Source organism: Harmonia axyridis, chromosome 4, assembly GCF_914767665.1.
Source record: "Harmonia axyridis chromosome 4, icHarAxyr1.1, whole genome shotgun sequence".
NCBI lineage: Eukaryota > Metazoa > Arthropoda > Insecta > Coleoptera > Coccinellidae > Harmonia > Harmonia axyridis.
Genome location: NC_059504.1, coordinates 21,197,029 through 21,303,624, shown reverse-complemented (window position 1 = coordinate 21,303,624; position 106,596 = coordinate 21,197,029). Strand labels below are relative to the sequence as shown.

At 33.8% G+C, this 106,596-nt stretch overlaps 1 protein-coding gene across 4 annotated transcripts; it reads right to left on the bottom strand.

Annotated features, from left to right (window-relative positions):
* Positions 1 to 4,597: 4,597 nt before the first annotated feature.
* On the bottom strand, positions 4,598 to 106,009 carry LOC123678421 (transcription factor fil1-like). Of its 4 annotated transcripts, none has more exons than XM_045615443.1 (11): positions 105,202 to 106,009; positions 72,862 to 73,253; positions 72,311 to 72,555; positions 46,208 to 46,311; positions 34,766 to 35,416; positions 32,938 to 33,441; positions 31,598 to 31,855; positions 13,667 to 13,842; positions 8,353 to 8,517; positions 7,869 to 8,034; positions 4,598 to 6,172 (listed from the first exon to the last, which is right to left on the bottom strand). In XM_045615443.1, the coding sequence occupies exons 1-11, from the start codon at positions 105,239 to 105,241 to the stop codon at positions 5,862 to 5,864; spliced, it is 3,012 nt and encodes a 1,003-aa protein (XP_045471399.1). In that variant the 5' UTR covers positions 105,242 to 106,009; the 3' UTR covers positions 4,598 to 5,861. The 4 variants fall into 4 exon arrangements, with proteins under 4 accessions (XP_045471399.1, XP_045471401.1, XP_045471400.1 ...); XM_045615445.1 differs by having other exon boundaries at positions 72,988 to 73,253; positions 105,202 to 105,951; XM_045615444.1 differs by lacking the exon at positions 13,667 to 13,842 and adding an exon at positions 9,976 to 10,094 and having other exon boundaries at positions 105,202 to 105,945.
* Between the last annotated feature and the right edge of the window lie 587 nt (positions 106,010 to 106,596).

Genomic DNA, 106,596 nt, shown 5'->3' with positions numbered 1-106,596 from the left:
TTCATCAATGTTTTTATTGAAATGACACTACACAATAAAACTTCTTAAAATCGAGTATCCAAAGTACTTGATAATGAATACTTGAATCGACTTAAGATTGAAAAATTGACTTGAGCTTGACTTGAAATAAAGTCAAGCTCAAGCAGTGTAGCTTGAAAATCAAGCCAAGCCGTGAATCCCTAATCGGGTATTCCAAATTCGTTGTCTAGTGAGGGGATCTCAGAATCCATTTGAGCTAGAAAAAAATGAATGCCATATTTGCGGGGTCATGCATTTTTTATTTTCTATTTTTCAATATTGGAACTTTTTCTTCCTCACCTCTAATAACTCAAAAACGTTATAAGATAGGGGTAACATATGGTATTTTTTATTTCTCCTCTTCGTTAAGATGTCTAATGAACATGCGCAGAACCTGATTTGCACTAAGAATTGAAAGTTGGCCAACTTATGACTTTCTTAAATCATTCCTTGAGTCCATAGCCTGAGTCGCGTGCATTAACATTACCATGAAAATTATAGTTTCATCTTAAGTTTATGATTAAGTTATGTTAAGACTAAGTGAATTCGCCATTAATCGACGTCTAATATCTCTAAAACGATATAAGATATACAAGAACCAGGAAAAAAGTCAATTCCAAAAATTCAATAATATACAGGGTGTTCCATTCGAAAAGAGTATAAAAAAATTTGTAACCCCTGAAATCTGCACGCCACTTGGTATTTGAAAGCATTTCATCAAAATTTAATCAAAAGCACACAACTTTCACGTTCAACATTTTTTTCTATAGGCAATGATAACGATGATAAGGGGTGGGTAATTCATAGCGAATAACCCTGTACCTTTCACAAGTAAAGTTCTTTAAAAATACCTTTTACTTCTTTTCATTAATATGATTTATTGGAACGAACTCGATAATCTGACATTATGGTTACGAGATCAAAGTTTTAAAACAACAGGAATAAATTTAAAGATTCGGGAATTCGTTCTGGCATAGTATAGGCACCTATTGGAAAAAAAACAATTTATAAAAAGTTTTATTGAATTATTATGAAAAGTTATTCAGTATTGACACTAGTTGAAAAGCTACATATGTGTACAACTTTGCCTACGTTGTTTTTCCGAGATTCGAGGCTTTACTGTAGAAAACTGGTTACCCATTTTTGATCCAAAGTATAGTTGGCCACTATACTTTCTCCAATATTTCGGGCAGCGTACGAATCCCGCATTGAAAAAACTGATCATCTTTTGAAGCGATCCACGAATCGATCCACTTTTTTACTTCATCATAATACCGGAAGTGATGGTCAGCCAGGCCGTGTGTCATTGATCGAAACAAGTGATAGTCCGTAGGAGCAACGTCCGGAGAATACGGCGGTTGGGGTAAGACTTCCTTTCAACGTTTTCAAGTATGTCTTGATCACTTTCGCAACATGGGGTCGAGCATTGTCATGCTGTAAAATCACTTCATGTCTCTCGTTATATTGCAGCCGTTTGTCTTTCAATGTTCGGCCCAAACGTATTATTTGCGTTCGATAACAATCGCCTGTGATTGTTTCAGTCGGTTTTAACAACTCATAATATACTACGCCGAGTTAGTCCCACCAAATACTGAGCATGACCTTGGAACCGTGAATATTCGGTTTGGCCGTGAACGTGAAAGCATGGCCAGGATATCCACACGATTTACTACGCTTTGAATTATCGTAATGAACTCATCCAGCCAAAATGCGAAGCAGAAATCTCTTCCGTGTTTGCCTTGCAAGCAGATGATCACAAGCAAACAAACGTCGTTCAACATCTCTCAACTTCAACTCGTACGTAACCCAATTTCCTTGTTTCTGAATCATTCATTTCATTGAATAGTTTCAATCTTATTTTTTCTAACGTGATCATTCACAAAAACGTGAAATTTTGCCTGATTGCAATTGTCTCAGTTCCCCAATTGACTTGCTAATTTATTAATTGATTTATTTACTATCATTTTATTAAATATTTTTTAACGCAAAATACAGGATGTTCCTAAATTGGAGGTTCAAACGGAAATGACAGATTCCTCTGATTTTTTTTGGTGGACCTCTGTGAGTTCAGAAAAATGTAAGAAAAAACTTTGGTCCAGTACTATACTTTTTTTACTATACTACTATACTTTTTGGTTTCTTGCTGTTTTGATGTCGTATCTGCTATCAATTTCGAGAAAAAATTTCAAATCGATCTTTAGTATGTCTATGAAAAATCCGAATTATTATGAAGATCCAGTTAGTAAACTTTGATGAATGAATCAGTTATGAGTTTTGGTACTTATTTACCCAATTTGGAGCGAAGATTAATAAATATTGGATAAACTGCTATACCTATATAATCATCACAAAAAATAAGACAACAAGAAACAATCAGTATCTCGAAAACAAAGTGTTTACGAGCCCATGTTTAGGGGGCTTCTTCTCTTAAAATTATCTAAAAAATCTTCCATTTTCGTTTGTACCCTAATTTAGAAACATATGGATAGTTACGTTCGGCGCATTCGCCATTTTGATGTAGGTTGATGGGTAATTATTCTGTTTATTTCCCACCTTCAATTTTCTCAGTTAACGTTTTGAATTGTTTAGAACCCTAAAATCGATTAAAAAAATATTTCCCTACGCCGTTTACAATGAAACTTTATACAAAAATTGTTTTTCATAACGCATTGACCTTTTTAGCCCGAAAGATGATCCATGAGGTTTTGTAGAACCAAAAAAAAAAAAAAGGAATCAAATGAAGGAAAAATTATTTAAAAAGCACTGACTTGAAATCAGGAAATGTGAGCACTCGTCATTAATGCGCCAATTTCCCACTTGGAGGGCAGGTACCTATATTGATTATTGGTATGTATGTGGTCTCTAAGTGTGCACAATTCGCCTATGAATAAATAAGGCTTTTGCCATTCACATGGTTTTCTCATTTTTTCCTGATTTTTTTTATGATTCTGATGACGCTATCAGTATGAAATTTTGCAAGAAGCTTCAAATTGTTATTTTTCATACATATAGATACACGCAAAATTCAATCTGCTATCACTGGTAATTCGGGACTTTTTTTGTGGTTCCGTTGACGCTGCTCACACGAAATTTTGCAAGAAGCTTGACATGATTATTGATTATTATACAGGGAGTTCTGAAATCAGAGGTACAAACAAAAATGATAGATTCCCCGGCTAATTTTAAGAAGAAAAACTCCTATAAACATTGGCCCGCAAATAGGGTGATATATTTTTTTGGAACAGTTCTTCTTTTTTTCTCCAGAAGCAGTTTAAAGCAGTGTAAAAAGAAACTTCAATCTGATTCTAAACTGTTTGGGTTATTGTAGGTAAAGATGTAATTAATAAGATGTGATGAATTAATTAATTATTAGTTTTGGTGCTTATTTTCCCAAAACAAAGCAATTATTAATAAAGATTCGATAAACTAGTATAATCATCACAAAAAAGAAGGACTACAATTAGAAATATTCTGACTTTTTGTTCTTGAAAGTAACCAATGAATCATTGTCATTTGAACCTCCAATTCAGGAACACACTGTATATACGGTATATTGTTTTTTCCACATTTATCTTGAAATTTCTCGGTTACGCGATCAACGTGAAATTTCGCATGAGGCATGAAATTTTGATTATACATCCAAATAATTTTTCATCTTGATCGAACCTGCAGTTTCAAAATCGAGAGGAACACAAAACTTCGAACGGCCTTATTTACGGAACTCCTAGATGGATTTGCCCATTATCAATCGTGAACCGTAGTATTCAAAACCTAGTAAATTTAGAAGTTTCTAGGTCCGTTATAAAATTATCGTGTATAAGGACGAACTGAATCGAATTTAAAATCGGATTCCTCATCCTTGAGCCGCTCCTTATCGTTTGAGACCATTCCGGGCTCAAAATTCGGAAATTATGAGGATTACGATGATCGATTCGAAGAACGAGCGCTCAAAAAATTTGTCAGAAATTTGGGCATATGCTTTAATGAAACTAATTTATCCCCAGGATGATACTGATGCAATGTAAGGAACATTGCATCAGTCCTGCAGGAAGATCTAACTCGTACATTCCAAGTTCTTTGCAACCTGAAGATTTTATTCAAAATTTAGAAAAAAATATTCCAGATTCGAATTCCATTACTACATTTTCCTCATAATAAAAAAAAAACTGATTTTTCCATATATTTTGAGAATTTCACACATTTCTTCATCTGAGTCTTAGCGAAGAATGGTTTGTCAGAACTACCCATTAATTTAAGAAGTAAAAATCCCAGATTTAATTTATCGAAATTGATATTTCCTGAAATTCATTTGATTCGATAAGTCCAATCTATCCGAATTAGGATTTGGTTCGTGATTTGAATTCTTCTTTTTGTATTCAAACTGACAGTTTCAGTGTTCATGTCATTTTGCAAGGTCACGGGATCAAATACTTAGGGAACAGTTGAAATTTTTTGACTCTGAGGTACTATTCCATAATTTTCATGTTGATGAAATAATTGTGTCAATAATTGTGTAAGGACACAGCAAGTCAAAAAAGATAGTCTTCTACTAACAACTTCTCCAAAAAAAAAACAAGAATATAATTTCATAATTTTATTGTGAAATACAACTAAGAGTAAATAAAGATACAAATTTCAACAAACATGATTCTTCAATAATATTTAAATAGTATATACAATAAGATATCATTGAAAATAGGTATCAATTATCAATTTCCAAGTTGAACAATTTCAAGACTTGAACTTTTTAAGAAGAAATATTCGATTTGATTAGATTTTACACTCTTTCAAGACCCACAGAATGAACTGTTGCGTCTCCCCTAACCTAAAAGTGGGAGTAGGTAGTAAATCAGTCGAAAAAACGTGTTTCGTCTAATAAAGTGATATTTACAAATTAACAAAATACGTTTTTTTAAAGAGATAACACAACTCACGTCTTTGGTTGATGAAAAATGTCATGAGTAAAGAATTTATGTCATTTATCAATACACAGGAAATTAAGTGATTTGAGTTATTCGAACATATATGTACAATAATAAAAATAAAAATATACTTTCATAATTATATACAAAAGAGATAAAAATTATAAACCTATTAAATTACAATACAACAAACAAAATGAGATTTATGCAGAGATTCCAGTTGAAGACAAAAATTTCCGGAGACATAAAAATATATATCACAAAATCATTTCAAAACGTTTCGAGACCAATTTTACCTTTGGTAAGGTAGAAAAACGTGTGAAGTTAAAAGTGATGTAAGAATCCAAATAATCATCGTGAAACAGCAAGTTAACGGAAACTTTTCAAAGTAGAAACATCGCCCAACTACTACTAAACGTACACATCATAATCTCATTAAATAGATTCCCTCTGAGTCAATATAATTAAATGAACTGAAAATTACTGTAAAATAATTGGATACTCTCTTAGAAATATAAATTGTTCATCATTAGAAGAATATCGGAGAATAATTTAAGTCATGGATATTCACACCTACTAATTACAATTTCAACGTCAAATTCGAATAAGTATATATAAACTTCCCGCGACCATCAGAAGCATTCAAACCAAAAAAATTCGATTTTCTTCACAACGGTTGAGATAAAGGTCTGGCCTTGAACGGAGTTCGAAGCTCCGAAAACGAAACGCTCCTGTAAGATCGCATAAGCGAGATTCCAGGGGGGTTCCGCAGGGTTCTGTTAGGGGTAACGTTGCTTCTTCAAGGTAAGTAGCTCCTTCGGTAATGACTAGCGAAAACGTAGGTTGTGGGTTCGTTTTCCGATCTTTCCGTTGGTAATACGTACAAATACGTCTGCGAAATATACCGGGTTGTGTAAAGGGTTACACATCAGGCGGCGACATGGAGACGACTGTGGGCCTTTCCGGATCAGATTCCACGATGATTTTCCTGTTGTTATTGTTATTATTGTTATTGTTCATTACTATGTGCTGCGAGTTGGGACTTGGAGAGTGGTTCTCTGATTGTGGACTTGGAGTCGATTGGTGCAGCAAACCGCTGTAGTAGTCGTTGTTATTGAGCTGTGGTGAGTTCTGGGTAGTGTAAGGGGAGTGAGGTGGTGGATACACGTACGAAGAGCCCTGTACGTGTGGAAGATGGCTTAGGCCGGACACTGTCCTGATATCGGAGTAATCTGAAAGATAAACAGTTTTTTGGTTAAAATTGAATACACCATAGGGGGTAGAAGTTTAATCGGCAAAGTTATACTAGACAAAAGTGATAACATAGGTTGACAGAAACATTATAACTTGATTTACTTATGCACATCCAGATTTGGGCAATTCTCAATAGTGATTGCATATTTTACAAAAAGTCTAGGGATGCTGCTTATTTTGCTATATCTACAATATTTTTCTGATTAATTAAATGAAATCTTCAAAAGTAACTGACAAAAACTATTATACTGATAACATATTAAGTAAAACATTAAACTTCTCTAGTTATGCGATATGTCGAGTTGAAAATGTTTTTGTCCCGAATGAGTCTGCACTGTTGTGTAGTTCATACTCATATATCTTACAACATTTCACTTTAGGGTAATGATGTAAATAGAAGTTCGGTTGCTCAGAACACGGTTTTGCGCTCAATCTCAGGTATTGACTCGATATTCTCTTGCAGGTCTTTTTTATTGCTATAAAATCCTAAATGTATTGTGTATTGACATGTTTAAGTCACTCCTTTTGATCAGACAAAATGTAGAGACATCCAACATATATTTCATTTCATAATATAGTTTCGTTATTTTTCTGAAGTGAATTAATACTTTGTATAGTATATTTAAAGTCACTTGGAGAAAGCTGAATATTTCGATTATACAAGGGTTGTCCAAGTTTCCAGAAATTTCTTTGGGGCCAGTGAATTTATTGCCTAACAATACTTTCAAATAATCTACGGTATTCAGCGGATCGCGGTATCCACTTCAAAGGAACAATTGTGGCCAAGCGTTTTTATGGTCTAGTTCAAGTGACTTTAGATATACTATAATTATTTGGATGCGTCTTATTCCTGAATTGGAGGCACGAAGAAAAATGAGAGATTTTTTGGAAAATTTTGAAAAAAAAGAGTCTTATCAACATGGACCTACAAACGCTTCATTTTCGAGATAGAGGGCGTTTCTTGTAGTCCTATTTTTTTTGTGATAATTATACTAGTTTATCGAATTTTTATTAATATCGCTACAGATTGGGAAAATAAATAGCAAAACTTATAATCAATTTATTCATTACAGCTGACTAATCTTTATGGATTTTCCTGAGGATTACGAGAGAATTGATGAAATTTTTTTTTCAATATCGGTGGCAGATAGAGCAAGACTACAAGAAACAAAAAAGTGAAGTACTCGACCAAAGTTACTTTTTACATTTTTTTCACAAAATTCTGGAGAAAAGCAAAAAAAATCAATCTTTAATACCTTATTTCGCAGCATTCCCTCAACTGAGAAATAAATTACATATGTTGTTTTGATAATCATCACAAAGGATGTTTCGATTTTCATAAGAGTAACGCAAATGTTTCAATGGAATTTTCAATCGAAATTATACATTTTGCAATGGTTATAATGGCACCACGATGTATTTTTTATTGACATTTCTTATATCGTTTGTATTCAGTAGGTTATGCCATTTAATCATGGGAAGATACACGCTTCATAAGGAAATTATTATAATAAATTGTTTCATCGAAAGCAGTGCCCAATTATCAATACTGAGAAAAATTTAAGAAGAATTACTATTCTCACTCACTATTGGTGGTATTGTAGACTAATTTGATATTCGTGACGTCTCACCAGCTTCAAATACTTATTTACTATAATTATTAGAAAAACTCACCTAAACCATGCTCCAATTTGATGGAGGTCATATTTTGTTCCAATTTAATCTGAGGCACAGAAGGCATTTTCACAGATGTCAGCTGAGAAGTTATAGCACCCGTTAGTCCAGATCTGGTAGAAGTAGAAGATTGTCCTTTACTTCCCTTAGGTTTTCTTTTTCTGGTCTGAAAAGTTTCGTACAAAAAAATTAGTTTTTGATAAACGGTGCAAAATGGCGAATGAGCTTTCACAAATTTCACAATTCTCTAGGTTAAATGCAAAATCAAGAGAAATTATTCCTTCGAATTCAATGTGAAGAACTTTGACAATTTTTCAAGTTGAAATTACACTGACTGACTGAATTTTTTTATTGATGATTTCAGATTTTCCAATTCTTATACTTCATTTCAACTCATCTGAAACACATTCCCTAAAAGCTCTTGGAATATATGTAAGACGTGAGTAAAAATTGAAAAAAAAATATTTGAAGGTTATCAACTTACTTGAATGCTATCCTTTTTCATCGCTAAAGGCCTATCAATACCGTGCAATTTGAAATATAATCCACAAGCATTGCAGACGGGTTCACCGCATGTATTTCTTCTCCACAAGGAGGTGGTGCTTGTTCTGCAGTTCGTACATGTTAGTCCAACTCTTCTAGAGGCCGACTGTAGGAAAAAAAATATTATACTTCAAATATTAAGTACTGATATAGGAATTTGAGATACCCAGCTGAAAACTTGTATTTTGACATCAGGGGCTTAAAATACAAGTTTAAAGGCCACAAAAATAAAATTTTTCGCAAATAACTCGTTTTCTATGGGTTTTCGCTATTTGTTATCATTATCATTGTAGAGTATTGAATTATCTATAACTTTTGTTTCGGAAGTTTTTCTATTCGTTGAATCATTTCTGGGATTGAGTGCAGAGGGCGCACGGTTAAAGCATAACTTAAGATCAACTGGTAGTCCCTGTCGAAAACATATCATATGAAGTTCATTAATCAATAAGAAATACATGATTATTGATAATTTTCATTTCTTATTAACTATTCTCCCATATTTAATATTTTTTATCATTAATATAACCAGTAGGGACATATTTTGTTCAAATGTCTTGTTTTTTCAAGAAAGCTTTTTTACTAACATCGAATACTCGTTAGTTTTGAATAGTAATCCTTATTAACTATGGACTTACAATTTCAAGAGTTATGACTGTGTTTTTTAAACGGGACTACCGGTTGATCTTAACCGCGTACTCTCCGCCCTCTATCTCGAAAACGATTCAACTTATAAAAAAAATTCTCAACAAAAGTTGTAGAGAATTTGATCCTCTATAATATTGGTAATGATAACAAATAGCGAAAAACCCATTGCTAAAGAGATATTCGCAAGAATGTGCAAAAAATCAATTTTTGTCCTTGGATTTCATTAGGACACCCTACCATATGTTATGGAAGCTTTGAGACAACTGTCAAAATACAAGTTTATAGCTGGTTATCTCAAATTTCGGAGTGAACTACTTAGATGAATGTACTATAAACTACTACTAAACTAAAGGCTAAGAAGCGATCATAAGAATCATGCATCGAATGATCTGCAGCTACACCAATTCCATAAGAATGAAAGGATCAAGATTTTCAGTTGAATTAAAGGTAGATGGGTGTAGATGCAGATCAGAAAATGAACCAGATGTGCTTTGAACAATCTCGATGACTACTAGAAGCTTCAGTGCAGTCCATAAGAACTAAATTCTAAAGTATATAGGGCCCCATTTGTGGTTAGTGAAAATCTGTTAATGAGATGATCGTGTTAGTAAACATGCAAAAAGCGTGGCGGGAGCAAATCAGGACTGTAATTCATAAAAAAATCATTATATTTTTTCACAATGACCACAAACCTGTTGTGCTCCCTACCAGGGTATATTGGGGCCTCCGCACACTACAGAACTATGTTCAATGCATCTTTTCAAAGCTAACAAAATGTTCGGATTCAAACAAGCTAAAAGTGTTAAAGAAACACTGAACTTTTGGAAAAAAAAATTCGAAAAATTGAACTACACTAAAGCTAAGGCTACAACTTGGGTACTTGAAGGGGTTAATCAAAAAGGGAACTTCTGTGACCTACCAAACGGCGAGTGGAAGATTTTTCTTCGGTTGTGTGCATAGGGGCGCGCATGGCCCCATTATACCCATAGTAGTTCTTGTATGGATCAGGAACACCCCCGTGCCCCGGCTCCGCCGCCACTGCAACAACGCAAAAAAGACATTTGTAACTAAGGTGTGTGCATAAACGTTTTCCTGTTTGAACCGGCTTTACTTTCAGCAGCTTTGCCTCGCACAGTGGGGGTGTTGTTGCTTAGCAATCACATAATTACCCATATGGTCGACTGGACGGCATTCTAAGTCAGCAAATTACTGATATCTTTCTTACGCGCGCTCTTTCTTGTTCTCATTAAGACGGCTTTGATTTGATATCGCAGCGCCTTAGCGGATTCGTATGAAAGTACATTGGTGGGTATTTTATCAATCTGAATGTATTACATATTTTGAATTCTATGTTCGGATCTACTAGTAGGAGTATTTATTTTTGACTCACTTCCAATTTTCACCATTATTAATATTAAGTTACTATTAATACATACAAGGTGTTCTGATTTGTTTCCGACAAACTGAAATGGGTGATAGATTACATCATTTTAAGCAAAAAAGTTCCTATGAACATGGGTCCGGAAATGCTTCGTTTCCGAGATACAGGGTGTTAAAGTTGAAAAAATAATTCGCGTTTTCTTTGAAATATTTTGACCGCTTCGAAATCCTTTCATGAAATTATTCCTATTCAAATATTTAATTTAAATTCATTTTGAAAATTTCTAAGACGAAATGCATGCGGATTTTCTATTGCCCACTAATAAGTAGAAGTGGTATGCTGTGATATGTAATTGTTGTTTTTATGTGTTCTGAATATTCTGTTTTCTGAAATATTGAGTTGTTGGGATGCTTCACGAATACTGAGTTTTTTATTTTCTTCTATAATTATAATTAATGACATCTAAATCTGACATGATTATTCTGGTTTTCCATGGCAACCACAATAGATTTAAAATGGCTATACACAATGACAGATTTAAAGTGTGTTAGGTTTAGATGTCATCAATTATAATTATAGTTAACTAAGTTAATAGCTTATCAACAAATACAGAAAAATGGTATTGGTTACCAAAGGCTTGAACGAAGCATACAAATAAGAAATCATCTAAAGAGAAATAGGATTTTACAGACCTTCGAAGAAAATAAAAAACTCAGTATTCGTAAAGCATCCCAACAACTCAATATTTCAGGAAACAGAATATTCAAAACACTTAAAAACAACAATTACATAGCATACCACTTTTACTTATTAGTGGGCAATAGAAAATCCGCATGCATTTCGTCTTAGAAACTGTCAAAATGAATTCAAATTAAATATTTGAATAGGAATAATTTCATGAAAAGATTTCGAAGCAATCAAAACATATAAAAGAAAACGCGAATTAGTTTTTCAACTTCAACACCCTGTATCTCGGAAACGAAGCATTTCCAGACCCATGTTCATAGGAACTTTTTTGCTTAAAATGATGTGATCTTTCACCCATTTCAGTTTGTCGGAAACAAATCAGAACACCCTGTATAAACAATTTTATTAACTTCGTCAAATGGTGAAATAATTATTTTCAGTAAGAATCAATATTGAGTTTGGTAACACAAAATTATGACCAACCTCGATTAACTGAATGAGTTTACTAGTTAGAGATTCACGACTTCGCTTGATATTCAAGCTCAAGCTCAAGTAACTTAGCTTGACTTGAAATCAACTCAATCTAAAGTCAAGTAGTAGTTTTTCAATTTCAAGTCAAGTATTTATATATTGAGTACTTGACGTAACATTGAAAAACAACTACTTGATTTGAAATTGAGTTGATTTCAAATCAAGCTACTTGTATTACTAGTACAGATGGTCCCGAATTCGATGATTACCGAGAGCATCTCAAGAACTATAAGAATTAGAAAAAAAATCTTCAAATAATAAGATATTATCAGAAAGCAGATCATAGATATCTTGGATCATTCTCGAGTTACAGGACGTTTCAGAAGAATTGATGTTTAGAATATTTCGCTATATTTTGGTTTCTATTCGAGATGTCCCAAAATTTTCAAAACTTTTTTCAGTAATTCTTATGTTTATATTATACTCATAACAGATCATAGAAATTAATTACCGTTTTAGAGATATAGAGGAGAGTTGGTATTTCTCAAACGGGACACCCTATATATAACTTGATTACAATTATGAAATAGACACAAAATGAATCAGAATCCGAAACGAATTTTATTTCAAGAATGAAGTCAGAACCCTCAATATCTTTGAAGCGGATGACAAAGAGCTGCAATGGAAAATGTACGGTGTCCTATTAAAAAAAAAAACAACTTTCCTTCGAACGGTAATTTATTTCTATGATATGGTATGAGAATTATATAAACCATAAAAATTTCCGGAAAAAAACGTTTTAGTATTTTTCGAAAATCTCGATTAGAAACTAAGATAGGTATAGCTAAATATGTAAAACGGTCATTTTTCAGAAATGTAATTCGAAAACAGAGCAAGATATTTATTTCTGATATCTTATTATTTCAGAAAGCGAGATCATGGTCTTCGAGGGAAGTCTTATAGTTCTCGAGACGCTTAGAGTGAGCATCGATTTTTGGACAGCCTGTACTACGACTACTGTTTTTTTTATTATCGTGAATGAAGAATGCAAATGTTTTGATCTGAATTATTAGTTTCCCAAATTCATGAAATAAACCAAAAGTTGTCACACCAAAAAGATAAATAATTCATGATACTAATGAATATTCAAACGTGGATAAAATGTAAACGACTTTCAAATAAACATGTAAAATCCTAATAGCCAATGTACTTTAAAAAAATTATATCCGCTAGAGGGAGCCAGGTTTATGTCGAATTTGACATTACAATGGATTTTCGAAGCGAATGTTTACAATGCGGCAGAAAAACATCGGTATTTGCTGCGTTTTAGATCGAAATGTAGTGAAATATTATAAACGAAAGAAGTAATTTGGGTCAAATCTCAATGAAAGAAACATTATTTGAAATTTATTCTATCACGTAGTAGCCACAGACAATTCTGTTAAGTTTATAAACCTTCTTAATTGCTCCAACTAGACCGTATCATATCAAATTTTTTATTTATTTTGATACAAGTTGTCATTTAGAAGTAATCAGCTATCTAAAAAATAGCTGTTTTCACTTTCAACTGATTTCAAAGAAATGAGGCTTAAATGTTGTCCCAAGCTCACAAAATTAAATCAAAACAGTAGTTTCGGAAATTAGAATGTACAAATAGACGGAAAATTTTCTTTTCTTGCAAAAATTGGTAATTTTATCATAACATTTATAGAATTAACGGACATTTCGATTTCTACTAATGGATTCTAATGGATAAATTGGTTCATTTGTTCATTTCCGTGATCCTACATTTTTTTTGCAATTGAAGTCTGTAATTATTTAAGCCGAATTTGAATTTTTTGGGTCATTTAATTAAAAACCTATGGTTTCGAACAATTGAAAGTGTAAAACCTCAACAGAATTGTACCGTAGATAATGTTACAAGAGTTGTACTTCTAACTTATGATTTTTTTCGATAGAATGCCGTGTAGTCGATCCATAACCTTGATGGCAAAATGGTTATTAGACTGAAATGCATCGATACAATCAAATCAAATCAAATTAAAAAAAAAGTAAAACAGTCAATCTGTACCAGTCTGCGAGGCTGCTTGACGAGAGGCCGGTTCATCCCATTCATCTTGTGGTACAAACCACAAGCATTGCACAAGTAATGCCCTGTACCATCTCTTCTCCAGAGGGGTGTGTCAATTGCACCGCAATTCACGCATTCCCTGCCCTCGGTGAAATACTCGGCTGTACGGGCGTCGACTGAACGTGGAAATACAAAAAAATTGCTACAAATACTACTGACGTTGCGCAGTTGGAATGAAAATTTACAGAAAATTTATGGTCATGGCAACGTCGCATTACCTCAATAGTAACGTATGAGGATCGTCTTTTAGACTCATTGCTTTCAACATAGGTTGAATATTTTTAACTGACACCGTGAATATAGCTGCCAGTTCATTGTCAGAATTACCGTAGATGCGGAATAGCTATGCAACTTTTGGATATCTTATTGTATCAATTATGCACATGAACACAACATCTAATGAAATTTGGGCAATAGTTTCTGAGACGAGGAACTTTTTCAAGAAATATGTTTGTAATCAATTGATATTCGTCAAATTTTGCATTTTGTAGTATATACAGTCACTGTAGAAATCTCATCTTGCTAACGCCATCTATTGGAATCCGATTCGACTTATACAACGTGAGAGTAAGATAACTGAAGCCATCTATTGGAAATATAATGGATTTCTTTTTACATCATTAATAAGATCCCAAAAAGAAAAATTGTACGAAATTTTGTATGGGTTATTGATATCAGATTGCGCGTTTGAAATTCATTCGTAATAATAATCTTCCATTTTCTGAATTTTGGCAATTTTGAACAGTCCTTTCGTTAAGATTTCTAAATTCTCATGATAAATTGGGGTTTTCGACTGAAGTAAAATTAACTCGAGTGAAGATTGATAGATTATCCGAGAGATGTCCAATAATACCCAAATAGTAAAATGAACATGTCATAATGGTTAATTATTAATGAAACTATTCATTCTTCCGCTGTGTCAGGCAAACCGGATGTTCCCACTGCATTGTTCTTCCAATCAATCGACGATACAGTATGGCGAATGTAAATCATACCAATCATTATTAATGAAAACTCCAAGTACGAAAAATCATCAACCGGAAGACGATAACGGGTCTTACAGATTACCGATTCCTTCCACCGTTTATTGATAAGGACTATTTTAGGTCTTTTTACTATTCATGAGGAAAAACATGAAGCAGTAGGATGTGGAAAATGAAAAGATAACGATTTTCGACCCATCGTGGTATAACAGCTGTCCGTGATGAAACCAAGACTCGAGACTTTGCGGGATTCCTCAGGGGACTGTTCTAAACTCTCCTTTTTTCGCCGAGAGATCAAATCTGTCAATTTATCATTCGAAACGTATTTTCGAACGTGTTGAAGTGAAGGCGTTAACATTCATTGTATTTTTTTTGTCCACTTCGTACCTTTTTACTTAGTCGACTAGCGGATATATTTTGAGAAGTGTGAATGGATATGCTTCGATTATAATGTTATTGATAGATGCGTTTTTATAGATTCCAGGAAAAGCAGGCTGTTATCGTTGGCGGTTATGAAAGGAGGAAAATGGGGGCTCAAACCGCAATATCGATTGAATTGAATCGATTAGCTTGGCATAGAAATTCCTCTAACGGAGAGAGAAGTTGTCTCATTGGGTAATATTTCATTTTACTTCTGTTTAATGGTATATTGTCATGGATATTACACACTTTTTGCTGTACTCCTGTTAATTTGTTGAGGTTTGTAAACCTGGGATTTATACATACAATGTGTTCTATTGAAAGGTATCCCGTGGTTTTTTCGAGTACCTACTGAAAGAAAGTACTTTGTTCTCAATGAATGAATCTCCGAACCTCGAAATTTGAATAGGAAAGAGAAGTTATGATTCATAGCCAATACAATTTTGGGAATCTCTTTCTGGTTTTTGTGAATATTTCACATATCTGAATGACTTGAAATCAGATGTTTCTCACCTTCTAACTGTTTTGGGGGGTTTGAGTGAGAGAAAATAGTCAAGATAATAAGTGAATTAGAAGTGATATGGTAAGAACAAGACATAGAAAAAAGTATTGGATTAAAATTCATCAAATTGAATTAATCTAATTACAAATTACCAAAAGAACGCCATCAAAGTTTTGTTGATGTGTGGGTGTAAAATGCATCAGCTTCCTTATAAAATCAAGTTTGACAATAAAATAATCTGGTTAAAAATAACCAGAAGAACATCATCTTTAAGGTTCATCTTCTTGTGGAAATTGTGGTGTGACAGTTTTTATCGCTGACGAGGAATATAACGTGGTTTCGACCAAGATTAGATAGAGGGCTATCGATATAGGTCTATCTGATTACATAAAAAACAAAATGAGTAAAGGTAGATATCGGATATTTTTCAACAATACTTTGCCTCAACAATGATTGTATATTTCATTGATGTTTCAATGTAGGTTCTTTTTTATTTTTCACTTCATTCCCATTCTTAATATAATTATAAAAAGTTCATTTTCAGAAGATCTTTCTAGTAGTATAGTATATCCAAAGTCACTTGAATTAGTCCATAAAAACGCTTGGCCATAGATGTCCCTTTGAAGTGAATACCGCGATCCGCTAAAGACCAAGGTTTATTTGAAAATATTTTTCAGCAATAAATTCACTTGCCCCAAAGGAATTACTTTAAACTTGGACAACCATTCACTAATCGAAGTATTCTGGCTTCCTCCAAGTGACTTTGGATAGACTACCTATATGACGAACTTATATTTTGACATGAAAGACAATTTTAAATTTAAATTCCGGAAAAAGTCCTTCTCGAGCGGGAATCGAACCCGCAACCTCGGAAGCACTAGTCCAGTTCAATTTCCGCTCGAGGAAGTACTTTTTCCAGAATTAAAAATTGTCTGTCATGCCAACATATACAGGGCGTTTCCAAATTAGACGTGAACCTTGGAGGACGTATCAGAATGGCTCATTCGATGTCGTCTGAGCCATATTTGGTGATAACCAAAAATCAACAGTTTACGAGATATTTGAGTTCTTGTGATTTTTGAGAAGTTTCTCACCTTACTTCGTTTTTCGTCAATTTTTTTTACGTCGGCCAAATTTGATTATAGTTTTGGATTATAGAAGATTGAAAGTAAATTTCAGGCAGAAAAGTAACTGAAGAAACAAGTAAGAAGACAGGAATGGTGGAGGTCATTTTAAACATAATTTATAAATATATTTCCTACTGAAATTTTGAGTTAAGTTGCAATTTTGTCTGCATTCTAACGAAAACTTTTTTAGGAAAAGAAGGAATTTTTCAAGTTTTGAAATAATTTTGTCATACATAAATTGTGGAATTCGAAAGTTGCACGCAAATTCAAATCAGAAATAAACTATTCTTTTTCTCATATACAAACTTTCAAATCATACTAATTCTTATTCAACATTTAATACAGCATATAGTTCTGTTTCTTTCAGTCATATCATATCCTTCTCAAATGAAAATAATACAAAAATCAAATCAAACTTGGTCAACGTATTATATACTGTTGTTTTACTTCGAAACTATTATTGTTGGAGATTTGACTGAAACTTCTCAATTATAGTATTTTTTTCATAAACCAACAGTCAGCATCAGTGGCGTACCCAGACATAAGTCTTGGGGGGGATAAAGAAAACAAATTTTCAAATTTTCCTTCTTTTGAAGATGTTTTCCAAAGAATTTTGCTTACTCATAATAAGATTGTGATATATAAGGTTGTTACATATAATGGATATTCCTTCTGGGGGGGGATATATACCCCTTATTCCCCCCCCTTTTGGGTACGCCACTGGTCAGCATCCACAACAAGGTTCATTAGCCCCATGTTGTTACTGCAAATTTATTTATAGTGTGCTATTATTTAATTTCTTCAAATTTTAATGAGACTCGATGACAGGTGTAGGTAATTCACTGAGCTCCTCTTAATTATTGTTTATTACAAGTTTCACGGGTAATTGAATTCTTTCTCACCTCTACTTAGTGATCTATTACTGAATAATCGAACAGATATTAACTAAAATTGGATGATTACTCAATTTTTGTGGGCTTGTTCTAAAATTTTTCGTTATCGGCTTCTCAGATTCTGGGGACTGAAATTCTTTTCTCTAATGTTTATTTTCGTATGGGTATATTTTCAATAAAAAATTTATTTATTTATTGTTCAGTTTCAGATAGAACGGAATTTGAAAACTTTTGAGCCTAAGAGTTAAACAAAATTTTGTGTGTGTGGATGTATAATAGCAATTTCAAGCTTGATGAAAAGTTTCATGTTGATTAAGTTACTAGAAAATTGCGTATACTTCCCCTATCTATGTTTATTACTCTAGCTTCTTGCGAAATTTCATGATAACAGCGTTGTCAGAACCATAAAAAATTCAAGTATAATTTCGAAAATATCGTTGTCATGGTAGCTTACACCAGTCATCATCAAGTCCCTTGTAAAAGAGTAACCAGATTGAAGTTAAACTACCCGACATCGATTGTCTCGGTTAGAGTATAGCATCAATTATTTTTGAAGGCTAAAACAGAAAGACCAATTGACGAACCCAGTCTTGAATCACGTAGGTACGTTCCTCATCATGCGACCATGTTTTGGCAAGATAAGTGACTCGCAGCGCTGTTGTAAATGACGAACCAGATCCCGTATCGCCTTCCAGTGTCCCCGATAAGACGTCGATTGTTTGAAAACAAACCGATCCCGTCGATGATAAAACAGCCCTCGGCCGATCGATGTACGCGACCGTTTGTTTTCGTCTTGACGAAGAGGCAACCAACAACGGAGACAATGGCTCTATTGACAGCCGAGACTTGCTGAGTCGTCATCGCGATTTCTGAGAAACGACGTTGGGCGTCCCAAGCCGCTCTCTCCGTGTGCGAAAGGCATCCATTGCAGCGGACATTCAATATCTCTAGAGGAAAGGAATACCATTGGGATCGTAGACGTTGGAATCCTTGAAAGTGAGAAATTGAAGTCGTGGCAAAGTCTTGAAGAACCTGAGATCACCGAGGAATGTGTTGTTCTGTCAAAACTACGCAAAAAAGTCGAGAAAAGCACTGATTTGGCGTCAGAAGCTTTTGAGTGCTTGATTTTTAAGCGCCTATTTCGGACTTGGAGAAGATCTTGCTGAAATTCGTCATGAACGATTTAGTCTGTTCATACGGAAATATTATGGTTTTAGCATAGAGTAATAAACATAGAAAAAGGAAGTAGACGCAATTTTTTGCGTCGTTATCGGATTGTGATTTATTTTTTCAAATCCACAATTTTACTATATCATTATGAATGTATATTATATTGAATGAAATATATTTATTTGAGTGATTCCCGATTAAATATGCAAATTTGAATATTTGGAATCTGATATTTTTCCTAATTGTCGAATTTATATTAAGCAGAATATTTATTATTTTCTGTATCTACCTGCTGAAATCCAAGGTTTGGCAACTTTTGCTCTACTAGTGTCATCAATTCCTTCACGTCGTTTGGCGTGCTTGAAGTTTGTTTTCTGAATTTCTGATATATTTAGGTATTTACTTAAATATATTTCGAGTAAATATGAAACTTTAATTCATTATGGGTCATAAGAAGTGCGTTCTTTGTGGAGAAACTCGAGAATTGAGTGAAATATCGTATCACTAATATGTTTTCATTTCCGCGCGCTCCATGTCAAATTTGATAGATCATGTTGGGGACAAAATTGGCTCACTAAAAATGACATATGCTCCCTCTATCTGAGATCATTACTCTGGCCTTGAAACTGTTACTGTTTATATATATATATACGCGAAATCTCAACCATATTTGATTTTTCGTAAAGGAAATATTGGATCATTTCTTTTCGATATTCTTCTTGATTTTTTCTAGTTCTGGTGATGTGATCAACAATAACCTTGGTATTGGAGCTTGAAATCTAATCACATCCAAGAGCAATATTTCATTACCATCGAATATGTAGTTTTTGAATTATTGAATAAAGAAAATTTCGAACGGTCATTCGAGATCCGAACCTAACCTGAAAATTTCAAGTTGCTAGGTCTTTTCGGTCGAGAGTTATCGTGTTTACGGGCGGAGATAATCGAATTTGAGGACGGATTCTTCAGCAGCAAGTGAAAAATAACTGAATTTTTCACAATATTTACATTCATGAAATTTCAACAAACTGTAACTCAGAAATTCCAACACTAAGTTGTACTTCAAGGACTATCCAATAACGATTCCTCATAAATTCGAATTCTATTGGTCTAAAGAGGAAACAACACGTCACGAAGTGTTTCCTGCATCCTTCTCCCTGTAATTACCAGTGTTACCAACGAAACATTTTAGGTTATCGAGAAGTTACCAGATAATCTATAGAAACATTAGAAGGAACTCTCTAAAACACGAATCGACTCTCTTCCAGGTAGTGCTCTAGGTTGTCGCTGCGATTATCATCGATTTTTCTTATTTCTCGACTGTTTGGTCTTGAGTGAGAGCGCTATTTAACCAGCTCGTTTAGAAAACTGTTAATGACCGGTACGTTTTGATGAACTAGGGAAGAAGCTTTTATGAGAAGAAAATTGAGCGGAATACTAAACAAGTCGAAGCTTTTGTCCGCACATTTTGATTCATTAAACTCAATTGAGAAATTAACAATTTGTCAAGGAAGTACTCGAAAAAAGAACTCTAGGAATAATTTTCTTCACTAAGTTGGTACACTTTGCAGTATTCAATGTCATCTCAAATTCATTTGGGAATTTCACAGTGGCTGAAAATATCGAAAAAAACTTGTCTTCCATTTCGTCTTCTGAATTGAATATTAATAAAGATCAGCAGATTTTTGGAATAAAATTCATTTGGTTCTGAACCATGATAACGAACCATCTTATTTGGTATTATGAACGAATTTCGGGCAAAAACTGAACAAATGTTATCAACCACCGTGTTGTATTGATTTTGATGCTCTGACTGATTTTTTTTTCATCCTGAACTTTGAGACAACCGTTTCCAGTCGAGGAAAGAATAGTGTAGCAATTGAAGAATGTTTTGAGTTTTAGAGTATTCATTGGCATAAATAATTTATTTCTGATGGTCGTTCGACAAAGTAGTATGTATATTGTTTGTCAACACTGTTAAATTGTTCATAGTCTTAACTAATGAATGTTTCATTTGAAGTGTTGATATTTATCAGTTACTATTTATAACGTATAATGGTATATTTATTTCAGCAATGGCGTGACGTCACTGATGGCGAATCCGAGATACCAACTCTAAGTATTTGCCTTGAAATCATACACAAAACAGGGACAATTTTTGAAGTTTGTGTTGTCAACCCTTTGCTATTTTAACGATAAACTTATTCGTATTGTACGTATTATTTTCATTCGTGATAGAAATTGATTTTGGTTGGTTAATTTTCATCTGTTATACTCATGTTTATCAGCATTTGTATGAAATATTGATTTCATAAGAATTTTAATGAATCATAATGAATATTTCAGCATACAATCATTCGTCCGGAATAAAACCTCAAAATTTGTTTTGTAAGCAGTTAATGGGATGTTTTGACAGTCTGGCAATGACATTTCTCGATCACCGACGTCATGAGTGACGTTGCTGAAATAAAAGATCTATAGTTTGCTCAAATGGTCATTTTGTTGATATGCAATGTGGTAAAGAGTAAATAAATTATTTATAAGAACATACCATAAACAATTCGTATTCACAGCCGAACGTAAAGATTTGAACTGAATCAATGACAATGGCAAATAATAGTTTTCTGCAAAATTTCAGATGAAAGTTATCAATCTCGATAGAAGCATCAAATAAACAAATAATTTCGATAACTTGCAATTAAAAAATAGTAATGGGATAGAAAAGAAAACAAATCTTCGAAACAAACAACAGTTTTTAAAATCCTCACAATAACAATTTTCTCCGGAATTCAATATCTAGTGGTCACATTGAAAAAAAAATTAGGTGACGCATCCTCGGTATTTTTTCAACGTTCCTAAAATGCTTTCTGGGCGAGCTCAATAAATTCGAACCACTCGGATCTACAGACACGCTTTCAAGGCAAATTAAGATTTTTTCGAGATTTACGGTAGTCCGAGGGCCATTTACAGGTATGGACGGGCCCTGAGGCCCCCGAGGGGGACACGCGTTGTAGTTCACTCGCCGATAAGGCATACGAACATTACCAACTTAAAGTGGTAGTCTCACTTCCGGTATTCCGGTCCTTACCCCCCTAGATCCGCTTCCGCTCGACACGTCTAACTTTCTATCTCGTTCTCTTCCTTTTTTTTTCCACGTGACGGACAAACAGGACGATCGATGTTTGCCTTTGAAAAATCAACAGACGATTTCCAATACGTAAGTCGATTGTTTACCCTGTCAATAACAGCGTTTTGGCGGTTTCGTGGAATTTGGAGATGATTTTTTTTGCTCTTGCGTCTAGTCGTAGAGGATGTTAACCCATCGAGTCTTGGGGTTTGTACGCAAGGTTGAAGACGAGACAGAATTCCGAAAAAATGTACAGCAATGTTTGATTTCTTTTTTTCTTTTTGGTTTCTTCGAAGTACGACTTGACTCTGGTACAATCATTAGGTGAAGATGCCCATAGACTGTTAATAGTTATTTATAATACAAGTGCAGAAGGCATTGATATTCTTCCACGAGTTCAAAATTCAAAAACGAGCCACGAAGTGGCGAGTTTTGGAATGAACGAGTGGTAGAATGAGCCTTCTGTACGAGTATTATACAATATTTTCTCTAATTCATTGCATTTTCATTGAAATTAATGAAATATTCCCATAAATATATTTTAGTGATTTTTGCATTGAAAAATGTTGCTTGGCAGAACTGATTTCTTTAAGGCAAATTGATGAATTGACAGATAAAGCCGTGGCGGAAAGTTCGGAGTACCAACATAGAATAATAAAATATAACCATGAAAACTGTGCGTTTCTGATATATTCTCGCACGATTTTGTTCTACAAGATGTGGAAGAATGAACGGAATAACCACAGAATTAGAGAAAAGAATTTAGGCGTTAAAAAATTCGCTTACAGACGCATATGATAGCCTAGCAACTAGAAAACAATAAGCGCGCAGAAATGAAAACATATCAGTGATACGATATTTCACTGAATTCGCGAGTTTCTCCACAAAAAAACGCACTTCTTATGTCCCATAGTGAAACAACGTTTCATATTATCTCAAAATATATTGAAATAAATACCTAAATATATCAGAAATTCAGAAAACAAACTTCAAGAGCGCCAAACGACATGAAACAGCCGTTGACACTAGGAGAGCAAAAGTTGCCAAACCTTGGATTTCAGAAGGTAGATACAGAAAATAATAAATTTTCTGCTTATTATAAATTCGACAATTAGAAAAAATATCAGATTCCAAATATTCGATTTTGCTTATTTAATCGAGAATCACTTAAATAAATATGTTTCATTCAATATAATATACATTCATAATGATATAGTAAAATTGTGGATTTGAAAATGAATCACAATCCGACATACGTTATCTAACCATGTTGGGGACATGTAAAAATTGCGTATACTCCCTCTTTCTATGTTTATTCAGTCTACTCAATTATTTCTACCGCTATCGTGGATTTTCATTTCATCTCTTTATTCTCCAATCGATATTCTCATTTTCTATGTACTGTCTATCTATGCCACTGTCTATGATACTGTCATTCAACTACCCTCTCTTTTTCTTACTTAACTTTAATAAAAAATATAAAAAAAAACTATATTTTAATCTGAATATTATGTATTAAAATAAAGGATATCTTTAAAACCAACTGAGATTTCGAATTATATCCAATTTTACTATAAATTTTTTATTGATAAAACCATATCCAATCCCCCAAAATTTGTTGATATTTGAATAAAATTTATAATTTTCTGCAAATAGAAACTAATTTTACTTTCCTTTCATTCATTCGGAAACTTTTTTGTCTTTGATTTTGTTCTTCCCCCTTCCTTTCCTCTTGCTACCATGCTAGCTAACTCTTTCATATTGATGAATTTTCGAATACATTATCTTGCTTTCCATTCTCAAATTTATATCTTGGTTTTCTTTATCATATTTTCGTTCTTCTCCCTCCCTTTCTTCTTGCTACCATATGTTTCATTCTATAACACATATTTCACTTATTTTTGTTTTTCCGTAATATTTGCTCATAAATAGATCATTTCTTCTTCCTTCATCTCTAGTTCCAAACATTTTCAATAATAAACAATCTCTTTGTATAATCACTTATGAATCTTTTCAAAATCATCAAACTGCCGCAAAAATAATTCTTATCCAATGTTCGTCAGATTTATATTCCCCCAAAAATAATTTAAGAACTTCAATTTAAATTCTTCAATGTTACTCATTTGTTATAAAACCTTGGATTAGTACTGGATATTAAATAATATTTTATTACTTCTTTTTTATCTGGCCGATTCTTGATATCTCTAATTTTGTCTACTTGCCATAGAAAACCACTGGCATTAATCATTTAAATTAATATAGTCACCAAGGCAATTAGTCTCTTGACAAAACGTCCCAGAAATAAGTCTTCCGTGTCATCGATTTGGACGATCTAGTCGCCTCCTCGAACATCTAATGCCATCTCTCTGATTTATGCTGACATACGATACACCGGGATCGCTGTGGCGCCAATTTTTTAGGACGACAGTGACAACTTACAACGTAAGGGCCGGTCCACCGGTTCAAGCCTGGGATCACCCCCATAAATTCGACGTTTCACGACTTGCAGGTCGTGTCGTCGAATCCGACGTTTCGGGATTATACGTCTTCATCAGATTGATGGATTAGCTTTGACAGTCCGAAATACTGGGTGCTACCTGATACGAGTGGGGATTTTGCGGGGTTGTCGAAGCAGGGTGGGCTGGATGTTTTGATTGAATTATTGGGGTGATTTCGCGGTTCTGACAGTGGATTTGATTGGTCTCAAGCTCAGAGGAAAGAAAAGATAGAGGTGCCCTTAGAAGTAAATAGCGTTGTATTGTAATCAATTGCAACAGTATGATGATAAAGTGAGATAGGACAACAACAAACCTGCAAAATTGACAACTAGAGGGGCGGTAAACATTTCAGTGGCGTAGTCAATGGTTCTCTTACTGCCTCTTATTAAGTTTTCGGTGCTGAAATGTTTGGAACAAACATATGCATATTTCGGTAAATTGTTCATTTGCAATCTTAACGCGTGGCACCATATTTTGCTAAATTCTCTATTTGAAGGAAACCTACAAATGTTAGTATTGAATTAAGTTTTCGATATCTCACAAATACTACGCCATAGACGAGATATATTCTACGCCTATGGACTCAAAACGTGAACTTACCTATGATAGGTTAGGTTTTCATTTCCGAAGTTTTACACACTATACATGTTTTTCGAGTATTTACCATGATTAAAATTAACAATATGTAACTTAAAATTCACAAACTTGTATGAAATAACGCCGATTACAAACGTGAAATTAAAATGAACAGTTAACCCTTAACGCACCTCTAGTTGACACGTGCAATAACAACAACAGAACCGTGTTGCCAAATCCTCAGAATATTCGCAAAACATCTATGCCACAGAACGGAGAAAAGATTACTTCTTCCTCAGAATGGCAACGCAGTACATTATAAGTGTTTGTAAACAAAAATGTTATAGCGATGTCAACAAATGCTATAAGGCACCTCTATCTTTTCTTTCCTCTGAGGTCTCAAGCAACGTGTGATTTCTGTGAAGAAAATAATCACCGGGAATTGACTACCTGAAAAAGGGATTTTAGAAATTATTTTGGCTGCCAAGTTGATACAACTTTCTTTATATTAGGCCAATTGAAAAGACCCCGGTCTGATGCACAGATGGCGGTGCTAGTATTAAATCCATATAGTTTTTAGTTAGTACCAACCTTCAAATGATACATGTGAAAATTAGACAGCAGTCCGACAATTAGTTTGTGAGATATTGCGTTGTGAGTGTAGCTACTTTTATTATTTGAAAAAAGATGAAAGAAAAAAGAATTTCGTGTGCTGATAAAATATTGCTTTCTGAAAAAAAAAATTACAGATGTAGCAAAATCTTAGCTTGATGAAAAGTTTCCGGTGTCTGCGCCAGGAAAATCAACCATCATCGATTGGTATGCTGCGTTTAAACGTGGTGAAATGAGTACCGAAGACGGCGAACGCAGTGGACGCCCAAAAGAGGCTGTTACCGACGAAAAAACCAAAAAAGTTCACAAAATAATTTGTAATGACCGTTAAGTGAAGTTGATCGAGATAGCAGACATTGTGAAGATATTATCTGAACGTGTACATAGTATCGTTCACGAAGTACATGAGAAAGCTGTGTGCGAAAGCAAAAACGTGTTAATAGTTCTGAGCAGTGTTTGAAGCTGTTTAAGTGCAATAAACCTGAATTTTTGCGTCGATAGGTGACAACGAATGATTCATGGATCCATAATTTCACTCCGGAGTCCAATCGACAGTCAGCTGAGTGGACTGCACACGATAAACCGAATCCGAAGCGAGGAAAAACACAACAGTCAGCTGGCAAGGTTATGGCATTAGTATTCTGGGATGCGCAACGTATAATATTTATTGATTTCCTCCAAAAGGGCCAGACCATCAACAGCGATTATTATTTAGCGTTATTGGACCGTTTGAAGGATGAAATCGTTAAAAACCTGTCCCATTTGAAGAAAAAAAGGTTCTGTTTCATCAAGACAATGCGCCGTGTCACAAATCAATAAAAACAATGACAAAATTGAATGAATTGGGCCAATTCCTTCTGCATCCACCGTATTCGCCAAATCTGGCCCCCAGCGACTTTTTCCTATTTCAGACACAAAAAAATGCTCGCTGGAAAGAAAATTTAGCGCCAATGAAGAAGTAATCGCCGAAACTGATGCCTATTTTGAAGCGAAAGATGAATCGTACTACAAAAATGTTATCGAAAAGTTGGAAGATCGCTATGGTCGCTGGATGGCCCTCGAAGGCAACTATGTTGAATAATAAAATCGTATTTTGCCATAAAATTGTGTTTTCCTGATAGATTAGGGAATTTATTTTGCACATAATCGTATTCAATCCGATTCACCCTATCAATAATAACATACGAAAAGGCCATCCTGTATCGTATTAATCCAATTCGCATGTGAACCTGTCCAGACTGACTGATGTTATGAATTCAAGACAGTGGGTAATACATACATCCTTATCATATCGCCTGGTATATATCTGATTTGGGGACACTCAAAACCATCATAAACAATTATTTTTATCGCCATTCACCGGAAGTGGAAAACATGTAAACTACATTCGATCGAATATATATTTTGAAACAAACCCCTCTCTCGCTCAACTGTTTTCTGTTGAGGAAATTGTACTGATAAGGATTGAGACCGGCAAAAATCGAGCTTGTGAGACCTGAAAACAATTCCATTTTCGAGGTCATTTTCAGAAGCTCCTCCGAGCGATAAAGAATGTAAAATCAGAAGTCTAAGTTACCTCAGATAAGTCTGGAATTACAACCTACCCGAAAAGATTTTTCTCTGTTTTATTATCGTAATGAGTTTATTACAGTACTCAAAACAGAGCTGTAATGAACTCATTTCAGCATTGTTTTCAGTTTTATTTTTCATTTTGTGATTGTCTACACTGACTTCAATCCTATCAAATTTCAACACACGTCAATTGTCAATAAAATATAATTTGGATACATTGAAATGATTTGCAACATTATTCGCAATTTCTCTTAATTTTGGTGGTGTTAAATCGATTTCGTCAGACATAATTCACGAATTTGATGCTTAATTATAAATTAGTTCAAAATTCGAAACGTACGATTCACATTCAAATTCCGTAATCTGTCAATTTTTGTAACAGTCACACCAACTGCCAAGATACAATACAGAAGTCACTAAGATGTATAATATGAATTTCGACAATATTTAACAAAACTTGACTGAAATAGAGAAAATATCGTCTAATACTCGTTGCAGAAGGCAATTCCAACACTCATGCGTTCGAAAACTCGCTCCTTTGTTACTCGTTTTCGAATCTCGCATTCGTATTGGAATAGAAGTCCATTCTGCAAGTGATTTTAGAATGTATTATTGAAATTGCTAAAAAAATCTGATGCAGAATTTAAAAAATAATGTGCCAATTAATAAAAATTAATTATTTCAGTTTAAGCATTCGTATTAACGGAATTTTTGAGAAGACATTTGACAGGTAATTATCGAAGAATTTCAATATTGCTTTGAGTTGGACCAAATATAATGGAAGTTGATGATCACTGATGTAAAACATGTTTTAATCAGGAATTTTCCTGGCAGGTTCCAAAAAAATGCAGAGAGATAAAAAAAATTGGATTTTAACAACTTGAGTGAGATAATGGTCGTTTCAAGGAGCATAATCTTTTGTTCGTGAATGAACTGATAAGAACAGGTTTAATTTTCGTTACCTAAAACAGAACAGGAAAATGAAAAAGCTCATATCGAATAATATGACACAACGACCAGAAAGTATCTTAATTGTAATTGGGTGAAAGATTACAGGAGAATACGTGAATATTCCGCATAACATTCATGAAACACAAAATGTGAAATGTGTAGACTAGGGGTTCCGTAAAAATAGTCTATGCAAAATATCAAGCTGATTGTATCATCAGAATCAAAGAAAATGGACCATTGAAATTCAAGAGAAATATTTGCGAAATTTTGCGTTGATAAGTCGTAGAAACGAAAATAATAAATCAAAATACGAAAACGAGCGACGAAGGAGCGATTTTTCGAACGCACGAGTGTTGGAATTGCCTTCTGCAACGAGTATTAGACGATATTTTCTCTAGTTCAGTCAAGTTTTGTGACATATTGTCGAAATTCAATGAAAAATTCAGGTTATATATCCTAGTGACTTTTGTATTGTATCTTGGAAGTTGGTGTGACTGTTACGAAAATTGACAGATTACGGAATTTGAATATGAATCGTACGTTTCGAATTTTGAAATAATTCATAATTACGCATTAAATTCGTGAATTATATCTGATGAAATCGATTTAATACCACCAGAATTAAGAGAAATTGCGAATAATGACACAAATCATTTCACTAAAACCAAATTAAATTACATTGAAAATTGGCGTGTGTTGAATTTTGATATGATTGGAAGTCTGGGTAGACAACCACAAAACGAGAAATATAACTGAAAACAATGCTGTAATGAGTTCATTACAGCACTGTTTTCAAAACTGTAATGAATTCATAACGATACTGAAATAGAGAAAGATACTTATTACTTATTCAATGAGCTTTTGATAATCTACATTTCTTGAGTTCCAGTTTAAATAAATCATAGTGTAAAATTAAAATATAAACGACTGCTGCTGGACGGCTGAAAGCGTAAAATCAACGTCAGTGTGGTTTTCACCAAAACATTACCACACACGTGCTGGTCGGGATTAGGATCTCCAATAAATCCCTAGGGCTTACGCCCACTTATCTGTTTTCTCTCACTCGAACACCCACACACACACTTCGATCCTATACATCATGTTTTTTCCCTTTCTAGGGTACCTGTTACTTCTTCGCCGTTTTTTTCCATTCCTCCCTTCTCGGTTATAGCGAGATTAGTTTGTTTTTAGCGTGTCGTCGCGTAAATCATGCATGCGATGTCCCCTTTACATTCTTTCGCCATTATCTGGTAATTCGATACCGAAGAAATTTGTAGGCAGATATCGAGGACCGAGTTTTGGGGAATAGATAAGTTGTTGTACACTGTTGGATTCGTGTAGCAAGCTACCTTATTATGTTCAGAATCACTATCTGCCTGTTTGAATGGTTCTAATCTGGCTTAACCCAACCAAACTTGACTTAATATAACTTAACGTACGCTATATTTAACCCATTTTATTTCTAACATACTGCATACCTTTCGATTCCGTTGTTTTCTAAGGCCCAGTCTTTCCATCTACGGTTTCGATTTACCAGAATTAACTGACAGTGTGAAATTAGCTGCTAATAGGCCGCATCCCGAATTAGCATAGCGTTAGCGCACAGCTGAGTTCATGTGACTATGTCATTGATATCAATCAATTGATTTTACCCTTTAGCGAACTTTCATGTTTCTTAATCTTTTTTTTGGAGAGTTTTCAGCATATTCCTATTTTATTACTGATTACGTTAGAGTCTGTAAATCGAACATTCGTGTGATGAACGGCTTAATAAATGTTTCGGGAATTAATTCAAAAATTGATTTCAAAAATTACTATATATATATCACTTCAATAAACAATGGTTTAAGGGGTGTTGGAAAAGCGTTTTATATCACTTCAATATACATCATTAACACTATAGAAAAATTTCTTGCTCATATGGGTGAATCAATCTTGCAAGATGGAACATAATTTCATTGGATAGACTTTAAAGAACATCATTTTACTAGTGACCATCTGCTTATCCGTATTGTGTTAAAGTCATTTTAAATTATATACAGGGTATGTTTTCGAAAATTTGACATTGGTATATTTCCGTTGATATTTTTCTCTTTTCATTTTTGATAATGTAGTTGATTATTATATATTAATATGTAGAATGGCTTGTCCGTGAATAACTGAATAAATAAAAGATCAAAAACATATTTTTCTAAGATTAATGTACTTCGATATAACCTCAGAGTAATAAAAATAGATAGAGGGAGCATATGTCATTTTCAGTAGGTAAATTTTGTTCCCAACATGAACTATCAAACTTCACATGAAGCGCGCGGAAATGAAAACATATCAGTGATACGATATTTCACTCGATTCGCGAGTTTCTCGACAAAGAACGAACTTCTTATGTACCATATTGAATCAACGTTTTATATTAACTGAAACCATATTGAAATAAATACCTAAATAAAAAATAAATCAGGCATTCAGAAAACAAACTTCAAGCGCGCCAAACGACGTGAAACAACCGATGACACTTGGAGGGCAAAAGTTGCCAAACTTTGAATTTCAGCAGGTAGATACAGAAAATGATAAATATTCTGCATACTATAAATTCAATAATTAGGAAGAATATCGGATTCCAAATATTCAAATTTGCATATTTAATCGGGAATAACTCAAATACATAAATATAATTCATTCAATATAATATTCATAATGATAGTAAAATGTAGATTTGAAAATATATCACAATCCGACAACGTAATCCAACCATGTTGGGTACATGTAAAAATTGCGTATATTCCCTCTATCTATGTTTATTACTCTATGGATATAACATATCTCAAAAAATATCGTTCCTCCTAGATTTATTTTCAGATGAATGCTTGAAATCCGATGGAATTTCTTGTTTTGAGATGGTTAGAGCACTGAAGGTTGGTCGGTATGAGTGCCATATCTATATACTGTTGAAACATTTTCAACTGTTTTTTTATATCTCTTATAACTTCGGAGATATGCCAATAGCAATTCAAAAGCCTACCTGTATATTGAATGAGAATAAGTGAAGTTTTTTTGTCGGGATTGTTAAAGTTAGATTGTTTATTGTGTTTTTATCCTTATATCCTTCAGAAAAATTCACAATTGCCAAATAGTATGTAGAATTTTTAATCAATTACATCACGAAACGAGATTTGACTACATGGTAAAAGTAGAATAATATTTTGCGTTTGTCTCACTTATTGTTACGATGAGATCTCTGATTTGCGTTAAATGTCACATGATTAATGGACATAATATCACGTTCTTATTTCCCGAAAATCGAAATTTCTGATTATTTTAATTGATACAATAGATGATCCAAATTTTTAGGCGTTCAACCAGCAGAAATAATAAATTCTCCGAAAAAAATTTTTTTCTGAAAATATTTTTTAAAGTTCAATTATTGCATTAGTACTTACTTGCTGACAAAGATGCTGATGCAGAAGTGAGTCTACCTCTTCCAGTATTCGCGGGATTCATCAGATAGGAAGGAATACCAGTGTTGGGTTCCGAATACTGCTCGTAATAACTTGTAGATGTGGGTAACGAATACGAATTCCTATGGCTGTGATTGGGAGTGTGATACGAATTGGAAAACTTGTTGAAACCAGGTAAAGTGCTACCGCCAGCTGATTGGCCAGAATCATTCAATGACAGAGTTGTAGCTGTACTTATTCCTGCAAAAAATCGAGAGAAAATTCAATAATAGTGGCAACTGGGACATTTTTCAAGATGCAACTATCAACTATGGGTTCCACATAAACAACAAAACAGTATTAGAGATAATATGCTAACTACATCTCCCAAGTTATTCATAGTAATAACTAAGTATTAACATAGAAGTTTCGAAGAGTTTAGGTTCGAATTTTCATTAATACAGATCATTTACCTAACTCATTGCAAGCACTAAATTGAACTATATGGTTTCTGCCGTATCGTGTAGTAAAGTCAGTCAAAAATATGTTAAAGTTATCGTAAAAGTCTACGTCTATCATACGTCTTACTCTCACGAATACACAACAATCTAATTCACAAACTACAGTATTAGTAAAGGCCTATTTTCTTCACCTTCAGTTTCTAGGTCTCACCGACAGAATGAATCTACCTGCTAGTTGCGCAAAACTGTGGAATTCAGGCACCGAGCAGCTATCGCCAAATTCACTCTGTCAGTGATATTTAGTGAACCAGAGATGAAAATAATGAGCCTGTTTATGAAACAAATGACAGCTGGAAGAACGGTTACTGTCATACCACGTGGCTATTGATCAATATTTTTTAATATGGTGTCATCAAAATCTAAATTTATAGCTAATTTACTGTGGATTTCACCCAGCTATGTCTGTGTTATAGATCTAGACTAGAATTCCTCGTATCTACTTCTTTTTAGAGTACACTATGAAGAGTAATATAAAATCTGATTCAATTCAATGCTATTTAGTTACCACATCTTTAGAAGTTTGATGGGTTTTCAATTTCCTGATACATATATAATATTTATTTATATCTTCTTAGATATATTCATGTTGAGGAGAGCATTTCACAATTTCAGTCAATTCATGGCTAAAACTCCCTACAGCAAAATTACTGTATTTACTCAGCTTCTTCATTAAGATTCGTTCAAAGTGGTCACCTTGAAATATTATTGATTTACAACAGATTTTGCTAAAAAACGATTGGACCGTTCTTCCAGTGATTCCTTCACAGTAACTACACATGTTATAAAAATATAAGCTAGAACGAGTCTACGTTTGATGATCACCTCCACTTCCACCACATGTTGTATCTTCTTGCTTCACATTCTCCAGTTTCACTTCTTGCTTCACGTTCTTCAGTTTTCCTTCTTCTTCCATGTCATACAATAATTTCATTAATAAGTCTTCATCGCAAGGCACATTTTGCTCTGTGGTATCTGAAGGTGGCGTATACGTATAGGGATAATTTGAAGAGTCTAAGTTCATATTCTGTTCCCTTGTTCTAGACGGTGGCGTGTACGTATAAGTACTTGAACTCGAGTTCATACTTTGTTCACTAATTCTTGACGTTGGCGTGTACGTCTGAGCATAACTTGAAGAATTTAAAGTCGACAGTTCATTGCTTTCTAAAGGTGGCGTGTACATGTTTTGATCACTAGTATGCGACGGTGGCGTATAGGGAGAATCTGAAAACCCTAAGTTCGTATATCTCTCGCTGGATTCTGAGGGTGGTGTGTAGGGATATCCTGGAGGTCCTAAGTTTATATTTTGCCCGCTGGAACCTGGTGGCACTGAGAGAACGGTAACATTAGATCTGTTTATACGTGTGAAGTAATAAAGTCTGGTTGGTTGATAGGGTAAGGAATATATGCTAGGTAGTTGTGAGTCTCTTATCTAATTATTAAGTAGAATAAATCAGGTCTATTTTTGTCAAAGTCTAAAGAAACAAGATTCTACCTCGAGTTGAAAATTCAATCGATGTTATGTCAAAAAAACTAATTTTATAGGGAAAACCATCCTATTGGTTTCACCTCTACGGAACTACTATCAGTAGAATAGACACGTTAATGGAACAAGGTGTCGAAATTGATATTAAGATAAATTCATTCGCTAAAGTTATTCTAAATAAAGAGGTCTATATGCTCAGCTACTTATACAGGGTGGCCATTTGAAAACGAAACAGACGAGATTACAGACGAAATAAAGTTTTTCGATAGAAATGCTCGGACAGGTCGATTTCTGTTTCGAGGGGGACAACTTAACATGTAGGTTACGGACGCATAGCGCTTCAACCCTTGCTACTACAACCCTCACCCCCAAATTTTGAATAGGGAAGATGGAGTGAGTGATACCTCATTTGAAAGGTATTTTTATACTGATTTCAGCACAGTAATTGTTTTTTCATTTTATGCATTAGTTCTCGAAATATTCTTAACTAAGTATTTGAAAATGAAGTGGTGTTTTCATGGCACTTGTAGTGTTTTGTGAAAAATCGACATTTTGAGCTTCAAAACAACCATGACTGTGGCTTCCTTCCTAAATAACTAACGCATGAATATTTCGAGAACTAATGCATCAAATGAAAAAACAATTACTGTGCATTTCAGTATAAAAATACCTTTAAATTGAGGTATCACTCACCCCATCTTCCCTATTCAAAAATTGGGGGTGGGGGTTGTAGCAGCAAGGGTTGAAGCGCTATGCGTCCGTAACCTACATCTTAAGTTGTCCCCCTCGAAACAGAAATCGACCTGTCCGAGCATTTCTATCGAAAAACTTTATTTCGTCTGTAATCTCGTCTGTTTCGTTTTCAAATGGCCACCCTGTATAAAGATGGAATTCTAAACTGTCCGATGGAATAATTGTTGTGATCAAGAGACATATTCGTTTTCATTGTCAATCACGAAGACAATTATTGTCTAAATCGCGTTCATTTATTTCTCAAAAATATAGGAATAAAGGTCTAGCAATAGCTTTTGCTATTTGATTTTGCAAGGCGAAGCCGGTAAAACTACTGAAGAAACAGGTTATTTTTCTAGTGATTTTTTTCAAATCAAGACTACACATATTAAGTATAAGGGAATAAGCTACAACGAGTCTACGAATGATGATCACCTCTGTTATATGTTTGTGAATCTTGTTGCTTCAAGCTTTCCGTTTTTTGATCTTGTTCCATGTCATACACTATATTAACAATAGCCGCATCATCTTCTGACGTATCTTGCTTGCTGGTATTAGAAGGCGACGTTTCTGTATAGCTATCACTGGGGGAGTTCACACTTCGTTCGCTGGAACTGGACGGTGGCGTATAGGGAAAACTTGGAATCTCTAAGTTCTTACTTCGTTTTCTTCTACTTGTTGGTGGCGTGTGCATATTAAGATAACTTGAAGATCCTGACTTCTTACTTCTTTTGCCTCTTCTTGTCGGTGGCGAATGCGTATGGAGATTACTCGGATACCCTAAGTTCATACTTCGTTCACCTCTACTTGAGGATGGCGTGTGCGTATGGAGATTACTCGGATACCCTAAGTTCATACTTCGTTCACCTCTACTTGAGGATGAAGTGTGCGTATGGGGATAACTTGGATACCCAAAGTTCACACTTTGTTCACTTCTACTTGACGTGTTTGTACAGGGATAACTTGAGGACTCTGAATTCATACTTCGCTCGCTAGTATCTGACGTACAGGGATAACTTGAAGACAGTAAGTACTGACTTTGCTCGCTCGAATTTAAGATTGGCATGTAGGAATTATCTGGAGGCACTAAGAGAACGGTAATATTAGATTTGTGTATACTTAGTTTGGTCTTGTTAAAAATTAGTCTTGTTGGTTGAGGGGGTAAGGAGTAGATTGTAAGTAGGGTAGTTCCTGTCAAGTCAATAAGTAGAATCAGGTTATTTTTTAACGTCAAGTTAAAGAGAAAATAGAGTCTTCAAGAAAAATAAGGTGCTATCCCGAGAGAAAAGCTCAATAGATGTTAAGTCAAAAAATAAATTTTATACAGAGGTTTGTTAATTATTTTTATAAGTTTATTTTTGGTAGACTTTTCCGAATGAACTCTAGTAATAATACTAGAGTTTATTCAGAAAAAGATGAAGGAATTTTTTGTTGAATATTATTTTCTGCTCCATAAATTCTGTATTTTATGAAATATTAGAATTATTATTATGAACAAATATATCTAATATTCCATAAAATACAAAATTTAGGGATCAGAGATTCATAGTTAACCTAAACTTCATTCATTTTTTATTATTTTCACTCTTAACGTAATACAGCCCGAAACGTGAAAATATGAAAATATGAATAAAAAAAAATTGAGGTATATCAACCTATGATATTCCGCATGAATAGAACTAAGCACATTTTGGAACCGAATAGGTACTAAATTTGAATTCGAATGAATGGACATTTTCAGAATTACTTTGAAAATATTTGAGATTGTGATTTGTCAGCACATTCCGACTCAAATCCACATTGAAAATTTTGGGCCGTCAGGACTTCCTCTTCGAACAGAAATAATTAAATTTGGGAAATAGTTCCCCATATGCGTCAACAGAAAAAATGTTGAAATGACAGTTATTTAGGCGAATGTTACTGAATATTGGTAAATATATGAAAAATAAATCAGAGCGATTAGAATGATCAAAAGCATATCAGTCAAAAAAGTCCTGGTTAGAGAAAATGTTCTGAAATTTATTGATGAGATACCAAATTATACGTTTTAAATGCAGTAAATAGCATCAATATTCGGTATATGTAATGTATCAGAAACAAAAACCGATGAAAAGCGTGTTTTACAATTATTGAAGAAGAAGAAATCAATGCTTTAGTCACTGTCTACATAGGAAGATTACGACTGTTGCTGAAATAAAAAATATATACAGGACAGTATATCTTCAAAAAATGAGGTTTCAAAAATGCTTACAGGCATTACCTTCCGAGTGGTTTTCCTTTACAGAAAGTTGCTAACTAGACAATTTCATATTTATTCGAAAGAAAAATTTTAATAGCTATCATAATTTGTTATAATATTGTGCATGCAACTCATTAATTATTTCCGTTATACCCAAAAACCACAAATGATTTGGTTCATGCCCGAAGGCAAAGAAGTCACTAATGACATTGGTAACTAAAATAAATGGTATGACATAAATAAATTGAAGTACTGAACTACAACCTCATATTCATTGTCTTAATATTACGAAAACAAAGATCGTCAAAATCGTTTTCATTTAATTCTCTACAAATGATGATGACAACACGCCAAAAATGAATCACAGTGTTTATAAACTAGGTACGTCTGAACGTGAAAATAACGCGTTCGATTAGGATGTTGAACTCGTCGTTGTCGAAGTCAAAACTCGACTAGGATCGAAGGTTTTCCTCAAAAGAAACTGTCTATTTCCTTGTTTGGTTCATTTCCGAGAAAAAAACTTCCCGGACTGCTGTTGCGACACGAAGGAATACCGCGGACAACAATATTGCCGGATTTAGGTAGTATCGATATTTGAAAACAATTAATAGCAAAATAATATACATCCTGAGTTTGAGCCTTTTCAGACTCAAGTGAGACTTTTGTTCATTCAAGATCTTCCTATTTATACTCAAATTTGACAGGAACCGAATAACTAAACAAGGTGTTTATAAACATATAGTTCAACTTATTGAAACTGGTATTTCAAAACATAAAAAAAAATCTTATTTTTAATCAAAAACTTCTAAATATACTGCAATTTTTTCGTATCCAACGTTGAAGGAAGTAAATAGGTACTAACCTATTTTTTAGAAAAAATTTTCAATATACAGTGTGGGTCAAAAATGTGTACCTAGCTTTTTGAGGTTGAAAAATAACTATAGTTTGATGAAAAAACTTATGGCCCATAATGCATATTAAAAAAGTTGATAAAATAAAAAATTTCCCTGCATAACTTCTAAACGGTGAATGCCACCAGATTGAAATTTCGTGCATGAATGTATGTTGTCAAAATTAATTTTTTCATTACACTTCTACAGGGCTACTGAGCTCTACAAAAATGTCTATTGGTTACAGAAGAGGAACTTACCCTATTTCTGAGATATTGTGGAATTACACGTTCCTCAAAATTTTGCATACAATGAATTTCAAACCAAATATGAATTCAATAATAGCTATAGGTACCTCCGGAAACATTTGGGTGGGTTTTTCTATTGACGAAATAAATTTTATCAATAGTGAGTAATCGTATTACTTTTCTTAAATTCGAAATTAAAGACATTTGAAAAAAATTACATACAACTTATATTCAGGTAAATCTGAAATGAAATATGTCAGTCTGTCATCCAGAGCTTCAGTCACTAATGGAAATGGTAAAATAATATTCTTTATTTCAGAATCGTAATGAGTTCATTACAGTTCTAAAAACAGTGCTGTAATGAACTCATTACAGCATCGTTTTCAGTTATATTTTTCATTTTGTGGTTGTCTACACTGACTTCCAATCCTATCAAATTTCAACAAACGTCAATAATTGTCAATACAATATAATTTGGATATAGTGAGATGATTTGCAACATTATTCGTTATTTTTTATAAATTCTGGTGGTGATGGATCGATTTCGTCAGACATAACTCACGATATTGAAGCGTAATTGTAAATTAATTCCAAAATTCGGAACGTACGATTCATATTCAAATTCCGTGATCTGTCAATGTTCGTAATAGTGACACCATCTGCCAATATACAATACAAATGTTACTAGGATATATAATCTGAATTTTATATTGAATTTCGACAATATTTCACAAAACTTGACTGAAATAGAGAAAATATCGTCTAATACTCGTTGCAGAAGGCAATTCCAACACTTTCGCTCCTTCGTCGCTCGTTTTCGAATTTCGCATTCGTGTTGAAATAGGAGCCCATTCTGCAACTTGTTTTAGAATATACTATCGTACAATCATAGAAATAGCAAAGGGATGTTCAATTGATGAAGGACTTTTAAACTTTTCAGAAAATTTTGAAAATATTCCTTCAATGATCTTTCTTTATCAGCGTCAATTACTTGAAGATGAATATAATTCTGTTGTGGTGCCAAAATGTCCGGCTTCGGCTCTGAGTCCCCATTATTAATAATAATGAAATAAAACTTTGCTGTCCTCATTATCTAATTTACTGCTATTGAATCGATATTTTGTGTCATTCACCAGCAAAATTGTCTTTGGCAGCTAACGACTTCATTACTAAATATTTCTCGATTAGTTATACAGGGTGTTTCCAAATGAGACGTGAACATTGAAGGAGTTGTTAGTTTCTCTTATTTGCAGTTTCCAAGAAATTCGAGTTCTTGTGTTTCTCAAAAAATTTCTCACCTTACTTTATTTTTCGTGAATTTTTTCTACGTTGACCAAATTTCGATTTGAATTTTGAAATATTTCCAGCAGAAAAGGATATGATATGTATGAAAAAAGCAAAACTATGATGTATTAGATGTTCAATAAGAATTAGTATGATTTGAAAGTTGGTATATGAAGGAAGTAAGAGTAAATTTCTAATATAAATTTGGCTGCAACTTTTGAATTTCACAATTTTTATATTACAAAATCATTTTAAAAACTTGCCAAATTTTTATTTCCTAAAAGAGTTTTCGTAAGAATGCAGGCACTAGTTTTGTTTCAGCAGATTTTCTGATTTGAAAGAGGAAATAAGCAAAGAAAGAAAAGTAATGAATTAAATATTTTTTATAGCAATTAAACTCGAAATTTGAGTAGAAAATGTATTAATAAATTTATTATTTTATTTATTATTATTTCATCAGTTGTTACTTTCTGTCTGAAATTTACTCTCCATTCTCTCACTACTTCGTCTTTTCTAACGGTGTTATATCCGGTCTTCTCGCTGGTCACGAAAATAATCCAAAATTAAAATTAAATTTGATAAACGTAGAAAAAATTCACGAAAAATGAAGAAAGGTCAAAAATCTTTTTAAAATCACTAGAACTCAAATATTTCCTAAACTGTTAATTTTTTGAAAGCAAATGAGTCAGTCTAATACGTCCTCCAAGGTTAACGTCTAATTTGGAAACACCCTGTATTTATTAGAGAGCTATTATTCGGTTTTTTAGAGATGAGGGTTCTTTTATTTTCGACGCAGTTTTTGAAGGTGTATTTTAGTACTTGTTTGTATTTTTATTTTACTAGTTGAGAGCGCTTATTCGTTTTCAATAAAATTGGCTCTTGATTATTTTTCATTTCACTACAAGGAGAGGTATTTTCACTAAGAAAACATTTTTGTCAAAAAGTCGTACAAATGTTTTATTAACTGACTGCGCCCCTCCTCTGCTCGGTCCTGCGCGCAGTGTTAAAATATTAGGTTCCTTGAAGACGAAACTACGCAGAACTCGAATCTTTTCATCCGGAAATAGGAAGTCGATGAATGTGTTTTAAATTGAGAAAGATGCAGATCCAAACGGTTTTACATTTAACTTTTCAAAACACACGTACAGAATTGGAAGAATGACACGATTTAGTACCGCTTAGAAGGCGATTTTTTACTATTGATATCGAACTTTTTAAGTTGTCGGGAAGCTAATAGATCTCACCTAAGAAAAATTCCAAATCTGAACCGATTATTGATCGAATTCTAATAGCTTGCATTAATGACTTCCACATACTACATAATAATGAGTAATATGTTTGCGTTAGAGTTCAATGTTTTCAATTGTTTTGTCAGTTGGGTCGCATCCTAAAAAATATTTCAAACTATACTTCGAGAATAACGGATATATGCTGTTTCAATTGAATCAATTTTCTATATTACATACAATCTTTATAATTCATATTTTAATCTATAATTTTTTTAGTCAAAAATAATAAACCTTATAGATTATTCATACGTTATATCACAAGACGTGTGAATTCAATCGACGCATCTTATTATTTTGACAATGATTTTTCTTAGGAAATAGTTGAATGTAGTACCCGCTAACTGCTGGCTAACTACACAAGTCAATATACAATAGATAGTGGGTTTTCATTTCAAAATTATTGTACAGGGTGGGCAAATAAGCGAGGTAAGCGGCTATATCTCAGGATCCACTCATCGTAGAGAATTGCGGTAAAAAATTTTACCATTAAAGTGATAATGAGAACACACTGGAAATTGTTTTGAAGTGTATACCTCTACCGCTAGGGGGCGTAATAGCTACCGTCGAGTAGAAAAATGAATTTTACTCGAAAATGTTTCATATGAAGTTGAAGAAAAAATATCATTACTGTAATCCTTGGAAAATTCTCTATCTTTTTGAATTGTTACTTTCGATTTTACGACATCAAATAAGGGTAGGTGAAAGGGAGAAATCTGACTGACTGAAATGCCTGTAACTTCAGTTTGGCTCAACACTTTTGAGCAAATTAGATCTCGTCTGAAAGATAATATCTTGTTGATTGAGGACAGAATATAGTCATGATGAATTTGTTTTTGCTGCTTTCGGTAGGGGGCGCTAAGTCAGAAGTTCATTGTTTTGTTCATTTTACTCCGAAATTTCAAATGTAATGATAGGATTTCCTTAACAGAAACCGAAATTCCATCAAATTTGCATGAAAAAACCTGAAGGTCGCAAAACGATAATTTCAGGCGTTCTGAAGTTATGGCCGAAAGAAGATATTCTTCAACTGATGCACTGCGAAAAACCAAATTGTGTCTTTAAGTTCTAAGAGGAACAGAAATCTTATCAAATTTGTATGAAAAAACCAAAAAGTCGCAAAGCGATAGTTTCAGGCGTTCTGGAGTTATGGCCGAAAAAAGACAATTTAGTTTTTCAGTGCATCAGTTGAAGAATATCTTTTTTCGTCCATAACTCCAGAACACCTGAAGCTATCGCTTTGCGACCTTCTGGTTTTTTCATACAAATTTGATAGGATTTCTGTTTCTCTTAGAACTTAAAGACACAATTTGGTTTTTCGCAGTGCATCAGTTGAAGAATATCTTCTTTCGGCCATAACTTCAGAACGCCTGAAACAATCGCATTGCGACCTGTAGGTTTTTTCATGCAAATTTGATGGAATTTCGGTTTCTCTTAAGGAAATCCTATCATTACATCTGAAATTTCGGAGTAAAATGAACAAAACAATGAACTTCTGACTTAGCGCCCCCTACCGAAAGCAGCAAAAACAAATTCATCATGACTATATTCTGTCCTAAATCAACAAGATATTATCTTTCAGACGAGATCCAATTTGCTCAAAAATGTTGAGCCAAACTGAAGTTACAGGCATTTCAGTCAGTCAGATTTCTCCCTTTCACCTACCCTTATTTGATGTCGTAAAATCGAAAGAGACAATTCAAAAAGATAGAGAATTTTCCAAGGATTACAGTGATGATATTTTTTCTTCAACTTGATATAAAACATTTTCGGGTAAAATTCATTTTTCTACTCGACGGCAGCCATTACGCCCCCAAGCGGTAGAGGTATACACTTCAAAACAATTTCCAGTCTGTTCTCATTATAACTTTAATGGTAAAATTTTTTACCGCAATTCTCTACGATGCGTGGATCCTGAGATATAGCCGCTTACCTCGCTTATTTGCCCACCCTGTACATAAAATTATTTTTCAAAGCAATATCATGAGAAAAAATTTGGATAATTCAGTCCAGTGGCGTACCCAAGGGGGGGGATAAGGGGGGATATATCCCCCCCCCCCAGAAGGAATATCCATTATATGTAACAACCTTATATATCACAATTTTATTATGAGTAAGCAAAATTCTTTGGAAAACTTCTTCAAAAAAAGGAAAAATTGAAATTTTTTTTTCTTTATCCCCCCCCCAAAGCTTATGTCTGGGTCCGCCACTGATTCAGTCAAATGATAAAATCCACTGTTTTCAAATTTTCACAATTTGTAGTTAATGTATTGAAGATTAAAAAACTAAATTTCAAAACCTTAGAATAAGACTTAAAATTTCTCGGAAACTGTCAAAGCACAATGCATAAAATTTAGTAAAATAATAATTAGTTACTAGTTACTATACTGTACTGTACCTATTGATTCTCCGAGATTGTGAAACCGATCCCAAACATTCAAAGAAACCAGAACAAAAAGAATACAGTAGTTAGATATATGAGACAGAATGAGATGAATGCTGATACAAACAGGTATCTATGAGATACAGACAAGATACTTGAAAGAAATGTATTGGCTTTATTGGCTTTCGGATGGCCAAATTGTATTGTTTTTCTTCTTGTTTTGTGTCAATTTTGATCAAAAGTTCATTGATGGAAACATTGAGGAATACATTTTCAATCATACAATTTAAAGAATTGAATATACTTGCTCCCTACATATCTTGACAATGGAGAGAAGTAGAAAAATATCATTTTTAAACAGATCACTTGTTGTTTTTGACTTTATAACATAATTGTTTCGAAGCTACCGATCTTGATATGTATTCGATAATTTATATCACATATTTTTATTTTTATAAGTTGAATCTTAAAACATTATTCACAATGTACATTGGTGTAGCATTGGTGAACAAAAGTTATGCATCTTCTAAATGAACTGCTCTTCAAATCTCTTTTGAAATCATTGTTTTAAGTAGTTTATCTACTCCTATTGAATTATATATTCATTATTCAACTGCTTTTGAGCAATTAATAGTATCTATTAACAAACACCGTGAGTTATAATAACTCACTGCTATAACTCACTATGATGAATCGAAAAATATGGATCTGTGCTTCTATACTTCTCAGCTTCTATTCGATTGGCCGAAAGGGAACATTCCATTATTGTTATTGAGGGGAGGAATGTCCGAGGGAATGTCACTCTTGACGTTTTCAAATTAAGTTGATATCTAATTATTGTGAATGTTTTGCAAGAAACGATTAATTCAGATAGTGAAGATGAAATATTATATAGGTATACATTTCCAAAAGACAAACAGCTAATGTTACCATATAGAATTATTTTCCCGAAAAAATATAAAGGAGTTTGAAAAAATTTTCAAGATTGGTGTAGCAGTAAGATCATTGAGTCATCGTTTACAGGGAATATTTTTTGGTATATTTTAATGCATTTTTATAGGCAACTATTGAGGTTTTTCAATAAAGTTCTATGTCTGTACTCAATACTGGATTCGAGCTAGCCGAAGCTAGTTCGATTGTGATTGGTGGCACTAAGTTTCCATCTCTCTTTTACGGGATCGAGCATATATGTTTATTTCTCGTTCCCTCTGTCCATATTCTAAGTCTGTTTTTTTTCTAAGTATTTATTTATATAGTCGTAGATAAAGTATAGTATTCAACTTGCGGTAATGGTCATAACTCACTTGATGAATTACAGCACTCGCCTGCGGCTCGTGCTGCAAACATCATCTGCGTGAGTTATGACCTACATTACCGCTCGTTGAATAATATACTATAAAGTAGTAGTAGTTAAAGTAAGAAAAAACCACAAAAACTGCCCATGTGTTTTTATGTACTTAGTTCCCTAACATTTAAAGAGCAGTTTATCTACGCAACTGACTAAAATTTGATTTGTACGGTGAATTTAATTCAATCTATATGTATATTCGAAAAAGAGGCAATAAGATATACTCAGTAACCAGTTTAAACATTCGGTTAGTTAAATGAAATTCGTTGCGAAAATCTGTTTGTTTTGATTAATTAATTCAAAAAGTTGATAATTGTTACTAAAAAAGATAAATGAAATAAAAACTGCAGCTACATTCAATATCCAATAGGAAAATTCCATAACACTCATCAGTGGCGTACCCAAGGGGGGGGGGATAAGGGAGATATATCCCCCCCAGAAGAAAAATCAATTATATCTAACAACCTTATATATCACAATCTTATTATGAGTAAGCAAAATTCTTTGGAAAACTTGGCCAAAAGAAGGAAAAATTGAAAATTTTTTTCTTTATCCCCCCCAAGGCTTATGTCTGGGTACGCCACTGATACTCTTATTAAAATAGTTTGATATTTTCAATACAGTGTCAAATAGTGCCGATTTTTCATAAAAGAGTAGGAGAGATATTAATTACCAGTGGTCAATTCTTCCAGTCGATCGAAAGTGCCATTAAAACATTCGAATGTGCTTTATAGTTGCCGACATGTAATACGGAGTCAAAATATTTATTTCAACGTTGGTACGATTTTGTAAGGATTGCAAAAGTGGACAAGAGTATTAAATATCGAAAAAGACTGGGCCGAAGTTCGTGCTAGACTGAATGACTCATTTCAATAACTGATGAAAAAGAACACAGCATATTTAACAATATCGTTAATTATTTCCTCTTTCAATGAAAAATATCGCGACACGTCGAGAAAAAAATGAAAATAAAAATTTCAATAATCCATATCTACCAAACTATAAAAACTAGGATTTTTGGATGAAAAATATTGCATATAACCGTAGCAATTCATGTCTGGAACTTGATTATGATATTTTGTTATATTTCTTCTTCCGAAATTGTGTAACTTTGCATTTTTAGTTCCGCATAAAAGCTCTGGATTTCACAGAGACAGATTTTTCGGTTTCAAAATTTCGAGGGTGCTCAAAATGTAAAACCTGTGTAACCAAAATCTAACAAAACTCGAATATAAATAACAAGATCTACTTCCCTTAAAATCAATTGTGCTCTAAAAAACACGAGAAAAACATTATTATTGACCGATAGACCTTGAGAAATATAAAAATCGGTAGCCAGTTGAACTATCGATGAAAATTTGTAAATAAAAATATTTCCCAGCATTAAGCGATTGTGGGCTACGATAAATTAACATGGTTGATCAAACATTACTTATCATAATTAGTCATCAATCGATTGCGCTGATTTTTTACGCGGATCAATTTCCAAATCGTCATGCGCTTGCTACCTGTAAGATTGCAATCAACTCTATGTGACTCATACTTTTATAGATCATTTAAACTCAAAACTCGCAATTTGTTGTTAATAATTTGAAATAACGGCTCTTACACAAAAAAAAAACAGAAGATCATTAAGAAAAGCTATGTTAATTTTAACCCAATATTCGATAATTTGCTGAACCATTACTTTCAAGACTTTTCTGAAAGATATTTTAGATCAAAGTCTGTCAAAAATCAAATTTATCAACTGATTTGCATAATTTTACACCCTAACAGTTTTGATGAGTTATCTCGTGAAATGAAAAACCTAATTTTTCTTCCAAGAAACATTTTGTTTATTTGGAATTCCTTCAATACTCATTTCGTATAAAAAAAAACGACAGCTAATAAAAACATAATTTTCGAAACGAATTTCTTTCAACTAGGTTTAATATTTCGAACAATTGTCTATAGGTACTAGGACGTATTCTGCAATGACCGAAAAATAAATTGCAAAAAAGGTACGTACTTTTGACATCTAACGAATACAAAGGCATTACTAACGGAACAAAAAAATATTTAATTTTAAATACCATAAATTACTAGTGAATTAAAATTTTTTCGCGATATTATTATTTCATTTGAACTCTTTCTGAACATTGGTTAGGTTACATACATTCATCTCGTTAAAAAATTTGATATATAAAAATTAGGACTTACCTGTGTTTGTCCATAGTTGGCTTTGAGAACTGAGATCCGGTGAATTCGTTTGATAATATGACATTGGCGTTGTAGAATAAGAGGAATTCCTCGGGTACATCGAACTGAAAGAAAGAAACAAACATTCGTTAAAATTATCAAAGCGAAAAAGGCGATAAAACGAATTATCTCCGAAAATCCAAAAAAAAAAAATTTAACGGTATTAAATTCGGTAGTTGAAAATAAAAACATGAAACACACTCTTCTTTCCCATTCGATAACAGGTCCTTCAGTATCGAATTCATGTGAGAAAAATTCGGGAAAAGCCCCTTAATCTCAAGATAATCAAACGTTTATCAAATTCCAACACGTTCACCCTTCAAACATCTAACCTGAACAGATATCGAACAGCATTCCAAATGTTTCCGACAGATTAGAAACAGATTTAAAAAATACTAACTTATGTTGCAAAAAGTTCAGATCCATTGCTGACACTGATGTTTACCGCTCTTTTTTTTACACTCACGCACCTTCTCGACCGATTCAGGACGTGACGGAAAAACAACTGACAATCGAATGCTACGCTCACAACCGTAGCGCAAGGCGTTCTGACTTCTACCCGCAGAATCGTAGCCTGCCTTAAGCGTTGTCACGTGATCAGGTGGTAGAGCTGGAGTACGCCAGCTGATTGGTAAGAGCTTTCGGCCCTATTTTGACTGTCAAACGAAAGCACACCCCGAAAAATTCTAACCTTTAATTTTACGTAGGTAACAACGGAAACTTTGAATACTCTGTGCGAAATATTCTACAATTTGTACAATACAATTTGTATCTTATATCTTATTCATAGAGAAAGAAGAAGAAGAAGATCTTATTCTTGTATCTTATATTCCATAAGAAGGTAAAAGTATATTTATTTGGGAAATAGTGAGAAACTTACATCAAAATAAATAATTAGGTATTATAATAATATTTGAATATATAGATTTCTTTTGATTTTTTTAATATTTAATTAACTTCACATGGTAGAATTGATCTAAATTTAATCTTGTACCGAGTGTGTCAACTTGAGTCATCTGCAAAATATTCCATAAGAAGGTTAAATTATATTCATTTGCGAAATACTGAGAAACAATAAAATAAATAATTATCATAATATTTTTGTGGATGTAGGTATAGATTTCTCTATTTTTTTTAATATTTAATCACTCATTACAAGGATGTCATCAGACTAAAATTTCATACAATAAAAATGTAAATTTGCTATGGTTATGGAACATTGAGAGAAAATATTCTATCTATCGTTTTTAACTTTATTAAAACTTAAAACACAACCTCAAGTATTGAACGAATAGCCCTGAGGTTGAACATTAAATAGTTCTAGAGCGCTTGTTCACCGAATGTATTAGATATTATTATCATTTCATATTTGATCACAATGTATGTAATTTTTTTACTCAATATTTCTGTACTAAATGATTATTCAATAAAAGTTTCATTTTGAATATCCCGCTATCTGCACATCTGTCATTTTTGAAGCTGTCATATTTGGGCATCCAACAAGTAAAAACTACGCCATTACTAAAAATGGAACGAAACATGCTTCAATAACGAATTTAAATTGTTGAAATTGACTACAGAAATGGTGACAATTTTGCAGACACATCATTAAAGCAATTCTGGCTCGAAATTTTGAGTTGTTGGGACAGGTTAGTTATGTGAAGAATCGAAACCATATCCGTCTCTCAAGAACAACTGAGAATATTGCTGCTGTACCGTAGTGTTGATCAAACTCAGGTTTATCGATTCCTCGTTGATCTTGGGAATTAATAATTTTTTAATGCCGGAATTAGAATATATTGATGACGCCCATGTCAATGCTCCAAATCGATCCAAAACCTTAAATATGGAATTCGTGAAGTTATCGAGGACATACAGCAAATATGCCAATTCATCATGGCAAATTTCATGAAAAGTACATGGTGCTGCAACCGTAGCCTTTTTATTATTTATTAATATTTTTTATCGTTGATGGCATACTTTCCCCTTTGAAATGAAATAAATATTCAATGATTTCTCACAAAATATACTCGTTCTTTTAATATCAAAATGAAATCACTTATTGGAAAAGCCTAAATAAGCATGAATATAGGTATTTTTTTTACAAAAAAGTGCTTTCCCTCTCTATTCTACAACCACAGCTCAGTAAGAAAAATGAACAAAAAAAAAACTAGAAATTTAAAAAATTGATGGGTTGATGGTAATATGCTGGGAAATTTGATATGCCCTTTCTAGATATCAAAAAAATTCATGAGATGTTTTTTGTGAAACAGAAAAACCAACTGGACACAATGTTTTAACGAGACAGGATATTATTTGATGTGAAATAGACATGTTTTTTTAAATATATTGAATTTTTCTGAGTAATTGCACCTCGAACTGGAAATTACATTTTCTACTCATTTCAAAACTGCATGAACATTTGCATTGGGATATAAAATAATAAATGTGAAATTGGCGCATGCGTAAACGCTCCTGAGTTCACATCGCTGCTTTCCTCATGTTTTCTATATTTTTCTTGAATTTTTTGGATCGGAATTTACACGAAACTATAAATTGAATATTGAATGAAACGCCCATGAAAGCCTTCAGCATTGGACTAACTATATAAAGTTTTAACTCCATCAAATTAGTATGGAAATATAATATGCAATATTGTAAATTTCGAATATTTTCGTTTATACCTAAACTTAAGGTCAAAATATTCGAACATTACACCTGTACCTTCTCATCATTAAATCAACACTAATTGCGTAATTAGGTAAATAGGGAGTAAGAAATAAGGTAAATTTAATTCAACAACCCGAAATAAACGAAAACAACTAAGTTTCAAATACTAAGTGAATAACAATTGACGTCAAATCTCATTAAATTATGAATACATAAATTAAATAATTGCATATTACAAGAGTATTTGTAACAACATGTTAAAAATAGGGAGAATAGTAAACATCTCTACCTAGTATGGAATTACTAAATGGGGTGTTTATAAAATATATTCCTCGGGCCCCAAAAACCTTGCAGTGCCGGATCTAGGGGGCAAGCCCAGGTGGGATATTCAGGGGGGACATTTAGGGATCGACTAAGTAGCTTTGACAACCGATAATGGAAATATTGTTAATAGTTCTGAAATCAAACAATATCGCGGATAATCTTATAATAATGTTTCCAATATGAATAAAGCTGTCTATTTTAGAACGTGTTTGGATAACTTCTTAAATCTTGTGCTTGGATATAATAAACCTTTGGAGTAATTCAAAAAGTATACTGCTTTTTTGTCGGCTCCACAACTCGATGGGGTATCAATTTGAAAGGAAGTAGTCAGACAAGATGGTCAACGAAATATGTCACTGCGAAAGTTCTTTCAAATAATTTGCCGGAAGTGGTAGTAACATTTGAAGGTCATTCGTTTGAAGAACAAAAAGCTTGAAGAACTTTAAATTTCGTGTTATTTCAAATTCTCTCCTATCTTTATTGAAATAAATGTGCAATAAATTCTTATATTCTGGGGAAAAATATCGGCTTCACAGAGTATGACTAGCTCTAGCGTTTTATGATATTGATGATCATTTGTTGCGACAGGACAGCATTTCTCTGGTTCTACTTCCCCCTTTCTGAACAAATCCATGATCCGTTACTGGTGCCTTGATCTATGAATGAAAGAGATGTTCAACATCCGACAAGTGACGCATTCTTTTTGAAATATTCTACCTATGCTACTTTTGTTTTTTTTATGCAATCAGATAGACCTATATCGATAGCCCCATATCTAATCTTGGTCGAAACCACGTTATATTCCTCGTTAACGATAAAAACTGTCACACCACAATTTCCACAAGAAGATGAACAGGACATTAAGATGAATTATAGAGACGATGTTCTTCTGGTTTAGTCATTATTCGAATAAGTCTTTTTTAAGTGGTATTTTATAGGAAATTTAATGTTGATATTGATATTGATGCTCTCTGCGTTCATTTTTTTTAAATAGACAATTGGAGTGGATTCTGATTGTTATGCATTTAGTTATTTCTAGCGAATATTACTTGTTTGAATTATTATTTTTTGATAACAATACCCCGATTTTTGATTCAATATTAGTTTATTGTAGTTGAGCTTAAGCTTCATTTCGAATTCGGTCGAGATTACAACCTCTGAAGATGCTTACAGAATTTGTCGCGTGTAACTGATTAGTTATTAGCCCACACCTACAGAGTCTGGTATTTTTTACTCTATTGAAAATATCCTTCCTTGAAAGAAAAAACTATACCTTGAAACAAGTATTAGTAAAAAGTCGATAAGTAATACATATTCATGTAATTTTAGAGGCGAAGGCTTCAATCTCATAGTTTTAGATTTGTGTATTTTCCATTATTTGAATATCAATTGATATTTTTGTCATGGTTTGTCCCTCGTTTCCCGAACAAAGCGTCATGTACATGCAAATTTCAGCAGAATCGTATCATCAGAAACTCTCATGTAGAAAAAATAGCAGACAACAATTATATCATTGTTGTATCCTCTTATTTTTATATACAGTTCTGTGCTCATTAAAGGCGCTATTGACGCATGAATGAAAGAGCTCAAAAACTCTTAATTTCATGTCAGTGCATTTCTCGAATTTTCAATATGAGTTGAGATATCCAATTGTATAAAAAGTTGACTTTTTCACTAAATTTTTACAATTCAGGTATCATTTACCGTGTAAAACTTATGATTGTGTTATGATGTATTATGGTTATAGATACCAAAGTTGACAAGTAGGGATTCATCAAGCCAAGTAGGTTGACATTTTAACCAACTACTTGACTTGAAAATCAAGCTAATGAAAAATAACATACTTGAGCTTGACTTGACTTGATTTTAGATATTTGTTGCTTGACTTGATATCAAGCTCCTTGATATTACTTGAGATTGATATGCACGCGACGCACAGCATATATTTCTGCAATCTCGTGCGGGCTTAAACTAAATAAGGGGATTCCTCGAGCGCCGAGAGACTGAAGCATACGCCAGTGTGACTTTATTAGTAGTTTTCTCACATTTCTATGGAATCTATTGGTAGATTTTGGTAGTTTCAGAAATATTTTTACAAACTTGGCCAAAATGGCCAAGGATTTTTTATCAATGCCAGCATCTTCATTTCCTGTTGAAAAACAATTTTCCAGAGCTGCTCGTACAGTTACAAAAACCCGCAATAGGTTAGACGACAAATCTATAAGATGCTCCATGTGTCTTAGATCCTGGATGGAAAATTATGAAATCAAACAAAGCCTGGAGGTTTCCCAATATTGAGAAACTTTATTTTTTTATAATTTTTTAATTTGTTATTATTTATAGGGATTGTTGTTTCTATTTCAAAAAAGTTGATATATTCAATAAGTTTGATAAATCAAAGTTTTTTTGCAAGGTTCCTTCTCATTTCATCATTTTTTTATTGATGTGTCACTACATAATAAAACTGCTACAAATCAAGTTGCTTGATATGATTCAAGTACTTGATAAATAAATACTTGACTTGTCTTGAAATTCAAAATCTACTACTTGACTTGAGCTTGACTTGAAATCAATTCAAGCTCAAGCCATGTAGCTTGAAAATCAATACGAGCCGTGAATCCCTATTGCTAAGCCTGTCAAGCTGTGTCAAGCCAATTCCATTTTTGCAGATCCAGTAATGTCGGATATCGATAACCTTTAGAAGAGGATTTTCTATTGAACATTCGGTATAAAATATAAAAGCTAATCCAAAAGTTGTCCCCTTGGTGACTACATCATTTCCTTCCCGTCGAAAATAAGCCAAGATTTTAATTACAATAGGAACGCAACGATAACAGGGCACTGCAAGAATCAGCCAGCAGAATTAGCAGCGATTATTAAGGACGACCGAAGGAGTTATTGAAAGTTATCAATTTGTGAACCGATAAACACACCACCTAGTTGAAGATAACCACGCTTTACATACGCTGGGATGTGATTAAGCCGTTTTTTTGATGTGTCCGACTATACTTCCTCCGTTTTGGTATCGAATCCTGTGAATTTGAAAGGGGCATTCAAATGATTAGATAGTTTAGGAATTGAAAAGCTCCCAGGAAGTATCAATAGTATCGATGCGAGGAACGAAACACCTGAATATATGAGAAGTCGTCTCATGGCCATCTCTTAATCCAGATTTTAATCTGTTAGACTTTCCACATTAATTTTGAACTGAAAGTTCGTGAATAAGAAATATGTGAATATAAATGGGACTAACTAACAAATTCGCAAATGTACATCTAATTTCTTCATACGTGGAATAGCTATAGATAAAAGCTGCAATTTAAAATTTTGTTGGTGAACTATTTCTGTAAAATCTGACCAAAACCAAGTGAGATGTTCTTCTGAACAATTAATTTTTCTAATGACCCAATTATTACAGAATTTAAGACACATTAATACTTCGATGCAACGATAAATTCATTAATTTAAATATAAATTCTATGATGTCTTCAAAAATGAACTGAAATTGAACACAGAAATGATTTGATCAATATCAAATCTGTATTTTTCGATATATTCGGGGAAAATTCATAGGGCAAAATTTCTAAAACCATTAGGTGCATTAATTTACTCATAAGCAAACTTAATCAGAATTGGATATATATTTCGAATATTTAATGATAATAATGATGATGATAATAACTTTCAAGCAGAATAATAGAACCTTGAAAATATACTCCATGAATTTCAAAGAATCAAAAGAACAAACTAAAAAAATTTTGCTTTCTACACACTATATACACAGAGCCATACAAGTTGAAATGGGATTGATCTGGTGAGATGAATTAAATACGGGGTGTACATAAATTGAAAGTACAATGGAAAATGAGAGATTCCTTGGATAATGTTAAGAAAAAAAGTCCTATATAAACATGGAACCTCAAACGTTTTGTTTTCGAGATACAGGATGTTTCTTGTGGTGTTCATTAATCTTAGCTACAGATTGAGTTAATAAGTATCAACCTAATTTATTCATCACAGCTTTTTAACTGGATCTTAAAAATAATTTGGATTTTGCTGAGAATTATTGAAAATTTGCATATTTACAATTTCTCGAAATACGACGTAACTACAACAAATCAAAAAGTATGGTCTGGACCAAAGTTTCCTTTAACATTTTCCTAAAAAAAAGTTCTGAAAGAAAGAAGCAGGGAAAAAATATCACCCTGTAGATTTGCATTCAAAATTAGCATATCACATGATGAAAACTTTAAATTGGAATATCTATGACAAATTTAAGTTGAATATCTTGGGAAGGGAAGGTGCTTTAAGAGAAGAACTTGAAAAAAATCAAACTTTAATACTCCGCATCTCGAAAACAAAGCGTTTGCGGGCCCATGTTTGAAGGACTTTTTTCTAAGAATTATCCAATGAATCTCTCATTTTCGTTTGTACTTCCAATTCAGGAAAACCCTGTATAATATTGCCACAGATAGATACTGTTATTTAATCATAAACTTAACGCTGATATTCATTTTAAAAACCATTTCGAAAAAAATTGGTATGTTTTGATGTCAACATCGATAGCAATTTTTCAGTAAACTATCAAAATCTCCAATGTAAGTAAGTATATGTAAGAATGGCATGAATATATTATTTCTCATTATAATTCGGTAACTTGTTTTCTTATTTATTTTGTTTGAAAATCTGTGATTATCGTGTTAGCTTATTGTTTCTGATGCAAGGTTATGACTAAATCCCAGAATCAACGCATCACATACAGGGAAAACCCATTGGTTTCTCATATGCAACCAAAATTCCAATTAAGCTATCAGGCCCAGACGTAACCTTTTACAACGACTAACTGAATATTTCGCCCTACAATAATTGAATTTTTACCAAATCCACTTCAATTATAGATATGCTGCTCGTCTACCATGTACTTTTGGATAGAAAAACTAGTTTAATTCAAGGTGTCCAAGTTGGCTCTGTCTCTTATCTACCATTACTACCAGCCAGCCCATTACCCCAGCGAAGTGATAAGAAACCCGCATTCTAAATGAAATGCTGGTGGAAAACTATGTTGTCATCGCTGGTAGCTCCCTGTTTTTGTCCCGAGGACGGAAAAGCAATTGCCCAACTGTGAATATCTCCAAGAAAACAACGCCAAACAAAAAATGCGGATGAAAATTTTTCCAACAGCCTCCGTAACTTTCCGATCGAGAGAAGCGTAATATCATTCGTAATAACAGAGGAGTTTGTAGGTGCTTAAAATGCTATATTGACGCACCACTTTGAAAAACATCGAAGTAACAGGAAAATGATCGCTGATAAAAATGTTTCCTGTTGAAACTAATGCCAACGTATATCCTCAAGTGTTCTGAACAGATCCATAATGTAAGTATAAATCGTGAAACTAAAACGATCGCACATTACAAATGGAGAATTAATTGTAGCAAGGCAGAGAAAGAAAAATGTACGATGGTCGACCGAAAATGTTCCTCGTGCTCAATTTGAGGTTATAATGAGATATTCATAAATTCTTCAATTTCCTTGTTATGAATATTATGATGGACTTCGACTACCACAAATTTGGTACATAAATCAATCAATAATTGTTGCAAGAAAAGAATTATCGACTTTGTAACAAAATCAAAGGAATATATTGGGTATATTGTTGTTTTTCTTCGATTCCCGAAAAAAACTATAAATACATACAAAAAGAACTAAAAAGATATTGTTAGACAAGGCGAAATGAAAAGACACGTAATATTAAAGAACTTCGCTGAGATATTCCAACAATCCTAAACGATTCATCAAAGGTATTCTGTCAGGATTCTGCTTGATAATTTGAACTTCAACATCGACAGATAATCTCATAAATTCTAGAAAAGTTGGTACTAACGCTGAGTCAGAAGCATGTGCGCACTCGTTCAGTAACAGTATATGCAGAGTGTTTTTTTTTTACAGAATGTGGGACTCATAAAAAAATCATTACACCAAAAAATATTATGGTGGACGATCTGAATTTATTGTTAGGACAATCTTAGTCTTCTTTTATAACTCATTATTACTATTACCCCGGACAAAAAAGGCCCATTAAACTATCAGGAACATTTGAACAATTTCATTGGTGGGATTTTGAATTTCGTTATTTTCAGTTTTTTTATATAACATTTTTCAAAGATTCTTTCCTGTCTGGAGATTGATTTCATAAATTACTTTCGAGATATCGAATTTTGTTCATCTTATAATGAAACAATTCTCAGGATATTTTGCATAAGCCTTTGTGTTGTCATTTTACAACCTAATACAAAGTGTCAACGCGATCGAAACACTTTTTCTCGAGTTAATGAGAAAACTAATTATCACATGGTAATAACACCAAAACCATTCGTCGGATTTGTACCTTGACTTGATATTCAAGCTACTTGACTCAAGCTCAAGAAGCTTGAGCTTGACTTGAAATCAACTCAATTTCAAGTCAAGTAATAGTTTATCAATATCAAGTCAAGTATTTATTTTTTAATTTGACTCAACAGTTTCAGGGTATGTTTGAAATTTGAAAGCGCTGATTTATTCAAATAATGGTACAAATAGGGATTCACGGCTTGGCTTAATATTCAAGCTACTTGACTCAAGCTCAAGTAGCTTGAGCTTGACTTGAAATCAACTCAAGTTCAAGTCAGGTACCTAGTAGTTTTTCTATGTTGAGTCAAGTACTTAATAAATAAATACTAGCAAATGAGTTGTATAATGAATTTTATGGACGACTGCTTCTTTTTGAAGGTATTCGACCACTAAATCTGCTTCATTTGCGTTACGTAATGAAACTCATTACACTCAAATGTCATTACGTAATATATTTTTTCGGAGAAGAATTCAGACAATACATGAATTTGTACCTAACCAATAACCTTCACTGCTTCATAATTGTGGAACTTATTATAAGCAGAATATTTATTATTTTCTGTATCTACCTGCTGAAATCCAATTGAGGTTTGACAACTTTTGATCTCCTATAGTGTCATCGGTTGTTTCACGTCGTTTGGTGCGCTTGAAGTTTGTTTTCTGAATTTCTGATATATTAAGGTATTCATTCAATATATTTTGAGTTAATATGAAACTATGATTCACTATGGGACATTCGACTGTAGAGAAACTCGGGAATTGAGTGAAATATCGTATCACTGATATTTTTTCATTTCCGCGCGCTTCATGTCAAGTTTGATAGTTCATGTCTAGGACAAAATTCCATGTTTATTACTCGGAGTTTACAATTAAACTTGATAGATGTCAAGTGGTTGTGAATGTTTTCGATGATCCCAAGTTAATTGATATCAACTGTGTATATCCTAAAACAAGTTGCAGAGTGGGCTCCTATTCCAACACGAATGCGAAATTCGAAAACGAGCGACGAAGGAGAGAGTTTTCGAAAGCAAGAGTGTTGGAATTGCCTTCTGCACGAGTATTAGACGATATTTTCTCTATTTCAGTCAAGTTTTGTGAAATATTGTCGAAATTCAATGAAAAATTCAGATTATACATCCAAGTGACATTTGTATTGTATCTTGGCAGTTGATTTGACTGTTACGAAAAATGACAGATTACGGAATTTTAATTTGAATCGTACTTTTCGAATCTTGAAATAACTTATAATTACGCATGAAAAACTCGTCAATTATATCTGACGAAATCGAATTAACACAAACAGAATTAAGAGAAATTGCGAACATAATTTCGCAAATCATTTTACCAAATCCAAATTATATTATATTGACAATTTGACGTGTGTTGAATTTTGATAGAATTGGAAGTCATAGATAGACAACCACAAAACGAAAAATATAACCGAAAACAATGCTGTAATGAGTTCATTACAGCACTGTTTTTAGAACTGTAATGAACTCATTACGATACTGAAATAGCGAATAGTAATTTACGTAACAAGTCCGGAAAATAGAGTTTTTTTGGACGAATAGACAAAATGGAAATATGGAAGTCTGTGAGTCCAAAAAAAACATTTTCGGGCGTGTTGCGTACAATATTTTTTCGGCAACCATGTAAAATAACACTATCGCTGCTGCTTTTCATATTTTATTGCGATTGCGATCAAAAAACATGCAAATTTTTGACAAATAATTTCATATGAACTGTCAGCCGTTATCTCGGTTGCTATGGATTCTATGATTCTTTTCCGGCCTAGTCCGGGAAGTACATACTTTCCGGACTAGGCCGGGAAATGCTACTTTCTCAGAGAAAAAGCGTCCAGGAAGTGAGCACTTCCCGGACGGTTGCCGAAAAAAGTTAATTACAACGTTGTGTTCATTTTTTGTTCATTATAGGCAGTCGTAGATGAAACGTTGTACTATACATTTTTGTTAATACATCATTACTAAATTCTTGTGCTTACATAACTCTTGCTACGCACTCGTTTGCAACTTAGACACTCATAAGTAAGGATGCCTTTATCTCACTTGTATACTTGTAACTATTATGCAGCTCGAATAGAAAAGCATAGGACTACGATTTGAAGAATTTTTTTTGTTTGTTATATCCAATTGTGTGAACTTTTATTAAGTTTTATGTCGAAAGAAAAAATATTAATCATTTTGTAAAATTTGAACTCCTTTCATTCGATTTTTAGATTCTACACATTACAAAAGGAAATTTGCAGATGGGGTTAAATAAGCTGGGTTCCTTTTCTATGATGTAAGAAATGGCCAAATAGGCACAAGTCCCATAAACTAAACGACGCGTATTAGACTCGTGCCGTCCAGCAATTTCAATTACAACAACATAAAGTACAGAAAAAACATCTGCGATTTACCGGAACTCGACAGGAAGACAGGAAGTACAAGATCGGTCTGCTGAGTCCACGTGCAGACTAATAGACGTCGATTTAATACGCCGTTTACCACACTACATTATTGGTACAAGAAGATTCACTTAAGGCGTTCAGAACCGGTAGTGCCACTGGTCAAGAACAAGAACAACAATGACTGGTGGCGTGGCACGCGACAATACCTCGGTCGGCTGTCGGACAGTCGGTTATTTATGTTGGATTTCAGTCTTCCAACCGAGGAAGAGATGCAAGACGCGACATGAGACGTTTTACGTTATCTGAAGGTGCTTTTTAGGCAATCTTAAAGGGTAGAAAGTTGGAAATTCCTCGGTTTGGGTTTTTGTGTGGTTTTTATATCAGGTATATATCGGGTATATCGAACACTTCTCAATATACGGGGTGATGCAACGTTGAATGGTTCGACTATACCCATAGATTATTCTAAAAACGAGAAAAAAATAATACGGGGATTGATACCTTTTTGGAAATCAATAGGGTTGGTTGATTTCTTGAACTAAAGACCAATATTGTATTGTAGTCAACGGCGTAGATGATTAGTAGATAATACACCTTAAATATTCAGTTAAATTTGTTGACAGACTTTTACAGGGTATCACTTTATGATATGCTGATATTTATTATTGGAGCAATTATTGGAGCCATTTTCAGGAAATAACTTCATATGAAATTATGTCGTAAACTGCCTAACTTTTGAGATAGAAAGTGTTGAAGTTTCCAGAAAAAAAAAATTTTATAACAGGAATAATGCTATATCTACAGGGTGTGGCGTAATTAATGGATAATCCTGTATACTGGCGAATAGGGCAGGTTATGGTCGACCAGAAAATGTAAAGTTATGTTCAGTAAAAATATCATAGTTTTCGAGATATCGGACAATTTCATTTTTTTTCTAAAAAGTGCAAACATGAGGATAATCCTACTTTTTTTTCTAAATTAAGCAAGATGGTAGGAATTTTGGAATAAACATAGATAGAGGGAGAATATGTCATTTTCTGTAAGCAAATTTTGTCCCCAACATGAACTATCAAATTTGACATGAAGCGCGCGGAAATGAAAACTTATCATTGATACGATATTTCATCAATTCGTGAGTTTCTCCGCGAAGAACGCACTTCTTATGTACCATAGTGAATCAATGTTTCATATTAACTCAAAATATATTGAAATAAATACCTAAATATATCAGAAATTCAAATAAAAACGCGCCAAACGACGTAAAACAACCGATGACACTAGGAGAGCAAAAGTTGCCTTACCTTGGATTTCAGCAGATAGATACAGAAAATAATAAATATTCTGTTTATTATAAATTGGACAATTAAGAAAAATATCGGATTCCAAATATTCAAATTTCATTCAATATAATATACATTCATAATGATATAGTAAAATAGTGGTTTTGAAAATAACAATCCACAACGTTATCTAACCATGTTGGGGACATTTTAAAATTTGCTTACACTCCCTCTATCTATGTTTATTACTTTATTATATAGAACAATTCAATCTCATTTCATATTTTTTTATTGTACTTCACTACATTAATTGATGTGAAATGATTTTTTTGAAATAGTCCTACTAACATGGAGAAGAAAATACTAGATACCTGTGATCCATATCGATTTGATACCAAAAAAAAATAAGAATCGAACTTTTCAAGCATGCTTGCGTTGTTTTTTGTTGCCTCAAGAAAATTGTGAAATTTTCATACCAAATTTCATGGAAATATTCTCCATAGTTTTCGAAGGAAATCCTTCATATTTTTTCTCATTCTATTTCCTATTCTATTCCGTCTGAAATTCAAGAAATCCTAGGAATGGACCGGAAACGATTAAGGAAGGTCCGTTTTTGACAACAATAGACTAAAAGGATGCTGTCTCCATTTCTTCATGAAAAAAACCCGTGAAAGTTTGAATAGGGTCATATATCAATATACATGAAATTCATCTGCAATGATTGCAGATCTTGTCCAAGTTTACAAATATTTGGGGTTGTCTGGGTATAATACAAAGAGAAAATACTCAGAAGCTTCAAAGGTGATTTATAAACACCTCGAGCATTGTGGTTCTAAATTACAGCTGAAAGTGAAATGTTTCCACTTCACAGTGAACTTTATATTAAACTTGAAGAGGTAAGCACAGAAATACCTAATTGACAACTTAGAATTCCCATAAGTATTTAATGTTTTCTCTTCCGACTGAGGTCCAGGATTCTTGGAAAATCCGAGATTGTAAAACCAGTTATGATCTATGTAAATCTTTGTAACTATGTCCTGTCTACATTTTTGGCACAACTTTGTCAATTATTTATACTCAACAAGCGAATGTACAGGTACCCTAAAAACAGAAAATGTCTTTACCGCTTAGGGTTCAAACTCCAACCTTTATACCTTTACTGTTATTGGTTTTGAGTCTGTACTTTTATCATCTGTGACAAATATCGGAAACCATCTAAACTGAGTAGAATATTTTGAAACCGAGATTATTTTGATTACTTTCTTAAAAGAATGAGTATAGGTACTCATTCTGATGCATTCACATAGCTGTCAAGTTTTGCGCGTATGTGTAAATTGGGACGAAGAAAATAGTCGATATGAATTTATTTCATTTGTTTCGTTTTCAAAAGCCCATTCTGTTACATGTATATAAAATAATGAGATTTATCATCTCCTCATTTTTGTTGTCTGTTCGAGTCATTATTTCAATAATATAGAGTGAATTTCAAATTGAATTAAATTAAATATCATAGTATGAATTTTGTTGTTTTTTTATAATAATACGATTTCCTACATTCCTCTTTACATTATTTGGTATCATGCCTTATCAAATGCTGAATTTTCGAGCGCTTGTTCCCCAAACCGGCCGCTGAATCATTTTGTCACGAAGCCTGTAATTTTCTTATTCAGTTTTGAATGTTGGAGAGAATATTTATTTATAAAGAACTAGCTGCTCGCCCCGGCTTCGCACATTCTGTCAGGCAACCCAAAATACATCCTTCGAAGTGTCAAATCATACTTCATGATTGTTTCCTCGGACGGAGGCAAAAGGAAAGCCTTTGTTTATTTTCCGTACGATTTTTTCGAAAAACGTTCATTAATGTAATTTGGAAATTATTCTGTATCATTCATTTTGATATAGAGCCTTTTTTTAAATTGAACTTTTGTATAGATTCGTTCGCTATTCTCTTTTCACAAAGATGCGTGAATTTTATAGAAAAAATCAAATTGAATAGCAATAAATGTCGTCCCAATTTGAAATTGATTATTCCCAATTTGAATGTGTTCAGTCCTAATTTGAATTTGATTATTTCCAATTTGAATTTGCCAATTCCCAATTCGATGTTTTTATGTCTCAATTTGAAGTTGAGGTGATATAGATAAATGAATCAGCCACAATACCTACATTATAATAAATTACATATTCCAAATTTTCTGAAGCCAAGCCTGTGTTTTTTTTCACTCCATTCTGGAATAACGGGAGGACACAAACAAAGCATGTTTTGCTTAGGCGGAGTGTTTTAGTCTTTAGAGGATTTTTCAATAGTATTCAAGTGTATGTAAGTATCTTTACTCAATTTATTCTGATTGTTCCTAAATTGGAGGTAAAAAGAAAAATGGGGTATTGCTTGGATAATTTTAAGAACAAAAAAATTCATATGACCTTGGCCATCAAACACTTTGTTTTTGAAATACAGGGGGTTTCTTGTAGCCCTACTTCTTTGTGATAATTAAACCAGTTTATCGAATCTACATTAATCTTCGCTATGAATTGGATAAATACGTACCAAAACTTATAATTAAGTCATTTATCAAAGCTTACTAAGTGGATCTTTATGATATTTATAATAATTTGGATTTTTATGAGGATTACTAGAGAATTGTTTGAATTTTTTTCTCAAAATCGATAGCAGATACGACAAAACTACAAGCACTCAAAAAGTGCAATACTGAACCAAAGTTTCTTCTTACATTTTTTTAAACTACAAGTCGTCCTCAAAAAAAAGTTCTGGAGGAAAGAAGCGAGCACTGTTTCAGAAAAAATATCACCTTGTATTCAAAAATAGCAAATCATATGATGAAAAATTTAAATTGGGGTATCTATGCCTAATAATCTAAGTTGATAATCTTTTGAAGAGAAGATGATATGAAAAAAATTCGAAAAAAACCAAACTTCATCTTCCTGTATCTCGAAAACGAATCATATGCGGGTCCATGTTCAAGGGACTTTTTTATCCTATTATTTATTCCTATTTAGGAATTCTTTCCTCCTTCGCGCTAATTCTGGATGCCATTGACGTTCGGGGAAATTCTAAAGTCCCACAGAGTCGACGGAACAGGTTACCTCAGTGGTCTCATTGACACTATAAACGACTTCCTTAATTGCTCGTTGATATTGCAATGCAAACAGTCGACAGAGCGTTCCGAAAAGCCAAACGGAATGATTCATGACGTTCTGTGCATGCACATTCGGACGTAAGTATCGAGTTCACTCGGCTACAAAAAAGCTTACAGGTTAGGATCATGCCACCGCGAGAAATTCTAGCTTCCAGATAGATTTTCGTTCATCACGGAACATTCGGTTGAATGAAAGCTAAATTTATTAATTAATTAATTAAATTTTGAGTATCCAGGGGGGGCCCGGCCCCCCCTAAAATTTGACATATTAAGGCTAAAATAATTACAATGTCAGCAGATTCATCATTTTCGCGTATTATTTCGATTTACTTCGGCCCCCCCAAAATAAATCCGGCTTCCCCTTGGCCACCCCTGTTTTCAAAAGCTGGCGTCTCCACTGCTTATGCAATATATTGCAGCAAGAGGAGAGGAGCTGTTATTTAATATTTTATCAATATGTCTATTTGAACATTTTCAAATAGAAATATGAGAAACAAGAATAATAATAAAGTGTAGAACAAACGAATTACTGATCAGAGAAGAGGATATTACTAATGGAAACATGGAGGGAGCATTTTGTTGAGAAACCAGATAGGATTGAATATCGAAATGTGGACAAAATGAATGAACTCATGATGAGATAATATGGCATGGAAAAAAATAAAACAATTACAAAGTTTATGGCAATCAATCACGAACCGGAGGATGAGTTGAATTTGAAATTGATGGGAAAGAAATTGAAAGGGTAAAATATTCTAAGGAACTAGGAGTGAACCTCAAAAGCACTGGAAACTAAGAGCAAGAGATTGAAGAGAGACTAGGAAAAGCCACCAAATTTTATTTTGCAATGAATAGAAAATTTTTTAGAGAAGAGTAAGTAAAGAAAAAGATGAGAATGACAGTGTTCATATCCCTAATGAGTCCTATTTAAACATATGGATGTGAGACTTGGAATACATCAGAGCCCAGGGCAGTGAAGGGACTGACAAGATTGCTCAGAAGGAATTAGTTAGAGGGAGATTTGAAGAAATTGGTTGTACGATGGGAACACTTGCAATCTCATGGAGAAACCTGTAAACCAAAAATGGGAGGCAAAACTGGATGCAAAACGGAGAAAAGAGAGAACACAACAAACTTGGATTAAAACTGTCAGGGAGGCTGTGGCAGCTTTCAGCAATGATAATGACGGATAGAATAGAATGGAAGAAGGTAATTTAGTTTGAATAAATGAGTAGAAATTGTCAATTTGGTTTATTATACCCATACACCGTTAATATCAAAAAACGATATTTTCTATTTCTCTCAAAAAACCGAAAATAATGAAATATGCCGTACTGACATCAACTATACAACGTTTCCCACTTGATCAAATGAAACAACAATGATGCTTGAAAACATGCTCCGTTTACCGCTTGAACCAAACAATAGAAAAGGTTCAAGAGATGAGATCAATACAGGTATGACATATAGTACAGATGGTTAGAAAGGGGAATTATCCAGAAACAGTTAAACTGCAATAAATTGTACCTACTCCATAAAAATCTTTAACGGCTCCCACTGAAATCTTGCCAATTTCAAATATGACTCAGGTTCCGCATTCATTGTAAAACCTGCCTCGTCCTAAAAATTGACCACTTTCACTTTTTCCATATACCTAGTTGATATTATATCTAGGTATTTTTTTCTTCTTAGGATGAAATTTGTGTTGTAACCTGTTCGCATTAAATAAGGTGAAAAAATATGGATAAAATGAATAAAGAAATGTAGTTATAAGCAATAATTCTTTCAGATCGATATTCCGATACATACTCGTTGCTCTTTGGGCTGAATACGGTCCATTAGGAAAGAAACCCGATGATGCATTGGAAACGCAAGCTAAACAATCGACGTCGATTTTTCATCTTTCTATTGCACCGTTACATAATATGAGATTGAAACAAACGCCCACTATACACTTCGGAACCCTTGTTCTCATTTTCTCGGGTGGTACCTATATGATGATTTTTACAGATCTAGGTCACAGCTAATTTCATCGTGGAATTGAAAATTCCTTCGTATTGAAAAGCTTCAGGATGGTTTTTGTTCTTTTTTTGTTGTAAGTTCCGTTGAATGTTTAACCGTTTGATAGACCATAAAAAAGTCAAAATACCTACATCGTAGATGTCATACAATAAGCTTAGCTTAGGTATTTGTAAACATAACGCCATCGAACTATTGGTCGATTTGTGTCTGCATTGACTACATCATTAAGTTATTCTTGATTAACATGTCAGCTTACGAGTTTAATTCACGACGAAGTTTTGATTTTCAGGATGAGGCTCATCGAATGCTCTCAAATACCTATGGTGAAGTCGCTATTAGTGAAAGAACGTGCCGAGAGTGGTTAAATGGCTTCAAGAACGGTGATGAAGTGACTCGTATCAAACGCAACGAGAATTGGCAGACAAACGGCCGCAATATAACGAGAGACATGATAAAGTGATTTTACAGCATGACAATGCTTGACCCCATGTTGCGAAAGTGGTCAAGACATACTAGGAAACGTTGAAATGGGAAGTCCTACCCCACCCGCCGTATTCTCCAAACGTTGCTCCCTCGGACTTTCACTTGTTTCGGTCAATGGCACACGGCCTGCCTGACCAGCACTTCCGGTCTTATGAAGAAGTAAAAAATTGGATCGATTCAGTTTTTTCAACGCGGGATTCATACGCTGCCCGAAAGATGGGAGAAAGTAGTGGCCAGCGATGGACAATACTTCAAATCATAAATGTATAACCATTTTTTTACAATAAAGCCTCGAATTTCGAAAAAAAAGACGGAAGCAGACTTGTACGCCTTTGTAGAAAAGGACAGTAAATTAGAGTAATGCTTTAGATGGCTGATGGGTGGTGGATTCTCAGAAACGCAGAGGGGAAGTAATTATACTTATCACGAGAATATTACGTGGTATAAACCCCTCTCAAAAGAATTTTAGATATAGAATCTAAATAGATGGTTTTAAAAATATATTATTCCCAAAGTACTACCCTTCATTCGCCAAAGAGTTTCTTTGAAAACAATAACAACATTACAAGCTTCGGCAAGTATTATTCAGTGTCATAGTAATATGAAATTTTATTCTCTAATTTTAGACTCAGGAGAGTCATGTGTCATGATAGAAAACATTGGACCTTGAACAACGCTTCCCGATCTGTCGTTTATTCCTTTTCTAATAGAAACACATTCGTCATTACAATTTCCGAGAGATGGTTATAGTCCGAAGGCTTTCAGTGAACTAGGTCTTTTTCGCAGGAACGATCTACTGGAATGATCGCTTCTACGACGTCCTGCTCTAAACGACCGTTCGAGAATAGTGCCAAGTGGTCGTGTCGAATTGTTGACCCACTCGCACGTAGAACTCGTCAATATTGAACATGAAACAGTCTTATATGGTCGGTGCAGCTTTTGTATTTATGCATATACCTCTATTCTAATGGAAATCGTGTGAAATCGCTGGAATGTCCACTGCGTTATTTCAGTTGCAAGGTCGACTCTAAATCTCGCCATTTGCTGTTCCAAAACACAAAAGTTAACTATTTTGGTTTCGTTTCATCACATCTGGAAATCTTGAATTATGTAATAATAGTTCAAATGAATTGTGGACGCAGTATTACAACGGGTGTTTTTTTCGAGGTATATAACTTTAAGTTGGCATTACTGTTTAAGATGGCGACCGATTTAACAGCTGTCAAGTGATTTATTCTCAGTTTGGTTTGGCAATTCATCATGAATAGACTCACGCCTGAACAACGCTTGCAAATAGTGCAATTTCATTTCGAAAATAATGGTTCTGTGCGGAATACGTATCGCGCACTACGTCCATTTTATTTTGTTTAGCGATGAAGCGCACTTCTGGTTGAATGGGTACGTCAACAAACAAAACTGCCGCATTTGGAGTGAAGCTAATCCTCAAGTGTATGTCGAAACACCGTTACATCCAGAAAAACTTACTGTTTGGTGCGCTTTATGGGCTGGTGGAATCATTGGTCCGTACTTCTTCAAAAACGATGATGGCCAGAACGTTACAGTCAATGGTGATCGATATAGAACCATGATTACTAACTTTTCCATTCCTGAATTGAACAACCATGATGTCCAGGAGCTGTGGTTCCAACAAGACGGCGCAACATGTCACACAGCTCGTGCCACAATCGAATTATTGACACGTTTGGTGACCGCCTAATTTCACGTTTTGGACCTGTAAATTGGCCTCAAAGATCTTGTGATTTAACACCGCTAGACTACTTTCTGTGGGGCTATGTAAAGTCATTGGTCCTTGCGGATAAGCCACAAACCCTTGACTATTTGGAAGACAACATTCGCCGTGTTATTGCCGATATATGGCAACAAATGTTGGAAAAAGTCATCGAAAATTGGACGTCCAAATTGGACTACATCCGAGCCAGCCGTGGCGGTCATATGCCAGAAATCACATTTAAAATGTAATGCCACAAGATTATCTTGCGGATAAATAAAATTCATGTCAATCGAATAATCCATCGTTGTTTTATTGCAATTTAAAGTTCTATAGCTCTAAAAAAACACCCTCTACTGTTGTCTTTGTCTTTGAGCCGACAATGATCTCAAATGATAAGATTCGACTCACGTTACTCAATTAGGGTCAGTTTCATAAACGAAAGTAAAGTCTCGTTTTGTCCGTGAGAAATCTTCTTTATAAATGAAACGTTTTTTCATAAACCAATATCGAGGTTATAAAAAGTGTCCTTCCTCATGAAGTTCCGATATTGGCACTTATGGCAAGAAAGGGGTCCTTTTCTCAAGAGCTGATCCAGAGGGGGGGCCATGGGGGCCCCCCTTCGCGAACCTTATAAAAATATAAAAATGTATATCCTGAATTATCGAAAAATATGCGTGGACACTCAGAAGGGTCGAAGATTGGATAAGATCTAGAACGGTTGAAGACAGGTTGAATGGATTGGCATTAATTCATTAATTTTCTATAGTCTTAATGTTGAAAATATTATATCACTGTTGGATCGTAACATAATCGTTTCATTTTTGAAACGCTTGGTGACTGGTAACGAGAAGTGGATCATTTACGACAACGTCAAGCAAAAACGGTAATGGCCGAAACGCGGTGAGCGGAAACGACCAGGAAAGTTTTTGCTGTGTGTTTAGTGAGATTGGCAGGGAATTATCTACCAAGAGCTGCTCCCCTAAGGCACAACTGTTAACTCGGAACTGTAGTTATCGAACAAAACAACATATATCGGAACTAAATTGGATCATTCTAACGCTGGTAATTGAAGTCTTCTTCATGCAAGAAAATGGATTTCTTTTCACTACATACTTTCTTGCACCTGAGTTTTCTTATGAAATAAATCTACATATACTATATTTATGAAATATGTGGAATTTATTGAACATGTCTTTGTCCTACAAAAATTTTGGAAACTGAATATATGATATGATTTACTAAAATCCATCTTTTTATTACACTTGAAACTGTAGGTACTAACAAAGAATTTCGCTATTTTGCTAACCTATATATGACTGTGCCTTTCCTTTATATGCACCCCCTCTCTATGGCTACAAAACAGAGTTCTAATGAACTGCATAATCTGGGATGGCTTCAAGAAGGCTACTTCCTCTTCCTCACTTCTACAAGATTCTTGTCCAAAGCAGTTTCTGCGTTGGCTGCTGGTAGCGAGGCATTTCGTCACCAGGTGGTCCGGTGTTTACTCCTCCTCCCCACAGAATCTGCACTCGTCATGTTCTGCTAGACCCATTCTCATGAGGTGTTTCCTAAGGCGACAATGCCCTGTGAGTAATCCAGTCAGAAGTTGTAGTATATTCTTGCTAAGATCCAGATACTTCTTGGATCTCGCAGTGTCAAAGTTTCGAAGAAACTTTATAGAACGATCCAACTCAGGAAGATTCCTCCAGAGTGTTTCTCTCCCGGTTTTATCCTTCTCTTGAGACTCCGGGCCAATGAGAAGAATTTGTGCTCCCTTTCTGGCAAGTATGTTGGCCTCTTCAATCCCCTTAATTCTAGAGTGGCCGGGAACCCAGACTAAGAAGACCTTGCTTTTCTTGCCTATTTCATTATAGTCTCTTGACTACCTAGAAAAATTGTATTTTCTCTCAAAAAATACGACAAAATTGTTCCAATAATCAATCCTTTTCATAGAAATTCTTCGAATTATTCGAATCCTCTCTTTTCGTGCATATTCCTGAAAATACGTGAACAAGAATTCTTTATCGTTGAGTCTAATCTAAAACCTTCTACACTCCAAGAAGATATGTTCTTACAATTCAAGAAGATATGTTCTTATAATGTTATTTATCTGGTATAATGAGAAGATGTAGATAAAAAGATGACTAGTATAATTTGTATACGTTTTGCTCCAATTTAAAGATATCTGTAATTTGAAATTATTGATGTAACGGGTGTTTTTACGAGGTATATAACTTTAAGTTGGCATTACTGTTCAAGATGGCGACCGATTTAACAGCTGTCAAGTGATTTATTCTCAGTTTGGTTTGGCAATTCATCATGAATAGACTCACGCCTGAACAACGCTTGTAAATAGTGTAATTTTATTTCGAAAATAATGGTTCTGTGCGGAATACGTATCACGCACTACGTCCATTTTATTTTGTTTAGCGATGAAGCGTACTTCTGGTTGAATGGCTACATCAACAAACAAAACTGCCGCATTTGGAGTGAAGGTAATCCTCAAGTGTATGTCGAAACACCGTTACATCCAGAAAAACTGACTGTTTGGTGCGCTTTATGGGCTGGTGGAATCATTGGTCCGTACTTCTTCAAAAACGATGATGGCCAGAACGTTACGGTCAATGGTGATCGATATAGAGCCATGATTAAGAACTTACTTTTTCATTCCTGAATTGAACAACCATGATGTCCAGGAGCTGTGGTTCCAACAAGACGACGCAACATGTCACACAGCTCGTGCCACAATCGATTTATTGAAAGACACGTTTGGTGATCGCCTAATTTCACGTTTTGAACCTGTGAATTGGCCTCCAAGATCTTGTGATTTAACACCGCTAGACTACTTTCTGTGGGGCTATGTAAAGTCATAGGTCTATGCGGATAAGCCACAAACCCTTGACCATTTGGAAGACAACATTCGCCGTGTTATTATCGATATACGGCCACAAATGTTGGAAAAAGTCATCGAAAATTGGACGTCCAGATTGGTCTATATCCGAGCCAGCCGTGGCGGTCATATGCCAGAAATCATATTCAAAATGTAATGCCACAAGATTATCTTGCGGATAAATAAAATTCATGTCAATCGAATAATCCATCGTTGTTTCATTGCAATTTAAAGTTCTATAGCTCTAAGAAAACACCCTTTATAAGTTGACTCAGGACAGATGCCCTAGCCGATGCTATTGCCATCATCAGCAAGACCGGAGAGAGCACATGAAGGAGAAAAAAGTGAAGTATTAAGTTTTATCTTGGAATCGACCCATAAGTTACGTTGGCAACATTAAGTCACACATGCTCATATATTGCATTGTTGTACGTTATCGGCCGTTTACTCGGATCACTCGATTGTGACTTCGCTTTCTTGTTGCGAAGCCTGGCACCTTTGGGACGACAACAAACAATTGGTTCCAGATAAGTGACTGTACGTGGAAAACTGACAGATTACTCACGTGCCGTTGTTTGCGATGTAACCGCGAAAATGCGCTTCTTCATATCTCGTCGATTACTTTTCAGTCAATGAAGAGGAATGCCAACGCTAATTAGGGGGCCTAATATCCGTTTGTTCAAATTATCGGCGATTTGGAGTTACCTCCCATGGCACGCTGCGATTAACTGTACGAACCTAAACAAGACAGTTTCCTGGGAAAATATTAGCAAGTTTCAAGGGTTGGTAATGCTGGCTTTCGTTTGATCTTACTGCTTAGCAATCAATAATAGCTAATCACAATAAAAATACTGATAAAGGTGTAAACTCTAATCCTGTATAATATACTAACTGATAAAGAAACTCAACACCCAGAAGGAGCTGTTTAAATTTTAATTTTTTTGGTAAAACAGATAGTATAGCAAGGAGTAAATGATTGAAATTTGTAGGAGAAAACAATTTTTACAATTTTTTTCAATAAATTTGTTAATAAATGTGTTTAACCACCGCGATTGGCTCTATATACTCCCCAACACGTCTCGGAATTGATGCAATAAGATGGTCTATTTCTTCTTGAGGGATACTATCCCAAGCTATCCACTTCATGTCTCAGAGTCGCCAAAGTCCGTGGGGGCTGGGGTAAATTTCCAAGCCTTCTACCCATGATGTCCCAAACATGCTCTATAGGCGGAAGATCGGGGAATCTGGGCGGCCATAGCAAAAGATTCAGAAGGGTCGCTTCGAAAAAGTTTAAACTAACTCTGGCAACATTAGGTCGGGCATTATCTTGCTGAAATATTGGATTCTCAGCCAGTTAAGGTAAGAGAGAACATATGGCTCCACTATTTCTTGAAGGTAACGCAGCACATGTTACCTCGAATAAAAGACTAAAGATGACCATACCATAACGCCTACTGTCCGGTGTACATGACGCTCAACATCAGATTGCGGTCTTTCTCCCCGACGTCATCCCTTCTTCGACCATCATGTGCACCCAAAGAGAGTCGAGATTCATCTGAAAAGACGAACTGATGCCGTTCGGACAGTTACAGGATGGCCTTGTTCTCATAACCACTCATCACCCAAAGATCGAGATGTCGCAAATCGGTCTCTAATGGCCTGAAGTCTTAGACGTCGATCTTGAACTTCATTTGTACCCCTTCGAAATCCGGTCAAATTGAACGATTTGGGCCCTTAACTTATTGAGCGCGATGTTACACTATTCAGGGCGTAAACTATGTTGATTTCATAAATTTCAGCGTTAGATGTTTTTACTCAAAAAATTTGATGTGAATGACAAATTCCATACGTATCTAATAAAATCCCGTCGAAAAGCCTGTACATTTCAGTCCCAAATGCCTCCGAAATGTAAAGAAATATATTGTTCGTGCAAATACGTTATTGCGACTCTCATTACGATAATACAATACCTACCAAACAAATGATCAGGACAATGACCTTATAGGTGTAGAAATCTATATTGTCAACAAATAGAATGAATGTCAATGTCGAAATATCAATAAGCTAGCGGGTTATCCCTCGAGAGAATTTAAATTAAAAATCAAGGTCATTGCGATTGAAAAAAGTTGCAAAAAAACTCAAATTATACCCAATTTTATGTCCAGGTATAAATGTTTGAATATTATCTTGAAAACTGCATTAGCTACCTACGAAAAATTTGGGAAAATCTGATTCAGGGTCTTATCCATGAACCTAAAATTTTAAAAATACGATACAATAATGAAATCTGTCATCTAGATAATATCTACGCAATACAATTTCTCAACTTTTGAAGAATATAGAATTTTCAATGAGAGATAACTGAGGATATTTTGAAAATTTTTTGTCTCACAAAACAAGAGATAAAATTACAAGTTAATCAAGTTAGGTAAGAAATGCTAATGGTAAATATCGCTGATAAATAAATTGTTTTCAGTTTCATTCTATAGATAAAATACGATCTTTTTGAACTTGTCTTCATTCCTTTGAAAAATTTCCAGTAATTTGAATCGAACATCTGTCATTTTACTAGTTTTAAAAATAGGATCCTTTTTTATTCAATTTCTATGATAAAATAGGTACATATGTAGATACCATAGACTTAATGTGTAAAAAGAATTCGAATTCATCAAACGAATTGTCATTTAAGCGTAATAACCACTTACCTTGCAAGATTGAGTGTCTGTGCCTCTATTCCCCCTGTATAGCTTATGTGGTTGGTCAGTTGTGTGAGGTTTGCTGTAGGTTCGTCAGTTCCATGTATCGCATTCAAGTTAGTAAATTTGAATTCATTCCTCCTCGGAGAACCAGATCCCGATGCTATACTTCCATTTGGAGATCCGTTTGATACACCATTGTGCGTGTTGTCCAGTTGTAGATATTCTGTGGTGGGGGACTCATCTATGCCAACCTACAGAAAAATAATAGGGATAATATTAAGGGAAAATATGTAGCAATTAATTCATTTTTATTTAATCCTTCCCCTCATCCTAAGCTGGAAAGGTTTCAGGGGAAAGCATTTGAGCTACTATCAAGCCATCCCCTACCTCCATTGCCAATTCACATGAAGCTTAATATTGAAGGGGTACATTGCATACGTATTCCCCTCTTCAAATTCCAATCTAAAAAAGTGGGAGAAATCCTTCGATAATAACCGGGGATTGTAGATCTAATCCACCCCATCACTACTAAAAACTCCCCTGAATAATATACATACCAAATAGGGTTGGCTAGCCGATTCGATAAACCCCTCCATCAGCGTTAAACTCATCGCGCGGGGCTCCATCCTCTCGTACCCCCTCCCGGGAGATAAATCGTAGATCAGAGATCCTAATCGACTCACCTCATCCAATCTGCCGGCCGCTGTATTGTAGAGCAGGTAATGCCCGCCCCCTCCGTCGTCTGCAGCTACGCGCATGACGGTAGAATAGCCCACAACATCCGCATCGTGATGTTCCGTGGCGCCTCCATAGGTCAGGCATTCGGTAATAGGGGTGGGCGTGACGCTTTCCGAGTGGGGGGAAGCCTGCGTCGTGGCCACTCCCTGGTGTGATGAGGCAGGACTATATTGGCCGGAATGTTCTTCGCTATACTGGCTTTCTATAACATCTGAAACGATACGGTGTATTGTTAGTTGCATAACTTGCAAGGTGTAAGGAGAATCATGAATATCAATAAGTTTCAACCGCAAGAAGGAACGAGATCCGTTGGTATCAGTTATTTTGTTAGCATCGAATTGGATGCGATAATTTCACTTTTCGATCTGTGGTCAGGTTACATAATATTGTCGTATTTTTTTATCACAGGTGTTTTGGTACTTGTTCATTGTTCTGATAATACAACAATTCAGATTATTTCATTGCTCGTAAACGTAGTGGCGTAGCGATTCATATGGTATTAAGATAAGATATCTGCATTCTTGCGTATTTAGAAAATTATTGGTAGAGGTCAAGAACGGATAAGTTTGGTTAATCAGTGCAGGTCTTATTTTGGAGACGATAATGATATCTTATGAGTAATGTCTAAAAAACGAAATGCAGGTTGGAGGTTTTTTAGCCAAAACATAGAATGAATGTCGAATGTACCTATATGTTACATTTTTCTTATGGCAGGTATATTTTTTAACAAATACCTATAAAAAAAATTTTAAAAATGTAAAAATACCTTTCGTTACTTCTGAACTAATTTTTTTTTTAATATAGTTATTGTGCTTCGATTACACTATTCAACTATTATTATCGAATGAAATATGTTGATTTTGAAGTCAGGATTTTTTTGTTAGATTGTTGTGCTTGTACCATAGAAATCAATTATCATTTCATAAGAAACATTCCTAGATTGTTTAACTTATAGTCTCTCAATATCAAAGAATCAAAGAATTTATTGGTGCTATACTGCTTGAATCACTCCCCCCAGAAAAGGCCAGCAAACTGGGCCGAATTGCCGCGCCTCAAATAGAGAAACGCTCGATTCACTCGTTTCACCCCTAACGCCGGCTCTGAATTTTAGTGAAATTGATTCAACACAAAATCAATTACAAATACACTAGGTTTTCTTGAGGTAAAATGTCAACTCATACAGTAACCTGTTATCTGATGACCACAGATGAGACTTGTTTATTTCAAAAATTGGTGGATATTTTCATGAAAAGGCACGAAAGATTTTCATATGGGAATTAGATATTCTACCAAACTAGATATTTGAAATAATTTAATTCACTTCAAGTTAGTGTAAAGTAGGTAACTAAGTTTCCATATGAATTGGGTTGAATATTTTTCCTTAGTCGGAAGTGTCTACAAACGAAACTGAGATATTCTTTGGATAATTTTAAGAAAAAAAAATCCTATAAACATGGGCGCACAAAATATTTGTTATCGAGATACAGGGTGTTAAAGTTTGATTTTTTTCACATTTTTTTCTCGTACTGCCTTTTCATCACAGGATTCTCAAATTTGATATGCTAATTTTGATTTCAAATCTACAGGGTTATATTTTTCCTGGAACAATGCCTGCTTTTTTCCTCCAGAACTTTTTTCGGTAGAAAACTTGTAGTTTAGAAAAATTTTAAAAGAAATTCTGGTCCAATGCTACATTTTTTGGTTTCTTACACCTAGTTTTCTTGTATCTGCTACCGATTTCGAGAAAAAAATTCTAACAATTTCTAGTAATCTTCAGGAAAATCCGAATTATTATAAATATTCAGTTAGTATGCTGTGATGAATAAATTAATTGTAAGTTTTAGTACTTATTCACTCAAACTGCAGCGAAGATTCGATAAACTATTAAAATCATCGCAAAAAAGTATAGGACTACAGGTAACACCCTGTATCTCGAAAACAAAGCCTTTGCGGAACCATATTTAGAGCACTTTTTTACTTAAAATTATCCAAGGAATCTCTTTTTCCTTTGTAAGTACCTCCAAATTAGGAACACCCTGTATAGCACAATGTAGCAACCTCTTCGTCTGAAAACACAAATTTCTGAATCGAGATAAATAAATAATAAAGATCCCAATAAAAATATCGATATCAGAAGTCAGTCTGCAATTCCTATTTGAGGCTGAGGTACTAGAAAAAGGACATTCAGCATGCGCATTGGCTGTCCCGTTATATAAGTAAGCCATTAGCTTCTTAGATAACGGGGCCAAGGGTTATCTGTCTGGGATATAACTTCACGTCATAGAATCGAATAAAATCGAGAAAAATGATAACTCAGAATATAAAATGTGTACAAATAAATTAATTTCTTTGACGGTCGGCAACACAACAGGGGATGACCGACAAGTAGAAAAGAAATATAAAAAAAAGATAAATTGGTGTTGATTGAAAATATTGCGGTATGAGAAAAAATATTTCTATGATTAATTTCTTCCAATTGATGTATCACACTGCGGTATTTCTTATGATGATAAAAAGGAACAATATTCGACTGAGGAGGCTTGGAAACAGACACCGCGGTGGCAATCGTCGTCAGTATATCGGTTGGTAAAGTTGGCCATGTGAAAATAAATATAAAAATATGTAATTCGTCGATTCGTTATAGCCACAAGCACATAACTAGAGGAAGTCGTTATCAGTCACCCTGCGAACAACACTGGAAGGCTGATAAGACGACGGCACTGCGCAGAAGCCGTCAAACTGGAACAATGCCAGACAGGGACGTATTCCGTTTTTCTTTTTATTAATTTTGTGAATTTTTCATTGGGTTTAAAAAAAAAATATATTATTTGTGGTATTGATTGAGCTGAAAATATCAAACACAATTCAGGATTCCCACAGCTTACGATAACGAGTTGTATAAACTAAAACCACTGCCAAATCTAAACAATTTTGAGTTTTGGAATAAAAAATTCGACCAGATCAAATCAGAAGAATAGAATAAGACGGTTGAAAATTTTCATGTTTTGTTTAGAAATCCATCATTTCGACGAATTATTCTTCAATATACCTACCTATTCAAGGCTTCTTCGGCACATGAAATTCCATTAGTGAAGCAAAATTTAACGCTAGGTAGATATTCGATATTTGAACTATTGTCAAAAACGTTACCGCATTTTAAGAAAATTTAATGACATATGACTGTCAAACTTCGCGTAAATTTAGAGGTCTATTTTGCCATCTAAGCAATAAAACTAATGTTGACAAACCCAGTATGCGAGATTTTTAGATGATCAAATTTGGTTAGCTCTTGAAAAAATGTAGATACCTTTACAATTATTCAGTTTATTCAATTTTTTCATTACGAAGGTCGATGATCTTCAATTTCTAGCATTATTATCGAAAATAACTATTGTTTAAAATTGAAGGAAAAGTCTATAAAACACTTCTGTTGTTGGAACCTTGTATATTAAATCATCCGGTTACATGTTTCGGCGTATTCGCCATTATCAAACCATAGATTCTGAAAAAGATTATACTCTTAGGTTAGTTCGACATTATTATGCTTTTATTTTGAACAAATTCGAATTAGATAATATTTTTTTGATCGCTTGATTTTCAAATTTCTAAACCTTAAAGGTCAATACTGTATTGTAAAAGATGTTTTATCAAATTTTATGTATTTCGCTATTAAAATTCCTGATGAAGCTTTGTTACCTCAAAATTTAGATTTTTATTTCAGTCTCGCATTCTACACAGAATATTGTATAGTATTATAATGTTTATAATAAAACGTATTATAATAGGATAATGCTAAACAGAATATCTTTGATCTTGAAACCTCACTGCAAATATTTTCTGAAACTATTTGTATGGTCTACCTATATGCCAGGAATATCAATATTTCAATAATTGATCTTTAGTCCAGCCCTGCTCACGTTCATTAGACAGTTACTCCGTAAAAAACAGCAATGCGATCATTTCTACTAATTATTCACGAATACTGTACACGTCACTTATCAGACAGGTGAAGATAGCTGTAGTAGATGGTTTCAGATATCAATGTTGTTTGTGAATTATGAATTTTTAATTTCGATTATTTAGCAAAACACGAAATTTATGAATCATTAACATACTTTTGTATGAACAGAATAAAGTAATTCAAAAATTAGGTACATTCCCGAGTTCTCAAATTAAGTAATTAAATGATTCAATTCAATTGAAAGAAACGCAGATTCATATTGATTACCATGATTAATTTAAACCTATTTTGATTTCAAGTTTGCAATCTCACCATTTATTTCATATCCAAGAAAGTTCTAGATTTTAAAACTATTGACGTACTTTATTTCATTAAAATGCATATATGTATGTTCAAAATAAGCATTCAAACCTGGACTTTCGTATTCACTGTTAAATTGGAGCACCCTAAATGACAAATGAAGCTCAAACACCACATGAATATAAATTACTTTCCCCCTTTCACGGTATCAACTTTTTTGACAGAATATACGAGTAGGTAGGTCCGTTAAACATTACAAACAGGTCTTTAAACCTTCAGATCTGAATAATACGCAGCCAAATGTAAATTGAATTCTTGAAATCTAACCATTTATTTATTGCTCCATATTTTCAAGAAATAAAAATTATTTTTGAATTGCTCATTCAGTTTGTGACAAAAATCTTTCATGCCTTTTTTTTGGTATAGGGTGCCGTTTTTACGCATATACAAACATCTTAACTTTAATACATTACCAAGTACAATATCTGATAATAAATAATTTATTGAGGGAATGAAACATACGTGTTGAGATTTTTTTTCCTTGCAAAAAAGAAATGTAATAATTTTTTTCACAAATTGAACGAGAAAGTTAACATAAATAAAGATAAATAAATGAATATAGTAAGTATACGTAATTTTTACATGTCCTCAACACGGTTAGACTACGTTGTCGGATTGTGATATACATATTTTCAAATACACAATTTTACTATATCGTTATGAATGTATATCATATTGAATGAAATAAATTCATTTGAGGGATTCCCGATTAAATGTGCAAATTTGAATATTTGAAATCGGATAAGCAGAATATTTATTAGTTTCTGTATCTACCTGCTGAAATTGGTTTGGCAACTTTTGCTCTCCTAGTGTCAACGATTGTTTCACATCGTTTGGCGCGCTTGAAGTTTGTTTTCTGAATTTCTGATGTATTAGGTATTTATTCCAATATATTTTGAGTTTATATGAAACGTTGATTCACTATGAGACAGGAGAAATGCGTTCTTTGTGGAGAAACTCGCGAATTGAGTGAAATATCATTATCACTGATATGTTTTCATTTCCGCGCGCTTCATGTCAAATTTGATAGTTTATGTTGGGGACAACATTATTTGCTTACTGAAAATTACATTTCCCCCCCTACCTATGTTTATTACTCTGAGGTTAACCTCATCATCAAAACTTCAATATCTCTCGAAGTAACGGCAGAAATGATCCCTAGAATTTATACGTGCTCCAAAAACTCATCCAGCTCTGAGCAGACTCTGCAATTCCGCCAATTTCTCTAAATCTGAGAAGGTCACGACCACCAGAGACCTGGCGTGAATTCCTCGATATGAGGAAGGAGCAAATCGACCCACCTGGCGATAACTGTACACCGATTTTTCTGGAAAAAAACGGGAGTGCAGGTCGCTGGAACCCGTGCACTATTATTTCCATTGTTTCGAGCTTTATTGCTTATCCAGTTTCACAAATTGCCGTGGCGAGAGCAGGTGGCCATGTTGCCACGTAGCCACCGTTTGGACGCCGTTCCCGGGGAGGAAGGAAGTTGGCGGAACGGAAGAACGGCAACGCTGTCGGGAATTGGTAAAAATTAGAACGTCATAACAATGGCATTTTTCGCGTGCACGTTGGTTATTGATGGTCGACATCAGAGCCGTGGCACTTCCTTGTATTCATACAGTGGTCGTTTTCTTGTCGGATTCAAGAAGTAGACTTCGAAAAAGTTGAACAGAAACCAAATCGGATGCGAAATTGAGCCATAGGAACGAACTATTATTAAAAAAACGTTCGAAATTTCATATAAACCATCACAATTGACAATCAATCAGGGAGCAATGAATCTCAGAAATTTAAATAAAAAAAAAAAAATTTTATGGAAAAATTTTCGTTCTTCATCTTGGCAAAAATTCTGAAATTTTATATTTTGGAAGTCTTGGAGTAATTACCCCCAGAACTACCCAATATTTACGCCCTAGACTAGAGGTTCTGTAAATATGGCTGTTGGAGATTTTGTTTTTTTTTGTTGAAATCAAAATCACAGATTCGATCGAGATGAAAATTTCTATTTGGATCTGAAGTGACAATTTAAATTCTGGTGCAAAATTTCATGTTGATTGCTTAATCAAAACCATGGAAAATTTAAACACAAAATGGAACCAAAAATTATGGAATATTTCTGTGACCTTGAAATCGATGGAGTTCAGATTTTAGGTGATGATAAAACAACAATTTCGTGTTTCCTGCAATTTTTCAAGTTGATCACATCATGAGGAACATTCAGAGAAAATTCAAGAAGAATATTGAAAAAGAATTACCTACACAATATTCCCGTGATTACAAATTCGATAGAGTTGAGATATTTGCGTAATGTATACAGGGTTTTCCTTAATTGGAGATACAAAGGAAATTAAGAGATTCCTTGGATAATTTCAAGGAAAAAAGTCCTATAAACATGGGCTCGCAAACATTTTGTTTGCGCAGGGTGTTTCTTGTTGTCCTAGTTTTTGTAATGATTATACCAGTTTATCGAATCTTTATATTAATTTTCGCTACAGATTGGTTGAATAAGTCTAATAATCAATTTATTCATCACAGCTTACTGAATCTTTAAAATAATTTGGATTTTCCCTCAAAGTAATAAACATATAGGGAACATATGATATTTTCAGCACATTTGACATAAAGCGCGCGGAAATGAAAGCATATCAGTGATACGATATTTCACTCAATTCGCGAGTTTCTCCACAAAGAACGCACATATTATGTCCCAAAGTGAATCAATGTTTCATAATAACTCAAAATATATTGAAATAAATACCTTAATATATCAGAAAATAATAAATATTCTGCTTATTATAAATTCGACAATTAGGGAAAATATCAGATTCCACATATTCAAATTTGCATATTTAATCAGGAATCACTCAAACAAATGTATTTCATTCAATATAATATACATTCATAATGATACAGTTAAATTGTGGATTTGAAAATACTAAGGTATATTACAATCCGACAACGTTATCTAACATGTAAAAATTGCTCATACTTCCTCTATCTATGGATTTTCCTGACGAATTTTTTTCTCGAAATCGGTAGCTGAAACGACGAAACTACAAGAAACTAAGAAGTGTAGTATTGGATCAAAGTTTCTTTTTACATTTTTTTAAACTACCAGTGGTCTACAGAAATAAGGTTCTGGAGGAAAGAAGCGGACACTGTTCCAGAAAAAATATCACCCTGTAGATTTGCATTCCAAATTAGCAATTCACATGATGAAAACTTTAAATTGGAATATCTATTCCAAATTTGAGTTGAATACCTTGTGATGGGAAGATGCTATGAGAAAAAATCTTGAAAAAAATCAAATTTTAACACCCTGTATCTCAAAAACAAAAAGTTTGCGGGTCCAAGTTCAAAGGACTTTTTATTCTTAAAATCACCCGAGAAATCTGTCATTTTTATTTGTACCTCCATTTTAGGAACATCCTGTAAAAAATAACACAAAAATTACAAATAAACTTTTCGATAACTGCTCAATCAGAATCATAAAAATCAAGGAAAATATTGAAATGAATATTAAGTGCAATTTATACTCATGAATTAAGAGCAACGAAAGCTCCAGTTCTTTATTCATTTTTTATTTTTCTTTTATATTTCTGAATATTTAGATTAGTTAGTTTGAAATTCTACGTTCTTTGATTCAATTTTTTCCATTCTTTATTTGTTGTTTTATTTGTTCATTATTCGTATTCGTAATTTCTTTTCATCATTATGGATCAGCACTGTTCTGGATTTTTTCATTTATAGATATCAGTCGTAAAATACTATTTTTAAAGATATTCTTCTCCAAGAAATTCATGAGGACCCATAAGACAAAACTACTTGTGCGAAACCTCAACTAATTGAAAAAAAACTTTCTTATCTATCCCGATCTGAAGTTGTCGACTACGTTTGAAATATCCTCAAGTGGTTAATTTCAGGGATCAATAGCAGACTCCTTGGATTTACACAGTTGTGCACTATCGGCCCAGTACAGGAAAGACGTGTATGTATTTATCTTGATCGTATGGAAAATACACAAATAATATTTGCCCTGTATTGATCCCCTGCGAATCCTTAAGAGATTAACCATTATTTATCTCGGTAAAGATCTTCGGATCCTTCATGGGTCTTCGACTGATTCCAATCTCGTCAATGTCTTGTTGAGAAAATTTGTATAAGTTAATCTGATTGGTTTGATCGTATGTCAAGGTTGGAAACTGAGATGGATTTTTCTGTGTTATTTTGCCTGATGTGTATGTGAAGGACATACTGAAGATTTGTGTAGTAGAAAACGAAAAATATAACTTGAAGTCTCGAAAATTACACAATATAATACATATACAGACCCTACAGTAAAAAGAGAAGTATCGGTATATACATATAATCATTTAAAAATCCTCGATGTCGAAATTGTTTTTTTCGCTTGAGATGGGTTTATAGCACGTGAACTGCCAAAATTTAGCTACTCCTTCCACCTCAGAGTTTTTGATATTCCACCATTTTTGAGGATGTTTGAAGTAGTTCTTCCGATTTACCGTCCTTTTCTATCACATGCAAAATTCAAAATACGTCTTCATTTTTAATTCAAGAAAAGCCGTTTTTACAGCTTTTGACAAGACTTTGTATAATATTTTTTTGCGAATGTTCATAAAAAATGAATGTTTGTTAGGAAAGTTATATCATGCATATATTTATTCTTCAATAAAAAATTCATTTAATTCTTTTTATCTATTCCAAAATAATTAATAAATAAGGACTTTCTGCGATGACGTAATCTTTCAAATGAATAATAGTGAAAACCTCATACAAATCGATAGTCTCTAATGTAAAATAAAGCGTACTTTTTTTTGAACTGTTCACTGAAACGGTATTGGCGAATAAGTACCAAAACTTATAATCAATTTATTCATCACAGTATACCAACTAGATATTTATAATAATTTACATTGTCCCGTGGATTACTATAGTATTGTTTGAAATTTTTTCTCGAAATCGGTAGCAGATACCAGTGGCGTACCTAGACAAAAGTCTTGGGGGGGATGAAGAAAAAGAATTGAGTATTTCATTCCGATGTCCATTGAATTTACAGACACTTCTTGAGATTGATTTTCAACTAGAGTAGTTCGGAGCTTTTACTTTAGAATCCCATTAATTTTTACCTAATTGTTTATTTTTCATCAATTTGAAATTTTTAGCCGTAAATAAATAATGATTATGCCGACGACAGTCAGATCAGATCAAGCCTCTTGCTATAAACGCTGGTTGAAAAATTCGTTGATTAAATTTTCACACAATTGAATTACTGAGGGTTGTGACTTATGGATATATTCGTCCTGGGAGGGGATATATCCCCCATACCTTCCCTTACGTAAGTCACTGGCAGATACGACAAAACTACAAGAAATCAAATAGCGTAGTACAGGAACAAAAAATTTTTTTTTACATTTTTTTTAGACGACGAATGGTACAAGTTGAATATATGTATTATGAAGAAAAGGTGTTATGAGCAGAAAATTAGAAAAAAATAAAACTTTAACACCCTGTCTTGAAAAATATATGCGTTTGTGGTTCAATGCTCATAGGATTTTTTTTTCTCAAAATAATCCAAGGAATTGATCATTTTCATTTGTACCTTCAATTTAGTAGCACCCTATATAAATAAGATTCAAATTAAGGGTCGTAGCTTTTGAGGGTAGTTTCGCCATCGAGAAACATCATTCGAAAAAAAAAGGATTAGATCTTTCTTCAAAATTTTCCATCGTAAAATACATATTACCAATTGCTTTCAGGAAAACCCCAAAAAAATTCTCCAATCGTAAACAGCGCAAGAACAAAAGCACGCAAGTTTTTTAATTGAATCCAGTGCTTCCTACGATATTTCTTTCGTTTTCCACTAATGAACCTCAACACCAAAAAAAAATCAAATCAAACCATCAATTTTTTTTATGACGTAAATAACGTCAATTCCGATCAAGTGCGGTGGCGTTTGACAGAACCGGCTAACCAAGTTGACCTGCGGGGTCAAGTGGGACCGTAAAGCTCCCGATATCAAGTAACCGGAGCAAATCGTTTCGACTGATTTATATCAATGAGACTTCGGAGCCCCCGGACGGAAGGAGATTTATGGGGATGAAAAAAGCCCGTGCTGGCCCTTCAAACCCCGTTTTTCGAAAGGGATGATGGCAGGTTCCATTCGATGCGATTGCATGTAACAGGAGGAAGAAATAGTGTGGGACCTCTGCCAAAGATAATGTATCGGGATTTGAGACGGTTCTGATAACATAATTTTAGGTTTCAATTCGGTATGAAGGGTTTTTCTGGCTTCTCACATGTCTTCTTTTTGTTTAAGGACTGGAATTTATCCCCTACACCTCTACTGTAATTTTTCCTATTTTCTACTGTTGTTTATTTGGGAGACTTTTCTCCCTTCTCATGTCACTTTTTTCTTCTATTTCGTCCTTCGAAAGTGGCATTTCCTCTTGTCTGTCTTTCTTATTGGGATTTGTATTATCTTTCTTAATTCCCTATTCTCATGCTCTTTTAGAGTCTCTATTGTCTTCTTCATTCGTTTGTTAACTATTTCCTCAATAGTTTCAATTTTCAATTTTTCAATTGCTAATATAGCCCCACCATGGGGCGCCAATTGCTGTTCTGATTACTATATTCAGTGTACTTTGCAACTGATCTCTCTTATTGTCTTTCGTATTATACCAGGTTTCTACTGCATACGTAATGCTTGGTATTAGCACTATATTTATTATCTTCAGCTTGTTTTCTAAGAAAAGTTTCCTTTTTGGGTTAAGAAGTGGGTAGAGTATCCCGTGCAATTGCCTTGCTTTTTTCCTGCATTTTTCTAGCTGTTTGCTAAAATTCAATCTTCCATCTAGAGTTACTCCTAGGTATTTTGGTTCATTTTTCCATTCTATCGTCTGATTTTCTATTTTGACATTCCCTGATTTTCATTTTTGTCATGTTCTTCCTCCAAAATAGATTGCTCTAGTCTATCTGTAACTTACTAGTTATTGCTTTCCGTGTTCTACTGTGATAGTAGATAGCGGTGTCATCTGCAAACTAGGCTATCCATGAATTTTTAGTATGTCTGCCATGTATATTTCGAACAGCAGCGGTCCTATCACCGATCCTTGGGGAACTCCGGCTTCAATCTCTCTAATCGTCGACCTAGTATTATCATTATTCACTCTAAATTTTCTATTTCCAGGTATGATTTTATTAACTGTGGCTTCTAAGGGCCTATTTGACCACTTGCTGATAAAGCTATTCAAAAATTTTCCAACAGAAACCGAGATATCCCTATTAAGAATATTGTTTCAAACTTGTCGAATAGGTTAAACTGGCCGGTAAGCTACAGTATAATTTGTATAGTATATAACATATATACAGTTTATAACACCTAGATCAGCGGTTCTCAAATTTTTGAACTCAGAGTGGCCATCTCTAACATGGAATCAAATTTAGAAAAACAAGCCCATGTTATAGTTAGTTCTTAAAATGTTTCTTTGTCATTGTTAAATAAAACATCTAGGTAGATTGACTGACTTGCTAATGAGTACAAACCTCAGAGTAATAAACTTAGATAGAACATTAACTATAAAATTCAACATGAAGCTGGCGGAAATGAAAACATGTCATATACGATATTTCGCTCAATTCGCGAGTTTCTTAACAAAGAACGCACTTCTTATGTCTCATAGTAAATCAAAGTTTCATATTAACTGGAAATATATTGAAATAAATACCTAAATATTTCAAAAATGCAGAAAACAAACTTCAAGCGAGCCAAACGACATGAAACAACAGATGACACTAGGAGAGCAAAAGTTGCCAAACTTTGGATTTCAGCAGGTAGATACAGAAAATAATGAATATTATGTTTAATATAAATTCAGTAATCAGGAAGAATATCGAATTCCAAATATTCAAATTTGCATTTTTAATCGGGAACCACTCAAATAAATATATTTCATTCAATATAATATACATTCATAACGGTATAGTAAAATTATAGATTTGAAAATATATCAAAATCCGACAACGTAATGTAACCATGTTGGGGACATGTAAAAATTGCGTATACTTACTCTCTCTATCAATTTTTATTACTCTATTGTAATGAATACTAAGATGCGATGGCCGAAGTGTTAAGTTGCAGGATACAAATAAGAACAAGCAAAATCTTATTTCCAATACAAAATAACTTAAATAACACCTAGTTACATCCATTAATTTAGGAATAAAAATCAAATCTCCTTTCGCCTTTCAAGAGGCCACTATTCCGCATGTGTTAACGACCTAGAAAATACCAAGATTCTCAAGTACCACCTCATTTATTTCGTGTAAGAGCTCTCAATATTCGTTACTAACAGACCCTTCTTGCCGACAAACCCGTCAACACGTCATTTAAACCTCTCGTTCAATATTCCTAACCTGTAAAAGTTTCCACATCATCGATCTCTATCCCCAAAAAAAACTTGGATGCCCATTCGATCTACTCCTAACTCCGCGCTGTCAAAAAAAAAACTCAATTTGTCTTTTTACGGTTAAGATCCCGCGTATCGATATCCATCCTCAATACGTCAACGGATCGTTTAATAAAAACGTCATTGGCGCACTTATCTCTTGACGGATCGTCGTCGTTTTTGAGGTTAGCTCGGGCGGCTTCCACTCCGCCTAACACCGAATTGGGGGTTTTGTGGCCAGATATGGGATTACAGTTGTCGAAACTTCGATATTTCACTGTGATGCTCGAAAATTATGATAAACAATAATTCAGATAAGGTTCGGACGTATTTTTGGGTTCAGATAAAGGGCAAACAAGGAGATAAGGAGGTCGGTCGGTTTGGGTTGGACGGTTGTCTTGGGAACGCCAACGCTGGCTGTGATCTTTTCAGGAGGTGCGAGGGGTACATGCGGGTTGGTTTATTGTTTCCTGTGGGATAGTTTTATGTATATCCGTGAATTTTGAATCGATTCGAATAGTATTTTGAAAAACCGTTGGTATCTACCATAGAGTAATGAACATAGATAGAGAGAGTTGACGCAATTTTTACATGTCGGATTGCGATATATTTTCAAATCCACAATTTTTCTATATTGTTATGAATGTATATTATATTGTATTTGAGTGGTTTCCGATTAAATATGCAAATTTGAGTATTTGAAATCCGATATTTTTCCTTATTGTCGAATTCAAAATAAGCAGAATATTTATTATTTTCTGTATCTACCTGCTGAAATCCAAAGTTTGGCAACTTTAACTCTCCTAGTGTCATCAGTTATTCCACGTGGTTTGGCGCGCTTGCAGTTTGTTTTCTGAATTTATGATATATTTAGGTATTTATTTCAATATATTTTAAGTTAATATGAAACGTTGATTCACTTTGAGACATAAGAAATGCGTTCTTTGTGGAGAAACTCGCGAATTGAGTGAAGTATCGTATCACCGATATGTTTTCATTTCCGCGCGCTTCATGTCAAAGATGATAGTTCATGCTGGGAACAAAATTTGCTTACTGAGAATTATTCTATCTATGTTTATTACTCTGAGTTTGCAACACTTGATCAAGTTCCAATTACAAACTTAGGTGAAAACTGAAAACATATCAGTGATACGATATTTCACTCAATTCACGAGTTTCTCTACAAAAAACGCACTTCTCATGTTCCATAGTGAATCAACGTATCATATCAACTCAAAATATATTGAAATAAATACCTAAAAATACCAGAAATTCAGAATTTCAAACTTCAAACGCGCCAAACGACGTGAAACAACCGATGAGAGTAGGAGAGCATAAGTTGCCAAACCTTGGATTTCAGCAGGTAGATACAGAAAATAATAAATATTCTGCTTATTATAAATTCGACAATAAGGAAAAATATCGGATTCCAAATATTCAAATTTGCATATTTAATCGGGAATCACTCAAATAAATATATTTCATTCAATATAATATACATTCATAACGATATAGTAAAATTGTGGATTTGAAAATATATCACAATCCGACAACGTAATCTAACCATGCTGGCGACATGTAAAAATCTATGTTCATTACTCTTTGGGTGAAATTGTTTCATATGACAGAAAATGACGAAAAAAATTCATTATTTGTTAGAACTGTCAAAAATTTCTCTCTGAAATGAAATACAAAGGTGGAAACAAAACTATAAAACAACTGCAAGAAAAATTATCAGTTTCAAAAGATTCAACTCTCCTCATTTCTCGCTAGTAGCCCTAGCTTGTGTAGACTCGAAATCAAAATAACCAAACAAAAACTTGACTGAAGAAAAGTTCATTAATTGTATTTTCTTCTTCCCTTATTTAAATAGATGTACACTTATCCTTTTTAAGGGTTAAAAGCCTTAGAACCTCATTTCGGAACACGTGGATCGCGCTCGAACATCTAACGAAATTGTGGTCAGGTAATGTTGGCAAACTTGACGATGTGTCGGGACGAAAAGTGCAAAATATCCTAAACACACATATTTAGGAGAAAGGTAAAACCCCCTTGTAAATGATCTTAATAGCACGCGGACAGTTTAAACAAAGGATTATTTGACAAACATTTTCAGGGGGGTTATGTTTGCCAAACAGAGGAACAAATAAGGTGACGCTTTTGATAAAAACCTAAATAGGCACTATCCGCCTTATACTATGGTTTCGTGAGACAATAAGATCGTTATATTGGGGGTACTTTGAAGAGAATAAGAAATTCGTTTGTTCGGTGCCAAAGGAAAAGCTTGTGAAAATTTTGATGAACTTTTATAGTCAAAAAAGTCGAGAATGAACTGAATTCGAGCAATATATGGTTGATTTATTATTGGCATAAAAATGGCATGCAAGAATTCTTGTCAAAAATTGAACAAGAAATTCAAAAATGATTTTTAGGTTGAAATATTCCAGTGGCGTACCATATTTTCTTTGAAAAAAACAGGCCATTGACCGTTTGTTTGCCAATTATGAACATAAAAATCTTCTTTGCATGTCAATAAATTCGCAAGATATACTTCTTGAAACCCACCAAATTGCATTTGAATATCTCGAGTCTAGACTGGTTTCAGCGCGATAAATAAATAGTCAGTTTTGATGAGAACTTGAGCACCCTATATCTTGGAATATGAAGCATTTGCAGAGTTGTTCAGGGTAATTTTTTCAAATTGAATCAGTAAAAATCTAGAAAAAGAAACATTCTCCGAGATATCTCCAATGGTTGCCGAGATATCTCGAAAAAACTGAAAATCGAGATTTTCTTTTTTCTGTATAACTCATTTGTTTTTGGAGATAACTTCACGAAATTTGGTTTATATCCATAATCCAATATAGAGATCCATAATCCAATATAGAAATACTAATGGTGTCTTCAGATTTTTTCTGTTTTCCATTGTTTTGAAGACGCGATAGTGAAGTCATAATTTCAACTCTTCAAATTTGCGTTCCTAGACTCGATATTTTTGTAGTGTGTTACATTGTTGAATTCGTAATTTTTTTCTTCATCACCTCATAAGAAAAAATTAAATATCGCGTCTCTGAAACAATGGAGAACAAAAAAATCTGACGACACCATAAGAATATCTATATTGGATAATGGCTACAAACCGAATTTCGTGAAGTTATCTCCAGAAATAATTTTAATTTTTTTGATATATCTCGGGAACCATTGAAGATATTTTGGATATGTTAACACCAACACACTAATCCCTAAATAACGCAACTTTTTTTAAATTTAAGCCACCGTGTATCTCAAACAGTTTTCGATATCCCTGTAGTACCCCTCTGAATAGATCTAACCCTGTATAGCATAATTTTTTTAGTGCAGAATCACCCATTGTAGTTTGCCTCACTTGTTCACTAACACCCAGTAGGTGAAGGTGAAGACGATTACAATCGAACAAACCATAAAATAGAATGTTACGATATCGCGATTTTGCACATTCCTTCCATCTAGCCGAGCTCAGTTGAATGGTCTCGTGTGAACGGTCCATAACCCACGTCGATCATCAGCATCTCAATCGCTATCATCGAGCGTGTGCTAAAAACTCTACGACTGTCTCAAGTTACACACCCCCGCTACAGCGAAAATTTCATGAATGACGGCGTTATCTCACACACAGTGAGACTGATAAAGTCGGTGGAATGCCTCCAAAACAAAGGTGATAAGGTATCGCTATTACTATGACGGAGTGTGTACACTTTTATCATCTCAGTCTGAGATTATCAGGTTATAAATTTGCTATTATACATATATGGGGAAGGGGCCGTGATAATGCAATCTTTAGTGGGGTATCTTTAGTATTCGCTCGAGTTTCTACGTGTAAACCACGGTGTCCCGAAGTTTTTCACCTGCGAAACATCGAAAACTAAGTTTTCTAATGCTCTGTGATCGGTTCGTGACGGCGTGAAGTCGAACGGCTGTTTTTCTGTGACGTGCCTACAAGTGATTGTTCTGTTATTGATGTGATGTGTTTGGAGTCCAAGATTGCCGGGCTTTCATATATAGTTGGAATATCGCGACGCTGTAAACATCGCGTGCGTTTTGATTTATTGCCGATAGAGGCTCTGACGTCGATGCTGACTGCTGACCGTTCGACCATCGAGATTCTGGTTGTAATTAAATTTCTTGGGTTATTCCAATTTAGAATGAGTATTTGTTAGTTGAACTGCGGATTTCCAACAATTTTGATACTCCGGCCAAGTCGTTGATTTCTAAATGTGGGACATAAAATGAACAAAGAAACTCTTTATTTATGATAATTTGATTATTAAGATGTCCAAAAATGCTGTTCGTCCACTGATTTTCTAGAAGTACCGTTTAGGGTACTTCCCTTTTCTTCCGTAGGTGGCGCCTTTTACTAAGTAAAATAATAATTGTCTTTATTCTCACATTAATGAACTGTTTCATGACAATAACAGGTTTAGTAATAGAGATGGGAAGAAGCGATAATCCAGCTAAATGTGAACATAATCTACTCTACTTAATCTAAATGACCTTTAACCTCAAATCAGTGCGGACACCAATATTTCTAGAAATTTTAACGATTCCCACAAAAACTTTGTGAAACCCCACTATAGATTTTAGGATTTTTCATCAGTTAGTTCTGCAATTAACAGTAACTGAATAACAAGTGCACGTGTTCAAAATTCAAAGCCACGAGCCACGTGGCGAGTTTTTGAATGAGCCTTCCATACGAGTATCATTCATTATTTTCTCTAATTCACTGAATCTTTTTTTAAATTAATTGAATATTTCCATAAATATCGGTTAGCGACTTTTCCATTGAAAAATGTTGGTTATTTAACAGATAATAGATAAATCTAAGATGCAAAGAAACCCTGTTGTGTCTACTTATACCTGTTAAACTTTAAAACAAAACGGCAGATTTTTCAGATTTATGTCCACATGATTATGAGAGATCATGACCGTTTCAGATGGCACCGCATACAGAGTTTATATTTGACATTTCTTGCGACTCTCGACTCTCGTGACCTCTGAGTAGAGTTTATATTCTATGCTCGAGACAATCTTCAATACTCTGAATAGAAAAAATAGTGTCATTATATTCCAATAATTTCTTAATAAAGTCGATATGATTTGATTTGTAATTTCTTGTGAAAGTTTGTAGTTTTTCAAATCATTATTTCGTTTTTGAACGCCGACAGACAGAAGGGAATTCGAACAATTCTGAAGAGCGCCACCTTACAGAACTCTGGTGAAGCAGAACACCAAAGCAACAGGTGTACTATCTCAAAAAGTCTGAAACAAAATCGAATCACACCAGTGTTTCTATGCATTTTAGATTAATCCGTGGCAGGGCAGTTCCGAGTACCAACATAAAATAATAAAATATAACGGATAGAATGAACGGATTAGCCACAGAATTCTGAGTAACTTAATTTCTCTGAACGTCGGTGATTGTTTTACGACATCGATTTTCCTTGCTACAGTATTGAATCGATTTATTTTGAGATCTAACGAGCGTTCATCAAAATTTGTGGTCAAGAGTGCTGTAGAGAAATTAGTTGATTTTCTGTGATTACAAGTAGCGCTCAGCTTGTACCATATTCTTCCCAGATTCGAAGTATGTCAGCAAAATGTTAGTGATATGGTACAAGCTGAGCGCTACTTGTAATCACAGAAAATCAACTCTAATTTCTCCACAGCACGAATTTAAATGAACGCTCGTTATATATCCAAAAATTAAATTCGAAAAATAATTGAAGCAAATTCAATGGACAAAATCCTGACATTCAAGACTAATATAATGTAATCAAAATGATGAACAAATACAGAGCAGGTCGGCTATATTAAAAAATTAGTGGACACAGATTGATGAATAGGAGGAATATTTATGTTTCCGAAACAATAAATACAAGTCATCACTTTTTATCATCTAAAATATTCCATTTGTGTTTCACAATCCAAATGCAAATATGGGTCAAAAGTGGCAACAATTGCCCTAGCTGATAAATAGTGCCATCTACAAATATCCCTTCGAAGCGTACTTAATTATTTCGATTGAGTAAAAATACTATCCCACATTTGCACGTTTCTATTAAATCAAAGTGGAAATCAGACGTTAGTCGAGTCCACCCCTGACAGCTTATTACGCATAGTGTTTTAAATTGCGGAGCTTTTGTTTATACTTGCGATTATAATGATGCCAGCAATGAGTAAGCGTTGCACACAATGGATATTGTTCAACTGCTACCAGTGTATAGTGTCTATTCTTCAGGGACATTACAGTTTTGACGAAGTATGAAAGAATTCCTGGTTTTCTATGATAGATTTTAACCGACTCAACAACAGGAGAAGTAAATATATGACTAAATATGAATAGGAAAGCTTCGATCATTATACGAATGATTTTCATCTAAAACAACAAACGATATTTTAGTTTCATTGAGCATTATTCTATTTCCATAACACGAAATCTACTTCACTTTACTTTTTTAATATGATGTCTGATTGACGAAGAGAGGACTCATTACAAAACAACCCTATATGGTTGTCCGTTCCAAATCACCAACCAATGGACTGGTCGAATAATTCATCGGATGTCCAGCCAGTTCTACAGACTTCAATACTCTAGGCCCTTTAATATCACGTCTTCTGAAGCCAGTTTGAGAAGACGAAGTGTCAGAGTGGTTGTCAAAGTTTGAATATATCCTAATTTCATCGATTCATCAAATCGAAGGAGATTCAGATAAAATTTGGTTTACTAAGAGGATCGATAATTAGGAATTTGTTTTCAAAAAAAGCGATAATATCGAATCTCAATTACTTATATTGGTGAAGATAGTTTACCAGAAGATAAGGTTATCGCTTGAAGATAACGATTCGATCTTGTTGAGAATGAAAATATCTAGGGACTGCTCATTAGATGTATGTTGGAATTTTTCTTAATCCTTAGTATGACAATGATAGGTTTTTGTATCAAAATATTAAATGGGCTAACTATCCATTAATTATGACTTTAATTATGTTTATGTGATTTTCACATATACCTCTATATTATTTTATAAATTAAGTCAAGTGTTTCTTCATTATTTTACTGCTTAACATTCAGAATCACTCAAGGAAATCAACTTTCTAATCTTCTATCTTACAGAATGCAAAATTGGAATTTAAAGATCAAAAAGTAAAAAATTCATATACAATAATGTTTGGATAATCCGAAGTACCCTATAATCCGAACGGCCCAATTGGTAAAATGATATGTATAATCCGAACATCCTGAACTCAGCATGCCGAACGGAAGAATGAAATGCAGAAGATTTGATTCCTTTGAGAGTATCAGGAGAAGGACTAGATTAAAGTTTTGATTGAGTGGAATTAGTGAACAAAGTTAATTGTACTATTATCCAATAGACGAAACAGAAAATCAGAAAATGGATACGAGGTGATGATAAAGAAAATTGAGTTTTAGGAATATGATGAGATAATTGCTGATGTCACTGAGGAAAATGAAAGCTCTGACAACGAAGATGGACCTGTTCAGAAAGGAGATCATATAATTCATGTCTTTGTAGGGCAGAAATACATATTTTTATAAAAAGTACAGCATTGTTTTTATGAAAATGAGTTTGTACGCTCTAGAAATGTTTGGGAGAGAGAATGTTACGAAGAAGAAGAAAATAATTGATCCATTTGTTTCGCAGTTAAGATCATGACATATTTTTTTTCCAAATATTAGAAAATGCTAATTTTATCGAGTTGAAACCCCGAAGGGTGTGAGATAAATATTGTAGGTATAAATAACTAAAAATTTCTAATGAATACAAAGGAATGTTTCATGATATAATTCTATAAATGATTTTTTCTCCAATATATAATCTTTTCAAAATAAGATATCCCCAATTAGCTCTCTTATTCTTATTTGAATATTATTTCGGAAACTTTATGATCATTTTTTTCATAAATTGTATTCATGTCAGATATTTTTTTTAATTAGTCAATAACAAGCTGTAGACTTCACATCAGGGATTTTTCGATAAATTTTCCATTTTCCAATAGAAACTAGTTCTCGGTCTTCATTGTGCGATCCAAGGTCGCGCGAAAATTAACGGCCATTTTTAATTTGCATGCAAGAATGTGTGTCGGCCGAGGCATTTAGAATTTGTCACAAGCGAATTTGTCGGAAATGGAGAGCAACACAGATGGTTACGTTCTGCGCTTGTAATGCAGATCGTTCCGTGTGTGGAAAATGCCAAATGGCAATACCTATATGGCATTGTTGGTCGGAGTTGGAATAACTCGTAGTCGACTCACAATAGGTTTCTGAAGTCTTTCGACGTTTCGGCAGATTTTCGCTTACTACGTTTTCTACGATTATTGTACGTTATTTGAGCCAACCTGAGGCTAAAAACATTACAGGTTACAGGTGTTTCGTTTTGAGATTTCAGGAAGTTTGTATGCTTATTTTAATACCTACATATATTATTTTCCATTTTTCACATCATATTCTCTTGACTGAACTAGGGATTCATCGAGCCAAGTAGCTTGACATTTTAACTACTTAATTGACTTGAAAATAAAGCTCGTGAAAAATTATATACTTGAGCTTGACTTGACTTGATTTTGATATTTATTGAGCTTGATATGCACTCTTCGCACGGCATATAATTCTGCTATCTCGTGAGCGCTTAGACTAAATATGAGGATTCCTCGAGCGCCGAGAGATTGAAGCTCTCGCCAGTTTGACTTTATTAGTAGTTTTCTCACATTTCTATGAAATCTATTGGTAGATTTTGATAGTTTCAGAAATATCTTCCCGAACTTGGCCAAAATGGCCAAGGATTTTTTATCGACGCCAGCAACTTCAGTTCCTGTTGAAAGACAATTTTCCAGAGCTGCTCTTACAGTTACAAAAACCCACAATAGGTCAAGCGACAAATCTATAAGATGCTTCATGTGTCTTAAATCCTGTATGGCAAATTATGAAATCAAACTTAATTTTTTTTATTATTTTATATTTTGTTATGATCTATAGAGATTTAATTTAGGTTTCTATTTCAAAAGAGTTGATATTTTCGGTTCTTTTGTACAATATAATTCAATAAATGGAAGTGTATTTCGCAAGGTTTTTTTTTATTTCATCATTTTTTTATTGATGTTACACTACACAATGAAACTGCTAAAAATCAAGTCGACTTTCATAAAAAGCATTCTTTTTTGCAATGAAAATGTGTTTAATAGTTCAACAGACAAAACAAGCCACAAGATTCGGAATGACTGAAGTAACTTGACCGAAAACGAGAAGTCGAAAAAGTAATAAGTATGACAAAAACTCGAGAAACTCGAACAACCACTGTATCACCCTGATATGGCTGCTACCAATTTTTTTTTCACAAAAAAATGAAAAAAAAAGAACAGAACTATGTATATGCATTGGATAATGGCATTACAAAGCTGTGACAAAAAGGTATAATTAATATTCGTCAATAATGTTGATTTTAAGCAGGATCTAAATTCGTGAAATAACATCGCTAGTGTTGAGAAAAGCACTGACCCTAGGTCAGAAGCTACATGTATAACAGAGCAATTATTCATTCAGATAACTTCACTGAATAGCTGGCTCACTTTATAGGAGATATGTGGAGTTACTCAACAAATGCCATTTTAGCAATTCTGCAACAATTTTCCTGTGGAAATGAGAAATCCCACTTAGTGGTCTGATTCCTTCTTTTTTGATTGATAAAACTCATGAAAACAAGAATAAAACCTTCATAACATTTCTCTTGAATTATATTAAGAGTATAACTTCATTTTTAAGCGCACGTGCCCTGTAGAGATCGTCACACTGTCTGTGATTTTTTTTTATTTAGAACCTGGGATGGTCTCTAACGATGAGGTTCGACTCATTGATGATGAATTAGTGGTGAAATTCAAGAATATCCTTCGGAATGAACAAACTTGAATTTTTCAAAAATGGAATTTTACATTTAAATGTAAAATAATAGTTTTAAGCCGCGAGTGAAAATCATCCTTCTACATGAAACATAGAAAATTCAAGAAAAACATAGAAACCAACGGAGTTGTGATTATGGGTGTTGATATAAAATAACCATTTTCAGTTTCGTGGGAAATTTCAAGTCGATCACGGAACTATAGAAAATTCAAGATAAATATTGCAAAAGGAATACCTAATGTTTCCGTGGCGATAGATCCCTTAGGGATGAGATATTGAAGGTATATTAAGATGCTTTTTGCAATGTTTTGTGTTGAAAGAGTCATCAGAACCATAAAAAAAAAATCAAGCAGAATATTGAAAAAAAAACCAACATTTCAATTCTGTACTGTCTAGTAGATTTTCAAAGTGAATAAAATTACATTTTCCAGTTTTATCCAAAATTTTGTATTGATATATCTTTAGAACGATAGAAAATGCAAGGAGAATATCGAAAAAAATGGGTCAGATTCAAATTCTGAGAGATCGTTCGTAAAGTGTCAGTTGCACCCTTGGAGACGACATATACCTTTATGTGGCCTCCAAGGGCGCAATTGGCGTCCTGGATTCATATCAGCCCTTTCCTCATTTTTCTCTTTGAATGTTCAACATAACATTTTTATTTCGATATTCTGCAGTCAAAAAAAGGAACCAAATGCTTGGGTGTAACATAAAGAATCTTAAAAAAATTAATTTCTAGACTTATTCAGCTACAGCAGGTGTAATATATTACTTCAGAACAATAGAGTAACTTTGTCCTCCTCAAACATATCCAAGTTTCGTGAGTCTCCTCGCATGTGAAGACCAAAACAAACGAAGATCAGTCCAAGTCTCCCAGCCTCCTTAGCCAGTTATAAATCAAAATAAAACGGTCTGATCAAACATCGCAAGGAATTCTCTTAGAAAGCAGCTAGCTTTCCGAAAATTCCCGAACGCGACATAATAGTCACGAACGATATTTTTCGATATGTCGTTGAGTTTATTAAAAAGTTCCATCGTTAATTATAATCCTTATCAACTTCCGGTAGAAGGAAATTACGCTCACAAACTTCGAGTTGAAACGAATATTTTCATGTTGGGTTTTCCATTAGTACAATCGAGGGGTAAATAGGGTTTTCTGACCTTTGACGTGAGTAGGAAATATGAATTTCCACAGGCTACGCCAATGTTTTTGAATTCCACGCTTCAAAACCTACATAGATATAGATTTCGTTCAATCCAGCAACTCTGTCCAATGTTTTGTGTTTCTTACAGAATATTGATATTTGTTGTTCAATTTTTTTCATTTAAGATAACGACTATCAGAGATTTTTACAAAACTTTGTTTCACCGATCAAAAAATTTATTTTTGTAGATATCTACGGTGGATATAATAAAAAAACACATTCGAAATTATTGTGATTGTGCTTTTAAACAATTTGGGTTCAAAAATTTCATAGTATAAAAAACTAAATGAGACTCTGAATTTACTAATATCTATTACAAATAATTCGATTAGCATTATATCCAACCAACATTTTCAATATGTAAGAAATACTAGTTGGAATGCGACAATAAAATATATGGTGATGATTTGAAACATCAGTATAAACTCTTGTAATTCTTTCAAATAAAATGATATTCAAAAATTTATTGTTCAAAATTTTTTCATATATAGCTTCTATCTATCCCTTATACATATACTATTCACTCTTTATTTTTTTAAATATTTAATGGATAAGATTCTTACTTGATGAAAATTCATTATCAAATAAAATAACACAAAATATAATTTGTGGAAGTTATATTGTTTTATTTTCCTTTTTTTTTCAAATTATCACCAATTTCTAATCGAAGTTCCAAAATGTGTTCAATTAACGAAAAATCACGAAATTATATCTTCATCTGAGAAAGTTGAGAGAATTTTGAAAATAAATTGCAGTTTTTCATTTATTCATAAGTCAATATATCGTCTTTCTTTGTTTCATTCTGCCAACCATTCTTATCACTATGGCGATCGTAATTTTCATAAATATAAATAAGTGGAGACCAAACTATAAAAGTTACGAAATTCATGATGGCGTAGCTTCATTCGAAACAGTTGTTTCAAGGACGAAATTTATGAAAACGTTATCGTCTTTGCCACTCTCAAAAATCGCTCATAATTAGACGATATGTTAATTAGATGTCGTCCATGTGTCTTCTAATTGTCTCAGGACTCGATTATCCAGGATATTAAAGTAAGTAGATAGGCATTGTGAAATAAAGAGTGCTTATTTTCATTGAACTAAATAGGTTCATCAAATTTAAAGGTTTTGATGGAATGGTGTTTTTGAGCATTTGTTTTTCTGACAGAGCGCTGTATCATTTCATCAAAATATCTGTAATTTTCGAAAATTGTGGTGGATAAGAAATCTGAGGACAAATTAAATCATTCCGTCCGGCCAGTTTTCCGTAAACACGATAAATCTCGAACGAAAAGATTCAGAAATTTTCGGGCTTAATAAGCACAATCCGAATAGAATAATTTCAAAACTACAGATTCGGTCAACATGAAATTTTGAATTTAGTTATTCAAAATAATAATTTCAAGCTTCATTCTAAATTTAATGTTCTATGCTTCATCAAAACCAGAGTAAAGTCAAGAAAAATTTGGAAAAATTATCGGATATTTCCGTAACTACAAAACCGACGGAAATAAAATTTTGATATCAAAATAGATAGATAAGAATTCCAAGCTCAGAGTAAAATTTCAGGCTTATCTCATCATCAACAATTCATTTTATGAAGAACTAGCTGTCCGCTCCGGCTGCGCACGTTCGGTCAGGCAACCCAAAATACATCCTCCGGAGTGTCAATTCACACTCTATGATTACTCACTCGATCGGGGGAAGATGGAAAGCCTTTTTTCTCTTTTCCGTACGATTTTCTCGCATATATTCCGTTGTATAAACCTTCTCATGACAGTAATGAACATAACAAAAAAAGAATTATCCAATTTGGTGCAATAGTTTGAACGTGATGTCTTTACATAATATCCTTAGATCCTCTTTTATATAGATATTGGAATGTTGGTGCAAAATTTCATGTTGATCGTGTTAACCGAACCATAGAAAATTCAGGAAGAATATCAAAAAAACAAACTCAGTATTTGCGTTACCACGAAACTTACAGGGTTGTTCATATAAAATAACAATTAAAATATCCGTACCAAATTTCAAGCTATCACATCATCAGAACCACAGAAAATTCAAGAAGAATATTGAAAAAGAAATACATCAGCGATTACATATCTGATCACGTTCAGACTTCGTGTGTATACAGGGTGTTTCCAAATTAGACGTGATCCTTGGAGGACGTGTTAGTATGACTCATTTCATGTTATTTGAGCCATATTTAGTGATAACTAAAAATCAACAGTTTACGAGATGTTTCAGTTGATTTTTCAAAGGTACTCACCTCACCCTGACATTTTTGTCAATTTTTTCCACGTTGACCAAATTTGATTATAATTTTGGATTATTTTCATGGCCAGCGAGAAGTCCAGATCTAACACCGTTAAAATAGACGCAGCTGCGAGAAAATCGAGAGTAAATTTCAGGCGGAAAGTAACTAGTGAAGAAATAAGAAAGAGGGCACGTGCTTGTAGGTATAAGGAATGGTGTAGGTCGTTCCAAACATGATTTATGAATATATATTCCACAGAAATTTTAAGTTTGATTGCAATAAAAAAATATTAAATTCATCACTTTCCCCATCAAATCAATATCTGTTGAATCGAAACTAGTGCCGGCATTCTATGACGAAAACTTTTTCTAGGAAATAAATTGTGGAATTCGAAAGTTGCAGACAAATTCCTATTAGAAATTTACTATTTTTTTTTATACTTTCAAATTATACTAAATCTTATTCCACATCTAATACAGCATGTTTTGCTTTTTTCATACATATCACATCCTTTCTGATGAAAATAATCCAAAATTCGAATCAAATTTGGTCAACGTAAAAAAAATTGACGAAAAATGAAGTAAGGTGAGAAATTTTTGAAAAACACAAGAACTCAAATATCTAGGAAACTGTTGTCTAATTTGGAAACACCCTGTATATAGAACAGTGTCGACGCTAGGGGGGGTTCAGGGAGGGACCAGCCCCCCCTGAAGTTCTGCTGGCCCCCCCTTAGATTTGACATACTAAGGTTAAAATAATTACATGATTGGCAGAACAATAATTTCGATTCCCTTTGGCCCCCCCAAAAAAAAAACAGGCCCCCACTTGGCTACCCCTGTTTTTCTGGTGGCGTCGCCACTGATATAGAATAACCATTTCAAACTTCGTAAAGATAGCGCCATCAAAACCATAGAAAATTTAAGAAGAATATCGAAAAAAAAAGGCAAGAATGTAGGTACTTTAAGGATATCTAATATGGCGTCCTCTAAGAACTCAAAATATTCCATATGTCCCACTTTTTGGCCCTGTTGAAGAATATCGAATGACTGAAATTTTTCGTTACAAAAACCACAATCAACGAAAAATTAGGATTCGACAAAACGTAACAATTTTCGAAATTGAACGCCAAATCATCGATCGATCTAAAAATACGATACAGATTTCACAAACCTACATCGTGCTCGAACGTCGTGCACTACTAAAATGGCTGATCCGGTCAAAGTCCGATGGAGTTCAAGAGATCACCGAAGCTATGGCAAAGACAATAATAATAAATTAAAATCGAAAACCTAGAAAATTCGTTCATTCCATCCGTACTGCCAATATTTGTGTACGATAAAAATCCAAGATGTTGTTTGCTCTCATTAACAAGAATGAACAAATTCATTATTAGGATCAGTCTGGACATCCTAGTTTCCATTGAGAATTTAATTGTTACAAATATTTACGAATACAGGATGGGAGAGATAAGAACGAATGAGATCGATGGGTTGTTTCGGTATTAGGTCCGGTTCTGTTTTTGCAAATGTATCAAACATTACGAGCACCTGAATACAGAAAATTGGTAAAATGATATGTATAATCCGAACAGCCTGAACTCTGCAGTCCGAAAGGAAGAATGAAATGCAGAAGATTTGATTCCTTTGAGAGTATCAGGGGAAGGTCTAGTCTAGATCAAGATTTTGATTCAGTGGAATCAGTGAAGTAAATCGTACTATGATCCAAAATATGAAACGAAGGAAAATTAAAGCTCTGACAATGAAGATGAACCTGTTCAGAAAGTGTCCACTGAAGAGGCGATCATATCATTCAATTCATGTCTATGATGGACAGAAATACATATTTTTTTATAGAGTTTGCACGCTCTAGAAATGATTCTATAATCCGAATGATTTGATAAACCGAACGGGTCCTGCCAACTTTCTGTTCACATTATCCATATCATACTGTATAGTTCTTTCGTAATTTTTGTTGTTTCGAATTATTTCAGGTAAAATTTTAATGTGAACTCTCCTAAGAGGAATCTACAAATTTAAGATGAGGAGGAATAAACCAAAGATCAAATTTGAAAGAATTCGCTAGTTTACTGTCGATTTTTAGGGGAATTTCAGGAGATATTTGTAAAAAATTTTGTATGGTAGTCGGTTGATTTACAGCTATATTTAAAGATGAAGGAACAACATTAAAAAAACCCTTATCTTGTGCAATTGTACAATGATAATACTGAATTCCGATAGTGTTTCACCTTCTAGTTTGAATAGTTGAGGAGTAAGTTAAGAATTTTCGAAATTTAACTAAAATTTTGATTTACATTATATAATTTTTTGAGTGCTTGGTATCTGAATCTTACAGATTTTGATCAGGAAATGGTCTAAAACGACTAACTGATTTTGAATCCTGAGTTGAATTCTAGAATATTTATCCTAAACATAGATAGAGGGAGTATACGCAATTTTTACATGTCCCCAAACATGGTTAGATTACGTTGTCGAATTGTGATATATTCTCAAATCCACAATTCTACTAAATCATTATGAATGTACATATATTCTATTGAATGAAATATATTTATTTGAGGGATTCCCGATTGAAGAAGCAAATGTGAATATTTGGAATCCGAAATTTTTCCTAATTGTCGAATTTATAATAAGCAGAATATTTATTATTTACTGTATCTACCTGCTGAAATCCAAGGGTTTGGCAACTTTTGCTCTCTTAGTGTCATCGGTTGTTTCACGTCGTTTGGCGCGCTTGAAGTTTGTTTCCTGAATTTCTGATATATTTGGGTATTTATTTCAATATATTTTGAGTTAATATGGAACGTTGATTCACTATGGGACATAAGAAGTGCGTTCTTTGTGGAGAAACTCGCGAATTAAGTGAAATATCTTATCATTGATATATGTTCATTTCCGCGCGCTTCATGTCAAATTTGATGGTTCATGTTGGGGACAAAATTTGCTTACTGAAAATGACATATGCTCCCTCTATCTCTGTTTATTACTCTGAGGCCTTTGAACACGACAAGTCTAAAACGGAAAACAAGAAACTTGCAACTTTTCGGGTTAGATTCAAAAATGATATCGAAAAAAATTCTAAATATATCAGAGACACTATATCCAATAAAATTGAGATTTTTCATGTAACATCTATATATATAGATATAACAATTTCAATTTTGAGAAAAATTTTCTTGATGATTGCGTTGTCACAATTGTAGAATATTGAAAAACCTAATATTTCAGTAACAACAGATCCAAGGGAAATTTTGAGTGTTGATGTATAAAAACAATTTCAAGTTTGATTCAAAATTTGGTAGATATCCTGTCACTAGAACCATAGAAAATTCAACCAGAATTAAAAAAATCACCAACAGAAATGATACCTGTTGAAATTCAGTTCAAATATAATGTAAAATAAAACCTCGAAATTCAGGAGAAGATATCATCAACACCTCATCTAGGTCCTAAAAAACCTAACAGACAACAATGACATTATAATAAATCATATCTCATATGTTTTTAAAAGCTGGTTCGCCACTGGTACCTATGATCCCCAAAGGCGCAATTGACGAACAAATGAATGAGCGCACAAAAAATTTCTTCTAATAATTTAATGATAAGCGAAAATGACAGGAATCAACTTGAGCAAATATTTATTCAAAAATCAGGAATATACATAATCGTGAAACCGAAAATTGGCAAGATATTCCCAATCCTCAAAACATTTAATCGACTAAAATAATTGGAGGAATTTCCTCAAAATATATTGTGTATTTCTCGACGACTGAAAATTTTTATGTCTACATTATAAACCGCATTACAAACCGATACAAATTCAACGACCACAGTTAGTTCGTTCCATCCGTTGGTACCACTGCACAGGGAAAATACGACATCAAAATATAGAATTTCCGAGAGGAGAAACAAGAAGAAGCGCAAAGGAAGGACATTAACCAAAACCGACATCCTGTTTCACAATTCATCGGAGAATATTATGAATTAGAAAAAAGGTACGTGAAACGAACGAAGAGTGATTCACATACAGAAATAAAGTATGGAGAAACAGATTGTGCAACTGTTGGGATTAAAGGTAGGCAAACATTTTTGTTCAGAGGTGGAGATAACATAATAACAATAAAATGGATATACTCTGAAGTTTTCATAATTCATGTATATCGTTATGTTAAATTTAATACAGAAATTATAAGAAATTATTTAACGAAAATTGTTACAAGAATCAATTAGTATCTTACAATTATTTGAAAGATCTTTGAAAAACTACATGCTTCATTATTTTTTCTAAATTTGTTAAGATACTCGAATATATTTCGTTTGTCTGGGGTATCTATACAGGTGTTAAAAGCTTTGCAGCATAATCAATAATTAAACAGATGTTGTATTGTACAAGTAATGAAGTAATTATCAATGATATACTGAAGAAACAACTACTATTCGAGTGTGAGTAAGGTATTTAAACTTCAGAGCTTCTTGAAAAAACTTTAAGAGCCTATTAAGAAATATATAATGGAGACTGAGATCGGGAGAGAAATTCTTGAAAAATAATCAATGACTAGTAAACAATATATAGAATATGATATCCCTATAACGGAAAGGTTTAATGTCACTATGGAGACTTTTTATTAATTTTGCATAAACATAGGTATTTGTATTAATGTTATTTTTCTTTTACCCGGATTATTTCAATTGTACAAATGTTTTTATACCTAAAAAATTGAGTTATATTCCCCGAGGTTTGGAAGTTATGAATACGTCCAATATATTTAAAAGTGATTATGATAATCGAAGGTTTCATATTCTTCATTGCCTAAAAATTCAACTCAACTAAATTACCAAGTTACTCTAAAGGAGAAATAGACGAAATTAGCAAAATAAACAATTTCTAACAAGATTTTTCCATTATCAAACTTCGAGAAGAAAACTTCAACCTGCCTTGAATTATTCAAAATTCGATTTGTGCCTATTGTGTAAACAGCAAAATTCAAGCCCATGGGTTTTAAAAAACTTTTCGTCGTGTTGATTTGTCCGATCAAATCATTTCTGTGTTCAATTTCAGTTCATTTTTGACACTTATATATGTATATTTCAAACAACAATCAACGAGTTGATTGGTCAATCAAAGTTTCATGAAAACCGGAAATTATGAAAATATTGTTGAGTTGCAAAATAGATTTTATCACACAACTGGTCTCCCAACATGTAGAATCTATAAGTTTCGAGACCCTAGAATAAAAAATTTACATTTTGCACCAACTTTGTGAAATGCAGTATTTTGGTGAATCCATTAAATTTTAAAAAACGTTACAGTACAGCTGGTTTTGGTTTGATTCGAAACTAAAACCTTACTGTGTACCTACCCCGTGGGTTCATTTTCAGATTTTTTGAAAATTTGGATGTGTGAAAGTAATGAAAGTAAAGTTCGCGAAATTCACAACGTTGTTGACATAGAAATTTTCGAAAATTACGGGCTAATCGAAGTGAGAATTGATCACAACACATAGAATCTATAAGTTTCGAGATCATTCAATGGAAATATTAATGTTTTTCAAAATAGAATGAAAAAAGACCGAACAGTAAGTATAATTTGGAAATTTCACTAAATCGAAAAAAACCTTACATCGTCCTATCATCACAGTTCACAAGTTTTAATTTTGCCCGAAACTGATACCAACTGGGGACCATTTTAAAATTTTTTTCGAATGATTGAGGAAACCAGCGAACCTTCGTAAAATTCGCAATGTTGTCGACATAACAAAATTCTCCCCCGGGAAAGGAAAAAAACCCGCGAATGTGTAGGTTGACAGCCGATGTCAACCAGCGCCATGGGTTCAGAAAAACTCTCGTGGAAAACCTCAGTTGACGGATCGACCAAACGTACTGCCATCCAAGCAACAGCCCACTATAAAATAATCTATGTATATAAATTTTTATCTACTTACCGTAGGAACGTTGATAATCGGTCTTGGTGTTAGCGGCCATTATTATCGGTTTCAAGTGTTTATCAACCACTATCAAAATAGAACTACACACAATAACGAAGGCACGCAGAAAACTTAGCTCAGTTTCTCGATCAATGTTTAGTCGTAGAGAGCATCGTCTGTTTTTCGGTATAGTTAAGTTGGTGGAGCGGCTTAAGTCTTTCGGAGTAGAGGGGATGAACGATTGAGGTAGTGGTGGGAGAAGGACGATCCTTACTGTTTGTTTTCTTCCATGATGGACAAGCGTAAGTAGCAATTCTGTTTAATTATCGAACTTTATAGTCGTTAGGCTTATTATCCCTACATTCGGGATCGGAACTTGGATCAAGCTTAAATAATGTTGAACTCTTCTGAAATCATTCAAATTTTTTTTTCAAATTTCATTCATTTGTTCGTTTCATCGTGCAGTGCAAAAAACCCTCAAAAAGCTTTTTTGAAATTTGAAAACATGACGTTTCTAACCTCAATTCCGAAGGTATAGTGTACAAAATCATAGGCTTGAATATTTCTGAAATATTAGAAATTACTTAATGTAACAAAAAATATTTTCTAATTATCAAATAAATTAAATAAATACAGCTTTTTACTCTTTTTCGATTGTTACAGTTAATGTTTACATATATTGGATTGTCTCGGTCTTAGACTTAGAATCTGAATTAGAAAATCATTTAAATCGAAATTAAATGGCAGTTATTCCACTCTTTAATTAAGTATAGGTATAAATAACAATTATATATCACTCAAAATGTAAAATCTGAAGAAGCTACTGTGTCGGGAAACAATTGTTGTTTATATAATTAAAAATTGGAAATAGAATTCAATTTAGATATAATTTTTTATTCATTTTAATTCCTCAATTATTTTCCTTTCATATGAGGGATTATTTTGAAAATATTATAATTTATTGTTTGAACTCGGTGTAGGTACCTAACATTCGTTCTGAAATTCGATATCAATTTTTGCTATGAAAAATATTATATTCAATTTGATGTACCTTAATTCGAGTTGTTTGTTAACTTGATATTGAACTTGAAAAATTGAGTATTTAGATTATTGTCCACGTGATTTTTTAATTAATGTTTGACGCACATTTCGACAATTTAGTTCTTTTATTTGAAACTATAAAGGTTACCTGTCTTCAAAAGAGAAGATATTTTGCTCCATGCACAAATAGTCAACATCGCGTAGATACTCATCGATTTCGTCTTGTGTTGTTTTCAATACTTTAGTGCCAGACTTTCAAATTTTCGTTTGTGATGTTGTGAGTATTTGGAAATAGTGAATCTACGTCCTAGGAAGTGAGGTGATTGTTTTTCAGTGTTTCCATTGATTATGAAAAAAATTTTCTCCTAATGT

Bases quoted from the DNA above. Each gene is read 5' to 3' on its own strand.
- LOC123678421 (XM_045615443.1), bottom strand. From the start codon at position 105,241: ATGGCCGCTAACACCAAGACCGATTATCAACGTTCCTACG. The intron at 73,254-105,201 runs GTAAGTAGATAA...GTATCGTTTCAG, and splicing joins CGATTATCAACGTTCCTACG to ATGTTATAGAAAGCCAGTAT. The intron at 31,856-32,937 runs GTGATCATCAAA...GATTTTTTGCAG, and splicing joins AACATGTGGTGGAAGTGGAG to GAATAAGTACAGCTACAACT.